At 43.7% G+C, this 144,179-nt stretch overlaps 1 protein-coding gene across 2 annotated transcripts; it reads right to left on the bottom strand.

The window, feature by feature from the left end:
* Positions 1-39,713: 39,713 nt before the first annotated feature.
* On the bottom strand, positions 39,714-142,477 carry LOC146833212 (aquaporin-5-like). Of its 2 annotated transcripts, XM_085600867.1 has the most exons (4): positions 142,060-142,477; positions 125,458-125,622; positions 50,888-50,968; positions 39,716-40,779 (listed from the first exon to the last, which is right to left on the bottom strand). In XM_085600867.1, exons 1-4 carry the CDS (start codon positions 142,420-142,422, stop codon positions 40,639-40,641), a joined length of 750 nt encoding a protein of 249 aa, XP_085456993.1. In that variant the 5' UTR covers positions 142,423-142,477; the 3' UTR covers positions 39,716-40,638. The 2 variants fall into 2 exon arrangements, with proteins under 2 accessions (XP_085456994.1, XP_085456993.1); XM_085600868.1 differs by lacking the exon at positions 50,888-50,968 and having other exon boundaries at positions 39,714-40,779.
* Between the last annotated feature and the right edge of the window lie 1,702 nt (positions 142,478-144,179).

Raw genomic sequence — 144,179 nt, 5'->3', positions numbered from 1 at the left:
CTGTAGGATTACCAGGGCCTGCCATAGGGGTGACCTATGAGAGTATATGTGTTGTAATGGTGTGGGATATAGGGTACCTACATCCCTGTAAGGGGTGCTAGCACCACCTTACCCAGACTACAGTAGTGGTCTGGTGGTGTCAGTTTGTATGGCTGTCCCAGGGTGGCACAATAAGTGCTGCAGCCCTGGTAGGCCTACTGAGGGACCCATGCCCTGGGTACCTAGGGTACCATCTACAAGGGACTGGTAGGGCATGCCCAGCATCCAATTAGGTTTGTACCTAGAGTACTCACAACAGTTTTAGGGAGAAAGCAGATAGGCTGGGGTCCTGGATAGCAGGATCCCAGCCAGACTAGTCAAAAACCACTCAAATACCAGGCAAAAAGTTGGGGGCAACCATTAGTCAGATTCCACCTTCTTACAGTGTGGCTTTGCAAATTCTAATACAGATTTTACATTGGGCTGTGCCAAAAAAGTGATGCAACTCTCAGCATAAAACCTCCAAGGAAAAATCAAATAAAGTGGGGGATAAGGGCTGGGTGCAAACTACCAAGGGCTCTGTGGCCTACAACAATTAACAAGGCTAGGCAACTCGGCACACTTTGCCACTCTATCTATTGATCCAGAACAGTCCTCCTATGCATGTGCTTCTTGTCCTTTTCCAGTGCACTCACTCTGCATCCCAGCTGCCAAGAAATAACCCTCCTCTGGCGTCAATGCACTTAGACTGAAACATACCTCCTCTGTAGGCTGCACAGTAAAGACGTCCTGGCAGTAGCCCTCTCTCCAGTTTTCCCTTGGCCTGCTCCTTCCAGGTTTTTTCTGGAATGTACTGTGAAACTTTCTAACAAGATTATGGACATGGATCACATCTGCTGGTTTTCACCACCGGCCAGGCACATACTGCTTTCACCCTATCAAATACTTTAGAATGGTTTATACTTCATACTCAGGGGAGCATTTAAAGATCCAGGGTTTGGATTAGGATTCCTAAATGCATTATCATGTTTCACTCTTGAAATATGTACTACTGGATGGAACTTCCACGTGTAAATTTACATTTTGGAACTTAGAATGCACTTCTGGGACTGTTTGAAGATAATAACCAAACTAAATTCCCAAACGTATACTTGGGTGCTGACAACCTATGTCTCTCTGCCTACCACTCATACATAAGCTTACCCTGGTATAAGTTCTTAACTTCTACTTTGTGGACTTCTTTTGAGACGTAATAAGTCTATCTACAAAAGACACCTCTGTCATAGAAAAATCTAAGGTCCTCATTCTCTGGTTTATGACAGAAGTGCACAAATAAAGCGAAATTAAATGAATTGTGCAACCCATTGTTGTAAGGAAACGCCGCCATATAGACCCAATGGAAATAATCATATGTTTGAGTCATCAGCAGATATCTTAACTATTGTCAAAACCTTGAGTTCATACATTGATTTGATTGATCAGTCTGAGGGTGATAGCTGGTGGACTTGAAGTTGACAGTTCCCCAATTACTCCACTAACGACCATGAAGACATATAGCATCTTTAAGGAATACATAGGCTAATTCTGGAGCTGGAGGTAAAGATTTTAGAGGAATAATGTGGGTAAATCATGCAAAACAACCAACCACCAATGCACGTTTGGTAGGCTCTTTTGCCTCTGGCCGTTCCATAATAGACTTTTTCACAATTCAGACGCAAGGCTGTTAATATGCATCAACGAATTATTAAGTAATTAAAAATTAATTACTTCCCACCCTTTACCCCTATAAACCCCACAACCCAAACCTAAACTAAATGACACAATCACCATAATTATGTATCAATTAATTAACAACGAATTAATAATTAATTAAAAATAAATGGCTTCCCACCTTTAACCCCTATAAACCCCTCAACCCACACATAAAATTTACCCAAACAAAATTTAAAGCACACTTGACACTATAAATCATCAATTAAATAAATATTATTAAATAATAAAAAAAAAATTATTATAATTAAATTACTTCCCCACCCTAATCCCCTATAAAGCCAAAACCTGCTACGGAACTAAAAAACGCCACATGCAATTAAAATAAATTTTGTGATTACTAAAAATTTAACATATATATTTAAGAAACATAAACAATACTTATACAAAAAAATATCACAAACATTTAAAATATATCCTAAACTACACAACATTCATTTAAAAATCGATATTTTAAACAAACATATTTTTGCAAACGATATTAATGACTTCAATATTTTTCACATCGATATTTCTTACCATAAATTTGATATTCTTGACCACAATATCCTTGCTGTTGATATTTCTGTGTCACAATATTTAAAACTCGATAGTTGTGTAAATCGATATTTCCAACTCAATATTTTGTCTGAATACCATAAAATGTCTGTCATCTTCCTGACGCTAGGATGATCTGTCAGCCTAGATTAAAACCCCCATTCCAACAATTGACACAGCGACTCTTCTCCTGGAATGTACAGCCAATCTTGGTAAGATAACAGCCGGTCTTTAGGTGCTTCGTTGCTTAGGAGCTTGATGAATCCATTGTTCCTACTCTACTAATTTTTTGCCGATCCTTTACTACTCTTAGAAAAATGCTGTACTTCAGTCCCAGAAGAAACTTGAGCCACTTAAATGAGAGAGGAGCTCACAGTTTCGAAATCCCCTGCACCTTGCTGTTGGGAGAATGCATCAGCTGGTCTGAAAAGAATTTCATAAGCAACCATTGAGATGAAGAACCTCCAGATGACATTGCAGAGATTTGCTTATTTCAATGCTGTGATGCCTTCTAAGGTTTTGTGAACAGTCCAAACTTTTACTTTTTGTTGACCTCCTTCCAAATAGTGTCTATACAGTAATAGCTTATTTGATTGCATCAAAGTCCTAAGTCAAAGATTGGGTAATTCTTTTCACTGGTGTCAATATTCAGAAATAGTAATATACTGGGTATAACTTTCCGGTGGAAGGGTTCCTCTGAGCGAGTATAGCTCCCACCGCCAGTGCGGAATCATCAGTCTCCACAATGAAGGCCAAAGTACAGTATGAGCTGACAAAGAACAAGAACTGATGAGGATGCCAATTTCAAGGTATCAAAATATTTTTCTTATTCAGACCCCCATTTAAATTAAACTCCCTTCTTATGTAGCTGAAAGATCTACAAACGAAGAAAGATCCTGGATGAAGTAACTATAGAAAATAGACGTGTTATGTTGCATCTCAGTGCTACTTCAAGAAATTTGGAAGCCCAAAAATGACACTGTAGGCACCTCAAAGTATAATTTGTCTGGTTTAGCATATATATTTTTTTTCCTTAGTCTCTGCAATACTCAACAGAGTGTGGAAGATGGAGATTCAATGCTTCTGAGAGTACCAGGGTACATCCAAATGCATCACTACATAAGTGTCTAGGACGGCTCGAATGTTGCTGTTTATACAGTGCTAAAAGTCTGCTAAAGCATTACAGAGACCTAATGGTATCACTAAATACTTGAACTAGTCATGGCACATATTGAAAGTGGTCTTCCACTTACCTCCTCTTGAATTTGTACCAAGTTATAGGCACTCCTGAATTCTAGTTTTGTAGCTATTTTAGCCTGATCCTTCAAAACTGATATTAATGTAAGGTGTACTGCTCTCTATAATACACACATGATCTATATTCTCCAACTGGTTATAGAACATAGAAAAAGGTAGCCCTATCAGAAAAGTGCAAATGATGTATAAACCCATTCTGAAAAGTGTTATATTTGTTGTTCCATTTCATTGCATCCTCCTTCTCTGTAGGAGGTACATTTTCCCATGCAGAATTGTGGCCCCAGACATAAAAACTGCTTGGTGAGGAGGAGCGGGGGGAGGCAGTATGCTCCTGTTGGGCTCAAAAGGAAATAAAACTCTCTATAAGTTGCCTGTATCAAAGCAATTTCCTTATCAAAGTTACTTGTTATGCAGTTAACTAATTACACAGAGAAACCTTGAGATGGTAAGAAATACTTTTCCTTACACCAGTTAGATGTGAATTGGCTACTCTATTGAAAACTGTATCTGTGAAGGCTTTGCAAATGGAGCCAGTGGGAGACAGTGGGAATGCCAATCAAATCAAAGACCTGTGATTTCAAACGCCTCTACTCAGAAGCAAAAATCAAGGCAAAAGTTTCATGTGTAACATTTCTCACTGTGAGACGCTTACCATAAATACCCAACATGTACTTAAATCTTTCTTTTTATTGAATAAGAATCTTCATTTCCTTTTGGAAGGCATCATTCATTGAGACACCTGGAGCACTACAGTCAATCAAAGCTATTACCTTCCAAGGACCATGAGACATTGCTACAAGAAAAGCAAGCAATAAATGAGTATTTTTGGGTGGCAATACTGGAAGTCTTCTTAACCTCCTACTCTGGATCATACTTCAGGGCCGGGCTTTGATATTTCCCTGCAGCTAAGTGCTTTGGCATATAGGCATTATGTGAAGGTAATATTTCCAGTCAAAACTTGTTGATTGGAAGGAACAGGAGTCATGCTCTAAGAATAGTGTGCCTGGTCTCCTTGCTTACTGCTGATTACATTTCCTCATAATATTTCTATAATTGGGGCTGTTTATGTGATGGTATGCACAGTTGCTGAGTCAACCTTCTTTGAGAAGTGAGCAACCTGTTTCCTCAAGATTGACTTTGTACTTGAGTATGGGGCAGTAAGGGCCGTCAGCATATCCACCTTAACAACTAGATCCAGAACCGCCTTTCTAAAATATAAAGACCATGGATTGATTGAGGCAGTAAAAATCACTTTATTAAGCTATCTGGTTTGGCTTGTTGTATGGTGTAGTAGTACTTAAGGAAGGCAGCCTTACATTGAAGATCTTGCCCATTCAGGCCAAACACCACACAAAGTAGTGAGCGGTGAATCTATTTTGGAAGGGGAAACAGCCTTCTAAAGGCATTGAACTGAGACATATCCAGTATTGGAGAAAATGCCCTCAGATAAACATGTTGACCATAGGAATGGTTGGGTAACAACTTTGCCTGTGTGACACACAAGATGGCTTCTGTTGAAAGAGAATAAAGCTGTTGGTAAAATCTGCATAGGGCAAATATGACTGCCTGGGCCTTCTTGCTGATGTTTTTAACATGTACACCCGGTTTGCCTGTATCCATAAAGCAGACGGCAAGAGAATTTTACTTGGATGTTTGGGAGATTGATTGATTGCCCAGCTCCCATTTTAGATACCTCTTGTTCTTATAGCTGCAGAAACTCATCACTTTAGTTTTGGCTAGATTAGTATGCAGCTCATTAAGGGCATCCTTCAGGCTCAGTCTTGTGTGATCTAGAACAAGCAAATTAACAGCATTGTTGGATCATTGGAAGCTGACTGGGCTGATCTTTGGTGGCAATGTATTTGCCTTTACCTCTGAGTGGCGTATGTCTGTGGTGTGAAATTTAAACAACACAGGGGTTCGCACACAACATTGCTTTAGGCCCCATGTAGTCAAAAAATGTTGGTGGTTAAGTTATCTATGCAGGTCTTAACACTGACTCATGTTTCTGAGTACAGTGAGTTGATTGCTCTAGGTAGGATAGGGGCTATACCCCATTCTGCCAATGTTGCCCAGAGTTGATTGTGGCCAATGCCGTCAAAAGCAGCGGAATAGTCCACAAAGCACAGAAATAGAAGCACCCGAGATGGAAGAGAAGCACTTCAGGCCAAATATAACAAGGTAGAAATAGTGTCAAAAGTGGAGGAATGCTGTCTGAATCCAGTTTGGTAAAATGCTATAATATTATTTTCAACCACCCACAACTCAAGCTGTTGGAGTAAGATTTTTACAGAGGTCTCTCAACATCTAATAGTGCGATTAACCAATAGTTTCCTGAGGTGGCATTATTTCCCGTTACATGATTTGGATGGAGGATGGATCTCTTTCAGGATAGCACAACCTCTGCTAATTAAAAACTGTTTGCCTACAAGTGAGTGAGCAAGTCAGCCCAGAAATCTATATCTGACTTGGTAGGCCACTGACACCTGGGGCACCATTGGATTTCATGGCCTTGTTGGCTTTGTAAACAGAATCTCATTGGAAAACCACAAACCCTTTGTTCTCTTCTTTAGTCCCAGGGTCTAGTTCCTGCCATGTGCAGGCATCGCTGTGACGGACCGAAGAATTGAGATCTGTATATAACTTCTGTGCACGTTCTGCCCATTTCATTGTTGGTATGCCGTTCTCTCTGACAGTAGATTTATTATTCAGTGCATTTATGTAAGGCCAGAACTTAGCTTGATTATTGGGGGGCAGAAGACAATATGACTGTATCCATTCAGATTACACATAATTTGCCTTTGACGTCCACAGCAGTGTGTGATGGGCTTTCCTTACACTACTCAGCTGCTGAAAAGCATTTGATTTGTTTTATCCTTACTTTATCCTCTGGTAGCATTTTTTAACAGCAGATTTTATTAAACTTAATTCATTAGTATACCATGATAAATTCTTTGATTCAAGTTTCTTAGTGATTGAGGGGCAATAGTTTCTTTTGCCCTCCAGGTTGCAAAACTCAAAGTCAGTGATTACATCCCAGTCATGTTGCAGGTTCCCAGAATTGACAAGTGTTATTGTCAATTGCTACTTCCAGATGTTGAGTGAATCCAAACTTGTCTTTCCCCACTTAAGTCACTTTACCAGTGTGGTTTGTTCCACTCAGGTGAACACGCCTAATGCATAAAGCTGTACGATTTGGCTCCGGAAGACTTGGGCTGTCCTAATGCCTTTCAGAACCGAATTGAACAGCACAAACGGTTTCCAGGCATTGTAATCGGTCGGATGGAAATGTGTACGAGTCGGTCGGAAACATAGGTTCCGAATCGGATTCTGAGATTCTGAATCTCATTCGGAGCCTTTCCGAACGGCATCGTAATCGGCCACTTAGTTGGTGAGCATCGAACAGAGTTCCCTGTCCATGGAGCACACCAGGAAAGGGCCCCCAGATGGTTCAACCCGGAATGCTCGCTTGCTGCTACGAGGCATCCACTAGCCTTGTGCTCTACCCCTGGGGTCCCAGTGTTAGTCAAAATTGTAGGAAACAGTATAAACTAGCCCTTAGGAAGCATAAAGAGGCTTTAAAGGAGGAAGCCTGGGATAAACTTATGGAAGTATCAACCTACAAGTGCAGCGCCAAGTTTTGGAGTATTGTAAATAGCCCCTTCCTAGATGTGGAGGCCGCAAATGCCCTTGACGTTCATATTTCAGAGAACGACTGGGTCAGTCACTATGAGGGCATGTTTAAGGGAGCTTCGGCCCTGTCCCCTTTATCCGATTAAGGCGGCAAATCCACAATTCTTTCCGTATCGGAGGAGGAAGTGAGGCGAGGTATCTCTGGCATGACACGCAATAAGGCCCTGGGACCTGATGGAATTCCCCCCTATCTCTATCTGTCGGACGTGGCATTCTGAGCCCCATTGCTCACCTCCATAATTAATGCAGCTGCCAGGTCTGGTATCGCCACTTCTTGGGCCACATCCATCATCATGCCGGTCTTTAAAAAGGGAAACAGAGACAGCACCCTTTGCTATAGACCTATCTCCGTGTTAGACTCCGTGGTGAAAGTGGTCGGGCATTATCGGCTTGGGTGTTGCAGGGATTCTGCTCATGCACAGAACTATGCGCAGGAAAGCAGGACCTCAGTGAATTGTGGTGTACCAAAAACTCACCTCAGTACCCAGAACCCCTTATCCGACTAGCATCAGTGTCTCATTCGCTCTTCGTATTATCTCGAAGCTACCAATGATTAGACAACCCAGAACATGCGACTTAGAGTACTCTCAGGAATGGTGGGAATCAGAAATACCTGTTCGTTATTATTCTCATATCAGTGCACAACAAGAGTAATCAGAGACACAGTAAAGTTTAAAACGTTTATTTTATTAACTACGTGTCCTAAGATGCAGTACTTTGACTAACACAAGCAGACAAATGATTAAAAATAAAACCATCAGCATTGTTACAATACCATAGAAAATGAAGGGAGAAATCATATTACAAATGATAGTGGAATACAACCACCCTCCCATCGCTAGTAAGCTAGTATTATTAAAGTAACAGAAGGTCTCTAGGTTTGAAAGGGGAACCCCATACCGTAAATATCAGCTTAGGTGAATCACATCACAGGATCAGCTTTGCTCTGTGCCTGGAAAAGTTCTTCTCCAGAATGAATGTCTCATGCATGCAAACTAATATTAAAGGCGCTCGAGTTTCAGGTATCTGCAGCTGTGTGCGTGTTATGTCTAGAGCGTGGGCCGACCAACCTGAATTCAGAACCAAGTGCATGTATTGTCCATCCATATAATTGGTGGTGAAAGTTCGAAAAAAAAAAAAGAAAAAAGAAAAATTACCCAACATGGGGGTGGGGAAGAGAGAAGAAAAAAAATGCAAAACTCAAAAACTCTTGGATTGTTCCACATATTCAGAGACAGAGTCAATCCATTAACGTGTAAGCACAATATGTAGCAACAGCCTCCAAAAGGAAATCATTATAATGTTCTGTAAACGATTCCGCCATCCAGTCTAACAAAGTAAAGGAACATACGTGTTCTTCGATAACTGGAGCCTCTAGCACAATCAGAGGACAACTCGCGTGTTCTTCCTGATAACTTCCAGCCAAGAAGTTATACTCTGCCGTATAGATATCCCAATTCCCTAGGACTTCATGTGCCGCGCCACAGGCCATAATCCCGATACCAGAACAGAACAACTCATGAGCCACTAAGGGACTCATCAGTCGATCATAATCCGGGGCAGGAGACACAAAGTTCGACAGTCACAAATCCAGAGCCTATTCGAATGGACAATCTAGGCAATGAAAAACAGGTTGCACGCAAGTAAAGTAGGAAAATCAAAAGGATAAACCATAGGCTGCGATTAAAGTGGCCGAATGGCAATGTTCCATAGTATTCCAGCATCCGGTTACGCAGTTGAAGCAGCCGGGGCAGGCTGTCGTGTGATACAAATCGTGCAGCCATTGCGCAGCAAGCAGACCAACAGAAGCACACCAGCCGTGAGGGCGAGAATCAATGGAAGCCCGCCGAAGACGCTGGAAAAAATAGAATGAAAAAATGCCGGTATCACACCAAAGATTGTTTGGAAGGAGGTCACGAGGCCAGAGCCCACAACTTTGAAAAAATGTGCCAAGCCAGTTGTTGACGAGGCATTAAATATAGTGTGAATCAGAGCACCAAAATGAAGGGGGAGATCTGTATTTAAAAGCGCATGCATCTCGGTGCGGGTGTTAGCTACGTGAAGGGCAACCGTTTCACGGGAGGAAGTCAGAGCGACTTCTTTTTGAGACAATAGAGCCCTTATTCTGCTCATCTTGTTGAACTCTGCTTTCAAGGTTGGAATGGAAGGCCAGATGGATATATCCAGCCTCCCATGTGGGGGTGGGAAAAGTACATTTTTACAGCAGACTACTCGCTGTGAGACAGTCACAATGTAGGGAATTCCCACTAGCATCCCTTAGCAAGCCTCATTATTTAAAAGCAAATAACTACCGTTAGCTAACAACGTAAAAGAGCTGGCACTGGAATCCCTTTAAGAACGGAAGCTAAATTCGGTGCCTGAACGTTACATGCACCATGCAATTGGATGTGCCTACAGACAACTGAGTGATCAGGTGTGGAAGTGCATTCCTCAGCTTTTAAATAAACTTCTTTACCTTCTCTCATTCATCTGTATGTAAAGGGGAGTGACCAAACTTCATGCAGAAAAGCAGTACCCAATGGTTCATATCTGCCTAGGGCATAATGCTTCATACAGGAACTGAATTTAAACAAAGGAAATGGCAAAGTGATTAACCCGTGGATAAGCCACACAGCGGAGTTCAATTCGGCCACAGAGAAAGGCAAAGGTTCTAACTTTTCAATATGCAGTAATGAATATGCTGCATCTTTCATGGACATGAACTGTTGTTTCGTGGTCAGATTAAACGGCAGGAATAAAGACGATGTATTCATGTAGTCCCAGGGAACTTTCCCTGCCTTCAATGTCTGCAGAGTCCATGCAGACTGCATTATAGAACGCAATTGATTTTGACCATGATATAAAACAGACATATCATCCTGTACAATCCACAACAGATGAAACAATATTATCTAATGTGTAAATTCTGGAAGGAAAGGTGTTAATGCTATTATCGATGACAGCAAGCACTTTTTCTAAATTTGCTTGATCAATAGCTCTCAATCTTGATGCAGCTTCAATTTGCGATAATTTCCATACTTCGTTATAAATAGCATACACCCACCTTTTGGACCTGCCACCCATAGGACCCTTAACAAAATCATTCAAATCTATTTTGTCATGTATCTTTGATAAATGCAGCTTAACAGATACCAATGTGGAATGTTGCAGCCAGTTCTGACATAACTTCCCTAGAGAGTAGGTAGTAACCGAATGGGAAGATTCAAAACGGGGGTCCACACGGACCTGTGTATATCCAGGGTGTAGACCCAAAAAATGATGTTGACAGGAATCTGAGCTCTTCTGCCATATCAACCATCCCTCACGATCGAAATCGGAAATGTTGAAGGATGTATTAGTAATATACGACTGCAACGCATCAAGGGATAGATCTGTATAATTATCCCAATTAGGATAAGCACCCAGATCAGGAATAGAGGGGGAATTCATCTTTTTAGAAGTAGCCAATGCAAAGCAGGAGGTTTGAAAAATGGTAGAATTCAAAAATAACATGTGGTTTGGGACAAGGCAAGCACGATGCAGAGCTTCAGTCCCTCGCACCTGACATGTCTTAGAGCCCCAAACAGATTTAAGATCAATAGTCTCTTTCCACATCTCATAACCCCCGATAGCCAATGTATCCATAAAGGACTTGGAATACAATAATTTAGTATGGGTCAGTCTAACTTTGGCAGCTGACTCCGCCGCCACTTTAAAATAAAAGTCTTCAGGTTCAGAAATGCTGAAATCAGTAAAATATGTAAATTTGTTCACTAAGGTTTTGGAGCTGCCTTCAATCGGTGCCGGACAATGTTCCCATTGTGTATAATTAACACAATTTCTAAATGTATTTGCCTTATGTAGGAAATGATTGCCATAGTGATGATAGCAAAACAACTCCCCGTAATTAGCTGTGTCTAAATACAAATCTTCAGCATCAAAAGCAGCATAATATTTCAAATCAGAAAAGAGTGCCTCAATGGCCTGGACGTCCCAATCATCAGAGCGGATGTTTTGTTTCACAACATCTCCCATAGAAACACGAAGTACATTGGGGACATTAATCACCTCTGTGGGACCATGAATTTGAATTTAACAGCATCCCACACAATCCCATCCAACACAGGCCAGGCAGTAATATTAACAATAGTCTGGTCCCTTTTCATGATGTGCGATGAGGAATGGGGGGCCAAAGTTCCATCAATTAGTCTAATTGCAGATCTTTCAGTGAGATAGTGTCCATTTACAAGACGAAAAAATACCACCACAAATCCTATGGACATAAACAAAAAAATACTTATGAGCATCAGCCAAATGTAAGTCCAAGGGGCAATTAAAAGGTGTCTCTTAAACCAAGTAGCAAAAAGAGAAACTTTCGATGGGGGATTGGAAGTCATAGAGTTAGTGTCAAATGAAAAACGTGACTGGTCAACTGCAGCAGATTGTAAACCAGGCAACGACACATCCGTGGGATAAGCATACTCTGTATCTTCAGATTGACCACCAGCCGGTGGAGGTAACAAAGGATTAGTAACTGTATGCATCTCAATGGCAATGTCTGGCCTGGTTGTAGATGCCGGAGCCAAAACAAAATTTCTCAGCATCGCAGGGCAAGAGACCACTGGAGTCATACTAAGAAGAATCGGCCACTCGCTGTAGTTTGACATAGTCAATGGAGATGTACCTGTTATCCTTGCGACCAGGAAGTGGAGGTAAAATTACTGTTCTTGTACCCTGCACGCCAGACACTGGTACTGGTGCACGATAAGAGGGGCTGAACTCCTTCGTGTTTCCACCTTCTCACGCACCAGGTCAACAACTCGAGGTAGCCAGCCGACTACCGGAATCTGAAGCGCAGCCTCAGTCGTGGAGGGCAAGTGTCCCTTTGCAAAACTGCCTCTGGTCTCTTGTAGATTCTGTAATACAGCACAGTGATCATCTACGTCAAAGGGTGCGGCTGACGCCGCCATGTCTAGACCATCAAGGTCCGGGACGAACATTTTTATGCCAAAGAGCATTTCGTATGGGGTCCACCCACCCAGAGACCTTCTAGGGAGATTATTAAGTGCACGTTGAACGTTATACAGATGGGCTAACCAGTTCCTGCCAGTGCCTAAAACTCTAGCTGTCAGGGATTGCTTTAAGTCACGGTTCATACGCTCCATAACACTATTGCCCTCAGGCCTGCATGGAGACGAAAATTTGACTTGGACCCCCAAAGATCTCATGGCTTCTTTGTACTCTTTAGAGGCGAACGCAGGGCCTTGGTCAGAATGAAGGGTACCACATGCGAAAATTCCCACAAAGACACGCAAATCCCTGATGACAGTTCAAGCATCAGCACTCCTTTGTGGCCATACCCAAAGAAAACGTGTGCACGAATCCACTGCAACTAAGATGTACTTATACGCAGTATCAGAGGAGAAAGGACCGCAGTGATCTAGATTAACACACCCAAGTGGTTTATTAGATACGTACAACTGAGTTTGTGGTGGACGTGCAGCAGTTGACGGTTTAATCTGCTGGCAAATGTCACAATCAAGAACATAAGCACAAGTCTGTTTATACAACCCGCGCCACCAGTAACGTTGTTGTAAGAGAGTAACAGTCGCTGAAACGCCGGCATCGGAAGAGGCCATACCTTCGTGAGCCGCTGTTATCAAGGAAAGTCTGCAGTCTGCGTTGGGAATTAATCTGTCACCAACGTCGTTAATTCTCACATAGGGAACTTTATCAGGACTTAAATAATAAGAGTACCGAGAAGGGAAACCTCTAGGGTAATTACCTCCCTTCTCTGTTGCAGCAATAGCTGCCAAGATGTCATCATCAATCTTACTTTTGGTTCTTGTAACTGCTGCCACTAGATATGTCGCCACTGCTGTTTTCGCGGCTTCGTCAGCTGAGCTGTTGCCGACAGCGTGGACACCAACTCGCTGGTGCCCAAGAGCGTGAATTACATTCACGAGAGGCAGATGCTGTCACCCGAACCCAAAGCATTTTATGCTTGATTGTGCTACCTTTGGAATCGCGATATCCATTCTGAGACCAAAAGAATAAATTGTCGTTAAAAGACTGAACACAGTAAAACGAGTCACTCACTATAAGAGTAGTAACACGAGGATCAGCAAACTCCAGTGCAAGCACCAGAGCACGTAGCTCTGCCAACTGTGCGGTACAATCACCCAATGACTGCGTATGCACGGCATCAGACTTGAATTCACCATTCACAAAAGTACCAGCTACAATTGCGCAGGCGGCTGAATAAGCATGCTTCGATTCCGTTGCCGGTTGCGCCGAACCATCAGTATAAATGACACAATGGTAATCTTCAAGCGGGCGCAAAGACAGAGGAGCTGGATGAACAAATTCATACTGCAAGTACTCCTGAGTCTGCAATGAGGCATCAAAGATATGGGTGACATCTGGTGATGTCAAGGAAGTGGTCCATTGTATCCAACAGGGATGCAAAGCTTTAGAATTAGGTACACTGGCTTTCGTCACTGCCTCTAGAGCAGGCTACGGTGTAACTACCAACATGCGTTTCTCTTGCGTCAGTGCTCGTTCTTTAAGAATCGCCATCTGCACCGCAGTCAAAACTTTCTCGACCATGGAAAAGTGCATTTCAGCCGAAGTGTACAGGTGTGACTTGTAGGCAATGGGGACTGTGTCACCCTCATTGAACGTTAAGTATGTGAAACCCACTGCGCCCGGTACAATTTTTATCACCAGGTTAGTGTGGTTATCACGTGTCAGTAAGTATTTTGAAGCAAGAAGATCAGCCTGCAAAGATTGCAAGACAGCTGAATGCTCTGGCAGCCAGCTCGATTTAGAAAAAGTAGGTTGTACCAAGGCATATAGCGGCTTGATACGCTGGGCATAATCGGGAATGTAAGTACACCTGAAATTCAGAAAACCCAGCAAAGACTGTAATTTTTTCAGCGTTGTCGGAGCACACAAACATGCGCACTTCTCCAAGAAGTGAGGTGCTAATCCTCGTCCTTCATTGTTGAGCTCATAGCCCAAAAACACTGTATACTCTGCAATGTGAGACTTCGGAAAGTTAAATTTATAACCGAAGTCCGCAAACATAACTATGATGCGGTCAACGCGACACAGATGCGGGCAATAATTTGTCGTCTGTGAGATAGATATCATCAACATACGAGTACGCATCAGGGTCAATGCTCTCTAAAAGTGCGGTAAAGACGCTAGGGCTGTTTTTATAGCCCATGGCTAATCTCTTTATCTGTTTTTGTTTGCCGCCAGAAGTAAAGGCTGTCCATTGACTACTAATAGAGGACAGATTATGGCTAAAAAAGACATTAGATATGTCAAGTGTGGTTTTAAACCTTTTTCTCACGAGACTATCAACAAGGGCAGAACTGTGGGTATTCTGTACGGCACATGTCCGACAATGAGAGTTCAAATGCCGGTAATCCAAAACTAGGCGGTACGACCCATCAGGTTTAGTCACAGTGAATAGAGGATTATTCATTGGTGACACACAGGTTTCAATAACACCCTGATATTCCAATTGTTCAAGGATTTTTGCGACAAGAGATCTAGCTTTGCGCCGCATGGGATATTGGGGTTGCGGCTGGGGCATAGACCATAAAGGAATCTCATGGCTTGGCGACAATTTATCCCACCCAACCTGAGTACGGTACAGAGCCGGAGCAAGCACCTGGGCCCACTCTCCTGCAAATCTTTTAGCGTGATCCTTTGGCACTCTAGGAGCAGCCAAAATGGAAGCTGGGGGCCAGTCCGCCTCTGCTAATAGAATATTATATGTAGAGGTCAGATTATCCCCAAAAATCCCTTGTATTGTACGTTGTATGTCACCTTCAATCAAAAGGACTATGTCATATAGTCTGACAGGGGGAGCCACTCTAGTATCTTCAGTTTCTACAGTAATGAACGTGTCAGTTGCTGTCACCTCCAGATATGGACGCAGTGCTTGCCGCACTACTGTAACCTCCGCTGCGCTGTCGAGCAGCGTTAGTGCCCATGTCAGGTTCCGAAGCGTTCTCACTATCTGTGGCATACCTCGCTGTTAGCGCAGCAACCTTCTTCTTTTGAAATGAGGGACGTTGACGTGCAAACTCGTCCTGTTTGCCCTTACCGTCAGGCTGACGGGGCTGCTCACGTCCTTGTTGGGCACCCCGACCTTTGCCACGTTCTCCGCCACCGGACTGTGAGGCCGATGTTTCCTGTGAAGAACGAGGAGAACGTTGTTCAGTAACCCGAAATCTGTCAGGTGACCTAATACTAGTGCGATCGCGCAGATCATATGTGCGTTCACTAGTCGCCTGCACCGGGGATGCCGGACGAAACCCCTATTTCTGTTGCTGCTTTCCTTGTTTCTTAGTTCTCCAATTCTGTTTAAAAAAGTTGGACGATCGTCTTTGAAAGACGAACTTGCCTTAGTTTGCTGTTGTACATCTGGAATGACAATAGTAGGCTTAATCCCCAAACTACTGCAGCCAATAGTTCTATAAGCCTCCGCAATAATCTTAGGCACCTCTCGGGGCTTATCGAGTTCGTCAACGAGGGCCAAACCATTCGCCACTTGAAAGTGAACCGCATCTCCCTTGAGGTTACCAAGGATCAGAGTGACCACTACGTCGAACACACCGATAAGCCTCAATCCCAACTCGACCGACGCCTCCTGACCGTGTTGATCTTGAACACGTTTGATTACGGAGGGAAGCACGGCCATAGATGGGGTGCCGAAGCACTTCGAGTAGACCTCTGCAAAAACTTTACCCCAGTTGTCACAATCGGCCACCTCTGGGACTAAGTCCTTCTGCAAACTAATGGTGAGTATCCTGTGTTTCTCCACAGGAGTAGAGTGCGGAAATACTGCTTCCAGCTGGTCAAATTTCTCAGCCAGCCAATAAGGTAAATCGTCATTATTCTGGGGGAGCTTGCCCATTACCGAATTAACCATGACGGGACTAATAAGAATCCCGGCCGGGCCAGCTGGCTGCCCCGCAACAACAGGTGCCCCAACCTGCACATTGCGTGAAACGTATTGCACTAAAGCCCGATATACTGATATACTGTAATCAGGGCTGTATGGAGGACATATACACAAGTATGAGAGGCAACACAAAAATAAATACACTGTATTGGTACAGTATGAACAGTGAGTGCTGAGTCCACACAAGGATTTGAGTGATTCAAATGTTCTTTATTCCAGGATGTGGTACAAACATATTCACAGCCAACGCGTTTCACCCAAGCATGGGCTTTTTCAAGGCAAAGTTTATAAAAAGTGGATGCACATCAAGAAATTCTCAAGCGTAACGGAGGTAACTAGACCCACTATTAAGTCTTGCTAGCAAAATAGCCAGTGAGCGATGGATGTACGTCTGGTGTAGTCTGTCAAAGAAAATTCTCAGGAAGTTATGGCTAATCAAATTTTGATTATCCCATAGCGATGGTTCCAATGAAGGTCCGTAGTACCGTAAGTCCCGTCGTGTTGGAGCGGTTATGGAGGACACATTACTCATCCACCGTAGCATTTAAATAACGAGGATGAGGTGTAAATCCGGCCAGTACCGGCCAAGTGGCCCCTTGAATTGACAAAGGGCCCAAACGAACCGGTGTAACCGTATGGGGAAGGGCGCCATTAAACCAATTGCAATGCTGACAAGCCGAAATAGGAATCTCCTGCGTCCTATATGGCGTATAATTTGCTGGGACCCGCGTGGGAGTATAGGAGTGAAACTTATTGTCGTCCGCATTCACCGCCGGCATTGTAACCCAAGAGTAAAACAACTCGTAGGGATATGATGCATCGGCACTCACCACAAAAATAACAGCCATCCCATCATCCGGTACCCCAAACTGCGTCAAATGACGCCGCAGAGGTGCTCGGCTATGCGCCCCAATATCGACTGTAGCCAGAAGGACACAGAGAAGAATAACAATCTATATTATAGTAGCACAAGGGCTCAAAAATATAAAAAACCTTTTTAATTGACAAGCTTGATTGAACCTATTGTACCAATAGGTAGGTTAAAACCGTCACTCCCGCTATCCGGAAACAAGAGTGAGGGCGTCGTGGACTAATATAAGCACTACTAAGGAATCTCAAATCATAAGACCAAACGTTAGGTGCGCCATGTTGCAGGGATTCTGCTCATGCACAGAACTATGCGCGGGAAACCAGGACCTCAGTGAATTGTGGTGTACCAAAAACTCACCTCAGTACCCAGAACCCCTTATCCGACTAGCATCAGTGTCTCATTCGCTCTTCGTATTATCTCGAAGCTACCAATGATTAGACAACCCAGAACATGCGACTTAGAGTACTCTCAGGAATGGTGGGAATCAGAAATACCTGTTCGTTATTATTCTCATATCAGTCCACAACAAAAGTAATCAGAGACACAGTAAAGTTTAAAATGTTTATTTTATAAACTACGTGTCCTAAGATGCAGTACTTTGGCTAACACAAGCAGACAAATGATTAAAAATAAAACCATCAGCATTCAGGGCCGGACTGGGAACCAAAACCGGCCCTGACAAAGTGCTTGGCCGGCCTCCACGGGGCCGGCCGAGCACTTTGCCAGGGCCGGTTTTCGGCCGATTTTGTTACAGGGCCAATTTTGCAGCTATGCTGCAAAAACGCCCCTGTAACAAAAACGGCCCCCAGGGGCCAAAACCGGCCCCCACCCATGCGGCGCACCGGGGAAATGCCAAGTGCCCGCTACGGCCAGTCCGGCCCTGTCAGCATTGTTACAATACCATAGAAAAGGAAGGGAGAAATCATATTACAAATGATAGTGGAATACAACCACCGTCCCTTCGCTAGTAAGCTAGTATTATTAAAGTAACAGAAGGTCTCTAGGTTTGAACGGGGAACCCCATACCGTAAATATCAGCTTAGGTGAATCACATCACAGGATCAGCTTTGCTCTGTGCTTGGAAAAGTTCTTCTCCAGGATGAATGTCTCATGCATGCAAACTGTAATATTAAAGGCGCTCGAGTTTCAGGTATCTGCAGCTGTGTGCGTGTTATGTCTAGAGCGTGGGCCGATCAACCTGAATTCAAAAGCATACATTGTTTGTTGGCCCTAACTATTTCTGCACACAATGTTCAGACCAAGGTCGCGGTGCACGTCTAGGGATGTGAACAACAGACCGTTCTCATGTGAAGAAAAGGCAAGCAAGCAGTTTTCATATAATAACATCTATCTACAGTGTTGTGTGCAAAAACAGCAAAAGTGGCAAGATGGCGTTTTAACGTCTAAGACGCTTATGCTAACATAGCAATGTGTGTATTCCTAGTTCCGCCTCCACTACATGGGCTCTTGATAATAACATCTTGTCGGAGGCTCAATATGGCTTCCGCTCGGGTCACTCTACAACTGATCAATGTCTTAACCTCTTCCTGATAATGAACAAATACACCGTAGCCCGCTCGAGGAGTATTTTCTTGGCTTTTATGGATTTGTCATCTGCATTTGACTGTGTGAATAGAGGCAAATTGTGGCAGATCCTCTCTACCCTAGGGGTGAATAGTGCGATAGTCTCCTTTTTATATGATCTCCATTGTGACACCAAGGCGGCAGTGCACTATTCGGCAGACCTGCATGTATCACGCTCGTTCTCAGTTAGGGGTGTGGTCCGCCAGGGCGGCATCTTGGCTCCCTTTCTATTCAATCTTTATATTAATAATTTAGAGACAATACTCTTGGAGACCAAGGCAGATTTCTCCGAGGTAGGACGGCAGGATCTACCGGTCCTGCTATATTCAGACAATGCGGTCTTGATGACAAGGGCCAAGCCGGGCCTACATACCCTTCTATCTACATTTGCACAGTTAATGGGTGATCTGGATTTAATGATTAACAACTCCAAATCATACATCATGCAAGTGAGGGTACGGCCAAGCAGACCACACACCTTTAAGGTAGGGCTTATCCAGATCCCTAAGACGTCTGTGTTCTCCTACCTGGGGGTTTTCCTGGACGCCAAATTACATGTAAGAGTAATGACCTCAACAGGGAGACCACAGCAATTTTAAATTTTGCCTCTAGATTGGGGAAAAGACCAGTGGGGGCCCTTCTTGAGGATATGCTGACATTCAAATTGCGGAAAACAAATTCATGTGATGACTGCTATCAGCTCCTCAGGGTACCCCTTCTTTTATCACCCACAAGGATCTGGGAATGCCTCACATTACTGATCTGATAGCCTTTCAACAGTTGTCCCTCTGCTTAGAAATTTGGGTTAAGGACGGGATTTCGTTAAATAAAGCAATTTTTAAAGATTGTCTGGGTCTGGACTATGCTTCCAGGGTACCATGGCTCAAATATATAGAAAGGAGTCTCATGAGCCTGGGAAGAAGAGATATTTTTTCTAACCCCGAGGCAACAAAAAAGGAATACTTAGCCCTCCTTAAGAAGGAGTTTATTGCATGTCAGTCCATGGCTAGGGAGGAGAGGGAGCTTGCGAAGCCCAGCGTACGTCGCTTCGTCATGTTAAGGACATCAGTGACTGCAAAGCTGTACCTATTGGAGTTTGCAAACTCTTATGACCGTTTCCTCCCGACCAGGTTCCGGTTTGATCTTTTCTAACTTCTCCTCGCTCAGCCTAGGGGCATGAACAAAGGGCAAACTCTTTTGTCCTGCGACTGCGATGGTACATCTCCGCAGGATATGGTTCACTTCATGTTTTTTTGCCCATTTTATGATACACCTAGAAACTCCTTCCTAATCCCCATCTTGAAACAGGCAAATTTTAGACAAGCACGGCCCGCCTTTTTATTTCTTCAGATGTTGACGTGTAATACCGTCTTTTATGTGTTAAACTTTTGAAAATCCGCCATTAGGCTTAGGCAAGCTGTGACTAATTTGTTTGTACCTTGTCTCTATTTCCGGTTTCATGCACTTTTTCATGCCAACTGTTTATTGAATCAATTAGCTTTTTAATGAAACATTCTGTTTATATTTATCCTTTTTTTTTGTGGGAATATATGTCAGTTTTAGGTGATCAGATTATTAGTTGCAATAAGTATGTTCAAAATCATTTATCGAGATGCCATAATCGGGTTGGATCTCGTCGGATTTGCACATACATCCAGCACAGACATCGCCTTCAGCCACGCCACAGAGCTTCAATGGACGGACCACAGCTGTGTCCACTTCACCTTCAAAAGAACGATGACCCACCACCACCAGAAACAGGTTGCCCGCAGAAGCTGGAACAAGATCACAGCCGACCAGCTCACCACCTCCTTGAGCCAGCACCCTCCTGCCAGCTCAGCGAACCCCAGCCAGGCCACAGACAACCTCACGAAGTGGATCAGCAACTGCGCGGACGAGCTCGCCCCACTGAGGACCCCGCCCAGCAGACCCGGCAGCAAGAAAGCCCCATGGTTCACCGACGAACTCAAGAGCTCCAAGAAGAACTGCCGAGCCCTCGAGAAAGTCTGGAGAAGGGAACCAACACCGGACAACAGGACCACCTTCAAGCTTGCCACCCGGAAGCACCACCAGCTGATCCGCGCCGCCAAGAAAACTGCATTCAAGGACCGGCTGGACAACAACGCACACAACTGCAAGGAACTCTTCAACATCGTGAAAGAGCTTTCCAACCCCAGCGCAGGAAACAACGACATCACCCCATCGCAAGACCTCTGCAACTCCCTGGCCTCATACTTCCACAACAAGATCGCGGACATACACAACAGCTTCAACAACCAACCAACGCACACCACGACCGAACCACCACCCCCCACCACCACCCTCCACGCCTGGACTCCGATCAGCACCGAAGACACCGTCCGCACGATGAACTCCATCCACTCAGGATCTCCGACCGACCCCTGCCCCCACCACGTCTTCAACAAAGCCGACACTGTCATCGCACCCCACCTGCGAGACATCATCAACACATCCTTCGACACCGCCACCTTCCCTGAGAGCTGGAAGCACGCCAAACTCAGCGCTCTACTCAAGAAACCCACAGCGGACCCCACCGAACTCAAGAATTACCGTCCCATTTCGCTCCTCCCGTTTCCAGCCAAAGTCATCGAGAAGACCGTCAACAAGCAGCTGGCCGCCTTCCTTGAGATGAATGGATCCCTCGACCCCTCACAGTCTGGCTTCCGAGCCAACCACAGCACCGAGACCGCCCTCATCGCCGCCACCGATGACATCCGAGCCCTGATGGACAACGGAGATACAGCGGCCCTCATCCTCCTAGACCTCTCCGCGGCATTCGACACTGTCTGCCACCGCACCCTAGTACAGCGCCTCAGCAAAGTCGGAATCCAGGAGAAGGCTCTGGAATGGATCATCTCCTTCCTCGACGGAAGAACACAGAGAGTCCGCCTACCACCGTACAAGTCAGAGGCCACCGAAGTCATCTGCGGCGTCCCTCAAGGATCCTCGCTGAGCCCCACCCTCTTCAACATCTACATGAGCCCCCTCGTGGCCATCGCATGCCAACACAACCTCAACATAATCTCCTACGCCGACGACACCCAGCTGATCCTCTCCCTGACCAACGACCCCGCCGCCGCCAGAGCCAATCTGCACGAAGGGATGAAAGAGGTAGCCGAGTGGATGACGACCAGCCGCCTGAAACTGAACTCAGACAAGACGGAGGTCCTCATCCTAGGCTCTTCACCCTCCGCCTGGGACGACTCCTGGTGGCCCCCCGCCCTGGGCAGCGCACCCAAACCGACAGACCACGCACGCAACCTGGGCTTCATCCTGGACTCCTCTCTCTCCATGACCAGGCAAGTCAACACCGTCTCCTCGGCGTGCTTCAACATCCTACGCATGCTACGGAAGATCTTCTGGTGGATCCCCACCGAGACCAGGAAGACCGTCACCCAGGCCCTCGTCACCAGTCGACTGGACTACGGCAACGCCCTCTACGCCGGCACCACCGCCAAGCTCCAGAAGAGACTCCAGCGGATCCAGAACGCCTCAGCCAGACTCATCCTCGACATCCCGCGAACCAGCCACATCTCCGGACATCTCAGAGACCTGCATTGGCTCCCCGTCAACAAAAGAATCACCTTCCGCCTCCTCACCCACGCACACAAAGCCCTACACGACCAAGGCCCGAGCTACCTCAACAACCGAATCAACTTCTACGCTCCCAAACGCCACCTCCGCTCAGCCAACCACGCCCTCGCCGCCGTCCCCCGCATCCGAAGAGCGACAACAGGAGGAAGGTCCTTCTCCTACCTGGCCGCCAAGACCTGGAACTCCCTCCCGACCGACCTGCGCCTGACCCAAGACCACCTCTCCTTCAGGAAGAAGCTGAAGACCTGGCTGTTCGAGCAGTAACGGCACCCCCCTCCCCCCAGCGCCTTGAGACCCTATGGGTAGGTAGTGCGCTCTATAAATGTCCTTGATTGATTGATTGATGATATTGTATTATATTTTAATCTGTATTTGTTTGTGCTTTTATGTTTTTTTTACAAAACCGAATAAAGATATTTGATTTGATTTGGTGAGCACCAAACAGAGGTGTAAAATTGTGGCGTTTCTACAATTTCTGTGAGTGTTTAAGTAGACAGTAATAAAAGAATTGGTTTAACCCTCTTGTAAAGTTTGCACCCCTTAATTTTGGGTGCCAGAAATGATGGACAATCTGTGTCAACTGTGACGATGTTGAGATTAACAGTTATGGCTTTGTGGATTGTGAGGCCACCTGATGGACGCCCAAAGTGATTTGTTTTAGAAACCAGTGTGTGTAGACCGTAAAAGCCTACAATTGGGAACAGTGACAGCACCCATGCTTCCTGCAAGCAAGGAAGTTCAGCCTCCTTGATAAATTTCCATACCTCATTTTGAGTTACCATCTGCTTTAGGCCTGTTACATTCCAGGAAATCATGGTGCAGTTCGACATACGAAGGGTGGTCCTGCATGCAAGCTTTTGATAGAAGGGCTAGGCACAGTTGTTAGGCTCAGGTGATAGCAACACTGTGATCTATCTGCAGTCTGCATCTATCTGTGTGTTTGAATAGGTTTGGACTGTGTGTTTTGCTTGCTGTCTCTTATTCGGGCTCACTTGGATCCTGAAATTGCTCCGCCTACTGAGGTTTGAGGCACCATTTGCACCTCTAAAAATGCTTGAAATCAGTTTGAATTTGGGTGAAGGGCAATACCTATTCAAGAGATGGGGGTATTTTTTTGGTTCCGCTGATCGTGTGTCAATGCCCCATTGGGCAAAAGTCTGTTTTTCACTAAGAACTTTAGTTGCTTTAGACGTGGTTCTCCAAGTAACAGTCATAGATTCTATGTTTTGAGATTATCTATTGCATCAGCTTTGTCCCTCCATTAGCTCCCTTTTCATGTTTACAGAAGAAGTGGGTGCATAAACCCTGGGACCACCCTAACGTCTTTCCAGTTTCTGATTTTTAAATCAATGAGATCTGTGGCGTTAGTCAGCCTGTTTACTGCCGTAACTAGGATGCCTTTAAGATATCTGTTAGACAATGATAGCGGCTGAATATGCTTCATCAAGCCCATTAACATTCAACTGCTAAAATATGTAATTAATGTCCTAAAATCACTCTACCCCTAATCTAAAGTCAGTATACCAGTGTTTACAGATTGAGCAGTTTGACACCTACTAAAGCTGGCTAAAAACGGGATCATAAAGTGTTTACAGTTGGTTAATATTGGACGGTCATCACTTAAAAGAGAAGTAGTCCGTTTTAAGGCCTCCTTTCACAAATAGAATGGGCTATTTTATCAGTATGATTTGTTTAGAATTGGGCAAAAAATGTAACCTTCATTTCACAAAAAATGCTTTGGAAAAGACAGGCTCAACAGTATATTCATAGGGCGGTGCAAGAGTACGAGGTCAAAACCACTGTCATCATCACCTGACTGGACTCAGTTCTGCTAACCGGAATAGCACCTCTTTCATTACTGGCATCTTGAGGGACCCCCGAAATCTAACTAGGATCTAATCTGATTAATCTTTGTGAGAAGAAACATTCTTTATTTTCTTTGATATTCCAAATTATCCTGGATATTCATGAGGGCTTGTGCCATTTCTTTCAGGGGATTGAGATCAGACGCCATATTTGAGTTCAACAATCTGTTGAGAACTATTGGCCCCCTAGGGAAGCGGGGTCACAGACAAGTCTTCCCCCGGGGATCTTTGCGCTGGCCTGAAGGTCAAGGGGTGAGGGAGGGTCATAAGGGAGATTCTAGGGGTGCCCCGGTGGTGCCTATAAAGGTGTTGGGGTGGGAGGTTCCTACCTCTTTCCCAACACCTCACACCACTGGGTTAGGGAGGGTTTGCAGAAGTTAGTCCACCGATCCACCCTACAGTTAAGAAAGGGAGAAGGGGTGAGAGTAAACGTGCCCATTTAAGACGAGTTAAAAGGCTCCAGATTTGCAGAATTTTGGAGGGGTGGTGAGTCACGGATGGGCGGAGCCACCACTCGGGGGGGGGGGAAGGTACACTGGTGAATGAGTTATTATTTAGGCCCCCAGGTATAATTTCAGTGTAGCGTTATCAGGAGCATTAAGGGTAGGCTAGATTAGGTGCCAATTGCTTACCGGAGTATTCCATTTGTGATGGCCGGCTCGGACAATGACGCGGTGCATGAAGCCCAGAGGGCGGGGCCAAGGTAAGGCATGGCAGCTGAAGTGCGGCGGCAGAGCCTGCCTCACAGTTCGAGCCCGTTGATGATGAGGAGGAATGCGGCGGGGGCAGAGCAACAGTGTGACGATCCAGCGCCGCTAAATTCGGGTGCCGGATTAATCCCAGGTGAGCAGGAGACCCTGGGGGCAGAGAGCATCCCAGGGAAAATACAGGGAGGGATGAGGCAGGCTGGAAGGGCCCTGTGACTAAAAAGGCCAAGAAGTTGGGGATCCAAGGCCAGGGACAGGGGCAGGCCCAAGCAGTACGGGGACAGGGGCATCGACGGGGGGCAGGGCAGGGGATGTGATCCCCCCAAGTTTGTCCCGCTGGAAGGGGCTTTCCCTAGAGGACAAAATCAGGGAGCAGAGGCAGATAATTCAAGGCAGTGAAGCAAGGTGGGCAGCCATGTGTGAGGCAAAGAAGGGCATCATGGGTGACAATGACTGGGAGGAGGAGGCAGGGGACCGGGACAGTTTGCAGGAGCTGGCAGCAGGTGAGTGGGTGTGGGTCACTGCTGGATGGCAGTTAGGGAAGAGGGCAGGGACAGCCAGCACGTCAGTGAGGCCCTGTGGTGCGGGCGACCCCCCAAGTTGGAGCAGCTTGGGGGGGTCACACCCGGTAGCAGAGGCCAGGAATAGGAAGGCGACACCAACAGGGCGCACAACGGCTCTGGGACGCTGGTCAGAAGCAGCAGGGGGGTCCGCAGCGGCTGACCTGCCACCAAAGGAGCGCGCAAAGCTGGCGTCTGGGAGGAGGTGCACCCGAAAGAGTGGGGGTGTTGCGAGAGAGCAAAAGAGAGTGGTGCTGGAGAAAGTAAGAGAACCAGTGGTGACTGAGGCTGAGTTGGTGTTAGATTATCAGGAGGAGAGTGATGAGTGGGTAGAAGGTGAATTGCATGTTTAGGATGAGGGAGAGAAAGGGCCCCCTGGGGTCCTGGAGAGGGCAAAGAAGAAAATTGGTGTTTTTAAGGAGAGTATCGTGACTAATGAGAAGGCAGTGCCGCAGAAAAAGCCCAGCGACAAGGAGACTCAAGGAGGCCCCTCAGGTACGGAGGAGTGGTGGACTGCTTGGGGGGATGGGGCTTCAGGTAAAACTTGAAAATCCTGCTGGTCGGTGGGTGTTAGGGAAGGGAAAATAAGTGAGGTGGGACTAGTGGGAGACGCAGCAATAGCACAGGCCGAGCACAAAGGAAGCGGGAGGGCAGCACGTTTAGTAGGAGCAAGTGTCCAGACAGACAAGGTTGAAGGGGCAGACGAGAAGGAGGAAAAGACAGGTGACAAGAGACACAAAAAACTGCCCTATATGAGCTTGGCGATGCCATTAAGTTCCCACCTATCAGACAGGACACAAAACAGGATTTGGAAACACGAGTATGTAGACGTCTTTAAATTCTTGCGTAGGGAAATACAGGCAAAAGAAGGGTCAAAGGAAGGAGAATGGGAATGGACAAGAAGGTCGAGGGTCCCCATTAATATGGAAAACTGGACCTCGGCATACCTGATATTCACAAGTATTTACTGCGAAAAATATTTGGATAGAGTGATCGCTCTGTTGAAATATATGGACATAATAAGAAAGGCTCAGATGCCTTTTGGGGGTTTTTAGGGCCCGAGTCAGCCTCAACCCTTGGGGGGAGGTGGATCAGGAGCTATGGATGCCGTGGATGTCTTCCAAGCAATTGTCGGCATCCACCCATATAGCTAGCGATCTGCCAGTGACCTATCGGTCCTTTCAGGCGCGTCCTGCCCAACAAGGGACGGGTGGAGCTATTATGGGGGCAAGTACTACCAGTGGCCCACCCAAGGCAACAGGAGCCACAACAGGGGCCTGCTGGAATTTCAACAAAGGTTTTGGTTCAAGGCACCCATGTAAGCACGAGGGCTCCAAATGCTGGGGCAGACACCCACTCACCCAGTGCTTTACCTTGGCCAGACCAAGCGAACAGTGGAGGTCAACGAAAGGGAGGAGACAAACTGGACCAAAGGGCCCCTACTCCAGGTAAGGTTAAGGCCATGGACCCATGGCTTGCGGTCTACCCTGACAGGGAGGCAGCTCTGTGTTTACAGTGGGGGTTAAGAGAAGGTTTTTGGGTGGGTTATCAAGGGCCTAGGGCAAGGCGGTGGTCAGAAAAGTTTAAATCAACCAAAGAATTACCGGAGGTGGTAGCAGTAATACTGGGGAAAGAAGTGGAGGAAGGGAGGATAGCAGGCCCATTCACGGACTGGCCATTCAAGGACCTCTTGTGCCACCCTTGGGGGTGGTCTCTAAAAAAGACCTAGGGGAGTTCAGAATGATTCACCACCTATCATGGCCACAAGGGGAATCAGTCAACGATTTCATTGCGGAGGATGGTTCTAGGGGGCTTTATGCCTCAGTGGACGATGCAGTCCGCCTGGTGAGGGCATGTGGGAGGCAAACAGAAATGGCAAAATGTGATGTCAAATCTGCTTTCCGTCTCCTCCCTATCCAGCCGGAGCATTTTCCGCTACTAGGAATGCAGTTTGACGGGCCATTTATGTGGACAAGGTCTTGCCCATGGGGTGCACAATTTCCTGCATGCTTTTTAAGATGTTCAGTACATTCTTGCAGTGGGTGTTCATCAAGAAGAGTGGTCACAGGGAGGTGTCACATTACCTGGATGATTTCTTGTTCGTGGTAAAGGGGGCTCTGGGGACTGCGAAAGAGCGTTACAGCAGTTCGAGGAGTTGACACAAGCCTTTGGGGTGCCTTGGCACCCGAAAAGACAGCTGGGCTCAGCTGTAGGTTTACATTTCTTGGCATCGAACTGGCACGTTTGCCCCAAGATAAAGTGGATGACATGCAGGCATTCTTGTTACAGGTGATGGGAGAAAAGAGGATTGGAGTTGAGGGTGGTACAGAAGTTGCTGGGCTTCCTGAATTTTGCTTGCAGGGTGGTCAGAGCGGGGAGGACATTCTGCAGGCGGCTTGGCATGGCCATGTCAGGCATGGTACTGCCACACCACAGGGTCAGGATCTCAATGGGGGTCAGAGCAGATCTGGGAGTGTGGCAGATGTTTTTGGATGATTTCAATGGTGTCTCATTGGACTTTGTGGAAGAAAACACAGTCTGGCAGGTACAGATATTTTCAGACGCCACTGGCACTTCAGGTTTTGGTTTGTTCTGGGATGGGCGTTGGTGTGTGGAGAAGTGGCCGGTGCATTGGTTGAGTCAAGGGCAGAACATTGCTTTCCTGGAGTTTTTTCCATTACTAGTGGCATTGGTGGTGTGGGGGAGTGAGCTGCAGAACCGTACGGTGCTTTTCCACGTGGACAACACCACAGTGTTGGAACTGGTGAACAAACAGAAGGCATGTGATCTGAGGGTGTTGAGTCTGTTGTGCAGATTCATGTTGAGTTGTTTACGGTGAATGTGGTTTTTTGTGCCAAACACGTGCCTGGTGCTAGCAATGATGTAGTGGATGCTTTGTCTTGTTCCCAGTGGCAGCGGGTTGAGAGATTGGCACCTGGAGCAGAGCAGTGCAAGATGCAGTTGCCGGACGACATCTGGGCCTGGGGGAGTTAGAGTAGTAGGCCTGGTTGAGAAATCACTGGCGGACTCAACTCGACGGAGTTACAGACTGGCTTGGTCCGAGTTTGGAGAGTTTCTGGGTCCTGAAGTGGCATCAAAGAATATCACTCGACAAGAGGCAGAGCAGGGAGTTTTGAGTTTTGTGTTACGTTGTATTGATAAAGGGCTACCACAGACTACTATAGCTGGGAAACTGGCAGGGATTGCCTTCTACAGTAAATTGTATCTGGGTGTTGATCCTGCAAAAGACGAATTGCTGAACAGAATGTTGAAAGGATGTGGGAGGGAGCGGGAGACTGATGGGGGTGTTCAGGGCAGCTATTACTTTTGAATTGTTGAGGGAACTGCTGAGGGTTTTACCTGTTTGTTGTTACGACAAGGTTGAGTTGGCAATATTCCAGCTATGCATGATTTGGATGTTTTTCGGAGCTTTCTGTGTGTCAGAACTGTTAGGATCTCCACGGTGGGCTGGGCTGTCGCATGGTGAGGGGAGATTAGATCACGGTAACCTGGGAATTTGGCTGAGGCAGTCAAAAACGGCTCACCCTGGGAGGGGAAGATGGGTGTGGTTGAGGGAGAGTGGCTGCAGTGAAGCTGCTCGGTGCGTGAATGGCAGGGGTATGAATTAAATGGGAAGCATTGCAGAACAGAGATTGTTTGCCATGCTTCTGGGGTAAGAGTGACATCTTTTCAGTTACTGGTGGTGATACATTGGACACTTAGAAAGGTGGGCAGGGAGCCAGCGGACAATGGGACACATTCTTCACAATAGGCGCAGCTACTTCAGCAGCCCACCTGGGTTGGTTATGGGGTTAGATTTGACAAATAGGTCGATAGCGCTCCCGTTGTTGTGAGAGATATGTGAGGGAGTAATAAGGGAAGTGAAGGTAGTCCAGAGGGGAAGCGAGAGGGTGGGTTTGAGGAAGGGGTTTCTTTCCAGAGGCTAATTCTTATCTCTGCATACTGCAGGCTGCGTGAGAGGACCAGGGACCAAGACGGTCACCTGGATTGTGGGACACTCGTTAGTGCACTGGACAGCCAAGTATTTGGACCAGCAGCTATATGGACGGACTCTGGGTCTGAGGAGTAGCCACCATGAAGTTTGCAGGTGGGTTAAAGGGGGAATTAGAGAGGTGCGTTGCTGCCTTGGTTAACTAAGATGGTAATACTGGGGGGCTGCCCAGATATGCTAGTTCTGCACCTGGGGGAAAACGACTTGGTGAGAATGTCAGGCCTGGCCTTGCTACAGGACATGCAAAGGGACTTGGAGGTTCGCAAGAAGAATTTGACAGGAACATGTATAGTATGGACCGACATGGTGCCTACAAGAGTTTGGAGGAGGGCCATCAGTCATTGATAAGCCCCAACAGAAACTGAATAGAGCGATGAGAGTTTTTTGCCAGGCAAAAGATATACAATTGATTGCTCATGGGGGCTTGAGGCTGGAGGAGCCTGTTTTATTCAGAGTTGATTGGGTGCACCTTTCAAGAATGGGCAACGCTTATTATACGATGGCGGTACAGAATACGATCGGCAAGCTCTGGATTGAGAGCATATGGTGCTACTGGGGCGAGTGAGTTTGAAATGTGCACAAAGCAGTAGTAGGGCAGGTAACCGCCCTACGGAAGTTCCCTGGGTGGCAGAACTTTGGAGGGGAGGAGGTCATGGATGGGCGGAGCCACCCCTCTGGGGGGGAAGGTACACTGGTAATTGAGGGCGGAGCGCAGGATGCAATGTGCTGCAGATGAAATTCAAGAGAGGATGTTTAAGAGGGCTGTGAAGGTGAGAAGGGATGTATGGAGAAGTTTACAGCAAGAATGGGGAGGAGTGAAACAGGTGAGACGGTTGGAGAATGGATGAGGGGTATGAGTTATTATTGTTGAATAAAGTTATACAGTTGCATGTGATGTTTAATAAATGTTTGGAGTTATGATAACCTCGTCCTAATAAAATGGCCTTTTACGCTTCAAGTCAGCGTGGAGTGTAGTTATTGTGCGATGTCGGCCTCCGGGGAAGCAAGGTTGGCAGACCAGTCTTCCCCCCGGGGATCTTCATGCTGGCCGGAAGGACAAGGTGGGGGGGAGGTTATATGGGAGGGTCTAGGGGCGGGCTGGTGGTGCCTATAAAGGTGTTGGGGTGGGAGGTTCCGACCTCTTTCCCAACACCTGGCACCACCGGGTTAGGGAGGGTTTGCAGCAGTTAGTCCACCCACCCACCCTACAGTAAAGAAGGGGTGAGAGTAGTCTACAGCAAGAATCGGGAGGAGTGAAACAGGTGAGACGGTTGGAGAATGGATGAGGGGTATGAGTTGTTACTGTTGAATAAAGCTATATAGTTGCATGTGATGTTTAATAAATGGTTGGAGTTCTGATAACCTTGTCCTAATAAAATGGCCTTTTACGCTTCAAGTCAGCATGGAGTGTAATTATTGCGCAAATGATAATGGAACTCCGAGTGGCAGGATGACGTGGGGCATCTCGCTCCAGCAATGGTATGCCATCATGCGAATTCGGGCGGTGAACTTCAATGCTGTGTGGCCATCTCTGATCAGACGCCATATATGAGTCTACAAATTTGTTGGGAAAATGATAGTGGAGCTCTGAGGAACCTTCACTGGCATTTACATTGCCACTTCTGTTAAGCACAACGAGTTTATCAGTGTAATGAACTCCCAAGCGTGCATTCCTTGACAGTCCCTGCACACGCATACCCCGCCCCAGCCACCAGCAACCAATCCTCTAGCGGCACCAGCCCACACATAATGAAACATGGTCAAGCATCAAGCAGCTTCTTCGATGTCCTGCATGGTAAAGAAATCCTGACGACATTCTCACTTTGTGCCACAAACCTTTCATAGCCGGTTGAACCATTGGCTCTAAATATGCACTTTAGAATTCATGCAGACACCATGTCTACTCTCATTAGCAGCGAGAGCTGGCACAGGGCATTTTATAGGGATTTCTCCTTTATTCAATTTCATGAGTCCTTCAACCTCCTATCAGGGCAAAGGCTTTTTGTTCAGAGGCTTTTGCATCAATAACACTCAAAATTTTTATTGAATCGGTACCAGGTTGAAAATAAAGCTGCTCTTTTTTATTGCATGCTTATGCTCCTAGAATGTGCGACTGTGTGAGTTTCTTGTTTGACGTAAAGTACCCAAATGTCTCTGGATGCTGGGGCGCTATAGATGAACGTTCAAGAAATAAATTAAAAGATAGACTGCAAAACTCTGCAGATCTGCCTCCTTAAGCCAATGGTATCCGAGTATGCAGTGTTTTGCTTCCTCGCCATCTCATAGTGAGTTCCTGCTATTCGTACATATATGGCTTTTTGGAATCAAATGCCAAGTAGAGGATGTCTTAAAAAGCTCTGCACTGCACCTGACGCTGCCGAAAGTCAATAAAGTAATCAGCAACTACTGAAGGGTGAATAGATGTGGATGGATAAACCAGAGTGTTATTTTTTTTATTTTTTACTCATTTGTATGGCGCAGCGAATCATACCCAGAGGGACCTCTCGGCGCCTGAGAGAGGAACACCAAATGGGGAGTAGAGTCTAAAACAGCCAGGTTTTAAGCAGCTTCTTGAACCGTGCGAAAGAAGAACAGGCACAAATCTCCTACGGGAGCCTATTCCAATGCTGAGGGGCAAGATGAGAAAAAGCCCGGCCACCTATCTTGACCTTTCTGATTCTCTGAGTACAGAGTAGAGAGCGATTACTAGATCTTAACTGCCGCGTTGGTCAGTAAAATTCAAGTTTTTTCTTCAGGTAAGCAGGGCCGATCCCCTGTAGAGACTTAAAGACCGTACATAGCAATTTAAAGATGGTCCACTTCCTGATGGGGAGCAAGTGCAGTTGATGTAGGAGAGGAGCAGAGGGCATACATGCGGGATTATTCATGGCTAGGCGCGCTGCCGTGTTTTGGACCACCTGCAGCTTAGATGTCAGGTCTTTCCTTATTCCCACAAGCAGGGAGTTGCCATAGACTAATCGACTAATCAAAAGCGACTGAATCAGAGACTTTCTGGCCGCAAGAGAGATCAACGGGAATATCTTCCTAAGCATCCTCATTGTTCCAAAGCAGGCGCCCAAGAGTGATTTAACATGTCCTTCCATCTACAGTTTATTGTCGATTCTGATGCCTACATCCTTCGCCCATTTCTTTGGGGAAGATGCCGCTCCCAGTTCTGAAGGCCACCAATCCAAGGTCCACAGCTCTTCTGCTGTCCCAAATAGCAATATCTCGGTTTTGGTGGAGTTCAGCTGAAGGAAGTTCTTCCTCATCCAGCTTGCTATAGTGGACATGCAATTTTTGAACTTTTGCTTTGTTATTGTGACATCTTTCTCTATAGGAACTATCAGCTGCGTGTCGTCTGCGTAAGATATTGTCTCAAACCCACAGCTTCTGATAATGCCAGCCAGGGGAGCCACATATATGCTTAATCTTTAAGTCTCTGTATTGCCGGAGCCCTAAATTCATCAGCTGCCTAATTTCGAGGCATGTCCTCCCCGTAACCTGCGTTCAGCCCACCTCCAGCTGTTAACTACCCCTGCCTTCAAGCTTAAACACCAGAAAGGGTGCAGGTTTTCCTATCTGGCCCCTAAATTGTGGAACTCCCTCCCACCAGAAATACGGTCCGGCAACAACCTCCTGGGGTTCAGAAAAATGCTGAAGACATGGCTGTTTGAGCAGGCTCATTCGTAAATCCATCTCTGTCTTGACACCGCCTAAAGCAAGCGCCATGAAATCTCTTGGTGTACGTGCGCTATAGAAATTCTTGTCAACATAACATAACATATGTTAAACTAAGTGGGACTAAGGATAGATCCCTGGGGAACTCCCTTGTCCACCGTGGTCGTTTGAGACAAAAAAGAGTCCAGCTGAACACATTGTGACCTGTCCAACAGATAGCTTTGGATTCATTTCAAAGCCATGCCTCTGACACCAATCCCTCGCAACCTATCTAATAGGATACGATGAGAAATGGTGTCAAAGGCAGCCGAGAGATCGAGAAGGACCAGCATCATAGGGGATCCCTTAGCCAGCAACATCCTTATGGAGTCAGTAACCTCCAGTAGGGCAGCCTCTGTGCTATGAGAGGCCTGGAAACCGGACTGGGAAGGGTCCAATATGTTTTTTTTTTCAAATAGTCGGAAAGGTGCCTATTAATTATAGTCTCCAGGATTTTTGAACAACAAGGGAGAAGAGAGATCGGCCTATAGTTTTGCAGATCATTCGGGTCAGCCGATGCCTTTTTAGGCAGTGGTTTAATGCGTGCATTTTTCCACTTACGGGGAAATGTGGCTGTGGCTAGCGAGATGTTATAAACTTCAGCTAGCACATCAGCCAAGACCGGAGAAAGTTCTACTAAGACTGCCGGAGGGACCGGGTCCAGTGGGGAACCTGATTTTATGTGCATGATTAAAGAACCCACTTGCTCACTCATTATGTAAGGAAAAGATCCTAGGCTAAGGGTGGGGACACCCTGTATAGGATCTTCCTTGTCCTGTGTCTCTTCAGACCCAAGGGAACGATAAATTGAATCGATCTTGTTGGTGAAGTGGCTGGCTAAATCTTCACATAGTTTCTGGGTGTGTGGCAGGGATAAGTTGCTGGCTCTAGGGTTCGTAAATTCCTTCAGAATCGTAAAGAGCTCCCTCGAGGAGTTCTTAGCTTCCGCAATTTGAGAGCCCAGGTGTGCCCTTATAGCTGCATTGCAGCTAGTTAGGTAGGCTCTATGTGCCGTTTGATACAGCGCTTCGCCTGGCTCAGATTTCGGTTTCCTCCATTTCCTTTCTTTGGCCCTGCAAAGGGTATTTTCTTTCTTCAGAATATCCGAGTACCAAGGAGCAGGGGCTGTCCTCTCCTGCATCTTAACCTTTTTTAGCGGGGTAATAGGGTCAAGAGCCTCTAAAATTGAGGCCTCGACCTTCCCTAAGGCTGTATCACAGTCTTGACAGTCTCTAACTGAGGGGGCCGTAAATATTTTGCCAAAGGCAGCTGCAGTCACCTTTTTCCAAGATCTACAAAAATCTATACGACCTTGTCGGCTTAGATATTTCCCAGTAAAAACTTAAGGCCGTATGGTCAGTCCAACCTAGTGCCTGGGGGGGTTCCACTACCAATTCCTGCATATTAGAGAAAATCGTGTCTAAGTGGTGCCCGGCCTGATGTGTGGGTCTGGCAACTCTTGAAAGGTGACCTAGTGATTCCATGGCTCACAGTAGACTGGCAGACTGTTGGAGGAAAGATCTAGATGATGATTAAAGTCCCCCACCAAAAGGAACTTATCCGTACACAATATATATATGGGGCCAGTCTTTCTAATAGGGTCGTGCAGAACTCCTTCTTATTTTCTCCTGGAGGATGATACACTAAGGCTCCAGACCAGGCAGTTGCTTGGGATGATTCCACCCTAAAGATCAACAGTTCTAAGTTGGGAGAGGAGACAGTGTCCAGCGTCTTAATAAGATAGGGTGGTCGTATAGCAATCGCTAGACCTCCACCCCTCTTACCCACCCTAACCAGTCATCAATCAATCAATCAAAAACAACTTTATTTGGTTTATCACAACCATAAAGCACACAATAAAAATATATAACAATTGACATTTTTAAAAATATATTATCAATAAAACATTTGAATATTTACAATTTCTATAAAATCCCCCCTAACCAGTCATACCACAGAGTATTCTGCGGGGAAAGCTAAAGCCAGTGCTGGTGTAGACTCATTATGGAGCCAGGTCTCTGTGAAAAGGCATACATCTGGTCTGGCATCATCTAGCACATTTCTGCCACATGTTTAGAGACCGATCTGGCATTAAGATAAAGACCTTTAAAGAGAGCAATTTGCTCTCCCCCGATCTGCTTTTCTATCCCCACAGACTGTTCCTGAAGGGGATCGATATTCTTGGTGAGGTGATGTGTTTTAATAAGGACTCTCTGTGAGTCACCCAGTGACCAACCACATCGAGGGCAGTTCCCAGGGCCAGTCTTATACTTTACTCCTGGAGTATCAAGGCCACTCACACAAGGGGATAAGTAGACTCTCTTCAACAGGTCCTCTATCCTGTAAGATATCCTAGGTGGGGGCCCAACCTGGAGGGAAAAGGGTAGCATCTCCTGGCAGCCGGCAGCGTCCAGGTGTGGACGGGCGCAGACGGGCTCGCCGGCACTGAGGCAATAAATGTATGCCCCCAGGAGGCCGGCCACTAGAGCGCTGACCTCCGCAAAAAGCATCCGGAGTGACTGGCAGAAACTAAAGAAATCCTCTCTCCACTCAATCAATATTCTTGCGATTGCGGTGGACTGGAGAGGCTGCCTGGCGGTATACAATTAAATCAGGTATGGTTGCGGCACCCCGCTCCCTCCCAAACACAGCAGCAAAGTCACACAATACAAGTTAAAAAAATTTAAATTCGTTATAAAAAAAGTTTGTTATAAAACTCTAAAATTCCTGCACCGTCGTGTCTTCTTCTCTCCTGCGCTGTCGCTGACGCAATGAATTTCTGCCCCCAGGAGGCCGGCCACTAAAGCGCTGACCTCCGCAAATGGCATCCGGCATGACTGGCAGAAACTAAAGAAATCCTCTCTCCACTCAATCAATTGTCTCTCAATTGGGGTGGACCAGAGCGGCTGCCTGGCGGTATACAATTAAATCAGGTATGGTTGCGGCTCCCTGCTCCCTCCCAAACACAGCAGCAAAGTCACACAATACAAGTTAAAAATGTTAAAATTCGTTATTAAAAAAGTTCGTTATAAAACTCTAAAATTCCTGCACCTTCATGTCTACTTCTGAAAGTCAATAAAGTAATCAGCAACTACTGAAGGGTGAATGGATGTGGTGGATAAACCAGAGAGTTATCGCTATAACAACAGTGTCACATTTTTGATTAAATAAAGCCACTAATATTTTCTGAAATCGCATTTATTGATAACATTAAACTGATATAAATATGAAATATGCAAAATGGTATTTTAAATAACACTGTGAAATATAGTCAATTTAATTCTGGGTCAGTAGTTAACATCCGCTTTTGATTTTCCTAATATGTAGAGTTCAAAACATTTAGGTAACCCTGGCTAATTATGTATCATCTTGTTATAACCTCAATGCCCAGGCACTCAGCTGTGACAGTACCCAGGTGTCGCCTTAGGAAATTATGAATTCTTTCTGACCACTTGTGCATTGATTATTGTGCGGTTGATGATTGAGTGGTTTTTAGATATGTGGGCTGTGATGTCAAGGCACAGTGATCATCGTGGCTGATGCCACCCCTGGGGGTGAGTGCCAGATATTGTGTACCTCAGGCAACCATGTTGGAGTGGGATAGGACTTTGATGGGAGCAGAGCATGAGAATGCTAGGTAGTGACCATCTTTGATTGGATGTTACCTTCAAGTTAGTCAAACATAGCAATATAATGATTAAATACAGGTCAAAGTGGGGTCAATTAACTTTCCAGTGGTGTGGGCGAGCTGTTGGGGAATCAAAATCTGGTGGCATTTCAAAAAGAGGTGCCTAGGACTCGCTCCCTTTAAAAGATCATTCATAAGCAAGGTTAATGATTAGAAATTGATGAGGAATATACTAGGTTTACTACCCCTTTCTAACTCAGACCCTTCTTCCCCTTTCTTATTGCGTGCTCTCAAATAAGATCCATAAGAGAAGGCCTGCCTACGGCTAACCCCAGTCGATGTATGATATCCAGGAAGTGGTTAATGTCATCCTGGACTACCTACAAGAGAGCATGGAGTTGACTTTTGCTCATTGCCGGCTTGCATAGGGCGTGCTGTGGGGCGGTGGGGCGGGGGAGGGGCAGGGTAGGGGTAGTAAACTCGGACATACGACGGAACGGAGGAACGTAATAATTACTTTCTTCCATTCCGTGGTATGTCCGAGTTTACTACCCTGCCCCTCCCCCGCCTCACCGCCCCGCAGCACGCCCTATGCGAGCCACCACTGCCTCTGCTAAGAAGACTCGTAGTACATTTAGCAACTGGCTTTTAAAGTTCCGTAGACAAGCTTTAGACATGCTAGCCTCAAGCACCCCGAACACAATGCAGAAAAAAAGACTTTCTATTGCAGGGGTTGAAGAAGATTAACAGACCATCAGTCCCTAGGTCTCTAACATAAAATCCCTCTTTCACACTTAATAACCATCCCCAATGATAGCTGTAACCTGGAAGTGGGTCTAGCTATCTCTATCCAATGGGCAGCCCTTGAAGTCTCTAGGTTTTCCCTGCAGGCTGGGTGCTTTAAAAGTGTGGATTGAGATTTCTACCCATTTTTTATTTTACCTAGCACACTTGATTGTGCTGCCATTTGCCCCAATCTAGGATGTGACCCATCATTTTAAGGTCTTTTGCAATGCTGGCTCAGGTGCAAACAGGATTGTGTGTCCAAGTGGGTATCACTGGTCGGTGTGCAAAATTCACACCGACCCAGCAATTTTGCACACAGACATTCCATAACTTTCTGTTCTAATCTGTGAACCTAATAAAGGGAACCTAATACTGCACCACAGTAAAATCACACCCCTCAGTTTTAGTACTTCCCTGGTTGGTATTATGACATTCAATGGCGGCGAGCTCAGGGGAGGCATTTTTCAGCTAAGTAAGTCGGTTTTCTTTTTCACCATCACACTTGGTAGATGGTTTGGGGATTCAGATTCCTGATTAAAACGTGTTCAATAGAGAAGAGAGGTTGTGCTCCCAGGCGTCCTTCCTGAGTTATCTTCGTTAGAGGAGGTGTCCCTCCCTTCTCTAGGTATTTGTAGATTGGTTCCCTCTTATCTGTCTAGAATGGAATCTTATAGATAGCTGGGTAGAATGTCTGTTCAATTTGATTGTACTTCTTCCAAATCTACATTGAGAGGGTTGATCAGAGCCACGGTATCCGCTGCTTGTTAATTGGTGGGAAGCGTGATCTTGGGCAGGTCCTTCATTGGTAAAATCAGGGACCATGCCAGCTTCCAGGGCAGGGACACATAGTGGTGCCTTAACAGAGAGCTGGCACGTGGCTGCTTGATTGTTCTTTGCTTCTGTTACACATCACGGGCGATAGTGGGCGGAGGGTGTACTCAGGGGGTGTGTTGAAGGTAGTTGGTGGCTTTGTCATAACTTTCAGTATTAATAACTAGTACAAGATAAAGGATGAAAGGTAGCTTTCATTGCTTACTGGCAGCCTCATTACTGTGGCACCTACTCCTCCTCCCTGTACTTACTGCTCATCACCTCTCTGGAGCCTCACACATTTTGATTTTGGCATGGATTTTAATCACAAGAGCAGATTTGAGTAGGGAAGTCATGGGTAGGTAAGCATGGTGGGGGAGAAGATATTTTATTTTTGGGCCAATTGGGTGCCTTTTGTGGGAGATGGAGACACATTCAAAAATAAGTAATGGGATGATGAAAAGTGATCTGATTAATAATATTGGCAATAAGTATTCAAACCTCTTTTGGTATTTGATTTAGATCTTGCTGCTGCAATGGATGTATGACGTTACAACGCATACTTTTACAACGCATGCACTTACAACGCAATTTTTACAACGTAACATCCACTACAACGCATTCCATTACATCGCATGACACTACAACGCATTTTTAAAAACTACCCTTACAACGCATTCCATTACATCGCATACTACCTTTACAACGCATACCATTACAACGCATAATATTACATTGCATTTAAGGTAAGTGTTGGATAGTATAGGGGTAAAAATTACTATTCTCACTCCAGGGGGTGCAACAGTAGGGTAAGTGTTGGATAGTATAGGGGTAAAAATTACTATTCTAACTCCAGGGGGTGCAACAGTAGGGTAAGTGTTGGATAGTGTAGGGGTAAAAATTACTATTCTAACTCCAGGGGGTGCAACAGTAGGGTAAGTGTTGGATAGTATAGGGGTAAAAATTACTATTCTAACTCCAGGGGGTGCAACAGTAGGGTAAGTGTTGGATAGTGTAGGGGTAAAAATTACTATTCTAACTCCAGGGGGTGCAACAGTAGGGTAAGTGTTGGATAGTATAGGGGTAAAAATTACTATTCTAACTCCAGGGGGTGCAACAGTAGGGTAAGTGTTGGATAGTGTAGGGGTAAAAATTACTATTCTAACTCCAGGGGGTGCAACAGTAGGGTAAGTGTTGGATAGTGTAGGGGTAAAAATTACTATTCTAACTCCAGGGGGTGCAACAGTAGGGTAAGTGTTGGATAGTGTAGGGGTTTTACCCCTATACTATCCAATACTTACCTTAAATGCAATGTAATATTATGCGTTGTAATGGTATGCGTTGTAAAGGTAGTATGCGATGTAATGGAATGCGTTGTAAAGGTAGTTTTTAAAAATGCGTTGTAGTGTCATGCGATGTAATGGAATGCGTTGTAGTGGATGTTGCGTTGTAAAAATTGCGTTGTAAGTGTAGTGCGTTGTAAAAGTTGCGTTGTAAAGGTTGTTCCCCTGCTGCAATATGCTAATGGTTAAAGGATCTGCACTGACGCCGAACACTGGCACACTTGTCAGAATTTCCTCCTTGGAAAGTCTATTTCAACTAACTGCAATGTGAAGTGTTAAATGTTTTAAAATCAGCCCCGTCAGTATGAAACTATACACTATTGTGACAAATGTGAACATATCAGCCATTTCTTTCTTGCGTTGGTTAAGAGACTTATATGCCACGGAAGAGGATTATTTGGTAATACTTTCCTATCTTTTACCTACATCAGTGTATTTTCATTCAAAATGGTGTTTCAAGGGCCGGTCCACCGACTTAGATGGCCCTATTTGCTAGAAACGAATGTGGTTATGCAGGCAGCATAGATTTATTTATGCCTTTGATTCCTGGGATGCCAATGCTTGGTAGATCATTGTGACTGTGTTAGCTTGCTTTGCACTTTTCTATCCAATCTGCTCTTTCCCTTCAACTGTCCACCAGTGTCTCCGTTCTGGCTTAGTTCTGAACATTTTGTGTCTTGACATTAAATACTGATCTTAGAATCGGGTAGCATGAGGTAGGGGTAGTGCAATTTTTTATGGTAAAAAGGAAGTGATCGTGGATATCTGAATTAAGACAAGTATTTTCCTGTGCACCTGCCACAGGTAACAGATGTTAGTTTACGGTAGCACAAGTCTTGCTTCCTAAGTCTTACTTCCCATGTGAACTTTTATTACACTAGTTTTTTTTTAAAGTTCGGTTAATCAATTTCCCCATAGCTATAAGCACTCTTCTGGAGCTTTAAGGGTTCCTTTCAGGATGCCGAACTTTTCCGTTGCCGTCTGCTTGATTGGGCACAAGAGGTAGTTATATACCAGGGATGCCAAGATTCCACCGATGATGGGCCCCACCCAGAAGACCTGTAGAAACAGAAAAAACATGTTTTATTCTAAAAAAAACTTCTATCTCTCTTTTTAGACCTACCAACAGCACCACAGTCATCTGCCTTTCTCTTTAGACTACAAATTCATTTCCACGTTTCTCAGAAGTCCACCTCTGTTTTTGTCTGTCACTTCCCTCCACATATTGATCACAGTCACCCAATTCTCCCTATGTTCCTCATACTCATTTTTGTTTTTGGAAGTCATCAATTTCTCTTCTCTGCTACCATCATTCCTCACTTGTCATCACCTGTGGCCATACAACGCTTTTACCTGTCAGTATCTCTCAATGCAAATGTTACACTTTATTACATCTACATAGGCCAGTTAGGAGGACATATGGGACTGTACATATTTCCTTTCCTTTCAGATCTGATCTGCACCACCTGTCTCTGACCGGGCCTGATTTTCTTTTTTATACTATACATTGTTGGATCATACATAATAAAGACCCTCATATATAATTCAACCTCGTGTTCCAGCTTTAACATTAATTAATTGATTAATATAACACTGTGTTGTACTAGATTACTATCACCTCTCCACTGTGGAGATTGCGTGAGCACTCACTTATCTTAAAGATTTATGTGAGTTTTGTGGGTTCCCACATTAGCATAAGTAGGTTGCAAAACTAGTTTTCTGGGCCTAATTGACATCTGAGGAAATATGGCTTTTTTATGGACTACAGGGTGTGCTTAGCTTCTCTCTCTGGCTCTGTTTTTCATTTTCGGAAAATAGGTGAAAATGCGCTCTGTTCCCCATGTGTTGTTTATTGGCGCTGTAACAATGAATGCGCTTTGCTGGATGATGCATTCTAACTGTACCTACTTCTGTAGCAAGCCAAGGACTTCTCCTGTTCCTGGGAAGGTAGCTAGACAAAATATCGAGTTCAAAATATCAGAAGACAGAAATAACGTAAATAAATATTGTGATAAAATAATATCGTAATGTCAATGTACTGTTATAATGAATATTTTTGTGTGTAATATCGTTTTTAATAAAATCATTGTTTTTATTATCGGTTTCAGTAATATAGTTGAAAATGTAAAGGGGGTCATTACGATGGCGCATCGTTGCAGGGCTTGGGACCGGCTCCCTGTAAAGGGGCGGTCCCACACAAGAGATTACGATGCGACTGCCACGGTGGCGGTCGCATTGTGTATCTCTAACATTGCGACGTGTGCTGCTGGCTGCAGCACCCACCTCAATGTTAAAGTGCCATGCCGTGCATTTCCCAACACTACGTGGCAGGCACCACACAGTGCCTGCCACTTAGTGCAGGGACATGTAGGGGGTACCACAGATACCCCCCAGTGCACCCCCCACCCCAGGGGGGCCTGCACTGGGCCCCCAAATACAACCCTCGCCAGCCTGTGAACGGCGGTTCCACCGCCATACACCGGCTGGCGGGGTGCAACATTGTAATTTGGCAGATGGTGCCTGCTAGGCACCACCACCATTTTACGGATGCTGACCACTCTGCCAGGAAATCCGACCGCCCGCCACGGTCGAATTCCCCTAACCATCCTAATTTGGAAGGTGAAAATCACGGTCCGATGGCGGAAGGCGGTTGCGGGCCTTCCACCATCATAATGATCACCATAGTTTTTAATTATTTTAATGTGTTTTATTTAATATATTAATTTTATATTAATTTTATGTGTAACTATTGTTTGAATAATTGTTATGCATTTTTTAAATATAGATTGTAATTTTAAGTGATTTATAATTTTTTATTTGTTTTTGCGATTTATAGTGACATAGGGCGTTGTTGGGTTTGGAGGGGTATAAGACGGGAAGTTAATTAAGTATTAATATAGTACCAATAAATTATTCATTGTTAATTAATTATTTGATGTATTATTAATTATGTAAATTGCTTAATACTGATTAATTTTCGTTATATTTCAGGTGCGTGCTGCTGAGTTTGAAGTGGTATAAGGTGGGCATCCTGGGACCCATCCACAGGTCTTTTTGCAGCAGAGAAATTGCAGTGGATCCATATGATCCGTTCTGACTACGATGCCCAGTATTCCTTGCTCGTTCACGCACGAGCGGTCCATACAGGGCGGGAAATCGTGTGCATATCAAGACGTCAGGACGTGCATTTTCAACATTGTCCACGCCTCTGAGGAAGAAGTTTTACTTCGAAACGCGTCAGGCAATAAGGACGCTGTTGGACTGCCTAAGCTAGCGGGTTGCTGGTACCACTTGTACCATTAAAGGGTTTTTACACCATGACGGCGTCAGAGTGCTCCCTACATCAGGGCAACCTCAAGAGCAACAATTAATAGCGGCGGTCCGGCCGCTGGGAGAGCACCACCTCAATATCGTTGGGGGCCCGGAGAACTAAAATATGCTGGTTTTCACCAGGAGACGCTGTGCTGGATTAATGGTGGGACCAGCATCCTGGGACCCATCCACGGGTCTTTTTGCAGCAGAGAAATTGCAGTGGATCCATATGATCCGTTCTGACTACGATGCCCAGCATTCCTTGCTCGTTCACGCATGAGCGGTCCATACAAGGTGGGACATCGTGTGCATATCAAGACGTCAGGACGTGCATTTTCAACATTGTCCACGCCTCTGAGGAAGAAGTTTTACTTCGAAACGCATCAGGCAATAAGGTTACTTTTGAACTGCCTAAGCTAGCGGGGTGCTACCACTTGTACCATTAAAGGGTTTTTATACCATGACGGCGCCAGAGTGCTCCCTACATCAGGGCAACCTCAGGAGCAACTATATATATATGGATAAGCCCATTGAGGAAATGCTATTTTAGTAAAAGTACAATGGCTGAAGGAAGGGATTCGTAGTGAGGGAATCTTCACTACGATCGTGCTGGAGCCCGGGCATTCTCACCAGACGCACATGGAATATCAGCACCATGCTAAGATTGTTCAACACATGCCTGCATGAGTAAAGAACATTAATGAAACATGGATGCACGCAAAACTGTACTTTTAAAATCTTTAACTAAAAAACGAAAATGGATTTATTAAGATCCTGAACAGTACTTTGAATACCAGTGCAGTGCACCATGGGGATTGTATTTTTGTAACAGCAAGTCATGTGACCTTACGACTTTAAAGCACGCACGTATGCATTTTGCAAGCTAATGAACCCCACCTGTGATCAAGGCAGAAGTTATGCCGAAACGCGTAAGGAAATGGGGGAATCCTTTGCGCTGCTATGCTGGTGAATAAATGCCTGCTCCTCCAGTATTGGGCCTCTTTGTGGTGTGATGTTGGATTTTGACGGGCTGCTCCGTGCCCGTTGTCAGAGGCCGCCCTGTAGGGTCGGGGGCTCCATGGCTCGGAGGCTTGTTTGGAATTAAATTACTGGAGCATGACCCACTCGCCACTGTAAGCCCATTGAGGAAATGCTATTTTAGTAAAAGTACAATGGCTGAAGGAAGGGATTCGTAGTGAGGGAATCTTCACTACGATCGTGCTGGAGCCCGGGCATTCTCACCAGACGCACATGGAATATCAGCACCATGCTAAGATTGTTCAACACATGCCTGCGTGAGTAAAGAACATTAATGAAACATGGATGCACGCAAAACTGTACTTTTAAAATCTTTAACTAAAAAACGAAAATGGATTTATTAAGATCCTGAACAGTACTTTGAATACCAGTGCAGTGCACCATGGGGATTGTATTTTTGTAACAGCAAGTCATGTGACCTTACGACTTTAAAGCACGCACGTATGCATTTTGCAAGCTAATGAACCCCACCTGTGATCAAGGCAGAAGTTATGCCGAAACGCGTAAAGAAATGGGGGAATCCTTTGCGCTGCTATGCTGGTGAATAAATGCCTGCTCCTCCAGTATTGGGCCTCTTTGTGGTGTGATGTTGGATTTTGACGGGCTGCTCCGTGCCCGTTGTCAGAGGCCGCCCTGTAGGGTCGGGGGCTCCATGGCTCGGAGGCTTGTTTGGAATTAAATTACTGGAGCATGACCCACTCGCCACTGTAAGCCCATTGAGGAAATGCTATTTTAGTAAAAGTACAATGGCTGAAGGAAGGGATTCGTAGTGAGGGAATCTTCACTACGATCGTGCTGGAGCCCGGGCATTCTCACCAGACGCACATGGAATATCAGCACCATGCTAAGATTGTTCAACACATGCCTGCGTGAGTAAAGAACATTAATGAAACATGGATGCACGCAAAACTGTACTTTTAAAATCTTTAACTAAAAAACGAAAATGGATTTATTAAGATCCTGAACAGTACTTTGAATACCAGTGCAGTGCACCATGGGGATTGTATTTTTGTAACAGCAAGTCATGTGACCTTACGACTTTAAAGCATGCACGTATGCATTTTGCAAGCTAATGAACCCCACCTGTGATCAAGGCAGAAGTTATGCCGAAACGCGTAAGGAAATGGGGGAATCCTTTGCGCTGCTATGCTGGTGAATAAATGCCTGCTCCTCCAGTATTGGGCCTCTTTGTGGTGTGATGTTGGATTTTGACGGGCTGCTCCGTGCCCGTTGTCAGAGGCCGCCCTGTAGGGTCGGGGGCTCCATGGCTCGGAGGCTTGTTTGGAATACATATATATATATATATATATATATATATATATATATATATATATATATATATATATATATTCACTGAAAAAACCATAGGTTTCACCCATGTTATAGTTAGCTGGACATTTTACTCGTAAAAAACCAATGAAATTCCCCCGTTATAGTTAGTTCAGATAACTATAACTCGCGCACCCGCAATCCACTGCTGATGACGTCACATATTACATCACTCATGACATGGTCAGTGGCATCACTCATGACATCATCCTTGTGATAGAGTGGCGGTCGCGCGAGTTATAGTTATCTGAACTAACTATTACGGGGGAATTTCATTGTTTTTTTACGAGTAAAATGTCCAGCTAACTATAACATGGGTGAAACCTATGGTTTTTTCAGTGAATTTGTAAGGTTTTTTAAATGCTATTTCCTAACTATAACGTGTGTGAAACCTATGTTTTTTTCAGTGAATTTCAAAGGTTTTTTAAATGCTAATTCCTAACTATAACGTGTGTGAAACCTATGGTTTTTTCAGTGAATTTCAAAGGTTTTTAAATGCTAAATTTGGATTTTTTAAATATATATTTTTATATATTTCTTTTATAAAAATTTCCCTATGTATACATTTATAAAATATCTGTATCCTTTAATTTTGTGTGGGTCATTTTTTTTTTACTTTGAATTTGGATAAAGTTGAACAGCATAGTTAATATCTTCTATTAACTTATGTCCACTTTATTTATTTATTTATTTTCTATAAATTTTTAGGGTGCGCGCACTGAGCGCGAACCTAGTACGTTTGCGTAATTTTTCATGTATGCAGGCATACGTTATCTACGTACGCATACATACGTTTTAGTGCGCGCTCGCAGCGCGCACCTAGTACGCATGCGTACGTTTTTTGTGTACGCATGCGTACGTTATATACGTACGCATACGTACGTTTTAGTACGCGCTCGCAGCACGCACCCAGTACGCATGCGTACGTACGCATGCGTCGTACGTGCTCCACGCGCTACACTCGCGTATACACGTAGAGTACGCACGCTAACGTTCGCGTATGCGCGCGTGCTGCGTATGCGCGTTACGTCCGCGCATAATACTTATGCACATGCGCACGTACACGTCCGCGCATGCGTAATTGCACGGTGCGCGCTCTGAGCTTGCTCCGTGCGCGCACCTCGGGTTATGTGATTAATAAAACAACACTTTTAATTGGTTTTCATTACTTTCAGTTTCAGATTGTTTCAACACCACACCCAATCCCCTCATGGCAAGTCATGTGATCAAGAAACATCACTTTTCATTGGTTCAAAGTACATTCAGTTCCAGATTCTTCCAAAACTCCACCCACTCCCCTCATTATTAGTTCTGATTCCCTTGGAGAAGGAGCTACTCTGTTTTTGGGAGACAATGGCAGAGCACCAGCCACCTTCTCAGAGTGAGCAGGACACTCTTGAGAGACAGAGGCAGAGGAAGCAGAAAGACTCCTTTATATGGCAGTTTTTCACTTTTCGTGAGGGACAAAAGAAGGTGAATGCACCACAGGTCACCTGCACACTGTGTCACCGCACCTTGTCACGTGGGAATGCTAATAAGAAGTACTCTTTTAGTATTCACACTATGATGAGGCACGTTGAGGCAATGCATCCTGTGACTTTTCATCAAGCTTCTGGAGCAAACCCTCCACCTGCTCAGCCGATGACATCTGCAGCAGCTCAGCCGAGCACATCTTCGGCAGCTCAGCCGAGCACGTCTTCTGCAATGGTGCCTTCACCTTCTAACACACCTCTGGATATTCGTCCTTGTTTTGGGAGGATGAGTACACGGTGCATGGATTGTGCTACTCTTATTACTATGAGTGAGAGCAGTATTGATCTCATTCAGAGGAAATTTGAGGAGCACCCTTGCACTAGACCATAGTTTTTTTTTTCCCGTTTTTCTCTTCCTCTGCACCCTGCGCGCACCCAATGACGTTTTTTAAAAAACAAACATTTTTTTCTACTTTAGTCTTGATTTTTATTTCTATTTTTTTTTATGTTTTTTTTTTCGGGTGCGCGCAGAGTGCGCGCACCTCGTGATGTTTTAAAAAAAAATTAAAATCTTTTTTTTTGCCCTTCGTGGTCCTACTGTGACCCCCTGACAATGGCTAGGGGGTCAAGAACTCCCTACTCTGCCCCCTATTCACGTTCTCCACCTTTCCTTTTCAGTGCGACAGACAAAATGGCGGCCGAAACTTCCTGATTTTGACCGATTCGAATGTTTACTGACATCTAACAACCAATCAGAATTACGCTCACGCACAGCAGGGTGCGCGCACAGGCCTTGCTCAGTGCGCGCACCCTGCGCGCGTATAGATATTGATATGCTTTTAAATGCTATTTTCTCAGGAAATACTGAACAGATTTACACAATTGTGTTCAGCCGTTCGGCCTGTAGCTGTGTCTAAAGGTCCTATGGAAAAATGCATGGGGAAAACGCGTTTTGGGACCCCCTTTTTTCTCGGCCCCCGCTTGACGAATCACCCCAAGACTTTCAGGGTAGAAGCTGAACGGAGCGCCCCATTAGTTTTGAAAATTTCGCGAGGATTCGTCAACTGGCGCCAAAGTTATTCAAAATAGAATTTTGAGATTTCCTATGGAAACACGGTCCTAACTATAACTATCTACTGGCGACTGCCAGTAGATTATATATATATATATATATATATATATATATATATATATATATATATATATATATATATATATATATATATATATATATATATATATATATTAATGTTTATATTAAGAGGTTTTTTTTTTCTACATAAATAGAGTTATTCATATATGTAATTCGTTTAAAGTGAGGTTCTTCCCCTAACCCTTCCGAAGTCCAACATTTTCCTTACTGTTGCGCTGACTGGATTAGGAATAGTAAATCTAACCCCTCCGAAGTCTAACGCTTTCCCTGTTATTGCTTACACTGGAGTGGGAATAGTACATTTTCACCCCTCCAAAGTACAATGCTTTCCCTACCGGTGAGCTGACTCGAGTGGGAATAGTACATATAGCCACTCCAAAGTTCAACGCTTTCCCTACTGTTGCACTGCTTGGAGTGGGAATAGTAATTTAATCACTGTGAAGTCTTATGCTTTCTCTACTGTTGCTTAGGCTGGAATGGGAATAGTCAATTGAACCCCTCCAAAGTCCAACACTTTCCTATTGTTGTGCAGATGAGAGTAGGAATAGTAAATGTAACCACTCCGAAGTTTAATCCTTTCCCTACTGTTGCATAACCTAGTGTGGGAATAGCATATGTGTGTGTATGTGTGTATTGGTGTGTGTGTGTGTGTTTATATAAATATATTTATATGTATATATATGTATATGTATAGATATATAAACACATACATACACATGTATATATATTTTTATTAGTGGGATATGTTTAATTTTCATAATATTACAGTTGTATATTATAACATTTAAGATGTACTACTTTAAACTGTGCCTATATAATATAAATATACATTTGTATATGTTTTTGGACGATATTTGTGTCGGTGATTTTTTTTTCTGTGTCTGTACTTACCATTATAAGTATAGGAACACAATATTGTGACACACTATATTATTGATTTAATATTTGTGTCAACAATGTTTTACCGCAACATTGTGTCAGTGATCCTCCTGTGATCCCCCTGTGGATAATTCTGAAGCATCTATTGTGTTGAATGTATGCAAAGCTTTGCTGGCAGTTCCTTGTATGTTGGTGAAAGGACGTGCTTGACTATTAATTTTAGGTGTGTTCCTAAAGTGAGCCTGTGTTACTTAACACAATTTCTACAATGTTGACTGGTTTCTATAGAGGTATCGGTATTCGCACAGTCCATGGTGCCACTTCTGATCATGCAAATGGCATGATTCTCTACCGATGAGAATTTATAAAATGCACTGTTTTGGAGATATATTCAAGACTTTCCTTGCCTCTTGAATTGAGGCAGACTTCATGTCTGTCCTCTTATTCACACTATACTTTAACATTTCTCTTGACTTGTTATGTATTGATTCTGATTTGAATTAACTAGCTAATCCTTGCCTTCTGTAATGATTTTTAAATGAAAATAAACATTCATGGTTTGGACTTTGAATTTTGTCCCTCGCATGTTTTCTTGTGTCGATTTTCCTTTATTTGACTGGGGCCCTTGTCCTTCTGCACTCACACAGTGAGTCCCTGTTATTAGTTTGAAGTAGGAAGTGCCAACATTTGTACTGCTCATGTGCTGAGAAGCTTAAATAAATGGCCAGACGCTGCACCCAACAAGCTAGCAACCACATTTGTCTAATCTTTTTGGCCATCTGGTTTGCTCAATCTACTTATGGCCCCATTCCTAGTTTTGGTGACTACTTTAGCCTCTGCTTGTTTCAGTGGGTATCATCTATGGGTATTGTTTTGTCTGCCAACCACAGGTTAATCCTTGAATGATTCTGTCATACTAAGATCAGCCCACCCCCTAGGTAAAATGCATTGAGATGATGAGCTGAACTTCAGGAAAACTGGCCAGCCAAAAGAATGAGGGAAATATTGACAGAGCATGAATCTTTCTACGGCAATAACTTTTTCATCAAAAAATGTGCTAAGAATTACCAATAGGTGTGAGTGCCACTTATAATTATTATGATGTATCATCGTTCTTAGGGTTGAAGAAGCTTTCTGGTTAGTCCCACTAGAGGATGCTTGTGCTCGTCAATCTTCAGGAGAAGCATAACATGGATCTGAACAAATCACCCAGGCTTGCCTCAGTTTGAGTTATTTCTTTACCATAAGCTACATGCTTGCTGCATTTCAATGAGTGCTGTATGCATTTGTAACTCAGTACTTTCATTATCTCACCATGTGAGTTTCCTCTATGCTGCCTTGAGAGCACCCCCTTTTGTTGGTTCCTATGCCCCAGAATGATGTTCCTTTTGCCTAGGCATGGGTGGTAAATTCCGTTCCGCTCGTGAAATTTGCGGAATTTGGGTAATTATGCGTTCCGCAGAGAACGCGAAATTGCCAAAAATTCCGCGGCTTCCTGGAATTTTTTGCTTGTTCACACTTTCAAAATGCGTGTTCGCAAGATATTTCTCCCCGAGCACGCAAACAGCATTCGCGAACAGGAAAAAAGCATCGCGAACGGGCGGAACAAGCAATTCCGCGTGTTTGCGGAACTCTGCGTGTTTGCAGAGATTTTTTACCGTTTCGCGGAGCTTTGCGTAGCGCGACTATGCAAATTCTGCCCACCCCTACTTTTGCCTTGAGCTGTATGCTCTAATTCCGTATTGGCTCAATTCTCCCTATATCTGAAAATTAATGCACCACTCTTTCCTGTCCTTGTTCTTCCTATGACTCAGTAGGAATGCATCTTGTCTTATGACTCAGCACTCCTTCTGTACCCATTTCATAAGGTTCTCTGCTGCATGTGCTTAATCTTGGGTGTTCAATTATACTCTGGTGATTGCCTAACTGTCTATGTACTGTCAGTGAGTTCTTGATGATTGTGTGCCTTTAGTGGACAGCTTACCCATTGGTTTGTGAATCGTTTCACAATTACTGCAGGGGACAAAGACCGAACCGGGTTCATGGAGCAACCAGTGTAGTATATCTGGTGAGACAACAAGTAAACATCATACATTTCTCTTGTATACTAAATACAGCAAGTATGGCAGAATTACTTTTGAACTACATTTTTCTTTTTTACCTGGTGGCTTGAGCACCTCATACTTTACAACATACCATGCTTCATGTGAAAAACATAAAGATAACAAGCACTGTGAGCTTCCCTGATAGCAAAAGCTCACAGATTTTGTTTAGCAAAATAAGAGGTTACAGGTTCATTTACATCACTCTATTTTGGAAGTATTTATAGCTATGAACTCATTATGCAACTAGTGCTCATACACTACTCCTGGAGTACAAAATGCATTACAAACAAATATGTTTTCTTGTCGTGGAGTGCACAATTTTGTGGATCTACTAGGAAGTTCACATGGATTAAGCTCCAACACAGACAGCATCTTTGCACCTGTCCTTGCTGATCAACATCTGCCATAAGGCAAACCTACTTGAGCTGTAAGAGAATCTTCTGACACAATTCCATGCAGTTCTCTTTGTGGAGAGAGGAAATGACCGCACTGGTAATTGTCTTGCCAATAGTTGACCATTCACACCAAGTGCTACCCAATTAACTTACAGAGATAGAAATTAACGGCATAAAAAGAGTTACCAGGTGTACCAAGGCTTACCCATTTTTTTGAAAATTCTCTGCATTTTTTACAGATAGGTGCAATATTTGTTTAGAACTATCTTGTTAGAGCTCTAGTCAGAGCGCCCTCCTGCCACCCGATTCTCTAACAGAAACCCACACTGTTCAACTTATAAAATTGGGTCTGAAGAAAAAGCTATGGTACATCACCTGTGCTTGATGAGGAATTGCCCCAAGGATGCAAGGCAGATCAAAAAGAATGGTCTTCTCCCTGGAGGCACCCACAATTACCAAAATGTTGCACTGATCATCCATTGATAGAGTTCCAACTCTTGCAAATATCACTGACCCACCACAGATGATGGCTACTTAATGTCTAGGTGGCAGCTAAGGGGGTTGGGGGGTGTAAACAAGGAGGAGATAAAAATGTATTTTAGAAGAGATCACTGCCTTCACCAAGTAAAACAAGCATTTTCAATGCCAATAGGTCTGGATTTAAAATAATGTTGTAAGGTAATGTGAAGTTTTACAAGTAGATTGTGTGGGGATATATACGGATTTGTGTAGAAGCTACGACCTTCAGAATAATATTGGTGTAGGTTAAAAGGTCAAGTGACAGTTGGAGTAAAAACACATGGAAAAGATGGAACGACTCCTGGTGGCTATCAGACCTATGACCCTCACCCACTCCCTCGACCATGCCAGAAACCTTGGAATCAGCATTGACAGCAAGCTCATCGTAAAATCAAAGATCAACGGCATCTCCTCCGCCTGCTTCCTCACTCTGCGCATGCTATGTAACATTTTCAAGTGGCTATTCCTTCACACTAAACGCAACATGACACAGGCCCTCATCACCAGCCTACTGGGCCACTGGAAGGTCCTCTACGTTAGAATTTCCATACTTCTTCCACAGAGACTTCAGACCACACAGAATGCTAGAGCCAGACTCATCCTTGGCCGTCCCCGACGAACCCACATCACACTCCACCTCAGGCAACTCCACTGGCTCCCCATACAGAAGAGATGCACAGTCAAGCTGCTGACCCACCCACACAGGCTCTACAGAACCAAGGACCCATCTTCCTTAACCACATCCTGAACTTCTATCAACCTTCGAGAAGACTACATTCCATTCGCTCTCATTTGCCCATGCACACTGAGCAAGCCATTTAAAGTGGCAATCCATCCTTAGAACAACAAATACCCATAATGGAGAAATGGGTTAAGCTACGTGAGGAGGCTGTGGGATCGGTATTCGATGAGGAGAGACCAGGAACGAGTGGTTCAAGCAAAGGCTTGCCGAGAGAGAGTGGCACACAAGGCAATGACACACAAAACAGTAATGCGCAAATTAGAAAAACTCAGGTGAACAGAAATCTCTAAGTGGTGGGAAATCCAGTCTCTGGCCAAAAATCTAAAGGTTGGGAGAGTACCTCGCGGATTAAGAATATTGATTGCTCCTACCTTCGAAAATCTAGATCCGGAGATGCTCCAAGAGTGGGCAAATAACAGCACGGAGTCCTCAAACAACATGATGCGGATTTTAGTAAAATACACCAAAAAGGATAGAGAGAAGATTTTAGATGAAATCAAACGTCTCCAACTTGAACTAAACAACTTGACAAACCTTGAAGGGATCAGCAACTTTGAAAAATAACTAGAAACCAAATTATGCAAATATGAAAAATCAATAAAGGAAAGGAAAGCAATAAAATTCACCAGGGATCGTCTAGATTATTAGAGGGGACACATTTTCACCTTCGCGAAACGATTTGATTCCCTGCACTGACAAAAATTTGCAATATGACAGCGCCAGCCAACAAGAACAGAGACAAAAGAAAGATGGCTGACACAAGCTCTGAGTGGAGCTCAGAGGTGGATACAGACCTCGAAGAGGGTGCAAGAGTAATTGAAAATACGGACAACCCCTCAATTGTAGTGGAAGAAATGCATTTTTTAGGACTGGATCAAAACATCAATGTCAGACAGAGACCACCAAGAAGGGGAAGAGGCTGGGGCTACAGAGGAAACGACAAAGAAGAAGGAGAAGGTATGGAGCTGCAGTCAGGAAGCAGGACAAAGAACAGCAAGTGGAACAAATAAAAATGAACTCTGCACCCATTGCTCTGATAAACCTATCAGATTTAGCCTTATCTGAAACTGAAATAAATATTCTGGTATTAGGTCTATCATATTGCAGATGAACAAACTTCAATTATGCACAGACCCGGATTGATTTCTTCAACTATGTGAGAAAATTGAAATTGAGGAAATATTTCAGCAACCAACCCAACAGGAAGAACCAGGTGGCAGAAAACCAGGAACATGGGACCATAAGCAATTTAGTAGTTGATGACCTCAATTTACTCAGGGACCTGGCTGAATTATACAGGACAAACGACAACCTAGACATGGAACCATCTTACAAAGACATTGCTGACAAACTAGGCTTGAAAATATATGGAACAAGCACAACTAAATTTAAGAAGAAATCGACCCTTATACCAGTCCTACTGATAGACTCAAATGATCTATTTTCTGATCAAGTGATCAAGAATTTGAAGGAACTTGCTAAGGAATCAAGAATGAATTTTAATAAAGACAAAAAAGAAGAAGAGAGAAACTATGAAAAAGTCATGGATAAGATAAAATCAAAATCTGATATTGTAATAAGACAATCTAACAAGGGGGGCAATGTTGTCCTATGGCCGTTGTGCAAATACAATTTGGAAGCAAGGCTACAGCTTAGTGATGTGGGATGTTATCAGCGAGTTTCACATAGCAATCTTCTGGAGGTACAAACCAAGTATTTTAAAGAACTGGCAAGGTGGAGAGGTATGGGGCTCATATCAGATTCAGAACATCAGTTGAAAATCAATAATCTAGTCACCCCGATATTGTACCTAATACCAAAGGTACATAAAGACCTGATATCCCCTCCTGGTAGGCCAATAAATTTGGCTATTGGAAGCCTTTTCGAAACTACCTCTAGATATTTGGACCATTTCCTGCATGACTTTGTTAAAGCCCTTCCATCTGATATCCAGGATACTGGGGACTTTTTGAGGAAACTGCATAGTGTACAGTGGGAAGAGGAAAGTCTACTAATAACTCTGGATGTAGCCTCACTGTACCCGAGCATAGCACATAAGGATGGATTAAGGGCTCTCAGACACTTCTTAGGCAGCAGACCATTGAATGTATACCAACACTCTGAAATGTTAATGCAGATGGGAGAACTGTATTTGGAAAATATTTTTTTTCTCTTTGGTATTGATACCTACAGACACCTCAGAGGAACGGCCTTGGGCACCTGCTTCACCCCCAGCTATACAAATCTTCACATGGGCTGGTGGGAGGAGCAGTTGCTCAGGGTCAAACATGAGAAGGAGAGGAAGGAGAACTTCAGGGTTTGGTGTAGATTTATTGAAGATTTATTCATCATATGAAAAGACCCTATAGACAGTGCAAATACATTCGTAGCAGCCCTCAATGATATTGTACTCAATTTGATTTTTACACGCACTATCAGTGTTTCTAATATACACTTTTTAGAGCTAGAAGTTGTTATAAGAAATTGCAATTTATATACACACACTTTTAGAAAACCCACTACGGGCAGTTCTATACTGCATTCAACCAGTTTCCACCCAAAAATATTGAAGTTGAGCATCCTGTACGCTGAGTAACTTCGCATGAAAAGAAATTGCAGTGAAGCCAGCGTGCTAATTCAAGCACAAACAGACTTGACAGAGAGATTTAAGGAAAGGGGCTACACCCAGGCAACACTCAGTCAAGCAGTAGAGAAGGTGGATAGATTATCATGACAAGAAATCCTTTTTGACAAGGAGAAAAAGAAGAAAACCAGTGATGTCCCCAAACAAGACACGAGAATGATAACCGGGTACAATGCCTATCATGCAAAGGTGAGAGACTGCATGATTAGGCACTGGTACCCGGTTAGGGGGGATCAAACTCTGAATAGTCTGGTCTCAAGCAAACCTTTAGATACCTATAGGAGAGCCAAATCAATGAGGCAGGAACTGCCAAACAGTAGCCCTGAGGTAACTGAAAGTGGAAACTGGCTGAAGGCCAACCCTGGTTTTTATAAGTGTTTCAAGTGCAAGGCCTGCAAACATGGAGTAAATAAGAAAGAAATTCAGTTGCCATTTATGAACAAACCATGGAGGATCCCTTGGTTTTTTAATTGCAAGAGTGACCATGTGGTGTACGTGCTACAATTCACATGTCCCTTGACCTATGTGGGCAGTACTATCCACATGGCCCATATTAGAATCCTCCAGCATCTAAGGGCAGTTAAGAATACGGACCAATCTTATCCAATGGCCCGACACATTAATGATACCCATGGAGGCAGAGTTGAAGACTTGTCATACTTTGTAGTGGACTTTGTTCCCAAAAAGAGACGGGGTGGGAACCGCAAGGCAAGCTTGAGAAAACTGGAATCCTGTTACAGTCTGATGTTTGATTGTAAAACCCTTAATGGTCTGAACTCTGATGAAGAGTTATATGTCCATCTGGTTTAAGAAACACAAAAAAATGAACAATGATTAGAACTCATCCTCTTCGAGAGTAGAACCCATAAGAGAAGCAAAGAGCACAAACAATTGCAAGGATATATTAAGGAAGTAGTCCACATTTTTATAGCTTTTTAGATCTGTATATTTTAATTAGACAGTGGTTTGTACCAAGACAATGGAAATATAGCTTGAAGTTGACAAAGGACCTAAGGGTATAATTCGCCTTGGGATAACTGATGATAAGGAAGGGAATAAAGGAAAAAACATTTAGCTTTTTTACATGTTTTTTAATATTGTAAACTTGCCACTATATGTTTTATCATTTGCAAAGAGTTAGTGAGGGAATAGTCTTGCACTAGGAGCACATGCACTTTACTGTATTCAGAAATTAGACTGCTAATGTTTGCACAAACTTCCAGGAGTTATTGACTCATGGTATTTGATGCTGCTAATATTTCGGACTTTGTCCGATAATGCACTGACACTTTATAACAGTAATTTGCACTAGGCACTAGCACTTTCTCCCAAGGATTTAACTTGAGCAGGATTGATGGATAGTACTGTCTGGATTTTACTTAGAAAATATGTATACCAACTACTGTACATTAAGAAGAGGGTAATTCCAATAAAAAGGTTACAGATATGAAATGAAGTCTATGACTTAGCACTAGCACTTTAGAATGATAAATTCGTGATATTAGCACTTGCACTTTATTGCTTAACTGTTTATTGAACAATAATAGTTCTCGCTGTTCTGAGATGGATAGCGTAACTCATTAGCACTTGCACTTTTATCAGTAGATCTTGATGAGATGAAACAGGAATTGTGTTTCGTCTTAAATGTGTCCAAAATTGTTAGGATTGCCACCTTGCTGGTAGTATGGAAAAAAGCAAACAGTTATAGACGCCAGTTCACGCATCAAGCAGAAAAGCCCGGCATTATTAAAAATCGAATTGTGTGGTACAGTAAAGTTTATTCAAAATATACAAAAATCAGTAAGCCAGTGGTAAGAGTAAAGAAAATAAGAGGAAAATTCAGTGGCAATAATAGAAAAATATATTTAAAAAAAAAAGCCATTGCTTATGTAACTGAAAGTTAACAATTGGTGAAAAAAAGAAAAGATTTGTAAATGTAGTATGTTGTCTATGTTTATTTTATCACGTGATGGTAGCATTCAAAATAAAAAAGGAGTTTGTATTTTAGCTCAGTGTGTGATCAAGGCACCGGACCCTGCCGAAACGCGTCATAGCCCATCATAGCCCATAATGAGTAAATAAAGGAAGATATATGAAACTTTGGACTGCAGTGTTGTTTTCTGGCAGAGTGATTTGGAGCGCCGGAAGTTTTTTTGGGTATATACACACATATATACATATATATATATATATATATATATATATATATATATATATATATATATATATATATATATATATATATATATATATATATATATATATATATATATATATATATATATATATTGTTAGAATGGGGAACCTCTGGTTGGCACAGGTGGTTACTTGTGACAAGCAGTGGTCCCTTCTTCCAGTCAGGGCAAGAGAATTATCCCTTCAGAACAACCCCTGCTCACCCTATAGGTAGTGTGGCGCGAGCAGTCAGGGCTAAACTTCTGGGCGCTAAGTCAGTTAAGCATTTATGATGACACACAGTAAATCACAACGATCCCCCACAAATGGACACCAGGCGTAAGTTGTATCAAAAATATGTATACTTTATATAAAAGTTTCTTTGCTATGCAGGCTTAGTACAAGACCATAAATAACGGTTGCGGGAGGCGAGCCACAAGATGGAAATTAGGCACTGTTCTCTTCTGTTACGGGCGCTTCGTAGCGCTCTTTCGAGTTTGTCCAGTCACGGTGATGCGCAGCACACCCGAGGTACAGTGATGCGGGGAAATCAGAACGTTGCGGACCCCGAGTCCGAGAGAGAGAGTTCACTGTACCTCGGAACGTGCGGTGTGTTGGACGAGTCTTCGGTGGGGGGCGCAGGTTCTGCACCTCGAGGGACTCCGGATCTAGAATCAGCGGGCAGCTTTCGGTGGACAGGCGCGGCCCCGGGCCTCTGACACGGCGGTGCGAGAGGTCACTCCGGGGGGGGGGGGGGCGGCGCGGTCTGACTCTTCGTGGAGGCGAAGCGGGGCGGCCAGGTACGTGCGACGTACGGGCGGCCGTCCGGGGCTTGAATTCGCGTTCCAAGGAGAAATCCGGCGGGAGGGCAAGGGGGCACCAAGCACGCTCCAGTAGCAGGCAGGCAGGCGACAGGGAAGCGGGGTGGCCAAACCAGATGGGTCAAGAGCGACTCAGGTAGACCGGGGCTCTCGGCGAGTGGAGGCGGCCAGGCTTCTGGGTGTCACGGCCCTTGGAGGGGGTGAAGGTGCGCAGAGCACTCCGGTGGGAGAAAGCACACGGCTCGATTCTCAGACGAGCGGAGACACGGTGAACCCACTGGTCCTGGGGTTCGATTCAGGGGGCAATCTCAATCAAGCCCTTGGAGATTGCTGTGAGCACAAGTCTTCGAGTAGATAAATAAAGCAAGTCTTTGTAAGTTTCTTCTCTCCACTGGCAGCGGGGAAACCACTGCAGGTCAGTCCTCCAGACTTAGGGACAGCTTCCCTCCTTCAGCTTCACTGGCACTGGATGGCAGTGGCAGAGTGCCCTGAGCAGCTAACACCAGCACAAAAATACATTGAGGCACAGACAAAAATGGAAGGGTGACCCATGCCAATGGTGCCAGGTCTAACACGTGTCCCCTCCAGCTGAAATGTGGGGAGAACTACCCTACCCCAGGGAGTTCTCATCACTAAGGCGGACAAATCTGGAAAGACCATCAGCGTTGGCGTGGTCTGTACCGGGGCGATGTTCCACCGTGAAATCCATCCCCTGTAGGGAAATGGACCACCTCAACAACTTAGGATTCTCACCCCTCATCTGCATCAACCATCTGAGGGGCCTGTGGTCTGTTTGAACCCGGAAGTGAGACCCAAACAAGTAGGGTCTTAGCTTCTTCAATGCCCAGACCACAGCAAATGCTTCTCGCTCAATCGCACTCCACTTTTGTTCCCGGGGAAGTAACCTTCTACTAATAAAGGCTACGGTCAAAGCCCTCCTCAGTGATCTGTGAGAGAACAGCCCCTGCACCATGCTCTGATGCATCTGTCTGCACAAGGAACTCTTTGGAGAAGTCAGGAGCCAAGAGCACGGGCGCCGTGCACATGGCAGTTTTCAGGGTGTCAAAGGCCTTCTGACAGGTGTCAGTCCATATCACTTTTCTGGGCTGCTTTTTCGAAGTCAGCTCGGTCAAGGGGGCAACGATGCTGCCATACCCCTTGACAAACCTCCTGTAGTACCCGGTGAGTCCTAAAAAGGCCCTCACCTCCGTCTGGGTCTTTGGGGGCTCCCAAGCCAGGATGGTTTCAATCTTGGGTTGCAGGGGGGCCACCTGGCCGCTCTCTACTTGGTGTCCCAAGTACACCACGGAACCCTGCCCGATCTGACACTTGCTTGCCTTGATCATGAGGCCTGCCTTACGCAGTGCCATCAACACTTCCCAGAGATGTCGCAGGTGTTCTTCCCATGTGCCAATGAACACTGCGATGTCATCCAGGTATGCTGCGCTGAACTCGGACAGCCCAGCCAACACCTGGTTGACCAACCTCTGGAAGGTGGCAGGGGCATTCTTCATCCCAAATGGCATAACCCGGAACTGGAAATGCCCATCTGGTGTGGAGAATGCGGACCTCTCTTTGGCCCCATCAGTCAAGGCGATCTGCCAGTACCCAGACGTTAGATCAAACGTGCTGAGGTACCGTGCAGCCCCTAACCGATCGATGAGCTCATCAGCTCTGGGGATGGGGTGCGCGTCAGTCTTCGTGACCGAATTGAGTCCTCTGTAGTCCACACAGAACCGGAGTTCGGGTGTGGCACCCGGCGAGGCAGCCTTTGGGACCAAGACCACTGGGCTGGCCCAAGGACTGCTGGAGGACTCAACCACCCCAAGAGCAAGCATCTTTGAGACCTCCTCTTTGATGGAAGCTCTGACCCTGTCAGTTACCCTGTAAGCCTTGTGCTTCACAGGTAAGCTGTTGAGAGTGAGAATGAGAAATCAGAGGGTCGAGTTCTGAGAAAGAGAACTTGGATTGGAGAGAGAAATAATAAAGAAGTGAGACCAAAAAGGGTTGTGAGAGGAGATCTTTGGCCTAACAGGATAAAGAGGCTGAGGTACAGACTGACACGAACAAATCCATCAAAAGCTGAACAGGTGAACGAGGTGTCGAGTCAGAATCAAACAAAAGGTGAGAAACAGAAGGTCACAAAAGAACCGGAGGAGATCAAGAGAATCAGAAAACCTAACCAGAAGTATAGGTCACCGGAATGGACGTACGTGGCACTGTCTGAAGGTGAAGAGACAGAAAGTCAAGGAAATCCAGAGGGGGCCATACGTAAAGTGGTTGAGAAGAAAACAGTTGGAATCCTGAAAGTTATCTTGACTGACATTGGAGAAGAGTCAGATGATCAGGATGTTGTTGAAGATCTGATACAATTCGATGTTGCTGAAGAAGAAGTGAAAAGTGATGAAAATCCAAATTGAGTGAACTAAAGAAGTCACTTGGAGAAGTGAAAGAAGAAAATCTGAAATTAGCTGTTTGAAATAATCTAGTGCTCTAGTGTTTCAGTAGTGGAGTAGAAGAGGCTAAGTCAAAAGACACTGCCAAAGTAGTAAAATGGCTAACACAGAAAATAATCAAAGTAGATGTGCCTTCTTGAAAAGATGGTGTAGAATGTGCTGCTGCTGTACTGGATTATTAATGCTATTATGGGGTGTACTAGCTTTATTAGTTACTTTTAGAGTTACAATAGGTACTTTTGGAATACATACTGATAATGTGACCAATGAAGAGAAAAGTTCACAGAAAGTAGTTCCAACTAGAATTAGTAACATTTACATACATAAAGATAGGTCAATTAATGATTTTTCTAGCAATGTTTTTTCAAAGTTATTGTACGAATACGTAAAGACAATGGAAGTTAGGGATTGCTACGTTTGTATGCAATTACCTGCATCCGTTTCAGAGGGTGTTACTTATCACCATTTACCAGCTACGTATGGAATTTCATGTAGTGTGCTAAGTAGTGTTTTTTATTTGTTAGGGAAAATAGATTATGAGATGTCTAACAAGGATAACATTTTTGGGCAATTGCCTATGAACAAAAAGCTGAATCCAGCTAAAGAAGCTAACATTTTTGGTGAGATTTTTATTGAGAAAGAAGAATTAACATTAGATTACATTTTTAAGAACAATTTAACTTGCAGTTTGAAAGAAGAGGAGAAAAGAAGGCTTTCCTGAACATGGTAGAGGAAAGGAGAATGAGCATGCATGAAAAGGCAGGGAAATATAAAGTGAGTGAGACAATTTGGGACATTGAGATGGGAAAGGAATTAAGGAATGGGGCTAGTCCAACTTTAGCTTTAGATGCACCACAGAAGGGTAAGCTATGCATTACTAGAAAGAAATCCCAATGTGATACATATTTTGTTGGGACTAGTGAGTGTTATGATACATATTTCATTGCAACAGGATGGGGTTTTAAAGGTGGAGAAGATCCAGTTTTCCCAGGAGTGTATTATGTTTGTGGGAACAAGGCTTATTACAAGTTGCCTGACCATTGGTATGGCACGTGTTATGTGGGCCTGGTTTTTCCAAAGATTTTTCATATAGATAGAATAGAAGATGTAGAACATATTAATTTACTAACACGTTTTAAGAGAGAAACTTGGTCGGAAATAGTTGGTGATATATTTGGAGCTTTAATTCCAGCAGTGGGAATTTCTTTAAATGCATATGGGATTCGGAAACTGTCAACAGTGGTGGATCGCTTATCGACAAGTACCGCTGGAGGGTTTCTTTTGGTAAATACGGAGATGATTGCCGTACGTGCCATGTCTATGCAAAATCGACTTGCCCTTGATATTCTATTGGCCAAGGAGGGTGGAGTCTGCGGAATGCTGAAAGTTCAACATTGTTGCACTTACATTCCTGACGAAAGCAAAGACCTAAAGGTCTATATCAAAAATATTACTGATTTGCATGAAGAATTAGTACCACTGGAAGCTGAAAGTATCTGGACTAAAATAGCTAATAAGATAGTTGCTGTTAAGAGTTTTATTGCTAAGATAGGTAGTACCATTGTTGGTAAAGTTTTATTTCCATTGACTTGTGTAATTGTTGCTTTCTTGTTACTAAGATTGGGGTGTTTGTGTTGTAAAAACAGGGGAGGGAAAAAGAGAATAATTAGACAAAATGCTGAAAAGAAACAAAAAAGGTCAAGGAGAGATCCGCAAGAAATAGAATTAGAGGAATTGAGGGAGAGTGTTTATTTGGAGACAAAGAGGGATGATGTGAGGGAGTCTGGTGTTTAATGTTGTGTTATAAAAGACATTTTCAATTTCTCGTAAAATTGGGACTTAAAATTGTTTTTGGGTTGGTTTTTTTTTGTGGTTTTTGTGGTGATAAGATATCACCAAAGGGGGGATTGCTGGAGCAGAGTTTTCTGTTGAAAATTTATCGAGTTTTAAGCTCCAGTTTTGTCTATATGTTTTGATTAAAATAACGAGTTTAAAAATACTAATTGATAGATTGTCTTGTTAAGGTCAGACTAACCAACATTACTAATGAGAGAAAATTACACGTGGGAATGCATATATGTTGCTTAATAATAATGTGCGGTTTTAATTAAATGAATGTCGCAAGGTGCTATTTGTTTAAAGTACAAACGCTTTTAAAATAACGTGTACTAATGCTTTATTGTGTTGCAGAAGGCTAGATAATTACATACACATAAGGGTATTAGTGGGGATTAACACTGTTTAATCATTATGCTGTGGTAACATTGTTTTGTGTTTCTTTTAATTAAGATGGTCTGTTTTGGCCTAAAACAAGATGGCTGCCATTTACAGCCTGCACTCGAGTGATTGAATTTTGACGAGAGGCCTTGCTGAACATGGTCGAGAGTCACCTGACCACAGCTTTTGCCTGCTTAGAAAATCTTCCGTGAGGACAGCAGCTCTGGGAACGATTCCAGCTGGCCTTGGACAAGGATAAAGTACAATGAACATTGTCCAGTCTGCGGTGGCTCTGCTAAGATATCAAGGAAGAACATTTACGAAAGTAACATTTGCAAACTCGAGTTTCCTTCTTCCGTCTTTTTATTTTTGTGATTTTTCCTGAGCGGAGGTTTTCTAAATGTAATCGAGAGACTTCCTTTCCTGTTCGCTCTGCTCAGTGGCTCAACGGATATCTAATTTTTGTTTGTAACTTTTGTTCGCAACATACCCTATAAATATGTTAGACTAGAGAGGGTCCATGTTGTTCGTTCATTCGTTCATTCATTCTTTCCTGGCGTTTGGACTTTACCCATGCTGAGGACGGCAGCTCGAGAGACTTTACTGAGAGACCTGTCCTGACCTTTTTAGCTAGAATAGGTAACTATGAGAATAACAATTTTGCTAAATGATTGTCTTTCCATTTGAATTATTTTAAGATAAACAAGCACTTGTTTGAATTTCAGTGTCGGATGTTTATTCCTTGTCAATTATTGAGTTCCAAATGTATTTCCTATGTTTTAAATCATGACTCAGGACAGTAATTTTATGGTCTCATTGACCTCATTGTAGATGCAGATTGGTTTAGGTTTTCTCTCCTATATTCAGTGTGGATAGAGTAATAGCGTGAATTTAGTGTGATGGGCCCTAGCGTATGATGTATGTATGTGCGCGTGACTGTAGATTTACTCTGTCCGTGGAAGCAGGGAGATTTTATATGTGCCGATCTGCAGCACTGTCTCCTGTATCCACATCATGGACGCACCAGTCTGTGATACCAGGAACCAGGGAGAATAGGTCAGGAAACTGCCCCAGCAGGTGGCGGCAGTCATCCTGTTGCTCAGGGGTCAGGGTGGGTGAGAGGTTAACTCCATCCACTGACCCGTCTCGCTCTGAGGCTACCAGGAGGTCAGGAAGAGGCTCAGACTCCTCCTCCGTCCCATCATCTGTGGCCAAGAGCATGCCCACTTCGGACCTCTTCAAGTGGGGCTTCAATCGATTGACATGGAGGACCCTCAAGGGGTTCCTTGGAGACTGCAAGTCCACCAAGTAGGTGACAGAACTCTTGCGCTCCACAATCTCAAAGGGTCATGTCCACTTGTCCTGGAGTGCACAAGGCTCCACAGGGGCCAGGACCCACACCTTTTGACCAGGTTGAAGCTCAACCAGAGTGGCATTCTGGTCGTACCACCGCTTCATCTCCTCCTGGCTGGCTTCCAGGTTTGCCTCAGCAAGTTGCCTGAAACGCCTAGTCTGGTTCCGGAAAGCCAGCATGTAACTGTATACATTTGCTTCTCTGCACTAGCCCAGGGAGCAGATCTATAGGCCTCCAGGAAAAGTATTTCACAACCAGACAGATTGAGCTGTCTGGCAGGCTTGAACTAAAAACACAGGCTCCTACTGTATCCTTCCTATGTAGAAGGTCCAGGGGAGTAGATACTGCAACTTCCGCACTTCGGAGAACAATTTGTGATGCTTTGCATGGTCCTTCGTTAAAGCAATGAAATCACTGCTGCTCCCTTTTGTGGTTGCCATTAAAACATCTAAAATTGAGGCTCACGCCCTTTGTCATCCAAGAACCTCAGCAACTGGACACATTTTTCTCTTTCATTTAGTTCACCTGTAGAAAGAAATTGGCCTAGAAATCTGTTCCACACTCACATTAGAGAAATGGGTGCATGTTTAGCCTCAACTGGCCAAACCTCTCATAATTTTTAAGTAGTTTGGTAAATTACTGCCTGCTGTTCTCCTTTGTTTTGCCAGCTGTATGTTGATGCCACTCTGGTGAGAGTGCGGCAATTTATTTAACCGGCACTCGAAACGCGTCGGCAGACAAAGGAACTCAACTCCTTGATTTATTCCAAATATAAGGGTGTTAGTTGTCTAATTCATCAATTTGTATGACAACTTTGTATTTCGGATAGTGTATATAATGATTGTTCTTTGTGACATTTCATTTGGTTGCTTCAATGTTTGATTATTATGAGTTTATTTGTAATTGTATGTCAAAACACATTTTTCACGTTGTTCATTTTCATTGTGTAAGTACTAATGTGGTATTTCGTGTAGTTCATTATGTGTTCTTTTTGTGATCAAAGATATTAATAAAAAAAAAAAAAGGCAGAAATTACTGCTTAGGTAAACGTATTAATTTTCGTTTATCTTATTTCATATGAATAAGTGTTGAAGTCACTCTGGTGAAAAAGGCAGATTCCCACTGTAATTCTCATTTATGTACTGAATACAAAACATTGTCTAGCCCTATATCAATCAATCAATCAATACATTTGTAAAGCGCACTACATACCCGTGAGGTTCTCAAGGCGCTGGTAGGGGGAGTGGGGGTGCTGCTACTGCTCGAATAGCCAGGTCTTGAGGAGTCTCCTGAAGGCCAGCAGGTCCTGGGTCTGTCATAGGTGGATGGGCAGGGTGTTCCAGGTTTTTGCGGCGAGGTGGGAGAACGATATGCCGTCAGCGGTCGCTCGACGGATGCGGGGGACAGTGACGAGGTCAGAGGAGCGGAGCTGGCAGTTCGGAGTGTAGAAGGTGAGTCGTTCGTTTAGGTAAGCTGGTCCAGTGTTGTGAAGTGCTTTGTGAGCGTGGGTGAGGAGCTTGAAGGTGATCCTCTTGTTGACGGGGAGCCAGTGCAGGTCTTTCAGGTGGGCTGTGATGTAGCTGTGGCTGGGGATGTCAAGGATTAGGCGTGCAGAGGCGTTCTGTATGCATTATAGTCGTTTCTGGAGTTTGACTGAGGTTCCTACGTATAGAGCGTTGCCATAGTCCAGTCTGCTGCTGGCGAGAGCCTGGGTGACCGTCCTTCTGGTTCCGGTGGGGATCCATCTGTAGATCTTGCGGAGCATGTGGAGGGTGTTGAAACAGGAGGAGGAGACGGCGTTTACTTGCTGGGTCATAGACAGTGCGGAGTCCAGGAGGACTCCCAGGTTGTGTGCGTGGTCAGTGGGCGTTGGTGCAGCTCCCAGTATGGCCGACCACCACGAGTCGTCCCAAGCGGAGGGGGTGGATCCGATGATGAGGATCTCTGTCTTGTCCGAGTTCAGTTTCAGGCGGCTGTTCATCATCCATTCGGCGATGGGCCTTTGTGGAGGTTGGACTTGGCGGTGGTGGGGGCCTTGGTGAGGGCGAGGATCAACTGGGCGTCGTCGGCATATGAGATGATGTTGAGGTCATGCGATCGGGTGATGTTGGCGAGCGGTGCCATGTAGACGTTGAGGAGTTTCGGGCTGAGAAACGATCCTTGGGGTACGCCACAGATGATCTTGGAGTCTTTGGAGCGGAATGGGGGAGGCGGACACTCTGGGTTCTGCCGGTGAGGAAGGAGGAGGTCCAGTCCAGGGATTTGTCACGGATCCCTGCGTTGTGGAGGCATGTGCTGAGGGTGTGGTGATAGACGGTGTCGAAGGCGGCCGAAAGGTCCAGGAGGATGAGGGCTGCGGTTTCTCCATTGTCCATCATGACCCTGATGTCATCGGTGGCGGCGATGAGGGCTATTTTGGTGCTGTGGTTGCTGCGGAATCCAGATTGGGATGGGTCCAGGATGTTGTTCTTTTTGAGGAAGGAGGTCAGTTGTCTGTTGAAAATCTTCTCAATGACTTTTGCCGGGAACGGAAGGAGGGAGATGGGCCGGAAGTTCTTGAGGTCCTTGGGGTCTGTTTTGGGTTTCTTGAGTAGAGCGTTGATCTCGGCGTGCTCCCAGCTCTCCGTGAAGGCGGCGGTCTCGAAGGAGCTGTTGATGATCTTGCGGAGATGAGGTGCGATGGTGGAGCTTGCTTTGTTGAAGATGTGGTGCGGGCAGGGGTCAGATGGTGAGCCGGAGTGGATGATGTTCATGATTTTATGGTGTCTTCATCGTTGACGTGGGTCCAGGAGAGCAGAGGGTCGATGTGGCTGGGGGCGTCTGTGTCTGTCAGGAGGTCTTGGGTCTTGGTTTCTGAAGCTGTCATGGATGCCTGAAATCTTGTGGTGGAAGACGGCACCTAGGGAGTCGTAAAGGTCTTGTGACGGCGGGATGTCGTTGGAGTTGGAGCTGGGGTTGGAGAGTTCCTTCACGATGTTGAAGAGCTCTTTGCTGTTGTGTGCGTTGTTGTCAATGCGCTCTTTGAAGGAGGTCCTTTTGGCTGTTTGGATGAGTTGGTGGTGTCTGAGGATGGTGCTCTTGTAGGCCGTGTTGCTGTCCGGTGTCTGTTCGTAGAGCCACTTCTTCTCGAGTCTACGGCAGGCCTGTTTGGATGCCTGGAGGTCGGCGGTGAACAAGATGGCTTTTCTGTTGGTGCGTCTGTTCAAGGGTTTCTTGATCAGGGCGAGAGTTTTGGCTAAGTTGTCGATCCATTGCCTGAGGTTAAGGGCGGCGGAGTCGGTGTCGGTAGTGTCAGTTGGTGGGTTTCGTGCAAGGGTGGTGATTAGCTGGCCTTCGGAGACTTTGCTCCAGCTGCGGTGGGGGGCCTATTGTGTGCGGTGGTGCGTGGTGGGCTTCTCGAAGGTGAAGTGGACGCAGCGGTGGTCGGTCCAATGGAGTTTGGTGGTGTGGCTGAAGGTGACGTGGTTGCTGGCAGAGAAGATGGGGTTGAGCGTGTGCCCGGCGGTGTGGATGGGAGACGTGACGAGCTGTTTGAGTCCGAGGATGGCGAGGTTGTCAAGCAGGGTGGCAGAGTTGCTGTCGTTGCTGTTCTCAAGGTGGAAGTTCAGGTCTTCGAGGAGGATGTAGTCTGTGAATACAAGGGCGTGCATGCTGACGAAGTCGGTTATGGAGTTGCTGAATTGCAGCCGGGGACCTGGTGGACTGTAGATGAGGGTTCCTCTGAGGGTGGTGTTGGGGTTGGTGTGGATCTGGAAGTGCATGTGTTCGGCGGCGATCGGTGTGTCGAGATTCTGAGGGTGTTTCTGTGGACGATGGCGATTCATCCTCCTGTTCCGTTGGTGCGGTCCCTGCAGGTGATCTTGTAGCCGTCAGGGATGGCTATGGCAATGTCGGGTGCTGAGGAGGGGTTCATCCAGGTCTCCGCCAGGAAGGCGACGTCTGGGGAGTTGAAGTCGAGAAGGTCCCAGAGATCGATGGAGTGTTTGCGGGCGGAGCGGGTGTTGAGTAGAAGGCATCGGAGGCTATTGCGTCCTGCCCCGATTGGGCGTGGTGGTGGTTTGTAGGCTGGTGTAGTTGCAGTTCTGGCAAGAGAAGGGCCCATGGGTGCACTTTGGGGTGGCCCGGAAGCAGGTGTATGATCGGCCGGCGTTGAGTGCCTGGAGGGTGCTGGCGTCATAGCAGCGTCAGGTGTCATGGCGTTCGCGGGGGCCAGGGGTTCTGGTGCTGGGAGCGGTCCAGGCCCGGAGGGCGCAGACGGGCTTGCCTTAGCGGCGCGCCGACTGCACGCGGCCGCACAGCGGCCACCATAAGAAGGGGAGGTGGGAGAGAGGAGCAGCTGAGAGGTGGGAGCGGGACGAATGGGCGAGCGGGGAGGCGGGGACACAGGGGGCGCAGCGGCGGGAAAAATGGGGGGTTAGAATGGGTGGGGGATACAGAAGGCAAAAAGGGCATAATAGCAGTACAAAACAGGAATAAGGAGGAATAAAATCAAATAAAATACAAGAGCAGAAGCACAATCACAGCAAGGCAGACAGGGAGAAAAGGGGTACAAAAAAGGAATAATAAAACCAAATACAATACAAGAGCAGAAGCACAATCACAGCAAGGCAGACAGGGAGAAAAGGGGTACAAGAAAGGAATAAGGAGGAATAAAACCAAATACAATACAAGAGCAGAAGCACAATCACAGCAAGGCAGATAGGGAGAAAAGTGATACAAAAAGGGAATAAGGAGGAATAAAACTAATTACAATACAAGAGCAGAAAGCACAATCACAGCAAGGCAGACAGGGAGAAAAGGGACAGAGCGAGCATACAGAACCTGCGGCCAACCACTGGCCACTAGGGATGAGGCGCAGGTGGTAGCCTGCGGGTGGAGGAGGGCCTCCTCCTCTAATGTGTCCAATGGAAGATCCTCCTTTGAAAGTCCTGTCTAGGACAAGACGAAGAGCAAGACTAAGAACACCAGATGAGACAAGAGGAGAGGAGTTGGCCTAACGGCTAGGGCGGTCGACCTTGAAACTGGAGAACCAGGTTCCAGTCTCGGCAATGATGCTGAACAGCCTGTGATTCTGGGCAAATCACTTAATCTCCCCGTGCCTCACAAAAATGAATGTGTCCTCATGTAACGCAACTGGTGCTATGTAAAGCTCTCTGATACCCGATACAGGGTAAAAATCGCGCTATATAAAACTCCGTAATAAAAATAATAATAAATAATATTATGTATACATTGAGTGACTGAGACCATCTACATCTCATCTACAATACTGCTGCCACTGATACTCTAGCAGTATTAGTGGCCAGGAAAAGATGTGGCACAATCTCATCTATCAACTTCCATGTCTCTGGAGACAGAGCATATACGTGGACACTGTAACAAGAAAAGTTTGCCAAACAGGCCACTTCGGTGCATGCAGTGAGTTTGAAAGTACTTTAGGAGCCCTATGATTTTATCCTTAGGGATGCCGTGTACAAGTTCACAGATCTGCTGCCAGGAGAAGGACAAGGTGTTTTCAATGAGGTTTCAAGAGAAGATATGCTTACCTAGGACCCGGTGGTGACCAGTGTCGTATGGGATGCAGTGGAGATACCTGTTCATGACTACTATGATGGACTAATTCTAAGGGACTCATTCTGGCTTCATATGGCTTGCTGAACTCCTCAGACACAGCCTTTTATGCAGGAGATATGCATCATAGGGACTTCTCTCTGTTGTTACTACATGGAAAAAGATATTTTTTTTTACGTGAAGACCACTGGCCCTATTTAGGATTTGCAAAGTGACAGCTCCAACACAAATAGGCACTGATCCTGCTGCACCATCCTTGTGGTTCTTCCACTTCATTTAGAGGTGAGAGAACTGTCTGGTTGCTGAGAATGGAACCTCTACTGCCATTGGAAACTTTTATTTGTCAGTCGTTCCACCATAGGGGTGTCTGATAATAAACATTAGGCAGGCCAATCAATTTATGATGGGTCTTCTGGCACTCATATTTCCTGCCCAGAACATCATATGATGAATGGCAGACTTAGGAAGGAAAAAGCATAAATGTTCTCACTGCACACGGTCCGCAGGGTCAGCAGTCCTTTTTCAATAGGGTTGCGTGCTAATGAACCTCAGAAGGCTACACTAAAAAGGCTTATCTACTGACACCCATTTTTCTTAGCCAGGGCACCATGCAATGCATGGCAGACTCAGACAGGAAAGCCATTATTAGTCTCAATGTGCAGTGATAAAACTCCCTGCACATCAGGGACATTTCTTCTTTGAGTAAGACACTGCCAAGTGGCCATGTTGACGGTCTCACTTCTGGAAAAAAAAAGTTCTGTGCATTGGTGGATGATGTAGGTTTAGTTTTTCTTTTGGTGTTTTTGTAGAGCGCGTGATTACCAAGAATGCTGTCTTGGTGCTGATATTAGTGTAAAGGAATTACTGTATTGAATGTGGTGAGACTATTTAGAGTACAAACAAGCTTTCAGGAGGGATGAAAAAGAAGGGTATTCCAGAGGAAGGCCACAGTCACAGAAAAGGCCATGCCTCCCAGTCTTGGAAGATGAAACATGGGGACTGATAGCAAGCTGTCTGATGAAAGAATGAGAGCCCACAGACATCTGTGCAAGCAAGGGATTTCAATGGCCGCCAGATTGCATCCGGTGTGGGTGTGGCCCAAAGTAACTAACCAAGTGACTCATGCAGACGTAGAGAGGAATAGAACAATAATTGAGCCCTTCAACTTCTGATGTCAGTGCCTATCTCCCTAAGCACCACACCATCTAGCAGAAGTAATGTAAATTAAATATGGCTTCTAAAATCGTAAGAATAATTAAAACATAAAATCAATATAACAGACCAGCAAGTGTGCACTGTGTGGGCCAGGCACCTTACTTGGTGCAGGGAAAATAAAAGGGACCGCTAGTGCAATCAGGAAAATCCTTGGTGCAGCCTTGTTCTCTAATCTCCAGAGACTCCATACGTCCAGCGACTTTAAATGGCTATCACCTTGCATTGGGCATAGGTGGGCATGGCCCAAAGTAGCTAAGCAAGTGACACTTGCAGAACAAATGAGGAAAAAAAACAAAAATGGAGCCTAGCAACTCCTGATGTCAGTAACTAGCTCTCTGTAGTGTTGTGAGACTATGTGTGCTAGGACCCTTGTGGTTCTAGTTGGACTCAGTAAAGGAAGTGCATAACGGAATGGGAGGTGTTAAGGTGTGGTTATTAATGGGTTTGTCATAATCAGAGGATAGAGTAAGATTGTATGCTGAGGAATAAAGAAGCACAATCCAGAGCTCCGTCTTTGACGTATTGATTTGCATGGTCCCAGGTTGGGGAGGATGCTACAACTGGTGACAAGGGTAAGATTTGAGCCCAGAAGAAACCAGACTGCTCTTCCTCGCAGATTGCAATGCTACCACAAACTCCTTGTGTGCACCACGTGTGCCTATTTCACGGTGAAGCAGTTCGAAGTTGGTGTGTGTGAAAATGAAGCCTCGCTCCATTCCACATACGGCTCTCGAAGAAGTTGAAGGCAGAGGAGTACATTCAAAAGTCTGCCAAAAAACTCACTGGTAAGGCCAACAAAAACCACTGTGCTACAGATTAACACAAAGCCATCATCGATATAGAGCGAAATGCTAGCAACAACCTGGGGCAATACATGAAGCTGAAAGAAGTGATGCACAAGTACGAGAGGCAGAACTGCTGCTTACTGTCAAGAAAGAAGATGGAGCCCCATGACCTCTGGTTGGGCGTGACAACCCAGGTACAAGCACAAGGTCAGTGCTTGCAGGCTGTTCCAGACCAAAAGAACAACTGCCTTCATCTAAACAACATATACTCTCAACGGCAGTTGAAAAGAGCGCGAAGTATGGTGCAGCGGCATTTCTGAAACCATTAACTCCTTTAGACACAGCAAAGAAGAAGAATATTGACACCAGATGGACTGCATGGATTGAGCCATACAATGATTTAAAAGATGCCCTTAAAGAAGTAGATGATAAGAAAATCATTAAGTACCTAAAGAACCTTGCCGGTGATGGAGTAAAAGAAGTACTGAAGAAAATATCACAAGCTGATGCAATATCATACCGTCAAGCCAAGGAAGCTTTGGAAGCCAAGTTCAATCCAATGCTGAACGTTGACTATGAAAGGTACCTTTTCAATCAAGTACAAAAGCAAGCTGGTAAAACACTGGATGAGTTTGTTGAAAGATTAGATGTGCTTATCAAACATTGCAAATGTAGTGAATTAGTTATGTAGCCATGGGTCTTCAATTGTTGGTGGCTGTCTTTCAGACTCCTTCAGAAGGAGGCATGTTGAGAGAGATGATCAGCTTAGAGAAAGTGCTATTGGCCACCAGGGCCGAAGAAAGAGCCGATCGAGAAGCTGCTAATATGAAAGCTAGAGCAGTGAAAAATGAATCAGTGTTGGCCATGAAGAGTAAGGACAAACACAGAGTAGACACATGCAAGTCGCTGTCTTCAAAGAGAAAAAGGTTGTGGTTCCGATGTGGGGTTTCATATCCACATGAAGACAAATGTCCCACCATGGGCCAGCTGCTCAAAGGATGTGTTAAGAAGAACCACTCCATACCGGTCTGCCAAGTGAAACAAAAACTAACTATGTCATGTGAGAAGAGAAAATGGCCGCCAGAAAGTTCCAGAGGCCTTCTCCATGCCCCAAAACAAAAAAGGCTGCATCAAATATGACAAGTAGAAACCAGACAAAGCTGATCATGGTCAAGTTCATTCTACAGAGGATCCTCAATGTCATCATTGAGCACCACCGAGGAAAATGCATGTGTGCTGTTGGCCTTGACCGACAAACAATGGGCACATGTAGTTCTGGCAGCTTACAAAGAAGTACCAATGACAAAAGCAAAAAAACAAACAAAACAACAAAACTCATTTGAACATTGTCCCAAGATAATAATAAAAGTCAACAGTTGCCTCACAGCATTCATTATAGACAGTGGTGCGTTGATTAACATCATCCCAGTTGAGAAAGTGAACAGTTTATCTCAGGTGCCCATTCTCCACCCGTCAAACACAAAAGTATACACGTGGGTAGCTTGTAAACCATTTTAGAGTCAAGGATTATTCTCAGTGACTTTGAGACATGAAACAGTATCTGTGCAAGCACCAATTCATGTTCTTCAAGGAGCTTCATCCAGTGCTTGCCTACTCAGTTTTGCTACTGCTGCTGACATGGGACTGATATCTATCAATTACAATTGTAGGTCAGTTACCATTCACTATTTCACAGCTTGGTCAGGCTCAAGACACTGAAAGTGCGACTTCACATCAGTGAGGACATTCATCCTGTTGCCCAGCTGCACTGCAGAGTCATTTTCTGCGTGTAAGAAGCCAGAATTGCAGGTACATCACTACTTTTTTTATCATGTTGGTTTGTTCAGATACAAAAGGTTGAGTTTTAGAATGTCATCAGCTGCAGAACTATTTCAGAATGTTAATCTTTGAATAATTCAACCTGTCACAAATCACAGTGAGGACATATTGGCATTTGAAGTGACACAAAAAGAGCACAGCAAGGCTCTTACACAAGTGTGCCAATTACTTGCTGATGCAGGTCTTCCTCTCAACGCAGCAAAGTTTGAGTTTCATAAGCCCAAAATCTAATTCTTGGAAACATATTTTCTGATGGGAGAATGACTCCTGACAGTGGCAAAGTAAAAACACTGTCAAAATATCACCATGCTGCGATCCTTTCTATGTAAGGCCAGCTACTGCTCAAGGTGCATTTGTGATTTTGCTTAGTGCCCATTAAGAGATTTCACAAAAACAAAATGTCCCATTTCAATTGTCTGTTGAATGTGATCAACACATTGTAGCCTATGTCAGTCAGAACCTGTCTGACACCGAACGTGTCTATTCTCAACCCGAGAAGGAGAGTCTAGCCGTACTGTGGGCCTGCAAACATTTTCATGTGTTTCTGTACAAAAGATATTTCTCTATCATCACAGACCACCAACCTTCTTTGGAAACCCGAAAGCCAAGATGCTCCCTCACATTAAGAGGTGGGGTCTGAGACTGCAAGAGTGGGATGATACAATTGTACACAAGCCGATAAAGGACCAGAATCATGCTGAATAATTTTCACGAGTACCACTAAGTTGTCACAGTACATCAACTTTTGTGCGAAATCTAGTTCGCCAGCAGCCATATCAATCAAACAGATTATTGAGGCTACAAATGCTGACAAGAACATGTATATTCTCAAAGACCTCATTCTGGGTCAATCCTGGTAAAGGAGTTTTCGACCTCTTGTTGACATATCAAATTTTAAAAAAAATCAAAAATATACAGGATGAACTGTCTGCGACTAAAGAAAGTTTTGTATTGAGAGGCTCAAGTATTGTCATATCTGAGAGCCTGAGACAACAGGTCATTTAACTGGCCCATGAAGGACATTTCGGTATTTTAGCTACTAAAAAAGCCCTAAGAGACTGAGTGTGGTTCTTGCAACTGCCTTTCCACTGACCATGTCTGACCTTTTTACGAAGGCTTGGGAAAGGATTGGAGTTGATTTATTTGGACACCTAGGGTACGGACATCATCTCATGACATTGATGAATATTCATGTTTTCCATTGTTTTTGGATTTGTCATCAACTTCCAATTACAAAGTCATTAGGTGGCTGGACAACATCTTTGCAGCATGGGGTATCCCCGCCATTCGCAAATCTGACAACGGTCTGCCATTCAACAGCAAGGAGTTCAGAGAGTCCTTAGTCAGAATGAATTTTAAGCTTCAAAAGAGTTCACCTCTGTGGCCCCAAGACAATGGTATTTTTGAACATTTATGGGTACCCTCAAAGGATTATTCAGCAAGCATCCCTTGAGGAGGTTAAACAGAAGCACCCCCTGTGTAAAGCACTCTGTGCTTATAGTTTAACTGCTCACTCCGCAACAGGTGAAAGCCCCACCACCTTGCTGTTTGGGAGAGCCATCAGAACCAAACTGCCACAGTAGACAGCAGAGCGATCCTTGAGTGCTGACAATGTTTGTGTCTCTGACACTTTTTGAAAGTGCAAGATGAAGACATACACCAATTGGTGCTGGAGAGCCCAAGAGACAGTCTTCAATGACTGTGACTTAATCCTGGTTAGGCAGAAGTGAAAGCAGAAAACAGACACTCCATTTGCTGTCGATCCTCTGAGGGTTGTGACATGTAAAGGACACATGGTGACTAAACATCGCTCTGAACAGTCTGTCACACAGGACTTATCACATTTCAAACACCTACCTCTGCGATTGCCAGCTCCTACACTTACCAATGAGGCCGTCCAACCTGACAGTCCAGATCAAGCCTCAGAACTTGAACCATTGGTGCCTGAACAGAGTGTCTCTCAGCCACTCCCTGTCACTGGATCTGAGCGACTAGTGCGAGCACCTCGATTACTCATCAAAGAAATGCCATGTAACTATTGTTTGTACTTTTGATTTAACAGAGGTCAGATGTAGTGTCAGGAGACTTAGGGGGTGATTAGGATGGCGGGTGGATCGCCACAGCCGGCCCGGCGGTGTCAATCTGCCCGCCATCCCAACCTGATTTACCCCCGCCATATTACAATGGCGGGGGGTATCGCGGCGAATGCCAAGTGTGTACGCCACTTTCCTGCCGGTCAGCAATCATTCCAATTGCCGGCCGGGTGGACTTGGGCCTGAATATGGTGGCGGTGCCTAGCAGGCACTGCCATCCACATTAGGATGCAGGGATTCACAGGCCTTTCCATGGCGGGCAATTGCTTTGGGGGCCCGTTGCGGGCCCCTGGTGGGGTGGGGGCTGTACTTGGGGGGTACCAGGTACTCCCCTACATTACTACGAACAAGGTGGCAGGCACCGCGCGGTGCTTGCCACGTTGTGCATGGCAATGCAAAACATGGTACTTTGGCATTGCGGCACCCGCCGCAAAGTAAAAAATGCGGACTGTGCCCACCAGGCTGGCGGTTACATCCTAATTGGCGGTGCGGGACCACCACACGTCTGGCCGCCGGTCCTAGCACCGCTAGGGTTTGCGGGCGGACTAAAGTCAGCCGCCATCCTAATAACCCCCAAAGCGTGCTAAGACCCTTGCAGCTCTGGGAGGGCTCAGGAGAGAAAGTACATAACTAGATGGGAGGTGTTAAGGTGTGGTTATTAACAGTTGTGATGTAATAAGATGGTATATTGAGATTCATTGCTGACGAATAAAGATGTACAATCCAGAGCTCTGTGTGTGACGCATTGATTTGTATGCTACCTGGCTGGGAAGAACTCTACACTGTCTAGGCACCACACCTTCTGGCAGAGTAATGTAAATTCAATATAGCATCTAAAATCGAAAGAATGGTTAAAACATAAAATCAGTTTCACGGATGAATGAGCGTGCTCTGTGCGAGGCAAGCACCTTGCTTAATACAATGAAAACATATGGTGCTTCTAGCTCAATCGTGAGAATCCTTGGTGCAGCCTCTTTTCTCTATGTATTTAGTAGCTGTGTGTGTTTGGACAGAGCAGGTCTAATTGACTCTGCTTTCTATGCTAGGATGGTGCAGATTCCGAAACCCATAAAGTAGCAGTGTAAAAGCGAAAGTGTAAGCAGGACAGTACCACAGTGCCACTGTCCATTGTTTTCCAATTTTTATATATATATATATATATATATATATATATATATATATATATATATATATATATATATATATATATATATATATATATATTTATATAATACAAAAGTCCAGATGCTGTCTTGACGCGCTACTCCAGACCGAAAGGGCGCGTCGAAAGCCAGCAGCAGCTTGCTGGCAACACATAAGACCCAATGCTCTCTCTTACACGAAGGAAAGCTCGACACAGCTCCAGAGTGGCAATGGCAACTTTAATGGTTTTCATACACGCGGTGACAGGCAGTCCATGAAACGATAATGGCAGACGCGTTTCAGCTTTGGTTTGCTTTCTTCAGTGCCGGTCTCACGGGCTCCTTACTCATCTATGGGGTCTTACCAAGTGGAGTTTAAGAAGTAACTGCTTCCAGTCAGATGTTTACTTGCCCCTCCCTCCTTTCAAGGGTATGTCACAAAAGTCTCACGTTTGTCTCACCAGGCAGATAGGATGCTGGTAGTTGAAGTCCTCCAGGGCTCCCCATTCAGTAATAAGGGAAACCCGACAACATGTGATGTCCCAATCATAGATTGGATGTCGGACCCCACACCAGCTCGAGTGCCCCGTAAGGATTAAAGCTGCTTTGGAACTCTTTGTCAGGTAATCACATTTACCTCCTCTCTCCCCTTTAAATGCAGAATTTGACCTCGTGTAGTTCTTCAGACTGCAGGGGGGGTAGCGCGTTATGCAATAATACAAAAGTCCAGATGCTGTCTTGACGCGCTACTCCAGACCGAAAGGGCGCGTTGAAAGCCAGCAGCAGCTTGCTGGCAACACATAAGACCCAATGCTCTCTCTTACACGAAGGAAAGCTCGACACAGCTCCAGAATGGCAATGGCAACTTTAATTGTTTTCATACACGCGGTGACAGGCAGTCCATGAAACGATAATGGCAGACGCGTTTCAGCTTTGGTTTGCTTTCTTCAGTGCCGGTCTCACGGGCTCCTTACTCATCTCAGGGGTCTTTCCAAGTGGAGTTTAAGAAGTAACTGTTTCCAGTCAGATGTTTACTTGCCCCTCCCTCCTTTCAAGGGTATGTCACAAAAGTCTCACGTTTGTCTCACCAGGCAGATAGGATGCTGGTACTTGAAGTCCTCCAGGGCTCCCCATTCAGTAATAAGGGAAACCCGACAACATGTGATGTCCCAATCATAGATTGGATGTCGGACCCCACACCAGCTCGAGTGCCCCGTAAGGATTAAAGCTGCTTTGGAACTCTTTGTCAGGTAATCACATTTACCTCCTCTCTCCCCTTTAAATGCAGAATTTGACCTCGTGTAGTTCTTCAGACTGCCATTATCGTTTCATGGACTGCCTGTCACCGCGTGTATGAAAACCATTAAAGTTGCCATTGCCACTCTGGAGCTGTGTCGAGCTTTCCTTCGTGTAAGAGAGAGCATTGGGTCTTATGTGTTGCCAGCAAGCTGCTGCTGGCTTTCGACGCGCCCTTTCGGTCTGGAGTAGCGCGTCAAGACAGCATCTGGACTTTTGTATTATTGCATAACGCGCTACCCCCCTGCAGTCTGAAGAACTACACGAGGTCAAATTCTGCATTTAAAGGGGAGAGAGGAGGTAAATGTGATTACCTGACAAAGAGTTCCAAAGCAGCTTTAATCCTTACGGGGCACTCGAGCTGGTGTGGGGTCCGACATCCAATCTATGATTGGGACATCACATGTTGTCGGGTTTCCCTTATTACTGAATGGGGAGCCCTGGAGGACTTCAAGTACCAGCATCCTATCTGCCTGGTGAGACAAACGTGAGACTTTTGTGACATACCCTTGAAAGGAGGGAGGGGCAAGTAACCATCTGACTGGAAGCAGTTACTTCTTAAACTCCACTTGGAAAGACCCCTGAGATGAGTAAGGAGCCCGTGAGACCGGCACTGAAGAAAGCAAACCAAAGCTGAAACGCGTCTGCCATTATCGTTTCATGGACTGCCTGTCACCGCGTGTATGAAAACCATTAAAGTTGCCATTGCCACTCTGGAGCTGTGTCGAGCTTTCCTGCGTGTAAGAGAGAGCATTGGTTCTTATGTGTTGCCAGCAAGCTGCTGCTGGCTTTCGACGCGCCCTTTCGGTCTGGAGTAGCGCGTCAAGACAGAATCTGGACTTTTGTATTATTGCATAACGCGCTACCCCCCCTGCAGTCTGAAGAACTACACGAGGTCAAATTCTGCATTTAAATGGGAGAGAGGAGGTAAATGTGATTACCTGACAAAGAGTTCCAAAGCAGCTTTAATCCTTACGGGGCACTCGAGCTGGTGTGGGGTCCGACATCCAATCTATGATTGGGACATCACATGTTGTCGGGTTTCCCTTATTACTGAATGGGGAGCCCTGGAGGACTTCAAGTACCAGCATCCTATCTGCCTGGTGAGACAAACGTGAGACTTTTGTGACATACCCTTGAAAGGAGGGAGGGGCAAGTAAACATCTGACTGGAAGCAGTTACTTCTTAAACTCCACTTGGAAAGACCCCTGAGATGAGTAAGGAGCCCGTGAGACCGGCACTGAAGAAAGCAAACCAAAGCTGAAACGCGTCTGCCATTATCGTTTCATGGACTGCCTGTCACCGCGTGTATGAAAACCATTACAGTTGCCATTGCCACTCTGGAGCTGTGTCGAGCTTTCCTTCGTGTAAGAGAGAGCATTGGGTCTTATGTGTTGCCAGCAAGCTGCTGCTGGCTTTCGACGCGCCCTTTCGGTCTGGAGTAGCGCGTCAAGACAGCATCTGGACTTTTGTATTATTGCATAACGCGCTACCCCCCCTGCAGTCTGAAGAACTACACGAGGTCAAATTCTGCATTTAAAGGGGAGAGAGGAGGTAAATGTGATTACCTGACAAAGAGTTCCAAAGCAGCTTTAATCCTTACGGGGCACTCGAGCTGGTGTGGGGTCCGACATCCAATCTTTGATTGGGACATCACATGTTGTCGGGTTTCCCTTATTACTGAATGGGGAGCCCTGGAGGACTTCAAGTACCAGCATCCTATCTGCCTGGTGAGACAAACGTGAGACTTTTGTGACATACCCTTGAAAGGAGGGAGGGGCAAGTAAACATCTGACTGGAAGCAGTTACTTCTTAAACTCCACTTGGAAAGACCCCTGAGATGAGTAAGGAGCCCGTGAGACCGGCACTGAAGAAAGCAAACCAAAGCTGAAACGTGTCTGCCATTATCGTTTCATGGACTGCCTGTCACCGCGTGTATGAAAACCATTAAAGTTGCCATTGCAACTCTGGAGCTGTGTCGAGCTTTCCTTCGTGTAAGAGAGAGCATTGGGTCTTATGTGTTGCCAGCAAGCTGCTGCTGGCTTTCGACGCGCCCTTTCGGTCTGGAGTAGCGCGTCAAGACAGCATCTGGACTTTTGTATTATTGCATAACGCGCTACCCCCCCCTGCAGTCTGAAGAACTACACGAGGTCAAATTCTGCATTTAAAGGGGAGAGAGGAGGTAAATGTGATTACCTGACAAAGAGTTCCAAAGCAGCTTTAATCCTTACGGGGCACTCGAGCTGGTGTGGGGTTCGACATCCAATCTATGATTGGGACATCACATGTTGTCGGGTTTCCCTTATTACTGAATGGGTAGCACTGGAGGACTTCAAGTACCAGCACCCTATCTGCCTGGTGAGACAAACGTGAGACTTTTGTGACATACCCTTGAAAGGAGGGAGGGGCAAGTAAACATCTGACTGGAAGCAGTTACTTCTTAAACTCCACTTGGAAAGACCCCTGAGATGAGTAAGGAGCCCGTGAGACCGGCACTGAAGAAAGCAAACCAAAGCTGAAACGTGTCTGCCATTATCGTTTCATGGACTGCCTGTCACCGCGTGTATGAAAACCATTAAAGTTGCCATTGCAACTCTGGAGCTGTGTCGAGCTTTCCTTCGTGTAAGAGAGAGCATTGGGTCTTATGTGTTGCCAGCAAGCTGCTGCTGGCTTTCGACGCGCCCTTTCGGTCTGGAGTAGCGCGTCAAGACAGCATCTGGACTTTTGTGTTATTGCATAACGCGCTACCCCCCCTGCAGTCTGAAGAACTACACGAGGTCAAATTCTGCATTTAAAGGGGAGAGAGGAGGTAAATGTGATTACCTGACAAAGAGTTCCAAAGCAGCTTTAATCCTTACGGGGCACTCGAGCTGGTGTGGGGTCCGACATCCAATCTATGATTGGGACATCACATGTTGTCGGGTTTCCCTTATTACTGAATGGGGAGCCCTGGAGGACTTCAAGTACCAGCATCCTATCTGCCTGGTGAGACAAACGTGAGACTTTTGTGACATACCCTTGAAAGGAGGGAGGGGCAAGTAAACATCTGACTGGAAGCAGTTACTTCTTAAACTCCACTTGGAAAGACCCCTGAGATGAGTAAGGAGCCCGTGAGACCGGCACTGAAGAAAGCAAACCAAAGCTGAAACGCGTCTGCCATTATCGTTTCATGGACTGCCTGTCACCGCGTGTATGACTTCGTGTAAGAGAGAGCATTGGGTCTTATATATATATATATATATATATATATATATATATATATATATATTCACCGAAAAAACCATAGGTTTCAGGCACGTTATAGCTAGGAATTAGCATTTAAAAAACCTTAGAAATTCACTGAAAAAACCATAGGTTTCAGGGGCGTTATAGTTAGCTGGACTTTTCACTCGTACAAAACCATAGAAATCCCCCCGTCATAGTTAGTTCAGCTAACTATAACTCGCGCGCCCGCAATGCACTGCTGATGACGTCACATATTACATCACTCATGACATGGTCAGTGACATCACTCATGACATCACTGATGACATCTCAAATGACATCACTGATGACATCACTGATGTCATCATCCAGTGAATGTGTGTTTTTCTGAAAATTACATATGTTTTATATATGTATATCTTAAGGTCGATGGAAGAATAAATGGGTATATAAGTGTCTAAATGGATGATTTGTTTTTGAAAAATTGATTGTATAACTGTCTGATTAAGTGTATCTTAGTGAATACATGGCGTAGTGAGTAATGTTTAAATATGTAAATATCTGTATCAGTCTCTCAATTTGTGTATAAGTGGCTGCATGGGATGGTGAGTAGCTACATGAGTTTCTATATAGGTTATTAGTTGGTTTTTGAGTATCAGTATAAGTGTCTGATGTCTGTATGGTTCTGTGGGGGGTATTACGTAGTGCATAGGTGCATGAATGAGTGACTCACTGTTTGTATGTGTTAAAGACAGCATGTGTGCAGGACTCTATGGGTGGATGAGTGTGTGCATGGGTGTGTTAGTGAGTGAATGACTGTCTCAATAGTGTCTCTATGAGTAACTACATATGTTTTAAACTAGTATATGTGACTATTGGTGTATATAAGTGAGTATATGTGAGAGTGAGAGATTGAAAGAGTTCCTGTATGAATAAGTATGTGTTTCTATAAGTGATTGTTTAAAAGACTAAGTATGTGTAAGTTTCTGTAGAAGTAAGTGTGGTGGTGTGTGTATAACTGTATATGCAGGTAAATGGATGTTTGATTCTTTATTAGTATGAGTGACTATGTGTGTGTTTAACTTTATGGATGAGTGGCGTTGTGTAACAGGATGTATAGGTGTATGAGTGAGTACACGTATGAGTGACTGTATAAGACTGTTGGTGAATGAGTGGATGTGGATGTGGATCTTACAATTACTGAGTAGGTTGTTGTAACTGGTACTGGTATGTTAATTGTTTTGAAAATTTTAATTTCTATTTTTGAATGTGTGTATCAAAGGTTATATTAGGGGGAGGGGAGGTCTGCCACTCTATCACAAGGATGATGTCATCAGTGATGTCATCAGTGATGTCATGAGTGATGTCACTGACCATGTCATGAGTGATGTAATATGTGACGTCATCAGCAGTGCATTGCGGGCGCACGAGTTATAGTTAGCTGAACTAACTATAACGGGGGAATTTCTATGGTTTTGTACGAGTGAAAAGTCCAGCTAACTATAACGCCCCTGAAACCTATGGTTTTTTCAGTGAATTTCTAAGGTTTTTTAAATGCTAATTCCTAGCTATAACGTGCCTGAAACCTATGGTTTTTTCAGTGAATTTCAAAGGTTTTTTGAATGCTAATTTCTAGCTATGCCTACAGAGATAGGACATGTGAAGAAAGAAGGAAAAGCGCACAGAAAGAAAAAAAAGAAATGCAGAAAGAAGCAACAGAAGTCCTCAAAGACGAAGAAAAGTGCAGGAAGAAGTATAACGTGCAGAAAGAACAAACAGAAGAGCAGAAAAAAGCCTTGTTGCAAAATCATCCTGTACCCTCAACTTTTTCAGACGGATACTGGTGGTAACTGAGTCTGACTAACCAGTCCTAGAGCCAGTGCTATGTTAAAAGACACTCAGAATACAGTGAAACACCTACATACACTAGGGCACACTATGCGTTGGGGTCCCCCTGTGATTAACATGACCTCCTCTGTAAGCCTCTAGTATATAATAGGGCAGGGGATTAAAACTACCTCTTAAAACGCACCACAGGGCGTGTTTGAACACGTCACCTCAGGCCCCGTCCCCTCCCTTCCCCACTGTGTAAACACGCCCTGTAGCCGTTTTAAGTTGGGAGATTAAGTCCCCTTGAATCCTGAGGGTCCCTTGGGTCTAACTAGACCACTAGGTACCTCCAGTAAGCGCCACAGAGCTGCGTTGCAGAGAGGTGTAAAAAGTGGCACGGCCTGCACCACCTCTCTGCAACGCAGAGCAGTGGTGCTTACTGGAAGCACCTGGTGGGCTAGTTGGACCCCAGGGTCCCTCAGGATTGAAAGGGAATTATTTCCCCAACTTAAAAACGCGCCACAGGGCGTGTTTGCACACGTCACCTCAGGCCCCGTCCCCTCCCTTCACCACTGTGTAAACGCGCCCTGTGGCCCTTCTGAGTTGAGAGATTGAGTCCCCTTGAATCCTAAGGGTCCCTAGGGTCAAACTAGCCCACTAGGTACCTCCAGTAAGCGCCACAGAGCTGCGTTGCATGGAGGTGTAAAAAGGGGCGTGGCCTCAGAACACCTGTCTGCAACGCGGCTCCCTGGCGCATGCTGGAGATACCTGTTGGGCTAGTTGGCCCTCAGGGACCCTCAGTATGGAAGGGGAATTAATTCCTCAACTTACAACTGGCCAGGGGGCGCGTTTGCAGAGTGCTGCAAGGAGGGGGCGTGGCCTCCAGCGCGATGCCGGTCTTTTATTTATTTATTTTTTAGAAGGAGGGCTGTGTGGCCCCCTTTCTTTTTCTAATTTATTAGCCCTGGGACCCCATCCCCCAGTGCCTGCACCCTAATTGTTTTGTTGAAAAAAAATTATTTGGCCCTCCCAAGGCCTTAATCGGCCCCGGGGACCCCAACCCCCGGGTCATGGCCTATTTTTTTTTTTATTCTTTAGGAGGGGGGCTGTGTTGCCCCCCTCCTCAGGCCTCAGGCCCATCCCCCGGGCCGGCCTTTGATTTTTATTATTTAAAAAAAAAAAATATTTATAGAAACACCTAGGACATGCTGGACAAACCGTATGTACCTATCACCATGACGATTTGCGTGATATTCATTAAAAGGCGACTATGCATACAATGAATCCACGTAGAATGTATTCACACCGCTAGTGAAGCTCTGACATGTCTGACACCCTACCGTGCCTAATCCCGGCGCCCCCGCTGGTGGGTACTCTCCAAGTAGACACCCTTCTCGTTTATTTATACAAACATGGGTAGCTATTGACGGGCACATTTAATACACATGCACACCAAGCCATTCAAAGGGGATTCGACAAAAATTCGACCAAACTATGCAAGAAACCCCCTCACGGTTAATGAAACACACATCCACCGCCGGATGTGTAATACTTTTTATTTTACTCTCTGGAAAGGAGACAAACCTCACTTGAGAGTCACAGCGTGCTCCTGGCTGAGCCCAATGCTGTGTTACACCCACCAGTGCCCACCGAGTGCCACACACCTCTGTGTTGTATTCCACCAGCTAGTGCGTATGCTATGACACTCTCTAGCCCATGTGCACTGTAACACCACCCCGTGAATATGTCATGCCACACTTGCCTTCGCATGGGTTATATTGCCCCATCTAACGTGCCTTCCTCGATGCCTATGTTAAAAGCACAGCCCTACGCCATACATATTATAATCTGGGATCCATATCTTTGTCACAGTGCATATGCAATGTTACACTACCCAGCACATAATTTATATTACAACTTTAGAGACTACTTAGGTTATACAACACTGCCCTGTGCATATTACACTCCAAGGCGCATATCACATAGCAAGCACTAGTGCCTGTGCTATCTCGCGCTCTCCAATGAATCTGTTTTATTTCAAAAACTCCCTCTTACCAAGTTCAAAATGTTCGCAAGTATGGTACATTGGATCATGGTAGGCAGGAGGAATTGGGGTAGGGACATGGACTCGGATAACAGAGGACAGGAGGGACATTGAGAGATGCACCAAACTGACCCTACAGGGCAGGCATCAGGGTTTGCAGCAGCACAATACACCACACAGGGCATGCGGGACGGGAGTGCAGCACAACAATCCATAGAAAGCAATAAGGAGGGGACAGGACCATGCACATGGACAACAGACAACAGAGGGGAAAGAGGCAATGGTAGCTAGCTGACCATAATGGACAGACAGGAGAGAAAGCTGCACCATATCAGACCATAAAGGGCAGGAGGGACGGATCAGGGGCATTACAATGGAACCGACAAGCCAGGAGGGAGGGAATAGGGGTCTGCACATGGAAAGAGAGGGCTGGGGGCAAGGGGGCAGGGCAGGAGCAGCAAGATGACCATGGAGGTCAGGCAGGATGGGCACTAGAAACAAGACACACCATGGAGAGCAACAGTGAGACTATGATGGCATACACACAGACCATGGAGGGAAGGTGGGAGGGGGTCAGGAGCAGCTAGCTGACCACACAGGGAAGGTAGGAGGGGCCATGGCAGCACAGAAGACCATGCATGGCAAGCGGGAGGGTTAGTGGCAGCACAATGGCTATGATGGGCAAGAAGGAGGGTGCAGGGGCATGCACAAAGGACGATGGAGAATAGAAAGGAGGGTCAGGACCTGGGCACAGACAAGAGAGTTCAGGGGAAGGGGCCTCACAACAGACCGCGCGGGGCAGGCAGGAGGAGCAGTTGCAGCACAACAGACCAGGGAGGGCAGAAGGGTGTGGCAGTAAAATGGACAATGGAGGACATTAGGAAGGGGATAGGGGCATGGCATGTGGACAGGCAGGGTGGAGGTGGCAGGGACAGGTTACAGTCATCTGACAATGCTAGGCAGGTGGGAGGGGAGCTCAACAGAACACTCAGAGTAGATAGGAGTGGCAGGTCCATGGAACATGGTGGTCAAAAAGGATGGAGCAGGGGCATGCACAAAGCTAAGCACAGAGGCTAAGCAGGAGGTCAATGATGGGCCATAGAATTGGGCAATGGAGGGCAGGAGGAGTGAACTGGTACATCATGCTAAATGGAGGGCAGTGGCAGCACATCAGACCATGCATGGCAGGAGGGAGGAGGCTGGTCCATGGATTCAGACAACAGAGGATAGGGAGGAGGTGGATGGGGCAGCAAACTAACTGTTCATAGAAGGTGGCTATTAGGAACTGTATTCTTTTTAAAATGTGTGTCTGTGCAAACTACTTAAAATATGAACAAGTATGCAGCATAACCTCACTTTTATTCAGGAAGAAGAGGACGTTTGGGACTGTGACTCCGGGCTCACTTGGCAGAAACATCCCCTGACCCTCCACCCCCCATCGCAAAATGTAATGCCCGTGAAAATGGTAGGTGGACGCAGTGTTATATAGAACATAGTCCTGAGAGCACGATTGAAAATGAAAACTAGATAAACTATGCACCAAAAAGTGTGATATAAGATGAACCGGGCCTTGAAATATAATATGCAATACATTGTGCGCAATGACAGATTCATGATTTCAGGATAGGAGCGGACCGGAGCGCCCCACAAGTTTTGAAAATTTTGCCCAGATTTGTCAACCAGCACCAAAGTTATTCCAAATAGAATGTTGCGGATTTCCTATGGATAATAGGTCCTAACTATAACTACCTACTGGCAACCGCCAGTAGGTAAGATATATATGTATATATATATATATTATATATATTATCTACTGGCGGTCGCCAGTAGATAGTTATAGTTAGGACCGTGATTCCATAGGAAATCCGCAACATTCTATTTGGAATAACTTTGGCGCCGGTTGACGAATCCTCGCGAAATTTTCAAAATAGGTGGGGCGCTCCGCTCTGCTCCTACCCTGAAAGTCTCGGGGGGATTCGTCAAGCGGGGGCTGAGAAAAAAGGGGGTCCCAAAACGCGTTTTTCCCATGCAATTTTCCATAGGGACCTTTAGTCCAAGGTACAGCCCGAACGGCTGAACAGAATTACTTGAAATTTGGCAGAGGTAGTCCTCAGCTCAGGGATGTGCCTTTTGCATATATGGTGTCAATCTGTTCAGTAGTTCCTGAGAAAATCAAAAGTAAAATCATAGATATATCTGGGCGGAGCCTAACGACACATCTCATCGTGAGGTCTGATTGGCTGTCAGCACTTCATCCAAGAAGTGTTGGCAGTCATCTTGGGACCAATATACATGATAGCCCCTCATTAAAAAGCATTGCAGTTAATAGAAGGTTTTAAGACTTTAGTTACATTATAAATCATTTTTTGATGGTACCATACTCATTTTAGGAATTGTGGTGTGTTCTAAGGTGATTTTACCATGTGAAAAAGCCTTCTGCTGGGGTATCATGAATCATGTTTAAGAGAAAACTATTTTCTCATGCTTTTCCCACAGAGGTTTGGAAGGTGATCTATAAGCTAAACAGAGAGCGCATTTTCTGTAAACTCACGTTATCTTTCTCAGTCATGTGAGAATGAAGTCTGACATTCTCAGTAAATCATGTACATCCAACAAGGGCAGAGACTGTCAGTTGATTCCTTTGTGTTCTACTGCAGCTTCCCAGAGTGTTCTAAAGTACAACTAGAGCGCTAACAGTCTTACTTATGACAAACGTATGGCACACCAGAAGCCATCATGATTGGAATAAAGTGGTAACTCTTAAAACATTTAATTTAAAAAGGAACAAAATGATGGGGCTCATTTTGCCACAGAAAGTATGATTAGTGCTGCAGAAAGAAAAATTAGGGCACATTTTGAGTGACTTCTCAAATCCTCTTCTATTTCATTAAAAGATTCTGACATGCAGATTGAAACATGCACTTTCAATACCAGCAGCAGACTTCCCTGGTAAGCAGTAGCTATACTACAGTGATCTAATGAGCAACTAGAGTGCTAACATTCTGAATTTATGGCAAATGTGTGACACATCTGAATGCCTTCTTGATGGAATCAAAGTAAAAAACTGAAAGTATTCCGACTGAGGCGATTGTAGTAAATGAGGAAATTAGGAAACTTCCTAACAAATAAGTCTCCCAAGATGGATACCAGAGACAAAAGAGCCCAAATGTAGCACAAATATTACCCAGATATAGCCCAAGTATAGCCCAATGACAGAATGTCCCAGAGTATTCTAAAGAACAACTAGAGCGCTAACAGTCTTACTTATGACAAAAGTATGGCACATCTGAAGCCATCTTGATTGGAATAAAGTGGTAACACTTAAAACATTTAATTTGCAAAGGGACAAAATGAGGGGGTTCATTTTGCCATAGAAATTATGATTAGTGCTGCAGAAAGAAAAATTAGGGCACATTTTGACTTCTCAAATCCACTTCTATTTCATAAAAAAATTCTGACATGCAGACTGAAACATGCACTCTGAATACCAGCAGCAGACTTCCCTGGTGAGCAGTAGCTTTACTACAGTGATCTAATGAGCAACTAGAGTGCTAACATTCAGAATATATGGCAAATATGTGACACATCTGAATGCCTTCTTGATGGAACCAAAGTAAACAAGCATTGAAAATGCAATAGGTCTCACCCTCGTTTAAGTTAAAGCAATTCTGTTTGTAATTAGGTGGCTTTTTAGCTTTGCTTTTATTAGTGTTTTTCAAACTTTCATGTATGCATATATGTATATGTATGCATGCATTTATATTTTTATTTACATAGATATGCAGATTATATATATGTTTACATATGTGTGTATATATATGCATACACATACATATATATAAATGCATACGCATATATGCATATATATATGTGCATATGTGTGTGTGTAGAGAGCGTTAGAGAGAGTTAGTGGTGTAGAGGTAGAGGTGTAGTGAATCAAACTCTTGAGAGATTAGACCACTTGCACCTCTCCATCCAGGGTTGTTCTAATGTATTAAAAATGTCTATACTGCTGAAATTCTTATATCTATTCAGGACCATCCCAATCGAGTACCCACGGCAGCTTATCTTTAGTGCAGAAAGGGTGTGCCTAAGATTTTTTTGGGGGTATCACAAAGCCAGAAGGGCCTCTAAATGGCTAATACTCCCCAGATCAAGGGGTGGGTGGGGGTTACCCTCTTTAATGTTATATCATTGGTCCGCACTTTTACAGCTAATGGGACCATTAATATCAGGGGGTAAATCAATGGGGCCTGAATTTGCTAGACCTACAATCTTCGAAATGTTACTTGGGAAAGATGCACGCAATTGCCTAGTCAGGAAAATTGAGCCAAGTTACTATAAGAAAATTAAATTCAAAGTTATACAATCATTGTATTCCGTTTGGAAAAAGGTTTGACGACGGTCTGACATATCTAATATTAATGCATATACCCCCCTCCTCACTCACGGTCTATTGCCCCCAATTTTCTTGGATGCAGTTACTTTTAGTTGGGCTAATTTAGGGATTAATGTAATAGGCAACCTCTTCCCTGATGGTCAATTTTCTTCCTTTTCTGATCTTCAAGACAAATATGGGATTCCAACTAGGCATTTCTTTAAGTTCTTACAAATTAGGAGCTATCTGTTGAAGATAGCAACCTCAGGAGCTGCAAAGTTTGAGAAAATCCCTCTTGTAGGACTTATTGAAAGAAGATCAAGGATTGGGCTGATCTATCAAACACTCATCTCTGACCTGCCCGACGACCTGAGCACCCAAAATGACAAGTGGGACCGGAAATTTGGACAAGTAGGCACCGATCTGGCAGCCTCCTTGGAGGTGGCCAGCCAGGTCCTAATAACCGGTAGTCTCAGAGCACAACACTACATGTCAATATTTGATCTATACTACACTCCTGGGAAAATCTCCAAATGGTCTAGCTCTCGAGGGAATATGTGCAGTAGATGTGGCTCTCCTGCTGCAGATACGATCCACATGTTTTATTCCTGCACTAAATTGGCTCAATATATTCTAGACTTTGAATTCTTTCTCGTCCAGATTACCGGTAAACCTTTGACTATAACTCCTACATTAGTGATCCTGTGGGTCGATCAGTTGCAAAGCTTGGTAGGTCGGAGTAGAGCTGAAGATTGTTTCTTGCTTATCGCCATGTCTGTTTTCAGAGCGGTTATTACATCTCAATGGATTAGTCCTGATCCACCCACCTTTTCTAATTGGAGGGCTCGTTTACTAGCGACATACAATAAGGAAATAGCAGTATACAGATTAAAAGGCAGAAGAAGACGTGAGTTGGGTCAGAAAATCTGGGCCCCTATTACAGACTGGATAGGCTGAATCAGTAGTAATATGGTATTGTTCATGGTGAAAAGCTCTGCCAAATTTTGTCACTCTTTCTGTTAATCACAGTATGTAATGATTTGTATTTTTTCTGTATTCTCTTTTCTTGTTAGCTTCTCTGTTTTTTTGGTTATCTGTAAGCTAATTATGGGGAAAAAATAAAGAAATAAAATATAAAATAAAATAAAAAAGCATGCATTAATATTTGTATATTTATATAGATATGCAGATTATAAATATGCTTATATATGTATGTCTGTATATATACACACACATATATATCTATCAATGCATATGCATATATCTGCATATATATATGTGCATATGTGTGCGTGTAGAGAGAGGTAGAGGTGTAGAGGTAGAGAGGTAGAGGTAGAGAGGTAGAGGTAGAGAGATAGAGAGGTAGAGAGTAGTAGAGAGAGAGGTAGAGAGAGGTAGATAGGTAGAGAGTAGAGGATAAGTAATAGAGAGTAGAGAGTGGGTAGTAGAGAGTAGTAGAGAGAGTAGCAGAGAGTGAGTAGTAGAGAGTATTAGAGTGAGTAGTAGAGAGTGAGTAGTAGAGAGTGAGTAGTAGAGAGTGAGTAGTAGAGAGTAATAGAGTGTGGGTAATAGAGAGTGAATAGTAGAGAGTAGTAGAGTAGTAGAGAGTGAGTAGTAGAGTGAGTAGTAGATAGTATTAAAGAGTGAGTAGTAGAGAGTAGTAGAGAGTGAGTAGTAGAGAGAAGTAGAGAGTGAGAAGTAGAGAGTGAGTAGTAGAGAGTAGTAGAGAGTGAGTAGTAGAGAGTGAGTAGCAGAGAGAGAGTAGTAGAGAGAGAGAGTAGTAGATTGAGGAGTAGAGAGTAGTAGAGCAAGAGCAGTAGAGAGTGAGTAGTAGAGAGTAGTAGAGAGTGAGTAGTAGAGAGTGAGTAGTATAGTGAGTAGTAGAGTGAGTAGTAGTGAGTAGTAGAGAGTAGTAGAGAGAGAGTAGTAGAGAGTGAGTAGTAGAGAGTAGTAGAGAGTGAAAAGTAGAGAGTGAATAGTAGAGAGTAGTAGAGAGTGAGTAGTAGAGAGTGAGAAGTAGAGAGAGAGTAGTATTGAGTGAGTAGAGAGTGAGTAGTAGAGAGTAGTAGAGGGTGAGTAGAAGAGAGTGAGTAGTAGAGAGAGAGAAGTAGGGAGTAGTAGAGTAGTAGAGAGTGAGTAGTAGAGAGTAGTGGAGTAGTAGAGAGTGAGTAGTAGAGAGTAGTATAGAGTGAGTAGTAGAGTGAGTAGTAGGGAGTAGTAGAGAGTGATCAGTAGAGTGAGTAGTAGAGAGCGAGTAGTAGAGAGCAAGTAGTAGAGAGTGTGTGGTAGAGAGTGAGTAGTAGAGAGTAGTAGAGAGTCAGTAGTAGAGAGAGTAGTAGAGAGTGAGTAGTAGAGAGAGTAGTAGAGAGTAGTAGAGTAGTAGAGAGTGAGTAGTAGAGTGTGTAGTATAGAGTAGTAGAGAGTGAGTAGTAGAGAGTGAGTAGTAGAGAGTGAGCAGTAGAGAGAGAGTAGTAGAGAGTTAGTTGTAGAGAGAGTAGTAGAGAGTGAGTAGTAGAGAGAGTAGTAGAGAGTAGTAGAGAGTGAGTAGTAGAGAGTAGTAGAGAGTCAGTAGTAGAGAGAGTAGTAGAGAGTGAGTAGTAGAGAGTAGTAGAGTAGTAGAGAGTGAGTAGTAGAGTGTGTAGTATAGAGTAGTAAAGAGTGAGTAATAGAGAGTGAGTAGTAGAGAGTGAGCAGTAGAGAGAGAGTAGTAGAGAGTCAGTAGTAGAGAGAGTAGTAGAGAGTGAGTAGTAGAGAGTAGTAGAGTAGTAGAGAGTGAGTAGTGGAGAGTGAGTAGTAGAGATTAGTAGAGAGTGAGTAATAGAGAGTGAGTAGTAGAGAGTAGTAGAATGAGTAGTAGAGAGTAGTAGAGAGTAGTAGAGAGAGAGTAGTAGAGAGTGAGTAGTAGAGAGTAGTAGAGAGTGAATAGTAGAGAGTGAGTAGTAGAGAGTAGTAGAGAGTGAGTAGTAGAGAGTGAGAAGAAGAGAGAGAGAGTAGTATCGAGTGAGTAGCAGAGAGTAATAGAGAGTGAGTAGTAGAGAGTAGTAGAGAGTGAGTAGAAGAGAGTGAGTAGTAGAGAGAGAGTAGTAGGGAGTAGTAGAGAGTGAGTAGTATAGAGTGAGTAACAGAGAGAGAGTAGTAGAGAGTAGTAGAGAGTGAGTAGTAGAGTAGAAGAGAGTAGTAGAGAGAGAATAGTAGTGAGTGAGTAGTAGAGAGTAGTAGAGCTTGAGTAGTAGAGAGTGAGTAGTAGAGTGAGTAGTAGAGTGAGTAGTAGAGAGTAGTAGAGATTCGTAGAGAGAGACTAATAGAGAGTGAGTGGTAGAGAGTAGTAGAGAGTGAGTAGTAGAGGGTGAGTAGTAGAGAGAGAGTAGAAGAGAGTGAGTAGTAGAGAGTGAGTAGAAGAGAGTGAGTAGTAGAGAGTGAGTAGTAGAGAGGAGTAGAGAGTAGTAGAGAGTGAGTAGTAGAGTGAGTAGTAGAGATTAGTAGAGAGTGAGTAGTAGAGTGAGTAGTAGAGAGTAGTAGAGAGTGAGTAGTAGAGAGCAAGTAGTGGAGAGTGTGTAGTAGAGAGTAGCAGAGATTGAGAAGTAGAGAGTATTTGAGAGCGAGTAGTAGCGAGTGAGTAGTGGAGAGTGAGCAGTAGAGAATAGTGGAGTAGTAGAGAGTGAGTAGTAGAGAGTAGTATAGAGTGAGTAGTAGAGTGAGTAGTAGGGAGAAGTAGAGAGTGATCAGTAGAGTAAGTAGTAGAGAGCGAGTAGTAGAGAGCAAGTAGTAGAGAGTGTGTGGTAGAGAGTGAGTAGTAGAGAGTAGTAGAGAGTCAGTAGTAGAGAGAGTAGTAGAGAGTGAGTAGTAGAGAGAGTAGTAGAGAGTAGTAGAGTAGTAGAGAGTGAGTAGTAGAGTGTGTAGTATAGAGTAGTAGAGAGTGAGTAGTAGAGAGTGAGCAGTAGAGAGAAAGATTAGTAGAGAGTCAGTTGTAGAGAGAGTAGTAGAGAGTGAGTAGTAGAGAGAGTAGTAGAGAGTAGTAGAGTAGTAGAGAGTGAGTAGTAGAGAGTAGTAGAGAGTCAGTAGTAGAGAGAGTAGTAGAGAGTGAGTAGTAGAGAGAGTAGTAGAGAGTAGTAGAGTAGTAGAGAGTGAGTAGTAGAGTGTGTAGTATAGAGTAGTAGAGAGTGAGTAATAGAGAGTGAGTAGTAGAGAGTGAGCAGTAGAGAGAGAGTAGTAGAGAGTCAGTAGTAGAGAGAGTAGTAGAGAGTGGGTAGTAGAGAGTGAGAAGAAGAGAGAGAGAGTAGTATCGAGTGAGTAGCAGAGAGTAATAGAGAGTGAGTAGTAGAGAGTAGTAGAGAGTGAGTAGAAGAGAGTGAGTAGTAGAGAGTAGTAGAGAGTCAGTAGTAGAGAGAGTAGTAGAGAGTGAGTAGTAGAGAGAGTAGTAGAGAGTAGTAGAGTAGTAGAGAGTGAGTAGTAGAGTGTGTAGTATAGAGTAGTAGAGAGTGAGTAGTAGAGAGTGAGCAGTAGAGAGAAAGATTAGTAGAGAGTCAGTTGTAGAGAGAGTAGTAGAGAGTGAGTAGTAGAGAGAGTATTAGAGAGTAGTAGAGTAGTAGAGAGTGAGTAGTAGAGAGTAGTAGAGAGTCAGTAGTAGAGAGAGTAGTAGAGAGTGAGTAGTAGATAGAGTAGTAGAGAGTAGTAGAGTAGTAGAGAGTGAGTAGTAGAGTGTGTAGTATAGAGTAGTAGAGAGTGAGTAATAGAGAGTGAGTAGTAGAGAGTGAGCAGTAGAGAGAGAGTAGTAGAGAGTCAGTAGTAGAGAGAGTAGTAGAGAGTGAGTAGTAGAGTAGTAGAGTGTGTAGTATAGAGTAGTAGAGAGTGAGTAGTAGAGAGTGAGTAGTAGAGAGTGAGCAGTAGAGAGAGAGATTAGTAGAGAGTCAGTTGTAGAGAGAGTAGTAGAGAGTGAGTAGTAGAGAGAGTAGTAGAGACTAGTAGAGTAGTAGAGAGTGAGTAGTAGAGAGTAGCAGAGAGTCAGTAGTAGAGAGAGTAGTAGAGAGTGAGTAGTAGAGAGAGTAGTAGAGAGTAGTAGAGTAGTAGAGAGTGAGTAGTAGAGTGTGTAGTATAGAGTAGTAGAGAGTGAGTAATAGAGAGTGAGTAGTAGAGAGTGAGCAGTAGAGAGAGAGTAGTAGAGAGTCAGTAGTAGAGAGAGTAGTAGAGAGTGAGTAGTAGAGAGTGAGAAGAAGAGAGAGAGAGAGTAGTATCGAGTGAGTAGCAGAGAGTAATAGAGAGTGAGTAGTAGAGAGTAGTAGAGAGTGAGTAGAAGAGAGTGAGTAGTAGAGAGAGAGTAGTAGGGAGTAGTAGACTAGTAGAGAGTGAGATGTAGAGAGTAGTGGAGTAGTAGAGAGTGAGTAGTAGAGAGTAGTAGAGAGTGAGTAGTAGAGTGAGTAGTAGGGAGTAGTAGAGAGTGAGCAGTAGAGTGAGTAGTAGAGAGTGAGTAGTAGAGAGCAAGTAGTAGAGAGTGTGTAGTAGAGAGTGAGTAGTAGAGAGTAGCAGAGAGTCAGTAGTAGAGAGAGTAGTAGAGAGTGAGTAGTAGAGAGAGTAGTAGAGAGTAGTAGAGTAGTAGAGAGTGAGTAGTAGAGTGTGTAGTATAGAGTAGTAGAGAGTGAGCAGTAGAGTTGGAGTAGTAGAGAGTGAGCAGTAGAGAGAGAGTAGTAGAGAGTCAGTAGTAGAGAGAGTAGTAGAGAGTGAGTAGTAGAGATTAGTAGAGAGTGAGTAGTAGAGAGTGAGTAACAGAGAGAGAGTAGTAGAGAGTAGTAGAGAGTGAGTAGTAGAGTAGAAGAGAGTAGTAGAGAGAGAGTAGTAGTGAGTGAGTAGTAGAGAGTAGTAGAGCTTGAGTAGTAGAGAGTGAGTAGTAGAGTGAGTAGTAGAGTGAGTAGTAGAGAGTAGTAGAGATTAGTAGAGAGAGACTATTAGAGAGTGAGTGGTAGAGAGTAGTAGAGAGTGAGTAGTAGAGGGTGAGTAGTAGAAAGAGAGTAGTAGAGAGTGAGTAGTAGAGAGTGAGTAGAAGAGAGTGAGTAGTAGAGAGTGAGTAGTAGAGAGGAGTAGAGAGTAGTAGAGAGTGAGTAGTAGAGTGAGTAGTAGAGATTAGTAGAGAGTGAGTAGTAGAGTGAGTAGTAGAGAGTAGTAGAGAGTGAGTAGTAGAGAGCAAGTAGTGGAGAGTGTGTAGTAGAGAGTAGCAGAGATTGAGAAGTAGAGAGTATTTGAGAGCGAGTAGTAGCGAGTGAGTAGTGGAGAGTGAGCAGTAGAGAATAGTGGAGTAGTAGAGAGTGAGTAGTAGAGAGTAGTATAGAGTGAGTAGTAGAGTGAGTAGTAGGGAGAAGTAGAGAGTGATCAGTAGAGTAAGTAGTAGAGAGCGAGTAGTAGAGAGCAAGTAGTAGAGAGTGTGTGGTAGAGAGTGAGTAGTAGAGAGTAGTAGAGAGTCAGTAGTAGAGAGAGTAGTAGAGAGTGAGTAGTAGAGAGAGTAGTAGAGAGTAGTAGAGTAGTAGAGAGTGAGTAGTAGAGTGTGTAGTATAGAGTAGTAGAGAGTGAGTAGTAGAGAGTGAGCAGTAGAGAGAAAGATTAGTAGAGAGTCAGTTGTAGAGAGAGTAGTAGAGAGTGAGTAGTAGAGAGAGTAGTAGAGAGTAGTAGAGTAGTAGAGAGTGAGTAGTAGAGAGTAGTAGAGAGTCAGTAGTAGAGAGAGTAGTAGAGAGTGAGTAGTAGAGAGAGTAGTAGAGAGTAGTAGAGTAGTAGAGAGTGAGTAGTAGAGTGTGTAGTATAGAGTAGTAGAGAGTGAGTAATAGAGAGTGAGTAGTAGAGAGTGAGCAGTAGAGAGAGAGTAGTAGAGAGTCAGTAGTAGAGAGAGTAGTAGAGAGTGGGTAGTAGAGAGTGAGAAGAAGAGAGAGAGAGTAGTATCGAGTGAGTAGCAGAGAGTAATAGAGAGTGAGTAGTAGAGAGTAGTAGAGAGTGAGTAGAAGAGAGTGAGTAGTAGAGAGTAGTAGAGAGTCAGTAGTAGAGAGAGTAGTAGAGAGTGAGTAGTAGAGAGAGTAGTAGAGAGTAGTAGAGTAGTAGAGAGTGAGTAGTAGAGTGTGTAGTATAGAGTAGTAGAGAGTGAGTAGTAGAGAGTGAGCAGTAGAGAGAAAGATTAGTAGAGAGTCAGTTGTAGAGAGAGTAGTAGAGAGTGAGTAGTAGAGAGAGTATTAGAGAGTAGTAGAGTAGTAGAGAGTGAGTAGTAGAGAGTAGTAGAGAGTCAGTAGTAGAGAGAGTAGTAGAGAGTGAGTAGTAGATAGAGTAGTAGAGAGTAGTAGAGTAGTAGAGAGTGAGTAGTAGAGTGTGTAGTATAGAGTAGTAGAGAGTGAGTAATAGAGAGTGAGTAGTAGAGAGTGAGCAGTAGAGAGAGAGTAGTAGAGAGTCAGTAGTAGAGAGAGTAGTAGAGAGTGAGTAGTAGAGTAGTAGAGTGTGTAGTATAGAGTAGTAGAGAGTGAGTAGTAGAGAGTGAGTAGTAGAGAGTGAGCAGTAGAGAGAGAGATTAGTAGAGAGTCAGTTGTAGAGAGAGTAGTAGAGAGTGAGTAGTAGAGAGAGTAGTAGAGACTAGTAGAGTAGTAGAGAGTGAGTAGTAGAGAGTAGCAGAGAGTCAGTAGTAGAGAGAGTAGTAGAGAGTGAGTAGTAGAGAGAGTAGTAGAGAGTAGTAGAGTAGTAGAGAGTGAGTAGTAGAGTGTGTAGTATAGAGTAGTAGAGAGTGAGTAATAGAGAGTGAGTAGTAGAGAGTGAGCAGTAGAGAGAGAGTAGTAGAGAGTCAGTAGTAGAGAGAGTAGTAGAGAGTGAGTAGTAGAGAGTGAGAAGAAGAGAGAGAGAGAGTAGTATCGAGTGAGTAGCAGAGAGTAATAGAGAGTGAGTAGTAGAGAGTAGTAGAGAGTGAGTAGAAGAGAGTGAGTAGTAGAGAGAGAGTAGTAGGGAGTAGTAGACTAGTAGAGAGTGAGATGTAGAGAGTAGTGGAGTAGTAGAGAGTGAGTAGTAGAGAGTAGTAGAGAGTGAGTAGTAGAGTGAGTAGTAGGGAGTAGTAGAGAGTGAGCAGTAGAGTGAGTAGTAGAGAGTGAGTAGTAGAGAGCAAGTAGTAGAGAGTGTGTAGTAGAGAGTGAGTAGTAGAGAGTAGCAGAGAGTCAGTAGTAGAGAGAGTAGTAGAGAGTGAGTAGTAGAGAGAGTAGTAGAGAGTAGTAGAGTAGTAGAGAGTGAGTAGTAGAGTGTGTAGTATAGAGTAGTAGAGAGTGAGCAGTAGAGTTGGAGTAGTAGAGAGTGAGCAGTAGAGAGAGAGTAGTAGAGAGTCAGTAGTAGAGAGAGTAGTAGAGAGTGAGTAGTAGAGATTAGTAGAGAGTGAGTAGTAGAGAGTGAGTAACAGAGAGAGAGTAGTAGAGAGTAGTAGAGAGTGAGTAGTAGAGTAGAAGAGAGTAGTAGAGAGAGAGTAGTAGTGAGTGAGTAGTAGAGAGTAGTAGAGCTTGAGTAGTAGAGAGTGAGTAGTAGAGTGAGTAGTAGAGTGAGTAGTAGAGAGTAGTAGAGATTAGTAGAGAGAGACTATTAGAGAGTGAGTGGTAGAGAGTAGTAGAGAGTGAGTAGTAGAGGGTGAGTAGTAGAAAGAGAGTAGTAGAGAGTGAGTAGTAGAGAGTGAGTAGAAGAGAGTGAGTAGTAGAGAGTGAGTAGTAGAGAGGAGTAGAGAGTAGTAGAGAGTGAGTAGTAGAGTGAGTAGTAGAGATTAGTCGAGAGTGAGTAGTAGAGTGAGTAGTAGAGAGTAGTAGAGAGTGAGTAGTAGAGAGCAAGTAGTGGAGAGTGTGTAGTAGAGAGTAGCAGAGAGTGAGAAGTAGAGAGTAGTTGAGAGCGAGTAGTAGAGAGTGAGTAGTGGAGAGTGAGCAGTAGAGAGTAGTGGAGTAGTAGAGAGTGAGTAGTAGAGAGTAGTATAGAGTGAGTAGTAGAGTGAGTAGTAGGGAGTAGTAGAGAGTGATCAGTAGAGTAAGTAGTAGAGAGCGAGTAGTAGAGAGCAAGCAGTAGAGAGTGTGTGGTAGAGAGTGAGTAGTAGAGAGTAGTAGAGAGTCAGTAGTAGAGAGAGTAGTAGAGAGTGAGTAGTAGAGAGAGTAGTAGAGAGTAGTAGAGTAGTAGAGAGTGAGTAGTAGAGTGTGTAGTATAGAGTAGTAGAGAGTGAGTAGTAGAGAGTGAGCAGTAGAGAGAGAGATTAGTAGAGAGTCAGTTGTAGAGAGAGTAGTAGAGAGTGAGTAGTAGAGAGAGTAGTACAGAGTAGTAGAGTAGTAGAGAGTGAGTAGTAGAGAGTAGTAGGGAGTCAGTAGTAGAGAGAGTAGTAGAGCGTGAGTAGTAGAGAGAGTAGTAGAGAGTAGTAGAGTAGTAGAGAGTGAGTAGTAGAGTGTGTAGTATAGAGTAGTAGAGAGTGAGTAATAGAGAGTGAGTAGTAGAGAGTGAGCAGTAGAGAGAGAGTAGTAGAGAGTCAGTAGTAGAGAGAGTAGTAGAGAGTGAGTAGTAGAGAGTAGTAGAGTAGTAGAGAGTGAGTAGTGGAGAGTAGTAGAGTAGTAGAGAGTGAGTAGTGGAGAGTGAGTAGTAGAGAGTAGTAGAGAGTGAGCAGTAGAGAGTGAGTAGTAGAGATTAGTAGAGAGTGAGTAAAAGAGAGAGAGAGTAGTAGAGAGTGAGTAGTAGAGAGTAGTAGAATGAGTAGTAGAGAGTAGTAGAGAGTAGTAGAGAGAGAGTAGTAGAGAGTGAGTAGTGGAGAGTAGTAGAGAGTGAATAGTAGAGAATGAGTAGTAGAGAGTAGTAGAGAGTGAGTAGTAGAGAGTGAGAAGAAGAGAGAGAGAGTAGTATCGAGTGAGTAGCAGAGAGTAATAGAGAGTGAGTAGTAGAGAGTAGTAGAGAGTGAGTAGAAGAGAGTGAGGAGTAGAGAGAGAGTAGTAGGGAGTAGTAGAGTAGTAGAGAGTGAGTAGTAGAGAGTAGTGGAGTAGTAGAGAGTGAGTAGTAGAGAGTAGTAGAGAGTGAGTAGTAGAGTGAGTAGTAGGGAGTAGTAGAGAGTGAGCAGTAGAGTGAGTAGTAGAGAGCGAGTAGTAGAGAGCAAGTAGTAGAGAGTGTGTAGTAGAGAGTGAGTAGTAGAGAGTAGCAGAGAGTCAGTAGTAGAGAGAGTAGTAGAGAGTGAGTAGTAGAGTGTGTAGTATAGAGTAGTAGAGAGTGAGCAGTAGAGTTGGAGTAGTAGAGAGTAGTAGAGAGTGAGCAGTAGAGAGAGAGTAGTAGAGAGTCAGTAGTAGAGTGAGTAGTAGAGAGTGACTAGTAGAGAGTGAGTAGTATAGAGTGAGTAGCAGAGAGAGAGTAGTAGAGAGTAGTAGAGAGTGAGTAGTAGAGTAAAAGAGAGTAGTAGAGAGAGAGTAGTAGTGAGTGAGTAGTAGAGAGTAGTAGAGCTTGAGTAGTAGAGAGTGAGTAGTAGAGTGAGTAGTAGAGTGAGTAGTAGAGAGTAGTAGAGATTAGTAGAGAGAGACTATTAGAGAGTGAGTGGTAGAGAGTAGTAGAGAGTGAGTAGTAGAGGGTGAGTAGTAGAGAGAGAGTAGTAGAGAGTGAGTAGTAGAGAGTGAGTAGAAGAGAGTGAGTAGTAGAGAGTGAGTAGTAGAGAGAAGTAGAGAGTAGTAGAGTAGTAGAGAGTGAGTAGTAGATAGCGAGTAGTAGAGAGTAGTAGAGAGTGAGTAGTAGAGTGAGTAGTAGAGATTAGTAGAGAGTGAGTAGTAGAGTGAGTAGTAGAGAGTAGTAGAGAGTGAGTAGTAGAGAGCAAGTAGTGGAGAGTGTGTAGTAGAGAGTAGCAGAGAGTGAGAAGTAGAGCGAGTAGTAGATAGTAGTAGAGAGTGAGCAGTAGAGTGAGTAGTAGAGAGTAGTTGAGAGCGAGTAGTAGAGAGTGAGTAGTAGAGAGTGAGCAGTAGAGAGTAGTAGACAGCGAGTAGTAGAGAGTGAGTAGTAGAGAGTGAGTAGTAGAGTAGTAGAGAGTGAGTAGTAGAGAGAGAGTAGTAGAGAATGAGTAGTCGAGAGTATTATTTAGAGTAGTAGAGAGTGAGTAGTAGAGAGAAAGTAGTAGAGAGTGAGTAGTAGAGTAGTAGAGAGTAGTAGAGAGTAGTAGAGTGAGTAGTAGAGAGTAGGAGAGAGTGAGTCGAAGAGAGTGAGTAGTAGAGAGTGAGTAGTAGAGAGAAGTAGAGAGTAGTAGAGTAGTAGAGAGTAAGTAGTAGAGAGTGAGTAGTAGAGAATAGTGGAGTATTAGAGAGTGAGTAGTAGAGAGTAGTAGAGAGTGAGTACTAGAGTGAGTAGTAGAGAGTAGTAGAGAGTGAGTAGTAGAGAGCAAGTAGTAGAGAGTAGTAGCGAGTGAGAAGTAGAGAGAGTAGTAGAGAGTTGTAGAGAGTGAGAAGTAGAGTGTGTAATAGAGAGTAGTTGAGAGCGAATAGTAGAGAGTGAGTAGTGAGAGTGAGCAGTAGAGAATAGTAGACAGCGAGTAGTAGAGAGAGAGTAGTAGAGAGTAGTAGAGTGAGTAGTAGAGAGTGAGTAGTTTAATTTAAAAGGAACACAATGAGGGGTTCATTTTGCCATAGAAATTATGATTAGTGCTGAAAAAAGAAGAATTAGGGCACATTTTGAGTGACTTCTCAAATCCTCTTCTATTTCATTGAATATTCTGACATGCAGACTGAAACATGCACTTGGAATACCAGCAGCAGACTTCCCTGGTGAGCAGTAGCTTTACTACAGTGATCTAATGAGCAACTAGAGTGCTACCATTCAGAATTTATGGCAAATGTGTGACACAGCTGAATGCCTTCTTGATGGAACCAAAGTAATCAAGCATTGAAAATGCAAAAGTTCTCGCCTTTGTTTAAGTTAAAGTAATTCTGTTTGTAATTAGGTGTTTTTTTAGCTTTGCTTGTATTAATGGTTTTCAAACTTTCATGTACATAACATGCATATGTATGCATATATGTATATGTATGCATGCATTTATATTTGTATTTATATAGATATGCAGATTGTATATATGTTTACATATGTGTGTATATATATATGTACACACACACATATATATAAATGCATATGCATATATATGCATATATATATGTGCATATGTGTGCGTGTAGAGAGCGGTAGAGAGAGGTAGAGGTGTAGAGGTAGAGGTGTAGAGGTAGAGAGGTAGAGGTAGAGAGGTAGAGAGGCAGAGAGGTAGAGAGTAGTAAAGAGAGAGGTAGAGAGAGGTAGAGCGGTAGAGAGTAGAGAGTGAGTAATAGAGAGTAGAGAGTTAGTAGTAGAGAGTAGTAAAGAGTAATAGAGAGAGTAGCAGAGAGAGAGTAGTAGAGAGTAGTAGAGCGAGTAGTAGAGAGTGAGTAGTAGAGAGTGAGTATTAGAGAGTAGTAGAGAGTGGGTGGCACAGAGTAGTAGAGAGTGAGTAGTAGAGAGTAGTAGAGAGTGTGTAGTAGAGTGATTAGTAGAGAGTAGTAGAGAGTAGTAGAGAGTGAGTAGTAGAGAGAAGTAGAGAGTGAGTAGTAGAGAGTAGTAGAGAGTGAGTAGTATAGAGTGAGTAGCAGAGAGAGAGTAGTAGAGAGTAGTAGAGAGTGAGTAGTAGAGTAGAAGAGAGTAGTAGAGAGAGAGTGAGTAGTAGACAGTAGTAGAGAGTGAGTAGTAGAGAGTGAGTAGTAGAGTGAGTAGTAGAGAGTAGTAGAGAGAGACTATTAGAGAGTGAGTGGTAGAGAGTAGTAGAGAGTGAGTAGTAGAGGGTGAGTAGTAGAGAGAGAGTAGTAGAGAGTGAGTAGTAGAGAGTAGTAAGGATTGAGTAGAAGAGAGTGAGTAGTAGAGCGTGAGTAGTAGAGAGAAGTAGAGAGTAGTATAGTAGTAGAGAGTGAGTAGTAGAGAATGAGTAGTAGAGAGAAGTAGAGTAGTATAGAATGAGTAGTAGAGAGTGAGTAGTAGAGAGTAGTAGAGAGTGAGTAGAAGAGTGAGTAGTAGAGAGTAGTAGAGAGTGAGTAGTAGAGAGCAAGTAGTAGAGAGTGTGTAGTAGAGAGTAGTAGAGAGTGAGAAGTAGAGAGATTAGTAGAGAGTAGTAGAGAGTGAGCAGTGGAGTGAGTAGTAGAGAGTAGTTGAGAGCGAGTACTAGAGAGTGAGTAGTGGAGAGTGAGCAGTAGAGAGTAGTAGACAGCGAGTAGTAGAGAGTGAATAGTAGAGAGTGAGAAGTAGAGAGTAGTAGAGAGTGAGTAGTAGAGAGAGAGTAGTAGAGAATGAGTAGTCGAGAGTAGTAGAGTAGTAGAGAGTGAGTAGTAGAGAGAGAGTAGTAAAGAGTGAGTAGTAGAGTAGTAGAGAGTGAGTGGTAGAGAGTAGTAGAGAGTAGTAGAGTGAGTAGTAGAGAGTGAGTAGTAGAGAGTAGGAGAGAGTGAGTAGAAGAGAGTGAGTGGTAGAGAGAAGTAGAGAGTAGTAGAGTAGTAGAGAGTGAGTAGTTGAGAGTGAGTAGTAGAGAATAGTGGAGTAGTAGAGAGTGAGTAGTAGAGAGTAGTAGAGAGTGAGTAGTAGAGTGAGTAGTAGAGATTAGTAGATATTGAGTAGCAGAGTGAGTAGTAGAGAGTAGTAGAGAGTGAATAGTAGAGAGCAAGTAGTAGAGAGTGTGTAGTAGAGAGTAGTAGAGAGTGAGAAGTAGAGAGAGTAGTAGAGAGTTGTAGAGAGTGAGCAGTAGAGTGAGTACTAGAGAGTAGTTGAGAGCGAGTAGTAGAGAGTGAGTAGTGGAGAGTGAGCAGTAGAGAGTAGTAGACAGCGAGTAGTAGAGAGTGAGTAGTAGAGAGTGAGTAGTAGAGAGTAGTAGAGAGTGAGTAGTAGAGAGAGAGAGTAGTAGAGAATGAATAGTCGAGAGTAGTAGAGTAGTAGAGAGTGAGTAGTAGAGTGAAAGTAGTAGAGAGTGAGTAGTAGAGTAGTAGAGAGTGAGTGGTTTAATTTAAAAGGAACACAATGAGGGGTTCATTTTGCCATAGAAATTATGATTAGTGCTGAAAAAAGACGAATTAGGGCACATTTTGAGTGACTTCTCAAATGCTCTTCTATTTCATTAACAAATTCTGACATGCAGACTGAAACATGCACTTTCAATACCAGCAGCGGACTTCCCTGGTGAGCAGTAGCTTTACTACAGTGATCTAATGAGCAAATAGAGTGCTAACATTCCGAATTTATGGCAAATATGTGACACATTGAAAATGCAAAAGGTCTCGCCCTCGTTTAAGTTAAAGCAATTCTGTTTGTAATTAGGTGGCTTTTTAGCTTTGCTTGTATTAATGTTTTTCAAACTTTCATGTACATAACATGCATATGTATGCATATATGTATATGTATGCATGCATTTATATTTGTATTTATATGGATATGCAGATTATATATATGTTTACATATGTGTCTATATATATGCATACACATACATATAAATTGCATATGCATATATATGCATATATATATGTGCATATGTGTGCGTGTAGAGAGCGGTAGAGAGATGTAGAGAGGTAGAGGTAGAGAGGTAGAGGTAGAGAGGCAGAGAGGTAGAGAGTAGTAGAGAGAGAGGTAGAGAGAGGTAGAGTGGTAGAGAGTAGAGAGTGAGTAATAGAGAGTAGAGAGTGAGTAGTAGAGAGAAGTAGAGAGTAATAATGAGAGTAGCAGAGAGAGAGTAGTAGAGAGTAGTAGAGAGTAGTAGAGTGAGTAGTAGAGAGTGAGTAGTAGAGAGTGAGTATTAGAGAGTAGTAGAGAGTGAGTGGTAGAGAGTGAGTAGTAGAGAGTAGTAGAGAGTAGTAGAGAGTTTGTAGTAGAGTGATTCGTAGAGAGTAGTAGAGTGATTCGTAGAGAGTAGTAGAGAGTGAGTAGTAGAGAGTGAGTAGTAGAGAGTAGTAGAGAGTGAGTAGTATAGAGTGAGTAGCAGAAAGAGAGTAGTAGAGAGTAGTAGAGAGTGAGTAGTAGAGTAGAGTAGAGTAGTAGAGAGAGAGTAGTAGAGAGTGAGTAGTAGACAGTAGTAGAGAGTGAGTAGTAGAGAGTGAGTAGTAGAGTGAGTAGTAGAGTGAGTAGTAGAGAGTAGTAGAGAGAGACTATTAGAGAGTCAGTGGTAGAGAGTAGTAGAGAGTGAGTAGTAGAGGGTGAGAAGTAGAGAGAGAGTAGTAGAGAGTGAGTAGTAGAGAGTAGTAGAGAGTGAGTAGAAGAGAGTGAGTAGTAGAGAGTGACTAGTAGAGAGAAGTTGAGAGTAGTAGAGTAGTAGAGAGTGAGTAGTAGAGAGTGAGTAGTAGAGTATAGTGGAGTATTAGAGAGTGAGTAGTAGAGAGTAGTAGAGAGTGAGTAGTAGAGTGAGTAGTAGAGAGTAGTAGAGAGTAGTAGAGAGTGAGTAGTAGAGAGTAAGTAGTAGAGAGTGTGTTGTAGAGAGTAGTAGAGAGTGAGTAGTAGAGAGAGTAGTAGAGATTAGTAGAGATTGAGCAGTAGAGTGAGTAGTAGAGAGTAGTTGAGAGCGAGTAGTAGAGAGTGAGTAGTGGAGAGTGAGCAGTAGAAAGTAGTGGACAGCGAGTAGTAGAGAGTGAGTAGTAGAGAGTAAGTAGTAGAGAGTAGTAGAGAGTGAGTAGTAGAGAGAGTAGTATAGAATGAGTAGTCGAGAGTAGTAGAGTAGTAGGGAGTGAGTAGTAGAGAGAAAGTAGCAGAGAGTGAGTAGTAGAGTTGTAGAGAGTGAGTGGTAGAGAGTAGTAGAGAGTAGTAGAGTGAGTAGTAGAGTGTAGTAGAGAGTGAGTACTAGAGAGAGTAGTAGATTAGTAGAGAGTGAGTAGTAGAGAGAGTAGTAGAGAGTAGTAGAGAGCGAGTAGTAGAGAGTGAGTAGTGGAGAGTGAGTAGTAGAGAGTAATAGAGAGTGAATAGTACAGAGTGAGTAGTAGAGAGTGAATAGTAGAGAGTGAGTAGTACAGAGAGAGTAGTAGAGATGGAGTAGCAGAGAGTAGTAGAGTGAGTAGTAGAGAGTGAGTAGTAGAGAGAGAGTAGTAGAGAGTAGTAGAGAGTGAGCAGTAAAGTAGTAGAGAGTGAGTGGTAGAGAGTAGTAGAGAGTAGTAGAGAGAGTAGTAGAGAGTAGTAGAGAGTGAGTAGTAGAGATTGAGCAGTAGAGAGTAGTAGTAGAGGGTAGTAGAGAGTAGTAGAGAGTGAGTAGTAGAGAGTAGTTGCAAGTGAGTAGTAGAAAGTGAGTAGTAGAGAGAGAGTAGTAGAGAGTGAGTAGTAGAGAGTGAATAGTAGAGAGTGAGTATTAGTGAGAGAGTAGTAGAGAGTAGTAGAGAGTGAGTAGTAGAGTGAGTAGTAGAGAGTAGTAGAGAGTAGTAGAGAGTGAGTAGAAGAGAGTGAGTAGTAGAGAGAGAGTAGTAGAGTGTGAGTAGTAGAGTAGCAGTGAGTAGTCAGTCAGTGTCAGTCAGTCAGTGTCAGTCAGTCAGTGTCAGTGTCAGTCAGTCAGTGTCAGTCAATCAGTGTCAGTCAGTGTCAGTCAATCAGTGTCAGTTAGTGTCAGTCAGTCAGTCAGTGTCAGTCAGTCAGTGTCAGTCAATCAGTGTCAGTCATTGTCAGTCAGTCAGTGTCAGTCAATCAGTGTCAGTGTCAGTCAGTGTCAATCAGTCAGTGTCAGTCAGTCAGTGTCAGTCAGTCAGTGTCAGCTAGAGCAGCTCTGCTGACCTGGTTCTCTGGCTCTAAAGCAGCTCTGCTGATCTGGTTCTCTCACTCTAAAGCAGCTCTGCTGACCTGGTTTCTCTGGCTCTACAGCAGCTCTGCTGACCTAGTTCTCTGGTTCTAAAGCAGCTCTGCTAACATGGTTCTATGGCTCTAAAGCATCTCTGCTGACTTGGTTCTCTGGCTCTAGAGCAGCTCTGCTGACCTGGTTCTCTGGCTCTAAAGCAGCTCTGCTGACCTGGTTCTCTTCCCCTAAAGAGCTCTGCTGACCTGGTTCTCTGGCTCTAAAGCAGTTCTGCTGACCTGGTTCTCTGCCTCTAGAACAGCTCTGCTGACCTGGTTCTATGGCTCTAAAGCAGCTCTGCTGACCTGGTTCTCTGGCTCTAGAGCAGCTCTGCTGACCTGGTTCTCTGGCTCTAAAGCAGTTCTGCTGACCTGGTTTCTCTGGCTCTACAGCAGCTCTGCTGACCTGGTTCTCGGCCTCTAGAGCAGCTCTGCTGACCTGGGTCTCTGGCTCTAGAGCAGCTCTGCTGACCTGGGTCTCTGGTTCTAGAGCAGCTCTGCTGACCTGCTTATTAGGCTCTAGAGCAGCTCTGCTGACCTGGTTCTCTGGCTCTACAACGGCTCTGCTAACCTGGTTTCTCTGGCTCTACAGCAGCTCTGCTGACCTGGTTCTCTGCACTCACGATGCATGCACCCAACTTCGCGAAAATATATTTAAAAATAATATAAGTTTATTATAAGTACAAATATATTATTTTTATGAATATCTTCGATAATCTCCTGCCCTAATATGTATATTAAAGACACATACATATAATTTTGGAACATAATTTTTTTTTGCGGGAGTTGCGCACCCAGCGCACCCCAGCAAGTATATAGGACCCGCCACTGCGCAAGCATTTCATACTGTAATGTCATCAGTGATGTCATCAGTGATGTCACTGACCATGTAATGAATGATGCAATATGTGACATCATCAGCAGTGCATTGCGGGTGCACGAGTTATAGTTAGCAGAACTAACTATAACGGAGGAATTTCTATGGTTTTGTATGAGTGAAATGGCCAGCTAACTATAACACCCCTGAAACCTATGTTTTTTCTGTGAATATATATATATATATATATATATATATATATATATATATATATAATCTACTGGCGGTCGCCAGTAGATAGTTATAGTTAGGACCCTGTTTCCATAGGAAATTCGCAACATTCTATTTGGAATACCTTTGGCGCCGGTCGACGAATGCTCGGGAAATTTTCAAAACTAATGGGGCGCTACGCTCCGCTCCTACCCTGAAAGTCTCGGGGGGATTCGTCAAGCGGGGGCTGAGAAAAAAGGGGGGTCCAAAAACGCGTTTCCCCATGCATTTTTCCATAGGACCTTTAGACACAGCTACAGCCCGAACGGCTGAACAGAATTACTTGAAATTTGGCAGAGAGGTAGTCCTCAGGTCAAGGAAGTGCCTTTTGTAGGTCTGGTGTAAATCTGTTCAGTAGGTCCTGAGAAAATAGCATTTAAATCAATATATATATCTGTAAGCGCGCTCCGTGCGCTTACCGTAAGCTTACCGTACGCGTACGGTGCCGTGCGCGAGCTCAATTCTGATTGGTGGTTACATGACTGTAAACATTCGAATCGGTCGAAATCAGGAAGTGTCGGCCGCCATTTTATGTCTCCCGCACTGAGAAACAAAGGTGGGGAACGTGAAACGGGGGCAACGAAGAGAGTTTCAGACGCCCCTAGTGTTTGTCAGGGGGTCCAAGAAGGACCCAAAAGTACGAAAAATAAATTTAAAACTTTTTAAAAAAAAATCGCGGGGTACGCGTACGGTAAGCTTACCGTACGCGCACGGCAAAAAACAAAAAAAATAAAAAATAAAGAAGTAACAATCACATTTATTAAATAAATTAAAGGACCCACAAGGGAGAAAAAAACAAATGTTACTGCGTAAAAAAATGCGAGGCGCGCACGGCATGGACTGAGCGCCCATAGTGCGCGCACGGTGCGTGAAGCGCACCCTGCGCGCAGGGTGTGCCTATAGTGAAAAAACAGAAAAAAAAATAAAAAATAAATACATAACTTAGCATTTAAAAAACCGTACAAATTCACTGAAAAAACCATAGGTTTCACACACGTTATAGTTAGGAATTATCATTTACAAAACCTTGCAAATTCACTTAAAAAACCATAGGTTTCACACATGTTATAGTTAGCTGTACATTTCACTCGTAAAAAACCAATGAAATTCCACGTTATAGTTAGATCAGGTAACTATAACTTGCGCGACCGCAATCCACAATGTGTAATTTCAGATGTCATCATTGATGTCATGAGTGATGTCACTGACCATGTCATGAGTGATGTACTATGTGATGTCATCAGCAGTTTATTGTGGGCACGCAAGTTATAGTTACCTGATCTAACTATAACGTGGAATTTCATTGGTTTTTTACGAGTGAAATGTACAGCTAACTATAACATGTGTGAAACCTATGGTTTTTTAAGTGAATTATATATATATATATGCTCAAACCTTCCTTCGCGGTTGATCTCTGTCTCTTGGGCGGTGGCGGGCTGCCGGCAGGGTCGCGACCCCTCCATATCCAGAAAACAATCAATCTTTCTTGGTTCAAAGATTGCACCAAGCCCCAATTCTGGCCTCGGCTGGTGGGAGGAGCGGGTGGTGAGAGACATCAATGCCTTTAACCATCAGGTCGTCCTCTGGGCAAGATATATTGACGACATTTTCTGCATTTGGAAAGGTGATGAAAAAGCGGCAGTGGAATTTGTTGATTCTCTTAATGAAAATGACCTGAATCTCAAGTTTACTTGCACAGTCAATAATAACGCTATTGAGTTCTTAGACGTGGAAGTAAAAGTTGTTGGAAATCATTTGGAAAGCAAACTATTTCGGAAAGTTACTGCTGGAAATAGTATCTTGCATGCTGCAAGTTGCCATCCTGTTAATTTGATCAACAGTATACCCTACGGGGAATTATTAAGGGCTAGAAGAAACTGTAGCTCAGAATTTGCATTAACACAAGAGATGAATACAATGAGAGAAAAATTCGAAGAAAGAGGTTATTCTCATAAAGTGATCAGAAAAGCATGTGAGAAAGTCACAAAAATAAAAAGAGAGGACTTGTTTAACCCCTTCTTTGCCACGCCCTTTCCCCCTCCTGTGCCGGGCGTTTTATTAGTGGGTGGGGTTCATGACGAGATAGTCTCATCATGGGCACAGCGCGACCGTGCTCCACGACGAGACTATCTCGTCATGGGCACTGAAGAGGTTAAAATCAAGGCCGATGCAGAAGTGGAAGATGAAGTAATACGATTCATTACCACTTTTAGCAATCAGGCCAACGATGTCAGAAAATGCTTGAACAAATTTTGGAAGGTGTTACGCATTGACGAAACGTTCAGAAAATATATTGATGAGTTTCCAAAAATCACATTTCGCAGATGTCCTGCCTTAAAAGATGTACTATGTAAAAATAGTTTGCCTGAGAAAGAAATTAAATCAAATATACAGGGATTTTTTACATGTACTTCCTGTAAAGCGTGCAGAAACAGTGTTAATTGCAAACAGATAATTTTATCTAAAACCATGAAACCGTTCATTATTAGAAAACATCTAAGTTGCAAATCAGATTTCTGTGTTTATGCATTAATATGCCCTTGTCAGCTGGTATACATTGGTAGCACCATTAACCAAGTTAAACTGCGCATTTTAGAACACATGCGGGCTATAACTAATGAAGACAGGCAATATCCTATTGCTCGACACTTCAAAGAATGTCACAATAAGGATATTAATCTACTAAGATACTGTGCCCTTGACAGAATTGTTATTTCTGAGAGAGGGGGAAATAGAACGCAAGAACTGCGCAGATTAGAATCACGGCTGATAATCAAATACGAAACTAAGTCTCCAGGAGGCATTAACAAAGATGAAGAGTTATCAGTCCAACTTGGTTAAAGAATATGTTACTGCAAATAATTTGTAAATAGTGCAGCTTTGATCTGACCATTTCTGGTTTTTGATTTTAACTTTACAAATCTCGATGTGTTGCCTTTTTTGTAAGATGTTTGTGTTGTTTTTAACAGGTGAATAGTAACCATTATATTGATTAGTGCATTTTGGTTTATTTTTATAGGAGACGGAGTGTTTTGCCTGATTCTGAAGAATTGCAGTATTATACCCCATTATTTGGTATCATTGTATGAAATATATATGTATTTTTGGAGTTTTAGTGCCGTAGCCCACTTGGGCTTTTGATTTACATTTCGATCAACATTGTGATTAATATTCACTCACTGGAGTAACATAGCAAACATAAATTAAATTTGTTATGTGTTAACCAGGACAGCATTTAAAGGCAGTCATTATTATATTACATATAAGTTAGCATCACAATTTAAATACGTTTAAATTTATCCACTTGGGTAATATTCGTACAACATGTAATGTTTTGAAATGAAAATCATGGTATTGTTTAGTGATTTTTATGAACCATTCCAATATGGCGGCGTATTCAATCGCAATATCAGGAAAAAACGTAGTCCTTTGTTTGTATTGTTATTATTTGCACTATATCACATGTTGCACGTAAAACGTCTGACGACCCGTGACCCAGGAACTGAGGTTCTGAAACGCGTCGGGGACAGTGTTTGTCATTGCTTTAATAAAGCACGCTATTGAAACGAATTGGGGCTCGGTGCAATCTTTGAACCATTGATTGTTTTCTGGAAATATATATATATATATATATATATATATATATATATTCACTGAAAAAACCATAGGTTTCAGGGTTTGTTATAGTTAGCTGGACATTTCACTCGTACAAAACCATTGAAATTCCTCCGTTATAGTTAGTTCTGCTAACTATAACACGCGCACCAGCAATCCACTGCTCATGATGTCACATATTACATCATTCATGACATGGTCAGTGACATCACTGATGACATCTCAAATGACATCACTGATGACATCATCCCCGTGACAATCAGACACACCTCATCATACACAAGTATAACCTTTCATCACTCACTGTAAAATACGTATTTGAATCCATTGACACACCAATACAAGTTTCTAAAAACCCACTCAGTGATTCCTAGATCTACACACATCTAATCACTTACCTATAGATTCACTCATACATGCTGTCAATGATCAATAGAACACTTTCAAATATACTTATACGTCTATATCGACATTACGCACCAGCACACATCCTATTCACTTATGCAGCCATCCTGCTCACTTATGCAAACAATGGATCATACTTACATTTATTCAGCTACACACTTATACAAACATCTCTTCATTTATTCATATAGATACTAACTCATACTTAGTGTGTTATAAAATCACTATTACAAGTATACAGTTATCCATACAGTCACTCATACAATCACTGAGTCTTATGTATACTTATTTATAAACAACTGTCACATACACTGACTTTTATTTTTCTAGTTTGTTGGACATGTACCATTGAGAGATATATTTGCTCATCACCACACCCATAAAGATATTCACTCACCCAAACAACTGTTATAACATGTAGTCTTAACCTCATATACCTAGTGAATCAACTATTCACACATCTTTGGGCAGTCACACACCCTTCACCGAACCACACACACATTCACTCTCCCATACAAATACTCAGTTAACTAATCAATAACTAATATAGACTTTCACATAGCTAGTAACCAACTGGTGCAGCAGTTTACACAACAACTGACAAAGTGATACAGATATTCACACAGTTTAGTCACTATCCAATATATTTACTGAGACACTATAAATTAGTCAAGTAAACAGTCAATCACACTGCTACTTAAGCCTCCATCCAGATATTTATATTTATATATCCACTCATTCTTCAATGCAGCTTGCTATATGTATAATACATATTTAAATAACGAACCAAACCACATTCACTGGATGATGTCATCAGTGATGTCATTTGAGATGTCATCAGCGATGTCACTAACCATGTCATGAATGATGTAATATGTGACATCATCAGCGGTGGATTGCGGGCGCGCGAGTTATAGTTAGCAGAACTGACTATAACGGAGGAATTTCAATGGTTTTGTACGAGTGAAATGTCCAGCTAACTACAACAGCCCAGAAACCTATGGTTTTTTCAGTGAATTTCTAAGGTTTTTTAAATGCTAATTCCTAATTATAACATGTCTGAAACCTATGTTTTTTTCAGTGAATATATAGATATATATATATATACACACATTTATTTCCTGTACCTGAAATCTAATGTGCCCTGAGTGGCTGACGAAAAGGCTTGTAATATCAATAGCATCTTGAAACATCGATGCTCCCGGAATAAAACAAACAGTGGCATAAATACAGTGCAATCTGTGAGCTATGAACAGATTTCCCATTATGATAATGGAAGCTTACTTTAAAGGTTTGTTTATCATGGAAATTAAAAACACCACTATTGGACTGAAATGCAATCTACATACACTCAATGATGGCGGCGTGAAATAATGAATGGACTATGGTGAAAGTGCAGTCCTTTCTTGCTTGCCACTATGGAGGGGGAACAAAATGAGTTATTTAAACATTCTCAATGCTATTGATCTGTTTCACTAAACAGCATTTCATAAAGGCCTGGCAGCTGAAACGCGTCATGCTGGATGAAATAAATGTTTTAAAGCAAAGCCTATGAGTGCTCCGATGGCGTTCCTGAATGGAGGGACATCTGTTTGGTAATTTAACTTGTACATGCCACATGCACTTAGGAAGCACCCATCACTAAAGGAGTTCGGCAGATTTTGTGACACTTAATGGAGGGGTCATGTTTTGTGAAACTACATGTCGTGGGGCTGCTAAGGATATTTTTAGGAAACATGATGCGGGGGGGGGGGGGGCGCGTCCTGCCACTGTAGACCCCAAACAACCAAGAAACAAAGTGAATGAGATCATGTTTAAATTCGAACGGCTGTATGAACTCGAAACACGGAAGTGGTGGGAGGCCACCAGCTTACAAAGCTATATTGATGAGAACAAAGTTCCAAGAGGCTTAAGAGTCTACACAGTTCCCTCATATGATAACCCAGATCCGCAGCTGTTGACAGATTGGGGAGAACATACTGCACAATATTGTCAAGGGACACTGGGAATATTGGTTAAATATGCCTGGGGCAACCGTGATAAAGTGCTCAGTGAGATCAAGGAGTTAGAACAGGAGCTAGCTAAAGAGGAAGATAAGAAAAGGATTGAAGATCTAATGAGACAAATGAAGTCAAGATTGCTCAAATATGAACAAAAGATTTAAAATCGGAAACAAGAGAAATTTCTACGTGATGAAAATGACTAGTTACAGGGCAGGGTTTTAACTTTTGCCCGTAAATTTGACGGTCCGAGAAAGGAGCTGAGTTTAAGATCTAAACAAATGCCCCAAAAAGTGGAAACCTCAGAATCTGATCACACAGAGAATGAATCAGGAGATGAACAAACAGGAAGACCAATGGAAGGGAGGGGAATCCAGACTCCTTTTCACGACGAGTTTCAAAACATTCGTCAGTCCTGGTTACGGGGAGGCAAGAACAAACCACCGGAAAGAGGTGCCGAAAAACGTGACGAGCCGGGGGTGGCAGGAAGAGGAAGTGCACCCGGATGGGCGAATCGCAAGAAGTCATCCAAAAAACCGTAGATACCACTAATTTAACAGTGGTTATTTAACGGAAAAATCCCTCACGGAGACTGAAGTCAAAGTACTAAGCCTAGGATTAACTTTTAGTCCTAGCAATCACCTGGAATATACACAAACTAGGATTGATCTTTTCAGTTTTGTGCGCAAATTAAAACTGCATAAATATTTTAAATTGAGACCGAATATGAAAGATCCTATGAGAATAACATCAAGGTTGACTGTGACGGGCATGTTGACTGGAAAAGATCTGCCAGCAATTGAACTCTTGGAAGATCTTCGATCAGAAACAGAAGGAGACTCAACAACTAATGATGCTATGGCTACAAGGGCCAGAAATTAAGGTATTGAGCAAGAAAGAGAAGAGAGTCCATTTAAATCTAAATCCATCTTCAACCCACAAATGCTGTTTGATGCGATAGATGTGTTCTCGGAAACCGTGGTGAAGGATCTTTTAAAATATAGGTCGAAAAATATGCCAAGGAGTGAAAAGAACAATCTATCGAAGATGGAACAAATAGCACTACAGAACCTGAGACAGGATGCGTCTGTAATCATAAAACCCTCTGATAAAGGGGTAAATGTGGTCCTTCAAACTAGGGAACAATACTGTAAGGAGGCCTTACGCCAACTATCAGATGAACAATATTATCAGAAAACAACTAATGATATGTATCAGAAGAGTATAAAAACCTATGATGAATTAATTCAAAAATGGTACAACAAATCAATGTTAGGCCAAGAAGAACATTTATTTCTTCGTAGTTCAAATCCAGTAGTTCCCACTTTTTACCACATTCCAAAACTGCATATGGATAGCCTGCATCCACCGGGCAGGCCAATTGTGTCGTATTTGAATTGTCTGACTGAGCATTTATCAATGTTTATAAATCACTTTTTATTTCCTATTGTGGCACAATTGGATTACTATGTGAAAGATACGAAGGATTTTTTTAACAAAATTACGCAACTTATGTGGGATCCTACTTACCAATTGATGGTACTCGACATCACTAGCCTCTATACTTGTAGAGATCATAGGGATGGTGTTAAATCTGTGAAATTCTATCTAGAAAAATGACAGTTACGATATGCAGAACATAATCAAATGTTGATTGAGTTTTTGGAGTTTTGCCTAAAAAACAACATATTTTTATTTGAGGATCAACATTATAGACAGTTGTCTGGTACAGCGATGGGCACCTGCTTCGCTCCCAGCTATGCAAACTTGTTCGTTGGCTGGTGGGAGGAGCAGGTGCACTAAACCTATGAGGGCAAGAACAATTGCGGAAAGGTACTTGAGTGGTATCGATATATCGATGACTTGTTCATTGTGTGGCAGCGGACAGTGGACTCGGCTCTTGGGTATGTCGATATTCACAATACAAATAATGTTAACTTGCACTTCTCGGGAGCTGTGAGTCCAGTGGCAGTGGAATACCTGGACCTGAGAGTGTTTGTAGAAGAGGGCAGGATTCAGACAGCCTTATACCGCAAGTCCACCGCAGGAAATTCTACATTATTCGCAACCAGTAGTCATCCTCCTAAACTTGTTCAAAGCATACCCTATGGTGAATTACTTAGGCTGAAGAGGAACAGCATTAGAGAGAAGTACTTTGAGGTGGCTGCCTTAGAAAGTATAGCCAGGTTTTCTGTAAGGGGGTATGATCCCAAAATATTGAATGCCACATTGCGTGAAGTGAGAGGAATCCCAAGAGATAAACTGTTAATTGATAAAGAAAAACAGAGAGATGATAAGGGTAAATTCCGGATGGTTACCCCTTATTCTGCAGAAGCCAATCATTTAAAACATATACTTAAAAAGAATTGGCATATTCTGAAAACAGACAACATTATATGTGACGACATTCCAGCCTATCCCCTGGTGACATTTAAGAAAGCAAGGTCACTTCAGGATATGTTGGTTAGATGTCATTTGGAAAAAGTACCACAGAGAGTGAGCACGTTAAAAGAAATGATGGGCTTTTTTCCGTGCAGCAGGTGTAAAGCCTGTGCAAACAGTAAAAGGTTCACATCATACAAAATACCGGACACAGGAAAGGAAAGAAAGATAACCAAATTTATCACTTCTAGTACACCACATGCAGTATACTGCCTAGTATGCCCTTGTGGGCTACGGTATATAGGCAGTACGGTCCATCAATTGAAGATTAGAACATTGAAACATCTGAGAGCTATTAATAAGAAAGATTCTGCATACCCTGTAGCACGCCATTTTGCTGAGAAACATCAGAGTGACCGAAATCAGCTACATTTTTATGGTTTGGATTCCGTTCCCCTAAATGTCCGAGGGGGTCACCGGGTCCGCAAATTGCGGAGACTCGAGTCCCGTTATATAATAGACTTACTCACAAAGTTTCCAAAAGGCCTGAACAATGGAGAAGAGTTAGCGGCACATATAGGTTCCTGATTCTGAGATATTTATTTATCATCTGGGATTAATATGAATTGGGATCCTAGACAGGAACCATCGCAAATGAAGTTGTAATCGCTACATGAATTTGTTTTCCTAAACATTATTGAGATTGCAAAGTAAAACCCAAATAAAAAATAATAAAAAATAATAACAATGAAAATGAAAATAAAAATAACGTGAGCCCCGACTTAACAGTAGACTGCAATAAGGCATTGTATTAGAAGTGAGACAAAGCAGGGACCATTGCCGATCCACGGCGAGACAACTAATATATACCTAATTATTTAGCACATGGCAAAACCGATATACGGATTATGATATGTGTTTGGAAGATGTTTATAAAACAACAATTGTGAAATTAGTTTTATAATTATGAACTTTATGGTGATGATATGCAATTATGTTTATTCACAATTGAGGTTCATTGATGTATATAATTATGGTATAAAAGCATGATTTTGTGTCAGCAATGAGGTGAATATGAAATGCTGGTTCATTTAGAACCTTTTAAAAATGGCGCGTCCAGTAATGAACACGCTGGTCCCTTTTTTGTTTCACTGTTCTTATAAACATGGCTCTCTCCGGTGTGTCATCAACACCGAGGAAGGAAATTTGCCGAAACGTGTTTGTTGCTGGCCATTGGAAAATAAAGTTTTCCTTTTACGTCCCCGAGAGTGCGAAAATTCTACATAATTGAGGAGAATAGAACGGGCATACAGTGCGGCGTCCACAGCCGCAAATCCGCACCCGCATGGGAGTGCTTCGTTTTAAAGTGGAACCGGAGCGCATATATATATATATATATATATATTCACTGAAAAAACCATAGGTTTCACACATGTTATAGTCAGCTGGACATTTCACTCGTACAAAACCATTGAAATTCCCCCGTTATAGTTAGTTCAGCTAACTATAACTCGCGCGCCCGCAATCCACTGCTGATGACGTCACATATTACATCACTCATGACATGGTCAGTGACATCACTCATGACATCACTGATGACATCTCAAATGACATCACTGATGACATCACTGATGACATCATCCATTGAGTATGTGTTTCTGAACAATTTTAATATGTTTAATATATATAGGAAAAGGCCTGTTGAAGAATAAGTGGGTGTACAAGTGTGTAAATGGATGATTTTCTGTGGTGCGTAACTGACTCTATAAGTGAGTCATTAAATGTATCTTACTACAGACTACTGACTAAACTGTGTGAATGTCTGTATGTGTCTGTGTGTTGGTGTATTAGTGGCTGCATGGTTTTGTGAATAGCTATTTGAGTGTCTATATGGGTTATTGATTGGTTGTCTGAGTATCTGTATGGGTGCCTGAGTGTTTGTGTGGGTAGGGTGTGTGTGACTCTGTGCATAGATGTGTGAGTGGGTGATTCTATGGGTGCATGGTTTTAAGAGTGCATCTGTGATGGACTGTATGGTTGAGTGAGTGTATGTATGGGTGTGTTAGGGATTGAATGTATATCTCAGTGGTACATTTGTGACTAACTACATATGTTAAAGGCAGTATATATGCGTTTAAGAGTATATAAGTGGGTAGATGTGAGAGTGTGTGATTGTGAGAGTGATTGTATGGATGAGTGTGTGCTTGTATCAATGATTCTATAAGAGTGTAAGAATGTGGTACTATTTTTATGAGTAAGTGAACTTGAGTGTGTATAACCGCATAGGTGAGTAAATGGCAGTGTGATTATTTGCATGACTGACTAGGTGTGAGAGTACCTTTATGGATGATTGGTGGTGTGTGAGTGTCTATATAGGTGTATAAATGCATATGATAGTCTTGTATGGAGTGACTGTAAGTATGAGTGACTGTACAGGTGAATGAGTGGAGGTGTATGTAGACCTAAGAGTTAATAAGTGGGTATGTAGTTATTGGTATTGGAGTATGTATGGTTTTGAGAATGGAACTCTGGAATTTTGAGTCGGTGTATCAAAGGTTATATTAGGGTGTGAGAAGATGTGGTAATTTATCACATGGATGACATCATCAGTTATGTCATCAGTGATGTCATTTGAGATGTCATCAGTGATGTCATGAGTGATGTCACTGACCATGTCATGAGTGATGTAAAATGTGACATCATCAGCAGTGGATTGCGGGCGCGCGAGTTATAGTTAGCTGAACTAACTATAACGGGGGAATTTCAATGGTTTTGTACGAGTGAAATGTCCAGCTAACTATAACATGTGTGAAACCTATGTTTTTTTCAGTAAATTTGCAAGGTCTTTTAAATGCTAATTCCTAACTATAACGTGTGTGAAACCTATGGTTGTTTCAGTGAATTTGCAAGGTTTTTTAAATGCTAATTCCTAACTATAACGTGTGTGAAACCTATGGTTTTTTCAGTGAATTTACAAGGTTTTTTAAATGCTAATTCCTAACTATAACGTGTGTGAAACCTATTGTTTTTAAGTGAATTTGCAAGGTTTTTTAAATGCTAATTTATGAATGTATTATTATATTTTTTAAATATTTATTTTACAATAAGCTACCTATGTATATAGTTATAGATTGACTTTATCCTGTAATATGGAATGGATCAGCTCTTTTTTTTTTATTTGGATAAAGTTGAACAGCATAGTAAATATCTTCTATAAACTTATAAACACTTTAAAAAAAATATTTTTAATTTTAAGGGTTTTTGACCGTGCGCGCACCATGCGCGCATGGTGCGCGCATGGTGCACGCATGCGTACGTGCTCCGTGTGCGCATGCGTACGTGCTCCACGTGCGCATGCTTACGTCATGCGTGCTCCGTACGCCCATGCGCGCATGCTCTGTACGCGCATGCGCGCATGCTCCGTACGCGCATGCGCGCATGCTCCGTACGCGCATGCGCGCGTGCTCCGTACGCGCACCGTGCGTGCTTCGTGCGCGCACCGTGCGTGCACGGCAAGTCATGTGATTTAGAAACAACACTTTTCATTGGTTTATAGTAGTTTCAGGGCATGTGATTAAGAAACAACACTTTTCATTGGTTTATAGTAGTTTCAGTTCCAGAAACTTCCAACACCACACCCACTCCCCTCATTATTTCTTCTGATTCCCTGGGAGAAGGAGCTGAGCAGCTTTTCCAGTACTCCAGTACTTGAGAATGGCAGAGCACCAGTCATCTTCTGGGAGTGAGCAGGAGACCCTTGTGAGACAGAGGAAACAGAAAGACTCTTTTATATGGCAATTTTTTACATTTCCAGAGGGGCAGAAGAAGGTGAATGCTCTAAAAGTCACCTGCACTATTTGTGGTGTTGTCTTATCAAGAGGCGATCCTAAAAAGAAATACTCTTTTAGTATTTTCACTATGGTCAGGCACGTTAAAGGAGTACATCCTGTGGCTTTTGATCGAGCTGCTAGAGACAACCCTCCAGCAGCTCAGTCGAGCACATCATCGGCAGCTCAGCCGAGCACTTCATCTGCAGCGGCAGCTTCATCTGCTTCTGTTCCTCTGGATATACACCCTCTGTTCAAGAGGGTGCATATACGGTGCAATGCGTGCAATGCTCTTCTCTCTTATGGTGACAGCAGCATTCCCCTAATAGAGAGCAAGATACAGCAGCACACATGCGGCACCCCATAATTTTTTTCATTTTTTTGTTCCTCTGTTCCTCAATTAACACAACGGCCCTTTTTTAGAGCCACCTAACATCTAAACACTTAAATTTGATTTTTAATTCTATTTTATTTATGATTTTTTTCCACCGTGCGCGAACCTCGCGACGTTGCGCGCAGGGTGCATGCACACCTCGCGATTTAAAAAAAAAATATATGTTTTTTTCACCCTTCGGGGTCCTTCAGGGACCCCTGACAAAAGCTAGGGGGTCAGGAACTCTGTACCCTGCCCCCTTTTCACGTTCTCCACCTTTCTTTTTCACTGTCACACACAAAATGGCGGACGACACTTCCTGATTTCGACCGATTCGAATGTTGACTGACATGTAACCACCAATCACAATTACGCTCGCGCACGTTATGGTGCGCGCACCTTGCGCGCACGGAGCGTGCACGGTGTGCGCATATAGATATTTATGTACTTTTAACTGCAATTTTCTCAGGAACTACTGAACAGATTGACATCATATATGCAAAAGGCACCTCCCTGACCTGAGGACTACCTCTCTGCCAAATTTCAAGTAATTCTGTTCAGCCGTTCGGGCTGTACCTTCGACTAAAGGTCATATGGGAAAATGCATGGGGAAAACGCGTTTTGGGATCCCCCTTTTTTCTCAGCTCCCGCTTGACGAATCACCCCGAGACTTCCAGGGTAGAAGCTGAGCGGAGCGCCCCATTAGTTTTGAAAATTTTGCGAGGATCCGTCAACCGGCACCAAAGTTATTCAAAATAGAATTTTCAGATTTCCTATGGAAACACAGTCCTAACTATAACTATCTACTGGCGACTGCCAGTAGATAATATATATATATATATATATATATATATATATATATATATATATATATATATATATATTTATCAAGACCATATTGCCGCTCCGTCTGCCAGTGCAATCGCTTTTGTAAACCAGAGAGTCACGCACCACCGAAGGTGTAGGCAGCTATTTCTTTATTTCCTTGTTGTCCTCAAATTACGCGTTTCGGGCACCACTTGCCCTTGATCACATGTAAGAAAGAGCTTTTGCCAACTTATTTTTAAATGCAGTGAAATGAAACCTTGTGGTATGCAAACTGTGATAGACTTAGAAAACACATTTTTTTGTAAGCCTTTACAATGATAGCCGGGTCTGTTTTCTCATAGCCTCAAAGTGCAGTGACTTGCTAAAAAACAAACCCAGGAATGTGCAGGGCATATTAATATTGAGACGGTCTGTACACAAAAACGATAAAATGAGTTTTTTAAGAAAAAAACAAAAACAAATTATTTACTTTATAGGTAAAATATATCTGTATAAATACTTTAAAATTGGAATATCATAGCGCAATTATAAAACAATGATATCATAATACGGCATATGACCCTACATATTGTGCACATCGTCATAACTCGTGCCTTGAACCATTAGATTACGTGATCAAAGACCTCATGCAATGTTCTACATTGTTCATGATATTTCTACCTGCTTAAATGCTCTATTTATATATATAGATAAAAAAGTCAGTAAAGGATTACTGAGTGCAGCGTATTTCACTGATGACATCTCAAATGACATCACTGCTGATATCACTGGGTTTTTTTGTAAACACATTTTATTTGCATTTTGGTAACAAATTTACATTTGCATGACTTTTCTTGTTCTCATACGCTCTTGGTTAGAATTCCAGTTTTGCATTCACTGCTCTGCTGACATCACTGATGACATCATCCAGTGAATGTGTATATAAATGACTATGTGAAAGTGAGTGATTGTGAGAGTGGCTGTATGGATGAATGTGCGGTTGTATCAGTGATTGTATAAGAGAATAAGTATGTGTTAGTATTTGTATAAATAAGTGAGGTGGTCTGTGTATAACTGTATGGGTGAGTAAATGGGAGTGATTCTTTGCATGACTGAGTAGGTGTGTGAGTAAGTCTATGGATGAGTGGCAGTGTGTGAGTGCATGTATAGGTGTATGAGTGCATATGATACTGCTGTATTGATGAGTGACTGCATGTATGATTTACTGTATAGGTGAGTGAGTGGATGTGTGTGTAGACCAAGGAATGAGTGAGTGAGTATGTAGTAAGTGGTATTGTTGTGTCTATGGTTTTGAACATGGTAGTCTGTATTTTAGAGTGGGTGTATCAAAGGTTATATTAGGGTGTAAGGAGGTGCATCAGATTATCACATGGATGATGTCATCAGTGATGTCAGCAGTGATGTAATTTGAGATATCATCAGTGATGTCACCAGTGATGTCACTGACCATGTCATGAGTGATGTAATAATTGACGTCATCAGCAGTGCATTGCGGGGGCGCGAGTTATAGTTAACTCTACTAACTATAACGGCCAAATTTCTCTGGTTTTTTATGAGTGAAATATCCAACTAACTATAGCGGGCCAGAAACCTATGGTTTTTTCAGTGTATTTCTAAGGTTTTTTAAATGCTAATTTCTAACTATAATGGGCCTGAGACCAATGTTTTTTTCAGGGAATTTCTAAGGTTTTCTAAATGCTAATTTCTAACTATAACATCCCTGAAACCTATGGTTTTTTCTGTGAATTTCAATGTTTTTTTAAATGCTAATTTCTAACTATAACGGGTCTCAAAACCTGTGGTTTTTCAGGGAGTTTCTAAGGTTTTTTAAATGCTAATTTCTAACTATAACATAGCAGTCGCGTTGGCAGAGTGGTGGAGAAAGGTGAGCGTGGCCCTCAAACACCTTTTAGCAATTCCATTGTGTGGGATTTAGCGGACATGACAGGAGGGATAGTTAGCCCCCAACGTCAACCTTGGGGGCCAACTACCCCTTTTATTACCTCCAGTAAGTCCCACACAGCAGGATTGCTAACTTGTTATATCAGGCTCAGCCTCCTCCTTGCACCACTGTGCAAATGCACACCCTGGCGCATTTTAAGTTGGGGGATTAAGTCCCCTTGAATCTTGAGGGTCCCTGGGGGCCAACTAGCCCACCAAGTACCTCCAGTAAGCGCCACAGAACTGTTTTGCAGGGAGGTGTAAAAAGGGGCGTGGCCTCGGAACATGTCTCTGCAACGCAGCTCTGTAGCACATACTGTAGGTACCTGGTGGGTTCATTGGCCCCCAGGGACCCTCAGTGTTCAAGGGGAATTAGTTCCCCAACTTACAATGCGCCAGGGGGTGCGTTTGCTGAGTGCTCCGGCGCAAAGTCTTCTTTTTTTTTTTTTTCAAGGGGGGCATTGTGGCCCCACTTCTTTTCCATTATTTGGGCCCTCTGGACCCATCCCCCAGGGCCTGCCCTTTTTTTAAACATTTTTTTTTAAAAAACAGGAAGGGGCCACACGGCCCTTCTCCCGAGGCCAATTTCGGCCCCAGGGACCCCATCCCCCGGGGCATGGCAACATAAATATTTTCTTTAAGGAGGGGGGCTACCTGGCCCCCCTCCTGAGGCCTGAATTGGCCTCGGGGACCCCATCCCCCGGGGCTGTCCCACTTATTGATTTTTTCAATTTAATTTTCTTGAGGGCCCCCTCCCGGGCCACTACTGGCCCCAGGGACCCCATCCCCCAGGGCCGGCCCTTTCCATTGGGGACTGTGGGGGGAGCACCAATGCCCCCACGGTCCCGCTGGCTCCCTGCCTCCTGCGGGAGCCGGCATTGCTGACATGCAGCTCCCCTTGCTCAAAAGCAATCCTGCTTTGCAGGTTTCCCTGCTCTTGCTTCAATGAAGCAAAGCAGAGTTTGCAATGACAGGACAGGAGCCGCGCGGCTCCCGCTCTGTCATTGTAAACAGCAGTGTCCCGGGGGTGGGCACCCCGGGACACTGAGGGGTGGTGGTCCCCAGTTCCATCAAGGGCTCCAGGAGGGGGACCCTGCAGCGCCCCTCACAACGTTTAAAGCCTCGGGGAGGTGGTGGTCCCCGGGGCTCCATAACGGACCCCCACATTTGCATACAGAGTGCGCCGGGAAGATGGTGGTCCCTGGGGCATGTGGGGGTCTCTTGCCCCCCCACAGTTTATAAGATAAAAATAAAATTAACACAGCCCCTTGGAGGTGGTGGTCCCCAGGGCTGCGGGGGGACCACGTGCCCCCTGCTTACAATTGATAAAGCCCTGGGGAGGTGGCATTCCCTGGGGTAGCATGGGGGGTGGGACCCCCCACGCATTATTTAAAAAAAAACCCGGGGAGGTGATGGTCCCTGGGGCTGCCACACATAATCAGCATACCCCCGGGGAGACGTCGGTCCCCGGGGTTGCGGGGTACCCACAGGCCCCTGCTATTATTTTTTTGGCAATCCCCCCGGGACCTGGCCCACCCAGGGGCCTCATTAAAATGCTGCCTGTGTTTCATTTTTTTACATTTTCAGCTGGATTTGCAACCCCAATGCAAATTCCGCCGTTTAAACAAAAAATGCACAGGCCTAGGAGGTCAGGGTGTTTCTACCCTGCCCCCTTTCCTTCATTTTTCACTTTGTTTCACTGTTTTCTTGTGACTCGGTTCTACGGAGTCACAAGATGGCTGCCAACACTTCCTGGTTTGGAGTGTTGACAGCCAATCAGAGTCAAGCTTTTGCCCAGGAGGGTTCGCGAACCCTCCTTGGTACTCAGATATTAAAACTTTTACTTTTTCTAATTTCTCAGCAATTACTGAACGGATGTACACCATTTTAAAAAAGGGCTCTCTCTAAACCAAGACCTACTTTTTTGCCAAATTTGGTTTAATTCCGTTCAGCAGTTCGGGCTGTAGCTGTGTCTAAAGTTTCCTATGGAAATTAACATGGGGAAAACGCGTTTTGGGACCCCACATTTTTCTCTGCCCCCGCTTGACGAATCACCCCAAAACTTTCAAGACAGGAGCTGACCGGAGCGCGCCACTATATGTATTTCCGATGTATTAGCGATAATCAACACAGGCCCATAAATCTTCTCTGTATGTATATTTTAAGAAAATGGCCATAGTTGATAAATAAATTGACAATAACGAGAAAGTAATTATTGAAATCTTTACCCCAACTAGTAGATGATTTTACTGCAGTAAAAAGAAGTACCCATGGAATGAATACTGACGCAAAGTGTCTAAATTCAGCAAGCCCATCTGGAGAGAGGCAGGGACTCCCTGCCGAAAGTGGGACCCAAAAGCTTGAGCATATGGAATTTATGGCCTACAGGGAATGAGATCAAGATTGTTGCTTTTAATCCAACTCAGTGAGCCACAGAAACAAACAAAGATGGACAAGAGCTGTAATAGTAGACTTTGAAACAAATAAATACATACCCCAATCAGGTGTCCCAGAGTTACTGAAAGGCCAATAGACAGAGAAGGAGACCCGACATGGTCTGCTCTGCGGCCGTCCGTTGAGGCGAAAATGCAAAGAACAAGTTGAAAGGTGAGCAAGATCTCGATGCCAACGCCTTGTCCCGGGGTTGTGTTGGTGCTCAACTGTAAAACATATAGTTAAACTAAGAAAATTGACCCAGATGGGCAAAAACTGGCATTACATTCCAATTCCATATCTGTATCCCCTGCTCATTCTCACTTCCCTCTAAGACACTGGTCTTCAAACTTTTTAATGCTGCCCCCCCAATAAAGAAATAAAATTCATCCCCCACACAGATTTTTCACAATTATTCTATTAAATTGGCAATGTTTAAATATGTCTCAACTTATTTATAAACACAAGACATATTTAAACATTGCAGCTAAATTATGTTACCATTTTTCTCAGCTAGGATATAAATGATAAAATAAAGTAGTGATTGCCCATTACAGACCCACCACTTAAAACAAAGCACTTTTATCAGCATAATGCTTCATTTGGCCACAGCCTGGTGCCCCCCCATGGGATCACTTGAGGCCCCCCTAGGGGGGCCCGCCCTCCAGTTTGAAGACCCCTGCTCTAAGACATTTCGCCTCTCCCATTATTTTGTTTACTCTCCTATCCTAGTTTTTAAACTTATGTCACACCTATACTATTCTTAATTGTTTTCATAATTACCATAAGTGTTTGTCACAAAGCAGTTTCCAGTTCTGACCCCATCATAGTTTCTTCCTGATTCATTTTCTGTGGACTGATTAGGAATGTGCCTAGGCGGCCAATCATTGTCCTACTGCTCTGACAAGCTGCAACGCTTCTCCTTTTTATCTATGAAACAACACCACCTTCTGGAGAACCTATAAAGCCTGACCAACGGCAATAGGGTGATTATTAACCTCAGTTGGAGAGATTGGCCTGGCCCTTTCATCAATTATATGATTAAAAAGATGTAATCACAAATGATTGGCATTTCATTCTTTATGAAAATCATATCACAATCCTGGTATTAAGTTCCATGACATTCAATTGTTTTAAGTGTAAACATTTACAATTTTTGTTTCATTGTGCAATTCAAATCTTTTTTTCCAAGAATTCTTGTTGTAGTATATATAGTGTAGGAGTTTGCACAGGCATGTGAGTTCCAAGTTGTGTGGTAATTATCACACTCTGCTACTTTTCCCTAGCAGATTTTGGCAGTTCAAGCCTTTTAAAATGTATGTGGGCAGAAGGACCTAAATGAAGACAAAACATTCAGTATTTGGTGTGTTAAATACCAATTCTGTATATTATACCTTATTTCCAAGTGAAAAGCTTGGAACAGGATGTATTATTCACGCGTGGTACTTACCTCATCCCAGAGAAGTAGCATTTACCACGTACAGTAAGTACATCACCATTTTCTACCCTTTTCAGAATCGGTGTCTGAGTGTAAGACATACTTTGCTGCTTTGATATAATTCCAGAAAAGAATGAATAAGTATAGGCCATCAATCGCGGCTAGCCCCTGTAATAGAGAAGGTGGTAATACTTCCCTATTACTCATTGTAGTGTTGTGTGCTTGCTATAATTTCAGAATTTTGTGTCAATTGTCTCTCAAATCAATAAATATGAATATAGAATATTCCCTTTTTCAGTTTTAACCTTTTTAACATTATAAAGTATTCATCGTGCTCTGGCCCTTTCTAAAAATGGTATTGGCAAGCAACATACTTTTTCTAACAATTGTCCTATCCAGCATGATTTCATCTTCACATTTAAATGCACTAACCAGCTGGATAGAACTTGCAGGTTCCAGGGGATCCCAGTAATAATAGTTGTGTTATAACTACAACAGCCACCCAAAGTTGTCCTCGAATTATTGTTAATAAAGGTAAACGTTTATTAATTACTTTTGAAATCAACAAAACAAATAATGCCAGTGAAGCTCAGCTATAAACTTCCCCTAAAGGCACAAAATGTCATCCCACATTTCATTGAAATCCCACCTCTTCCCTATCAACTTGTCTTTTGCAAAAAAGAAAAGGAGCTATCCTCCCCCAGCATATTTCCTCCTTCAGGCCACCTTTCTACTTCCTGCAGGACTTATCCCTCCACTTCCACAAAAACAATTAGGAAATAGCATACTGTCAAAATGATGATCATATCATGTCCTTAGACTCCTTCGGGGACCTTATCCATTTAGCGATTAAGTGGGGCTTTAAGCAGAACTTCCTTGTTGCATAACGTAGTCCAAAAAGAAGTGGCGAAAAACCTCAGGAGAAGCGTTATCACTGACACACACGAGCATACTACTTGGATCGTGCTTTACCGACCCAACGAAGATGGCAAGTGTTGCCAAACTGTAATATTGTGGATAGCTTTCTTACACCAGGTGATTGAAAGAAGTCTAAGGGGCACTTTTATCGAAAGGTCATGCATTTCATTCTTGCTGCACTGCATTGCGTGACAGGGAGATGGCAGGTATGAGCCATGTTTACCATTATATGGTATTTTGTGTCCTCTCCTTTTGCTGGTGCGCTATGTGCTGCCTAACGCCAATGCATGCAGAATAGTTTTTAGCAGGAAGGGACACCTTCCTGCACATTACCAATCCCTTAGGCTTTTCCTTGTTCTATGTTTGCTGCAGAGTGCAGCACACATAGAAAGGGGAAAATATTAGGAGAAATAAACAGATTTCTCCTCATTACGCCTACCCTGGGAAGGCATAGCATTTTGATGCTTTCTCAGGCCTGCCAATGATGGCAAATCTGTGAATGTGTCAAAATCCATGCGTGGATGTGACTGAACACCCATGTTCCACCCATGGAACACCTCCCTGGAGCAGAGAAACGCAAAGCAGCAACTTTCACCGCATTGTGTTACTCGAGATTTACCAAGCCACGCAGGGCCATGCAAGGTGGACTGGCAAGGCTTGATAAATCTCATTCCAAATTTTGCATCGCACTACGTCTCAAGGGTGACGCACACCCTTTGATAAAATGTACCCCTAAATACCACTTTCTTTAGGCAGCAAACTACCAATGCACCCTTACTCTTTCTTTAAGCAAGGTGCAATCTCCCTTCCTGATCAGCTCAGGCTTGCCTACACTTGCCCAGGATTTTACTCCTGCAGCTTCTGGCTCACAAACCTACCGAGCCCCCTCGCCAGCAGCTGCCTTTTCTATCACAAGGACACCCGTATTGAACCACACTACTGAATTAGACCAGACCCACAGGCAAACGAGTAGAGCTTAGTGATACTTGCTCACTAAGTATACAAAATGGCACTTTCTTTCCATAGCATGGTGGTCTGTTTACCTTTTCTTGTCCTGAACTGCATGTGCAAGAAGAAATGAACTTAGAAAAATGCATATGTACTGTTTCCTAGTCCTGTCAGGAGTTGGTAGGAGACATGGAACAAAACTGAATGAGAAGCACCTCTGGAAGCTTCTTCCATATTGGCCAGGTGCTATATGCAGCACCTGTTTCTAAGTATTAAAAAATATACATCAGGGAAAAAGGAAACACAGCGTCTGGCACCATCTAGTGGTTTGGCTCAAAAGCTGCCTCGTTGCAATTGAAGATGGCAGACTTGCTTGCGATTAAATCTATAAATAAATGTTGCTGAAGGAGGGGGGTCTAGAAAGGGTATAATAGCCAGGGGCATCTCTTATGTTATGGCGAAGGAGGGTCATCCCGCCGCTGGAACCAGCTATCACATATAAAATAAACTGATAATTAAGCATTTAATAAAACTACTTTATTATCATGTCATTTTACACCAGAGCCGCAGCAGAGTATTGAGGAAAGGGCCATCTTATGAGGGACAGTAGCTGGAGGAGTGGTGGGCACCGGGCATTGCAAAAGCAAATGCTATTTGGCCAGTCGTCTTAGGACTGCCAAACTGATATGCACACTTGGATATCTCCAGGCTGTTGTTGGAGATATCAGCAAGGCTAAGGAGCACAGGCTTCCAGTCCCTGCTGGAGCATTAAACCAGTCCACTCTGCCCAATCCCAGTGCTTCTTTCATGCTGGGTAGCATCTGAATTGGCACAGAGGAGTCTAGGAGCCTGTGTGTACATCGTCAGGAGCTGCAGAGGCGGACAGGCCATGGGAGGCAGGCTGCAGGTCATTTTTATTTTTATTTTTTTTTGCTCCCGGCACTGCCTCACCACCACGTTTCCCTGCTAGCGGCCGCCATAATAATTACCTCAATGGTGACACATCTACATTTCAACTTCACGCCCGAAAACTCATAGTTCAAATCTGTGTCCACCAACACCATTTGCTATTTCGAAATATTGTGAAAATATATATATAGTGTAGATGTAAGTATAAGTGGACTGGGACCATCTCTTCAAATGCATGTTTTTCATTATTTTTTCCTCTACGGGGAAAATAATTTTCCCCAGGTAGACATATTTTTCCCCACACCCCCGCCATATCTGGGGGTGATCCATGTAGTGCCCTGCTGGACGCGTTCCAGTGTTCAGATTCCTGTTGTACCCACTCTGAACACCCAGCCATCACAGGCGTCACCAGTCAGGTGACCCTGCATATAAAAGAGGCCGGTTGCACGTGCCCTGGGCCAGTTACGAGTACATTAGCCATGTGTCTGTGTGCATTATTTACGTAGCATGTGGGCCCAGGGCCCACAACACTACAGTACACTCCCCGGGTCAGACTTTTTGAATGTTGACAAACATACGTTTGTTGCTGTTCAGAAACATACAGGGCAAACAAGACCTTGAAACTCCACTTCCCACCTCTTGGGCTGGATTTATTATTGCATGGCCAAACAATCTGCAGTAGTCATTAATCCTATTTACAACTGCCAGGAATCCTTTTGTGAAATGCTGGCAGGCATAGCGGTATATTAGACTTACATTTTCAGAAAATACCTGGATGAATGGGGCCAAGAATATCTATGCTGAACTTTTGTATCTTTTGTATCTTTTGTATTTCACTAACCTTGGGAAGCATGCCTTCCTGCCTCGCACCTTGACCACCTAAAAAGGGCACTGTAAGATCATCCCCCAGACAAAATAACCTATTTCTGTTGTTGACTGTAAACCTCATTCATATGGCCACAGTCAGTATTGGATTGGGCTCACTCTGCAGCTAAGATAAACACACCTGTAGATAGTGTCCAACACTGTTACAGGTTAGCTAAGGCTGGAAAGAAGTCCACCCCCTCTTTAGGCCTACCTACATTGCTTCCATCAAGAGAAGAAAATGTAATTTCTCTTTTGTTCACACTTTCTCTAAATCTTGCTTGGATACCAGCACACATGTTTCTTTCCTCTCACCAGTTCTAAAATCATGTTAGTGAAATGCTTCCATGCAGATTACAGTGAGGATCACTTAAAGAAAGTGTCCTATACACCTCACACAGAAACATTTATCACAGACTTCCAGTACTCTGGTGGTTTATCATCCCTACACTTATAGTTGATAATTAGCCGGGTGCCATCCCACTCGTCAGTTCCTCTACACATTCTATACCTCATTCTGTGAGAATGAACTCAAACCTTTCTCCCCTACCTTCCCACTTAATGCTATAACCCACTACGTGTGGAGAGTACACAAGATCTGTGGTGTGAGCCATGGTGTAGTGATTGGGTTCTACATTACTGATTTCCCCTACTTCATTCTGATTCCACTGATGGTGTGGCAGCACCATCTCCCCACAGACTAGTCTGGCACTGTTGTTGTATCCTATTGCAATCACCAATACCTTTCTCGTTCTTGTTACCCTCCAAGCCAAAACTAACGAGTGGTCTAGCTGCACGATTGTTGATCTTGCGCCACACTGTGACAATAGTGAATCAGAGTGGGCATTAAGGTCTTTCTACTGTACATCATGATTTCTCCATGTTTTGACCCCAAAGAATCCAAAAATGTTAATCCAATCCGACCCTGTGATTGCTGGATTAGACTATCTTCTGGGGGCTAAAATACAACATGTGTCAGCCATGCTATCATTGCAAAATAATATACTGCCTTGAAATAATATATCCACACCAATTTGACTGGGTAATTTTCCATTAGTACTTCTCTTCAGAAACCCCATTTTTTTCTCTAAAAATTAATTAAACTTAATTAAGAGAAATGCATTGACTATACATGTATGTGGTATTTGTGCCATCAGGGTGGCAGAGATGTGATCATATTTCTTCAGGACCTGGATGAAACATGTTTTTGAGTGTAGGATGTCCTTAAGTGGTGCCAGTGTGGAGCCTAGAAAGTCATGTAGCATGGTGTTATTAGGGCTTGGAGAGCAGTTTTGAAATTGCTTTCTGGAAGAAATTGTTTCACTTGCTTTGGAAGAGACAGCTTTTGGCAACGTGGTTCCTGAGAATGATGTTGATGTCATATATAAACCCAGGTGCTTGGCATTCAGTGGAAGTTTGGGATCGAAGCCATCCAACTCCTTTTCATTGAGCCAGGCTTGTACTATTGTTTGTTCTTGGCATATAACAGGAATTCTGTATTAGTTGGTTGAACTTTAGCTAAGCACTGGGCATCCTGGTCTGGGTGATGTGCAGGCAGTGTTTGGGGCATTGGATGTCTGAAGAAGAGGAGATTTTCAAATATAATTGTGTATCATCTGCATATTGGGGAATCTTGATGGTGTTATCTATCAGTAGAGCACCAAGTGACTCCATGTTGAGGTTGAAGGTGGCAGGAGACAGTAAGGAACCCTGGGGGACTACGCAGGTGACAGAGATCTTTTGGGACCTTGAGGTGTCCATGTGAACAAACTGGTTTGTGTTGGAAAGTTTGCAGGTGAACAAGTGAAGGGCACTGCTGGTGAATCATATTTTAGGCTTTAGGATGGGTACGAGGTTGAGATGTTTAACTTTATCGGAGGCAGTTAAGAGGTCCAGCAATATCAGTGTTCATGTTTATCTGTGGTCAGGAGGCCATTGCCTACGAGGTTGTACGGTGGCGTTCTCCATGCTGCAGCATGATCTGAATCCAGCCTGGTAGTCATGCAGGAGATGGTTTGCATTAATGTGAACTACAGTTCAATTAACCAAATGGGAATTTATAATCAATACCTCCACTGAACTGAGGGCTCATTAACTGGCACAAGCCCCAATGTACTATACGCTCAACCGAATAGAGGGCCTAAAACTTCATAAGAATGGCTCAGGAAACCAATGATACAATTTACAATTCTACAGCATTCATTTGTTCTGTGTAATGTGCCTCCTGCCATTGTATGTAAACGTTCCAATAAAATGTAAACCATAAAACGTTATGCTTTACTTGTAAGTCAATGCATAATATGAGAATAGAGATTTACAACTTAAAATTGCTCCTCCTCTGCCTCTTCACCCCATATAAGTGTTACCCTAAAGCCTAACCATAATACCAACCTTGACCCTAATTTTAATCTTTCAACCCTTACCCTTACCATAACCCTAACCTTAGTCCCAAGCCAACCTTAGCTATTTGGCCTTTTATTTACTCTGACCGCAACCCTAGTCCTACGCCTACACATAATCTACCTCTTACCCTGTTCCTTAACTATTACCATCAGCCTTACATTAACCCTATCATTTACCCTACTCCTAAAAAATTCCTTAGCCCTTCACCTAACACCTAATGATTTAAAATAATGAGCAACCCATTCTTATATGCAAAAGCATGTTTATTAAAATAATGATTCAAAAAGATCTTTAAAACTATGACTAATTTGATCAAAAACATTCTAAATATTTGTTATACTTTTTGAGTTTTGTACCAACTTACACGCACATCTGATTACTTTTCGCCGTGTGCATGTGAAGGGTGACCGAATGCAGCAAAGCAGTTTTCGGCTTCTTCAATAATAAATTAGATCATATATTTAGTGTTCAAATGTTCCTGAATGTCAAATCATTTATCAGCACTTATCCAATTGATTTCCACAAAATAAAATATTTATAAGTTATACATGCGTTATTTCTATGCGTGGGTAGTATGATGCAAATCGTGAACTAGACAGCAAACAAACCTAACGTCAATACCAATCAAGGGAAGGTTACTATGCTGATGTTACTTCTTTCGGGTCAATCCCTTTCCAGTGGATTTATTGTTATTCCAGCATCCATATTAGGGAGTTCCACAAGTTGCATCCTTTACAATTAGCAGCTAGAACATGGGAGTCAGTGCCAAGTAACTAGCGTACAGAAGAAGAGGATGCGTCACTTAGGACACCTGAAGGCGCGTGTCAACTCAGAGCCCCTTTTCATCTCTGAAATCACTTAGAATTGCTTTTCATATTTTTGCCTCCTTGTAGGTCCACTTGCATGAGGGTGCAATGCCAAGCTTTTATATTTTATTTTATCATGTTACTCTTCCATTGTGAAACCCAAGGGCCCCTTGTTAATTTCCAGATCAGTGCCAGCTGCTTTTTAGCTAATACCATTGTCTCATGGAAGAATCTACATGGGGCATGCAGCCTGCACATTAAGTAGTATGTATTAATCTTCCCGGGGCATATACCGTCTATGGATAAGCTAAATGAATTCTAAGTATACCACAATTATCACACAACTTTTTTGTGCCAGAAATGTTTTACCCACTATATTTTTACTGCAAATCCCACTGACTTTGCACCACTCCCTCACTAATATATATGCTATAACTCTGTGTTATTTTGTTATCATATTAGGATGACATTCTTGGTCACTAGGATAGAACACATTTCAGATGTTATGAAAGTCCAGCGACAGCTGAGGGCAAACACACTATAGGCCAAGATATTGTATAGCAAATGCATTCTGTTGGGACAGAAAGTCCTCTGCATGGTGATGGACATGCATCTCTGCCCGAGTGCCCCAGCTGCTTCAATTTCTAGATCCCTGGTACTGATTTTTGGTTATAGGTGAACACAGATCATGGGTGCATGGGGTAATGACCTAGGCCTGTGTCTCGGAATGCCGTCTTCTTAAACCTGAAAGAGCACACCAAACGCTACCCTTGTGAAGATAGAGGTCTGTTGCCTTTACCTGAAGTTAAGTGACATGAGTGCAGTGGTGGCAGCATACTTGTTTTGTGTTGAGTAGAATCATTAATGTGAACAGGCATTTTTACATCTGTCACTGTAGTGAGGCATACTGGCCCACTTGTGTAAAGGTCAGTGACTGCGTACTTAACTCACCCATGGCCTACATGGATTGGACCCACAGGGCAGAGCAGCCCCCTGACAAGAGCAAGTGCACTCGTATTGAGAGACTACTTGTGTGGATTATTTAGTGTGCTGTGTTTAACGTGTGCAAAAAACACAGCTTTTTACACTAAAGATCTTTATTGGATTGGACAATCTTCTTATTGGAGTCTCTGTGGGTATTTAGAGATACGAACCCTTGCATACCTTGAACCTACCTCCATCTGAAGAGCCTCTGATTGCTCAAGCCCCGCTCCCACTGACTTAGAAATGCTGAAGGGGTAGTACTTGACTCAATTACTCAGGACCTAGTAGGTCAAGCCCCAGGACATCAGGAGTAAAAGGCCACAATCCCCACTGTTGGACCCAGTAGCTCCTGCTTGCCTGGTAGCCCCCTGAAAGGGTTTATGTCATCTTCAATTACACTATTGAGTTACAGCCTCTGTGCTGAGGAAATTCAAAAATAGTAGTTGTCCTGGGATATTCTGATCTCAACAATGTCAAAGAAATGCAGAGCATCTTAAGATTCTCAAGCTTTTTAAAAAGTCAACACTCTCAGCTGGTTTCTATGTTGGCGTTTCTACTGAAAAAAATGACGGACAGACAACCAGGATTTAACAAAACAATGCTTTTCTGAGTTCTTTAAACGGCTTTCACCATTGTTCAATGTTTTCCAAATTCCCACCCTACATTTTCCTTCACTGTTCATCCCAGTCCCATCCAAATCCTAAGAAGTACATATGGTTACATCCTAGTCCAGATAACTCACTCTTTTCACAGAGCAGCCCACTATCAGAGATGATTTTTATCCTAGAGACACTGCTCTGAGGCAGATGCCTGGTTTATTGCCCAACATCAAACTTGGGGTAACATCAGGAAGTACAATTTTTGGAGGTGTTTTTAAACTTTTTAACAACATCTCTACCAGGGATCTAGAACACAAAAGTGGATGCTTTATCCTATGGCTGTTCCCAATTGAAGAGTCTGAAGATGGATTTCTCTGTCTCATATTGGAGAAGGCAGTCATTTTAGTGTCCATTCCAGTCTCTTCATTTTTTAACTGATTTAACCCATAGAAACATCAGAGGAATGCCAAGAGAGTCCTTTTAAGCATTTATGGCCCGGGATACTAGTTTAGTTATCAACAAGTATAGCTTTGTTCACGAGCTGTTTAGCAATACTTGTTGGGTGGTGCCTCAAGAACAGTCTCACCAAGAATTAGGTGCAACAAATTTTTAAAGACCTAAGGCATCATTTAATTATTGGCGGGGTGAGGGGCATTTCTCCACTGGGAGATGGAGTAAATTACTCCATCGTCCTGACGGATATTCCGCCTGCCGAAAGAAAAAATGTCCACTACCAACCAAACATTTCTTGAAATTCCTGGGAGTGCTGTCACAGGGGTTCTTGTCAATGCATTATTTGTTTGACGGATGGCTCTGTCAAAAGGAAGAAGCCATACGGCAAACTGACAGTGTTTTTATTTTATTTTTTAAAAGGAATGTTCCAAAGCTGGATTTTTGATTTTCTTTTTGAAAATAAAATAAAACAGTGCCCCCTCCTATAGCGAGGGGGCATTGAGCACCTTTCAGTGCCCCTTACTGCCAGGTTTTTCCTGGCAGTGACAGCCGTTGGAAATTGGCTGCATGTACGTCCATCTACATTAGGTGGGTGGATTTACAGCCAAACCTCCGATGGCCCTTACTCTGTCATGCCGTTGGAGGGATTTGACCAAGGCGGGGCGAAGTAGTCTTTGCTGAAGTCAAACCTATGGTTCATCTGATTCTAAATTGGACAGGCGTACCATAATGCTGTCGGGGAGGGAACTCTGTCGCCATTGTGTTAAATCAGGCTCCTAGTTCATCATTACGCAAGCTGACGTACTATGAGTAAGAATGTGGTGGAATACAACATGGCTGTGATGCATCTGTAAAAAAGAAATCCATCAGCGGGGCTTGCACCTACAACACATGTCACCTTGCTATTGTTACACAATCACTGTGGCAGCAGATAGGCATCTGAATGGGCTATTTAGACTGTGTCTGGAGGATCACACACGCATTGTATTGTAAACACTCTGCACCTAAACTGAACACATCCCACCTGTTTTGTCTTTATTCTTAATAGTGAATGGAGGCTCCTGGGCCGGTGGAATGTTGTTTTGCCTCTACTTGGTGCCCAGTTTATATCTGCACACGTTGCACTCCTCTGATGAGCTCCAACAGGATTGAAGCACATATAAAGAAGCGCTCTATTTTAGGTGTGCTAGGGTGGCACTTTACCAGTCGGTATGGTAAAAAACTCATTTTTTGTAATGGTGTTTGTTTATATGAGTTTCTGGTTTGTTGTGGAAGCTAGTTTGTTAATCCATACGTTCAGACTCAGTTACAAACTAGGCTTCTGAGCAACAGCGGCCCGTGCAGGTAAGAACGGTTAATTAATTAATCATTTAATTAATTTTCCCTCGTGGTCGTCTGTCGAATTCCCCCACACCTGGGCCCCCCTCTCTTACCTGCAGAGGCCGCTCCTGCTTCTCAGCAGGAAATGTTGACAATATCTGTTAGAATAGTAAGGATTTCTTTCGTCAATGCCCTCCACCACAGTTGTGAACTTCTCAGGGTTTCTGTCTCAGATTTTAGGTGTTGCCTAGAGTCAGCTTTAGTTGTTTCATTAGCCTCGTGTTTTTCACAACATTCATAATAAAATGACATATAAGCATGTACACATACAGGTACTGTCTGTAAACCTCCTTCATCTATTGGTCTGGTCAAGTGTAACTCACATTCTGCATCTGCTAACCACAGCATGCATCATGAGACAGTGAGTTAGCCGCTTCAGCCATTGACTCTTCATTTTGAGTGACTGCATTTTTCTTGTGCACATCTGTCTTACAAATAGTCCACTGCAGAGTCATGGCTGGTATGCCAATCTCTGCTTTAGTTTCTGTTTTGATTTAGGGCCGTTTTTTACTTATAATATTTTGTGAACATATGCATGCCACCTTTAGACAGCTGCATGTTTGCTTTTTATTAAGCTTTAACAAGAGTGACATGTTTGGAACAGCTCTATTTCAAACATACATTGATGGTATTTTAACTGGTCTGTAAGCTAAAAAAAAAAATCTGGAATGGTATGCACATATTTTATGCTCTGGATTGACACATATATTGGTTTACTGTTTCAAATATCTTAGACTCAACATTAACATAGTATTTTGGGCAAGGTGAGTTAGAGGAGTGCTGAAGAAATATTGATCAGTTTTATTATCAACACTGCACTTTACCTAGCATAGCAACATCCCAGATGTAGGATCAGAACTAGGTACCCTGCACTAAGTTCACCATAGCAAGTTCTGTAGATTTTTGACATTTTACGTGAGCACACATGGCAATCATGTATGTGCTGGATTTTTTTGGCACATGATGTAAACCAGAGTGAGCTGTGTGGTCTGGATGTGCACACTGTGTGTTGCTGAGGACTGTCAGTGGTGGCAGAAACAGACAGGGAAAGTCCTCTACTTGACACCTATATTTCTAAATTGGTCTGCCAGTCTGCAGCCAGGTTCTTCACTCCAACCATGTTAGATATGGATGTCATATGTGTATATATAACTTCTATGTGTACAGGTAATGCATGAAGTGTGTCTGATACATGTGGCTGTGGCTACACAGAAATTTATCTTGACCTAAAGAATCCAAGTGGTATCTAAGATGGACATTGGGAAGAGTCCCAAAAAGAAATGCAAGCTGCAGGTCTCCAGTTGGGCATTACTGATGTCCTTTGTAATGAGCCAGACTCTAGGATGTGGAGAAGAGGAGACAAGTGGTCATTTTGAAAATTTATAGGGAAATTCCCCTTGCCCCTATCCTGCCTCATCGATTCCAAAAAGGGCCCCCGACACAAGATAACAGGCAGTTAAGTGAGACAGCCAAAACTCTTTTCTGCTCTTGTTTTAGATTTTCGCCTACAGGACACTCCCAACATAACCCCACCTTCCTGCTGACACCTGAAGACAAAGACTATACATGGACAGTCAGGAGGAGTAAGCAAAAGACAGGAAAATATTATATCTGGTCCAAGAACTGGACTTTTGGAATGATCAAAGTCTGTCTACAACCTTAATATAAAGATGGGAGAGAAACGTCCATCCTTTGTGCCAAGACTTCTCTACCAGAATCCGGGATCCCTCGCCTGTTGCAACTTAAAACCACTTTGTGCCACCATGGTTAGGGTTTGACCACTATCTCCACATTGCCAGGTTTGTAACCTGAATCAGGGAGGTCTATGGCCTTCCATGAGAAGCTGTGTTGGGGCCTGCCTTGTCGTAGGACCTGGCCAGCTGTTGTAGAGGGGCTTTGAAGATCCCTTTGCATGTGGAAAACAACGCCTAGAAGTGGCGATCAGCAAAGGAGCTGAGGCTGTGACAAACTAAAGCTGATGCTGTTCAATTCTGTGCCACTGGATTCAAGCTAGCATTGCTGATGAGGGGTGAAACCCCGAAACTGGTCATAGGATGCTTGTTTCCGGTCCAGGGAGGACGTGGGTTGGCAGTTCAGGCTGGACTGTTCCCATGAGGCACAGGGACAAGACTGATCTGCATATGGTCATGTCTAAACTGGTGTGGCATGGTGAGCAAAAGAATGATGGATTTAACCAAGATCCCTTTACTGGGGTGAATGTTTTGATTTGTTCTGCATTCCGTCCTTCAACTGTGTGTCTTTTGCTGTTCAATTACGATCTGCATCACTCGAACTAGAGGGAGAGGTCTGGGAGCCATCAGTGTCCCATCAGAATGTGCCAAAGCCACAGTACCAGTGAATGTGATGTACTCATGAAAACCAACTACTTTCTTTAAGGGTTTCCTGCTGGAGAACCCTATTGGTTAGATGTGTGAGGTGCAGAAAGCATTGTTACCACATTCTGTGGTCTCAACCATTGATACCGACTACCAGAGAAGGTGCCTTGCCAAGGAGGAAGATGTCCTCTGTCATCAGTGATGACATTCAGTGACGCAGTACCATCACCACTGCAACCTGGGGCCTAAACTGTTCCTCCACATTCACCATCATTAGTTTTTGAAATACTGGTGTATGGCTTGAAATACCCTCTGATAAATATGTACAGTATTTTACAGTGTACAGAGAAAGAGCACTTTTATCTTTTCTATATAACCTCTTCAGTGCCCATGACGAGATAGTCTCGTCATGGAGCACGGTTGCGCTGTGCCCATGACGAGACTATCTCGTCATGAACCCCACCCACTAATGCAACGCCCGGCACAGGAGGGGGAAAGGGCGTGGCACTGAAGGGGTTAGTGGCACAGGTTGGACGTTGATTTATTGATTGATATTGGATGGGTTGTTACATTCTAACAATCGAACCCCAAACCAAACCACTTCCCTGAGCAGATCATGACCTACTCAACTCTTCTGCCATCAGTGTCAAGTGCTCAAGAGGTGCAAGGGGTGCTCAGTTTTAGGTCATTGGTAAGACTAGGCCCCAGTACACCAGTGGAGATCATTGTCATAATCGGGGAACAACCTTTACATCGCGGTTAGTACACCGCGATGCAGTTACATCGCAATCGTTACAACGACTGCATGTTACCACGCCATGCCATTACAATGCAAGTCTTTACATCGACTTGCGCTAGATGGCGTGCTAACATTACAAATAGTGTAGTTTACTATCCAAACACCTTCCCTACTGTTAAGTGGACTGGAGTTGGAATAGTAAATTACGCTTTTCTAATGTTAGCACGCCATCTAGTGCAAGTCGATGTAAAGACTTGCGTTGTAAAGGCATGGCGTGGTAACATCGCAGTCGGTGTAACGACCGCGATGTAACGGTACGCGTTGTAAAAACTTGCGTTGTAACATCGTACATCGTCATAATCTGAGCCCAGGCTGCCCCGGCAATCCTGATGAAGTAGACAAAGTAGAGATACTTTGTTTCGCCATCAGATATTTACAACTTTCACAATGATGTACCACTCTCTGGTTACTGCATTGATGCAGTTAGCAAAATGTCATCTTTCCAGGCAGAATAGCCTTGTTACAGCACCAATTTTAGCAAAACCCTTTGTAAATTTCCCCTCCAAACACGTTCGCATGCCAACACATAATTCAGTTTCACAGGTTTCATGTCATCTGAAATGTTTTAACAGGCAGTGTTAATTTGATAAAGAATTATCTCGACACTGCTTGTTGAGATTGTTAAGAAAATTTAGTAAACCTGTCTTTTCCACAAAGGAATTAAATACTAGTATCAGGGCTGGACAGGTCCTTGTTCCACTGGGCATTTCCCAAGTGAGCTGGAACGTTAGAGGCCGATTTTGGGAGCCCAGGGTCGCTCCTGGTGCCTCTGTCACTTTCCCCAGCTCCCGAGCTTAATTGCGGCAGTCAGTGAAGGCTTCCAGAGAAAGAGAAAGAAAGGAAGGGATGGATGGATGTTCAAGGTAGAGGGAAAATGATCAGAGACCGAGAAGAGAAACGGGAGAGAAGAGAGAGAATGGATGGTTGCCAAGAGTGAGATAGTGCGAGGAGATGAAGAGAGTGAGGTTGGTTTGAGCATTTTTGCCAGGGCTGCTTTTGGTTCCCCAGTCTGGCTCTGGTTGGTTTTGATTGCCAGAGGATTGCAGCTTAGGGAACACAGGTCGGAAGCGGATTGTTTTGCATTCCTCTCTTTCTGCATTGCCCTCTCCTCCCAAGCTCCCATCCACACATTTAATCTGTTCTTATGAACAAAATGTTTCTTCTCCGTCGTCAGGCATGGGGAATCTTGGTTCCAACCCAGAACTCCTTCAAGTTTTTCATAAGCCTCAGGGTAAGGCTGAACACCCTTGAAGAATATTGAGTTAAGTTTTCTGTACAACTTGCTCACAACATGGAAAGCAGTTTGCTTTAGAGAAAAGGAAACGTGTCTCCTCAGAAGCGCTTTTACAAGCCCTGCTACTTTATGTGAATCCAAGCAAGGTGATGAGGTCTATGTTAATACATGTCATTTGTACCCCTATTTATTCTAATTGTATTTATACAGCGCTTACTATCTCCGATGAGACGTCAAAGTGCTTTTCGGCAAATAGCACGTTACTCTGGAACCCAAAATGGATTAGTGGTGAAGTACGATAGTGAAAATTTGAGTTAATTTGAGTGTGGGACATGTGACTCTGTTAGTTGGATATAAAAGGATAATGAGGGAAAGGGGGGATGGAGGGATGGTAGAAGTAAGAGCCCAGAAACTGTTTATTGGGAGATCATAGCAGTAAGATGAGATTTGGGGTGAATATAGGGAGAGATGGAAGGAAGACTCTCTATCCATTTCTAAGGTTTCCACTGTCTCTAAAGAGTCCCCCCTTGTCTCCCACAAAATGTACAGTTCATTGTTTTCCATCATTCACAGAGGACATTATGGTTACTTACTGCGTTGATTGCTAGATTTCCTCTGATGTTTGCAGGCGCTATTCCATAGAGGATACCTGCTCCGGCTAACCCTCCAAGAATTTGGGCTACAACGTAAAAGAACGCCCGCAGTAAGGAGATCTGAGAGCCCACCAGGAAAGCAATTGTCACAGCTGGATTCAGGTGGGCACCACTAACGTGGCCTACAGCCTGGACCATGGTGCCGATTGCCAAGCCAAAAGCCACAGAAATTTGCAGGACAGTTGGAAGAGACGAGGGCCATTTTAGGGCAGAACCCAGCCCAAAAAAAACAAATAGCAGAGTGGCAATAAATTCGGCTAATACAGCTCGGACAAAAGCCCACGTGCAAAGTTCCTGCCTCATGGATCCGCTGCGCAAAAATGAGCCAACCAGAAAGTTCTGTAACCGAGTTCTCGTCTCTTTCGTTCTGTGCCAGAAAAGTTTAGGAATAAATATATATACCCAGTGAGCAGGTGACAAGTTCAACCAGGGGTGGATCTGAGACACTTAAACACTCCACCCCTTTAATATACCAGCCAGAAAGTAATTCAGCCGAGAACAACTCACACCTCCCTTAGAAGTAATTTTGAGCAGAGTCACATGGCGCATAGTACCTGGTTTTATATAATAGCAATCACACTTACGTGATCATTCGCCTGGTTGCATCACCATAGACGTCAAATTGTGTCTAAAGTTTGGGCATGATATTAACATCAGAGGTGAGCTTGTGAATAAAGTTAGGGTTTGAGACATTTCCTTTAAATGGTTCCTGTGTAATCTTGTTGTAGATTGCAAGAGTTGTTTCTCCCAAATTGGTCAGTCACCACAGCCAGAAGTTTAACTTTTTTGTATGAATCTTAGCAGCTCTTTCTCAGATGCTGTCTCTCTCTTGCTTTCTGTCCCACTCTGGGAACTCTTTTTGTGTTTGAAAAGCTTTATTTCAGGAAAATATTAGTACAAAGATATCAGCGACAGTACAAATACAGTTAAATAGCATGAAAAGGCCAATATCATAAGAAACGAGCAAAAGCATTTTATAAGGATTTTAAGGGAAAAACAGGAGAAAGGGGGAAAGGGGAAGGGGGAAAAGAAATAAAATAAAAGAGGAAAAAAGGAAAAAAGGAAATGGTGCAATGCAATATGAAAATAAAGGAAATGGTGCAATGCAATATGAAAATAGCACTCTGGGAACTCTATTATATATTCCCTCACGCTCTATCTCATGTGCTTTCTTTACAGGGGTATGGAATATCGGCGCTATCAGTTGCGCATTTCTGGGTACCAAAATATATTACCTGCAGCTTCTCGACCAAGACACCTTTCCCTGTCCCTTTCAGAAGGCTGAGCTCCTGGCTGTGGAGAGAGATCATGTCAAAACAGGTATAGAGCAGATCATGTCTGCTCTATACCTCAGTGTCACTGTTGAAAAACTCTGTGGGGCAGTTTTGAGATAGAAAACAGTGAATTCACTGAGGCTGATTTGGAATTGGGAGGACATTTAAATACAAAAATGGTTTGTGAGGATAAAGTTAAATCATCCATTGAGGGTTTCTCCTGAGGTGAGTAATTCCTTGGTGGTATTATCGTCATAGTATCTATACAGTGGTGGTAATTCGAGGGGAGCGTTTTCCATTGGCAGACAAAATTCTAAGTGAGGCTTTCACATTTTTTCCACCAACTGGGGGTTTTTCTGCTTCCTCTCAATTCTAAATCGGGTTCCTAGTCTTAAATTTATGTGGGCTAAAATAATCTTGGCAAAAACGACAAAGTACAGAAACCAATGTTGTTTTATTTCTAACCAATGGTCGTTTGCTCTTCGTCCTACGTGCGTGCTGACTGTCTCGTCGGCACCTGTGCTCATTTTATCTTGCTTGTTTTTAATTTGTTCCACATTTTAATTGTATTCTTTCCACTCCCTGTTCTGTTCTGGCTTTTGCACGCCAGCTGCAATTATTGACATTTAATCCCAGTGAAGGGCGAGACTACAGTGAAGCCTGATTGGTTACCACGAATTGAGAACTGGCACCTCATCGAATGTTCGAGAAAAACTCGCCCAAGATGCGCCCTCTATTCCCATGCGTCTCTTCAGCCAAAGGCTTCGAACGTCAAACTTTCAGTTG

Source organism: Triturus cristatus, chromosome 4_2, assembly GCF_964204655.1.
Source record: "Triturus cristatus chromosome 4_2, aTriCri1.1, whole genome shotgun sequence".
NCBI lineage: Eukaryota > Metazoa > Chordata > Amphibia > Caudata > Salamandridae > Triturus > Triturus cristatus.
Note: the sequence above shows the minus strand (reverse complement) of the source record. Positions and strands in the feature narration are given on the sequence as shown.

Coding starts and splice junctions, on each gene's coding strand:
- LOC146833212 (XM_085600867.1), bottom strand. CDS start 142,422: ATGAGGCAGGAACTTTGCACGTGGGCTTTTGTCCGAGCTGTATTAGCC. Junction 50,969..125,457: donor CTCTGGGACACCTGATTGGG/GTATGTATTTAT, acceptor TTGTCTCACCAG/ATATACTACACTGGTTGCTC. Junction 40,780..50,887: donor AACGATTCACAAACCAATGG/GTAAGCTGTCCA, acceptor CTGTTTCTACAG/GTCTTCTGGGTGGGGCCCAT.